The sequence below is a fragment of the Talpa europaea genome (genome assembly GCF_964194135.1).
Source record: "Talpa europaea genome assembly, chromosome: 4".
NCBI lineage: Eukaryota > Metazoa > Chordata > Mammalia > Eulipotyphla > Talpidae > Talpa > Talpa europaea.
The window spans coordinates 143,675,173-143,817,628 of record NC_140070.1 but is presented as its reverse complement, the minus strand read 5'-3'; the positions used below and the strand labels follow the sequence as shown (position 1 = coordinate 143,817,628).

At 51.4% G+C, this 142,456-nt stretch overlaps 1 protein-coding gene across 4 annotated transcripts; it reads left to right on the top strand.

Moving 5' to 3' along the window:
• Nucleotides 1–79,183: 79,183 nt before the first annotated feature.
• On the top strand, nt 79,184–129,855 carry ERG (ETS transcription factor ERG; the record flags this gene model as incomplete). 4 transcript variants are annotated; one of them, XM_084231510.1, is made up of 9 exons in its annotated part: nt 79,184–79,392; nt 94,225–94,376; nt 110,785–110,988; nt 111,716–111,796; nt 113,592–113,663; nt 120,893–120,961; nt 121,670–121,726; nt 122,331–122,378; nt 129,335–129,855. In XM_084231510.1, exons 1-9 carry the CDS (start codon nt 79,253–79,255, stop codon nt 129,853–129,855), a joined length of 1,344 nt encoding a protein of 447 aa, XP_084087636.1. In that variant the 5' UTR covers nt 79,184–79,252. The 4 variants fall into 4 exon arrangements, with proteins under 4 accessions (XP_084087636.1, XP_084087638.1, XP_084087637.1 ...); XM_084231512.1 differs by lacking the exon at nt 113,592–113,663; XM_084231511.1 differs by lacking the exon at nt 120,893–120,961.
• Nucleotides 129,856–142,456: the final 12,601 nt, after the last annotated feature.

Below are 142,456 nucleotides of genomic sequence, written 5' to 3'. Positions count from 1 at the left end.
CCTCATTTAATCCCTTTCCTCATGCTGCTTGGCGCATCCTTGGGTTTCTGTGTTTGTGAGAATAGGATACCCTGGGAAAGGAAATGTAAAATCCTGTCTCTCTTCTTCCACGGTAAGACCACTTTGGAGTGTTTAGTTTCAGATTTTCTTTTAACGATGTTTTCTCCACAAACGCTGTGGGCTGAGCCTTGGAAAGCCAGAACATGACCTCTTCTCTGCTGCTTTCTCTCTGGCCCAGGCCACCCTTAGCCTGCGGGTAGGTCATGACTCTGGAAGCCGACCAGTCTCCCTCCTCTCCACACGCAACTGAAGTGTCCTGTTAAAACACTGTCAGGCCCTGCCACGCCACCGCACACAACTTTCCCGTCCCTTCCACTTCACTAGAGTAAGACTCAAGTTTTCAGGGGCCCGTGAGCTCCTCTGGCATCTGAGCCTGCTCACCTCTTTGCCCTCATCTCCTCCTGCCTACCCCTTTGTTCTCACCGTTCCACCCACAGCATTCCAGGCCTGTTCCTGCCCCAGGGCCTTTGCACTTACTGTCCCTCAGTTTGCAATCCCCAGCCCAGTATCCATGCAGAGTCTTCCTTCCCCTGCCTTTAGGTCTTTGTCACCTTCTTAGAAAGGCCTTCCTGCCAGCCTGAGAAGCTGGCACCGCTAGTCCCCTTCCCAGTTATGACCACTTTCTAACATGCTGTTAATGTCACTCTTTATTAAACCGTGTGTCTCCTCCAGTGAGAAGGCGTGTTCACAGGGCGGGGTTTTCATTGCGCTTGCTTGCGGCCACATACTTGCTTCATACAACCCCGTGGGAGCTTGATAATGACCATGGAATGAATGCATGTTGAATTACCTGGCTATGAAGGCCCATATGTCTGTTGTAGAAAACTGAGAAAACTGAGAAAACTCAGAAAAGCATCAAGAATAAAATGAAACCTGCCCGTAATTCTATTTAGAAATCACCTCCACCAATGTCAGTGTGACCTCTTCTTTTTTGACCCTGACACACGCCTTGTTGATGCATCCGTAGGGGTCCTGGTCAGTAGAGCCTGGTCATGGTACAATGACTAGGGAGACTCAAACATGTCACTGGAGGCCAGTTTGAGGGGTGTTGGGTCTGGATCAGAAGCCTTGGGGGTGCATGATGAACACTGTAGGTGCTGGGGTGTCAAAGACAAATCAGACTGTTCTGCATAAATCTGGACTAGCAGAGCCATGCTCATGGGGAAAGCTGCAGGGGATGACTTCAGCTCCCTGGAGAGATCAGCCCCTCCAAATGGCCCCTTCCCCCTCCCCAAACTGGCCCCCCCAACCCACAATGGGACTAGATTTTCAACACTGAACTTTCTGCCATTGGAGTTCAAATCCAGGCCCTCTGGCCACCTGTTGGCCGTGTTCGGCTTGAGGATTTTCATCTGAAGAACCTCAGGTAGCAAAAACATTTAAAAACACGTTTAACAGTTTAAATCTGGGAACAGTAAATTTGCTAACAGTAATAGGAGATTTCTTATCCTCCTGTGGATATTTTTCCTTTTCTATAAAATACCCTTCTTACTTCTGATGTTGCCACGACCTGCCCGGATACCTGTGTGGCGCTGTGTTCGCTGTCCAGTCCCTTCCTCGGGCCCACAATCCAGGTGTCCTGTTCCCTTGGTGGAGTGTGAATTAGTCCTGCATGAGATGGATCAGACAAGTAGTTCATTTTCTCTTGACAAAACTTTCTCTATTTTTAGAATGTTACTGCAGACACATCAGGAACACATTAAGCTGCATAATAACTACGATTTTAAAGCCGTGTTTTGAAGACTCTAAACCTGATTGATGTAAACACTGTCCAGCCCATCCCAGGCTGATGCCATTTGTCCTGGGAGCGTCTTCGAGCCTTTGGAGACTCGTGGCAGACCCATCCGAAATCTATAAACAAGCCGTTAGCAGCTACATACCAAAAAAAAGATAGCAATATGAGTAATTTATGTTGAAAAATCGCAGGGCGCCTTGATGGATTTAGAAATGAAGTGATAGAACTAACAGTGTCTAGTATTTTACTTTGAAGCTGATGATATTTTCAGAATATCTATTTTTAAGGCCAGTGACGTGAATTCTGCTCAAATTGCTAAAGTTCTGTTAAGTACATGACAAATGACGTGTTTTGTTTGATCTGCACTTTTTATCAGTTCGAAGTGTAAACTTACTTGGGGCATGGCTTTCATGGTGTTTTCCTCTCAATTATTCACAAAATAAATTTTAAATTATTCAAGATTCACTCCAAGCCTGACATACTGCCCTAAAATTCATGTTGTGATGACTTTTCCAGATAATATCAGTGATATGTCGACCCCTCAGGGTTTATTTTCTGCTCCAGCAAGTGGTGATTTTTGCTATGAGCGAGGCCTCCCTCTTATGATAAATGAGGTACAATTAAGTGCATCCTAGTCCCTCCAGGGGAAGCGGGGAGCGTTTTCCAGGAGAGCGAGAGAGACACCCTTCATGCTCTGAGTTTATTTGGATTACCCACATGATGGAGGGGATTTTCTCAGGCCATTGTGGTTGGGTAATCTGGACTTTCTTTCAGATTCGATTTGAATGAAGCATCTTAAACAGAAACAGATGGGTGTGTAAAAGCACCAGAACTCTTACAAGGCAATAAAAAGAGTAGTAAGGGCCTATAATTGCAGGGCATCTTTCATCCAGATGGGCTCCGTGGCCTGTGGAAGCCGCGTAGAGACACAGATGGGCAGGGCACAAGCGGCACTTTCTCCCCGTGGCCCAGGTCAGCGATGTTGGAAGTGGACACAGTCTGTGCTTTTCCCACCCCCCAGCTCTTTCACAGCCCCAAGGGCTGCGGGGAGCTGGAGAAAGCAGCAGCCGGCAGCAGGCCTGGAGCTTTGCTGGGGATCCTGCTCGTCAGTGCCACCCCTGCCCCTTGCCTGCGGGAGCTGCGGGAAGGGGCAGGTGTCCGGCCCGCCGTGTGGACGTCCTCGGGGTGCAGCGTGTGGTCCGCGCCTCGGCCTGCAGTGTAGGGTGTGTTTTAAGTTGCCGGGGACTAGATCCTGAGAGCTGACATCATCTTCCTTTGTGTGCTACCTCTCTGCGGTGACGGGGCGGCGAACTTGTGGTCGTCACTTCACAGCATGTGCGAGTCACACCGAAGGGCTGTGCACCTTGGAGCTCCACGTGTGGATTACGTTCAGCAGAGCAGGGGCATTATATATATATATATATATATGTATCTTTATATAAAATATAAAGATATATAATATATATATAAATAAAATACATACATGTACATATATGTACTAATTTCACGTAAATGTTAACTTCCAGCTAAGGAAACACAAGTGCACCCAGAACATGGAGTTGGCGGGGGCTGGGGGGGTGACTGCCACATGGGTTGGGGGCTCCCTTGGGGGGCGAGGATGCTGTGAACCCCGTTGAGGTGCTGCTCAGCAGCCGGGCTGATGGGGTGAGTGTCTACACCCATGTGCTGAGGTTGCTGAGTGGTTCACTTTAAAGTGGTTTACTTTGCATTAGGTGAATTTCACCTCAAAAATGAAAAAGGCAGTCTCGAAAATAAGTATTTTAATTTTATTTATTTTTTGAAGATTTATTTTATTTATTTTATACAAGAATCAGGGGCACAGGCCAAAGGTGTGGGGGGTGAGAGGACCCACCAGAGACAGAGCGGGGAATAGAACAGGCAGATACACTGAGCTACACTGCTGAGGGGAGCAGCGGGGCGGCAGGAGAGGTCTGCTCGCCATGAGGGACCCTCGCTGGCCAGCCAGGATCGAACCGGTGCTGCAGAGGCTGCGGACAGCGGTGCTTAACCGCCTGCACCACCAGGGGAGGCCCAGATAAGTATTTTTAAATGATGTTAAGAAGTTGGGGCTTGGAGGTGCTGGTTTTCAGATCAGTCAGAAGGCGCTGCACCCAAGCGCCCCAGGTCCCTCCTGGAATGTGCTCCAGGGTCACTGGCACCCACTTTGCAAGGGCAGCCACAGCCGGGCCCAGGGTTGCCGGCCCTGGTGGGGGGGGAAGGGCGAGTCGCTGTGTGGGATGGACGCTGGGGAGAGGGCAGGCCAGGCCGCCCCCACGTCAGCACCAGGAAAGCGCTTTCTGAGGACCTTTTTAGAAAACGCGGTGCCGATTCCTGGGTGTCCCCCATTTTTAAGTTTTTGGCTTTGTTCCTTTGTCTCATTCTCTCTTTTTCTGTTACAAGCAGCTCAACTCAGATGTTTAATTCAGGGGTCTCGAGACCCCCAATGGAAGTAGAACGTGAGCCTCTCACATCGGCTTGCATTTCCTCGTAGTCCATTAAACAGAGCCAGTGTCAAGAGAGGGTGAAATCAACTTTAATCATGTATTCTCTTGAAACACTGTCTTTCAGTGCTGCCTCTGGGCCCTGAAGAGCCTGGGCAGAATCCTGTCCGCATGCAGTTTGTATAAAAAGCTGATAAAGTCCTAAGTGTGTCTTTTATGTCATTTATCTTCCCTCAAATTTGATTTTTAAATAATTTTCTTTTTTTAACAAGATTTATTTATTTATACATACAAGAGCTGGGGTGCACGCCAGAGGTGCAGGGGATGAGAGGATTCCCCAGAGACAGAGCAGGGAGCAGAACAGGCAGACTGACTGAAATACCCTGCTGAGGGGAGCAGCGGGGAGACAGGAGAGGTCTGCTGTGTCCAGTGGGTAGCTCCCTGCCCGGGGATCAAACTTGTGCTATAGAGGCTGTAGACAGCTTCACAGTGCTGTGTTTAACCCCTTGCGCCACCAGGGAGGCCCTGTTAATTATTTACTTAATGCTGTAATTTGGGGAGTTCAGCCTCATACATCAGCAACACATACGCTTCCCTCACCCACCACTCAACTCCGTGAGGGCACCCTCTGATGTCACCCTGTTCCCCTCACTCTCCTGCCCCCCTCTGGTGAACCCCTCTCTCTCTCTTTTTTTTTTTAAGATTTATTTATTTATACAAGCACTGGGTACAGGCCAGATGTGCAGGAGGGTGAGAGGATTCACCAGAGCCAGAGCGGGGAACAGAATAGGCAGACCGATGAAGTACACCTCAGGGGAGCAGCGGGCAGCAGGAGAGGACTGTGCGCCATGTGGGACCCTCGCCAGCGGCTGGGGATCGAACCAGCGCTGCAGAGGCTGTGGGCAGCTTCACAACCCAGCGCTCAACCACTGTGCCAAGGGGGAGGCCCTGGTGACCCCTCTCTTTTTCACAGCACCTAAGAATATGATTGATGAGATGTCTTGCTCCCCATCTTGGTCTCAAGTCTTCAACATCACACGCTGTATTTAAGTGCCTTCCCACCTGGGGCAGCTCCCCGCCTCATGGCCTTGTGGGGGACGAAGCATTGTCTTTTGCATGTCTAGGTGAGAGCCCTGAGGTTCTGCCAGCGAGATCTTCAGTCCTGCTGTTCCCACCTCCCAGTTGTGCGGGACCGGCAGGCTCTGCTCCCAGGGAGGGTCTCTGCTGCTCTGCCAGGAACTCGGTGTCATTTCGCAAAATCAAAATTGCATCTCAGAAGTGAAGGCACCGCCCTGGCGGTCACCCAGCACCTCCCGCCCCCGCTGTCCTAGCCAAAAGCGAGGGGCCGGGGCCTGCTGGGAAATGGCGCAGCTGCATGGGAACTGTGGGAGTGACTGGCCAGTGTCCTGGCCACGTAGACTGGGGACGGAGAACTTCAGCCAGACACCAATTCCAGAAATCCAGGACTGTCCTTCATGCAGCACAGCCATAGGGCAGTGAAGACTAGGAGCCCCTTCTCGCTCTCACGGCCGCCGGGGACACCTGCCTGTCTCCATGGTCTGAGGGCTGCAAAGGAGGACCCGCCAGGCCCAGGACACTCCAGAACACAGTTAATTTTTTTCTATCAGCTCCAATAAATAGTGCATCTGTTCAGTCTGTCCGTCTTTTCCCCATTTTAGTTCAGGAAAGACTTCACTTGCAAAAAGAAAACTTAGGGTTGAAATAATTTTAGTCAAGTCCGTTGGGTACTTTTAAGTGCAGATCGGTCACAGCTGATTGTATGATTTTCTTCTCGTGTTCTGAGACATGAGCAGACGAGATGCCTCCCACGGCGCGTGGGGTCTGCGCCTGTGAGCGCGAGGCCCGTTGCCCCCAGAAACGGTGGGGGACGCGCCACGCCAGCGGACATTGAGCTGGGGATGCCCAGGGTCCTGGGGACAGAGAGGAGGTGCTCGCCAGGGCGTCTTGTGGAGGTGAGGCTGGCTGGGGGGCGGGTGGAGAGGTGGCCTCAGGGTAGATGTAAAGACGGGGGAGTTTCAGGCCGGAGCAGAATGGCCGTTGGGTTCCCACCTGGGCTGCTTCCTCCGGCCCCCCTCAGTATTAGGGAGCTGGCTTTCCCGTGGGTCCTGGATGGAGACTGGCCCCGGTGGCTCCCAGGGCCCTGTCCGCGGGTTGGCCTGGGTTGGAGATGACCCCCGAGTCTGTCTGGAGGGTGCGCTTTCTGTCCCGCTTCCCAGCAAGATTTGATCCCGGTGTAAAGCTCGTCCTGGCGGGAGCCTGGTCCTGGGGATGCCCGGGGCGCTGGTGGCCCCCAGCCCTGGGTGCGTGTCCTCACGGACAGTAACCTCGCCCGGCCACAGGCTGCTTGGCGCGAGGGCAGAGGCGCGGAGAAGAGGAGGCAGAAGCACGCCAAGCTAGTGATGATCAAGGTGAAGAACTGTGTTTTCCTGCCTGTTGAAAATGTAGATTTTGCCAAAGTCCCTTCTGCCCCTGAAATCCGTAGCCTCTGTCTGTGCCCCTCTTACCAAAAAGGAGACGGTGCCGGCGCCAAGCGCGTGCGCGTGGAGGTGCAGGTGCATGCACGGGGCGGCGCAGCTGAGTAACGGGAATTGCAGGGAATTGAAAACTTGAAGACCACACAGCCGTTTGGGAAGTGGACAGTCTGCGTTGCGTTTCTGGCATTTATGGCCCTGCAAGGTCTTTAAATGTAGAGCCCAGCCCTGCGTTAACTTCGGGCCTCCCAAAGCTTCAGTCCGTAGGTTTAGACCTTGGGGATTACCTGTCAAGTGCCTGCTCTGGGAGGGGGCGAGAAGGGCACCTTGAAAGCCACGAGGAGTCACTATGGTGAGACATCATGTGACTTTTCAGCTGTCATGGGTGTTAAAAATACCTTTGTTTTGAATTTAATTTTTAACCCTTTATTTTATTATTGCTATTGAAAAATATGCTTACTAAATACTAATGTTTTCCTTTTTTCGTATTATTGCCCGAATACAATTTTTTAAGACAATGATTATCACATCGAATAGTAAGAACATCTTTAAGGAGCCTGACATGTATTGCCATGTTGCTCATTTATTTAAAATTATTTTTTATTGCGGTATAATCTACACCCAACTTTCCACAGCTGTTGGATCCTTTGTGAAGCGATGACGACAGTGGCTTGAATTAACATGGTCCCCATACCTACTTGCAATTTTTACCTAGTTGCAATTTTTACCTAGTTGCAATTTTTACCTAGTTGCAATTTTTTTCCTAGTCATGAGGATTTTTAACATCTGCTCTCTTATCAACTTTCAAATATAGCAAAATACACATAACATACAATTTACCATCTTCACCATTTCTAAGTGACTCGGTCAGTATATTCATGTTGCTGTGCAGGGCCTCTCGCCTACGTTTTCATCCTGCAGAGCTGAAACTCTGTACCCATCAAGGAACTGTGGCTCCTTCCTTCCCTTCTCGTGCCTATGGTAGTCACCTTTCTATTTTCTTTCTCTATGAATCTGACTATAGTCTGACCACCTCATGTGAATGGAATCATGCTGTAAGTTGTCCTTTTAGTGCCTGGCTTATTTCAGTTCACATGATGTTCTCAAGATGTAGTATGTGTCAGAATTTTCTTCCTTTTGAGGGCTGAGTAATACTCCGTTGTGCAGATATACCACCTTATGTTTATTCATTTGTTGATTGACAGTTGGGTTATTTCTACCTTTTGGCTGTTGTAATAATGCTGCTATGAACATGACTAAAGCTCTTTGAGACTCTGCTTCATACACCCAGAGTGGAAATGTTAGATCATGAGGTAATTCTGTTTTTGTTTTCTTGAGAAAATGCCATACCATTTTCCATAACAGGAGAACCATTTGACATTCCCACCCACAGTGCACAAGCCTTTTGATTTCTCCACAGCCTCCCTTGTTATTTTCTGTTTTTATTTTTGTTTTTATAATAGTTGTCCTTCTGGTGTGAGGTGCAAAAGTCATTTTTAAGATGAATGAATGACACTATTGTGTGCTACTTGCTTGTCTTCAGTCAGTCCGTGCCTATTAAAAAATCTTTCCTCAAAGCAGACTATATGTGGAAATCACAGCCTCCTTATGTGTGCCTCTCAAAAACTCTTTGAATCAAATCAAGTGTTGTTTGGCAATAGAGACTTTGATGAAACATCCCAAACAGCTTCCTTTCCCAAACCTAAAATCAGAAGTAGAAATTGTTTTAAAACATCACAGATTGATCTTCTGTCAGCAATAGCTTATGGGCCCACGCAGTGGTCAAGATTAATGAGCAAGTGGCCCCAGGACTGTGTGCAGGGAGTGATCAGAATGGATCCTTAAGAGAGCGTCTGATTTGGGGAATACGTGAATGGAGCTGTCCAGCAGGTGAGCGATGACTGACAAAGGCTTCATTTGCTCTTGATGGACTCTGCCTCTTTGTTGCAGTACAAGTAGAAGTGTGTGTGTGTGTGTGTGTGTGTGTGTGTGTGTGAGAGAGAGAGAGAGTGTGTATGTGTGTGTGTGTGTGTGTGTCTCCAAGGTGGGGATGTTTCTTATGTAGGAAAAAAAAAAATGGCTCTGTTGATGACTCTCCCCCTGCTTATTGCTTGGGAAAAATATATACTTGCCAAATGCAGGCGATTTTAAGAGGATGGGCACTGTGACATCACCCAGCAGAAGTAAATATCAGTTGAGCAGCTGATGGAAGAGTGGTTTGCAACGAGTTACGAGGCTGCGGAACTTTCTGAGTGAGCTTTCACCCTTTGCGGCGTGATGCGAAGACTTGGTTTGGCCAAGTTTGTTTTAATGAGGATCACCATGCAGTGCACTCCAACGAGAAACACATGATGTGCCCCGGGCAAGAAAGAAGCAATAACTCTACAGATTTTTGAAGAAGACTAGTCATTCCACAGACTGCCATTATAACAGAAAAAACAACAAGAATTTTAATACAGTTGTCTGGCCAAATATATTAATTTAAAATGAATGCCTTTAAAAAAAAAAACAATATAGCTCTGAGGCAGGACGTTCCATTGGCAACCTGCAGGTTGGAGGATTCTGGAAGAACACTGAAATGCAGCCGTCCTGCTGAATGGGCATTGGAAAGAGTTACTTGGAAAGTCTTTGATCATTTCTGTGAGGCTTCTTTGTATTGGCACAGAGTGTAGCTGAGAGCAGCCGTACTGCAGAACATTCTAGACTGAGAACACCAGGCCATGGGTTCTGCATCAACTGCTCCATTGCCTTGACTTGGTTCATTTTAGCATGTCCAGTTTCTGTTTATCTTGTTTGGAGATGCTTCAGACAAAGGTGCTCTGAGTGCCCACTTGGTATCATGCCTGGGTTCTAATCCCTTATCCAAAAGAATACCTTCTTGTGTGCCCTTGAATTTAGAAACCTGAAATCTTGGCATATTCTATTTAATTTTAGCTCAGCAAACATTTTGCTGACTTTCCTGTCCAGGGAACACAGGGAAGAAAAAAGAGAGAGTGCATCCCCATAGATGGAGGCATGAGGTTGTACCGTCCACATGACAGAGTTATGTAAATGCCATTTTTCATAAGGAAATACAATTTGAGAGGAAAAAAGAAGAGAGCCCTCAGGAAATTCTGTAGTTACCTACACAGTAACTTGTTACCCCAAGACTCAAGACTTGAGACTTGCTGTAGCATTGGGAAAATTATTGGGTCAATAGCTGTAATTTTATTATTGGATCTATTATTTGATCATATTTCTTTGGGGTTTGCCTTGCATGTAAGTCACTAGTGAGAGAACTGGAGTGTCAGGTGCCCCTGCTGTCCTTGGAGGTGGCTGAGCCCAGGCGTGTGGAGTTGGGGGCTGTGCCGAGGGCAGTATGCGTGAAGCTCCTCAAAATGTCTAGATGACTGGATTGAAACTAGCTCTTCCCACAAAGCTTCCTCTGGAATCCCCTGTGGAGAGTCGCCTCGTCCCAAGTTGGCATTGATTCAGGTAAAGAGATGGTGCCGGTGTCAGGGCTTCTTGTAGTCATGACGCGACCCTTAGCAGCCATGTCAGCAGTTCTGTCCATCAGTGGAATGGGAGCCCACCAAGACGCTTCTCCCGAAACACACCCCCCAGCTCTAGCTGTTGTGTCTTTGTTATATGAAAAGTCGGTGCGTTTCCCGTGCAGCTCGGGGAAAGCTAGAGAGGAAATGAGCCTTCCTTGGCTTCTGTGAACATGTGTCTTGTGGGGACGTCCTGTGTCCAGCCGTGGCTGTGGGTCTGTCTCCCGTGAGCGGGAACTGTGGCTCCCCTGTGGCATTTCAGACAGTCTGAACAAGAATTGAGCTCGCCCTTCATGACCTGCTATTGTTCTAAAAGTGACCGAAAGAACTGACAAATGACTGAGTCTTCCCCCCCTTAAAACTTGGCTTTGTGTTGAGAGGAGGAAGCGAGAAATCCTTTTTTACGTAAGCTTTCCTTGCGCGAAATGCCGTGAATTGTCTACACGGTGGTTTCAGTGCAAGAAAGACTTCGCGACGCTCTTCTGGCCCTGGCTGCTTCACACCCTGCACTCGGGCTGTGTGTGAACAGTGTCCCAGAGCTCACGGGGCCGGCGCGTAATTGAAAACAGGGCTGCTCGCTCTGAAGAAGCGGGTGGATGTCTTTCCCAGCTTTGTTCATTCTTATTCTGTCCCCGTGCCATGATTTTTTAAATTGAATTCAAATTTGCAGTTTTTAAAGGAAAACCACAAGAACATGATTTTTAATCTCTTGAGAGTTCTTTGCCCCTGTTCTACACATAAAACAGCAATGGCCTTAATATGTCCAAGCTAGATTTATGAAACAATTAAATGTTGCATCTCTTTACCCATTTAGGCCTACAAACAGCCTTTTGCCATTAAGGAGAGCTTGTTCTACCAAGACCAGGCAGCGGCTCCCCTCTGGCCAGTCCACGGCAGCTATTTCCACGGACCCTTCAAAGTGTCAAGCAAGGGTCACTCCTTGTCGTAAGTGGTGATTTTAGACTTCAGCCAGATTCCGGTCTTGAAAAAGAAAATAGTCCTGGGAAAGTCATGTGGCCACATGTGGCTCGAGGTCGCTAGCAGGGGAAGTTACCTGGAGAGGATGAGGAATGTCACAGCTCATTTGTGACCTGCTGCTAAGTATCCCAGTCCGGTCAGGGGAGGGCCACTGTGAATAACGGGGCCTTGACACCCTCCTGTGGGGATTCTGCCCTGCTGGGCCCTAGATATGCCAGGCTGGGGTGGGCACTTGGAGCTGCTGCCCCTCAGGCACTGTGAGCTGCGCCTGTTCAGAGCCTGCCCTTCCATGTTCATCCTCACTGAAGGAAAACCAGACCACAAGCCCCTCTCCCTGCCGGCTCCCCAGTGTCAGGAAGTTCTTGCTGGTGATGCGCCGCTAACATCCGTGCTCCAGCCAGACCCTTCCTTGCGCGTGCGTGTTCCGAGTTCAGCTGCTGCCTGAGGAGACCTCTGCTGCGCTGCTCCTTTTGAGCTAAGTGTTAGATGATGAGCATTTCCTGAGATGGGGATTTTCTTGTTTAGACATAATGTCAACCCATAGATTGTAGGCCCGGAAGGGACTTGAAGATCATTTGTACCTGCAGTGCTTTACATTTTCAACTTTTCTTCTAGAATCTTGAAAACTGGCACATGCATCCTATCGAAGGAAGTTCTCCTTTGAGGAAAAGCCTGCTCTCCAGCCTCTGCGCTGGCATCAGGCCTGTCACACGCTAGTTGGGTGTGTGACTGGGAGCTGTAGGGAAACAAAATGTCTTCTCCTCTCTAAGCAACCTGACAAAGCAGACCCAGGTGCCATAGCTGGAGAGGAATGTGGAGCCAGACCTGCACCCAGCGGAGGAAATGCTACTGCACCCGACAGATGGCCATGCTGGCCTTCCTCGCTTCTGTCTTCCCTGCTCGCTTCCTAAACCGAGCCAATCCCTGAGCAAAGACCCCGGCTCCAGCCACGGCACAGCATGAGGATACACAGGAGCCCCCTCCCCAGACTTTAGTCAGGCCTCTCTCTGCTTATGCGACATGATTAAGTGCAAGGCAGCCCCTGGCAAGGTTTTTTTCAATACAGAATTTTTTGACCGTGTTGGAATTGGTCAGCCCCACACCTTATAAAATGTGCCCCACCACTTGGCGATCCCCCCCACAGAGTGGGTGGGAGGCATACTCTTAAAAAACCTTGCTTTGAGGACGACATTCTGTCCATCCATCTGTTGGGTCAAAACTCAACATCAGATTCTCATGCGTGAGCTTCAGGTGAGGGCATCTCGATGGTGTCCCTAACTTTAGGAATGGAGAGGTTCAGGGTGAATTATTGCACCAGTAGCCACAGTCAGACTATGTCTTAATAATCCAGAGACGGCGCTGTGCCTCGCTCACTGGCGTACTATTAAAGACATTATTAAATATTAAAGACAATCGTGTGATATTGCACCTCATCATGGTCACATTTAGGCTTCCAGGGCAGTCCCCAGCGACCTCTGACAGCAGAGATGTTCCGGGCCAAGCCCTTCATATGAGAACGTTGTCCTTTGGTCTTTGGCAGCTCCTCCTCTCTGTGGAAAGTTCCAGCTCTTTCTTTGGCCTCCTTCCAAGGGGTGGGCGGGGGCTCCATTAATGAGGAGCAGAAGCAGACACACCGAGGGTCGCCATGCAGTCAGCGGCAGTCCGTGCGTCCTCTTACACCCCTCGCTGTGACCACTGTCCTCATCTGCGGCCAGCATCCTGGCTGGAAATTTATATTCTCAGGAACGACTGAGGCAGCTGCTCTTCAGCATTACCTGGTTCTATCCCTTTACTGAGCCAACAGAAAGTTGTTGGTTTCAAACTGGAGGGTATTTGAGAACATGATTTCCTGGTTCCACCACAGAAATCCGGGTGCAGGAGGTGTGGAGGGGCTCAAGCACCTCTTGTCCAATACGACCCCTGTGAGGCAGCTGTGGCTGGTCTGAGGGCTGTGCTCTGAGTAGCACGGACCTTCCAGGGGCCTTCTCAGGTCTTGTCCTCAGTCCAGGTGGGATTTCTTCTCATGACTGCAGGTCAATGTCATGACCTTGACTTTCGCCAGGGGCGTGGTCCAGTGTCAGTGACTTTCAAAGAAGCCCTTCTCAGACTTGGCTCTGTGTTTGCTCCGTGTCCCTTGTGGGGAATCGCACTCAGATCTAAGGGTGAGATAATTCCACTTCTTATAAGTTGGTGGATTCTTAGTAGAAGGTAACGTTTCTTCAGCTCATCCTGTTTCCCTCAGAACTTGGCCTCGTCAGATTCTCAGAACTAAGATTTTTCTCAATTGCTACAGTTTTGCTTAGATAGAATTTATTGTTACTGTTTTGTAAGTATAGGATTTCCCCTTCCAGGTGTAGTTCCTGTGGATCAAGGGGTGGTACACACGCGCACACACACACACACACACACACAGTGGAATATTACCCAGCAGTCAAAAAGATAACCTCATGCCATTTGCAGCAACGTGGTCAGAGCTGGAAGAGATGATGCTAAGTGGAAATAAGCCAAAAGGAGAAAAACAAATAATGGATGGTGTCACTTGTATGTGGAATGTAGAGAAATCAGACGGGATCCTTAACAGTTTTCCAATTCTTAATATATGTATTTTTGCTGCTTGAGTTTGTACTTTCCTATGTCCTAATAATATTTGTATTTATGTGCTCTTCATTCTTTTTTTAAAGATGTATTTATGTATACGAGAACTGGGGTGCAGGTCAGAGGTGCAGGGGGTGAGAAGACTCACCAGAGACAGAGTGGGGAGCAGAACAGGCAGAAGGACCGAAATACACTGCTGTGGGGAGCAGCAGGGAGATAGGAGAGGTCTACTGCACTATGTGGGTCAGCTTCCTGGCCGGGGATTGAACTCGGGCTGCAGTGGCTGGCCATAGCTTGATATTGCTGAGACTTTAACCCCTGCGCCACCAGGGAGACCCCTCTTCATTCTTTTTTGAAGAAAATAAATTATTCTCATTTCAAAGTTAATAATGTTATTAGACATTTTGGTAACCCTAATAAGTAAAAAGAAAAATAAAACCCTGCTTAGTTCTGTCACTTGGAAATAATATCTATTGATATTCTTAGGTATTAGTCTCCTAGTTCATATATAAACATTTAATTACATACCTTTATATGGAAATCATAACTTACATTTATATTAAAATCAAAATGATTTTTTAAAAAGATTTATTTATTTATTTATACAAGCACTGGGTACAGTCAGAAGCGCGGGAGGGCGAGAGAATCCACCAGAGCCAGAGCGGGGAGCAGAGCAGGCAGAAGGACCGAAGGACACTGCTGAGGGGAGCAGCGGGCGGCAGGAGAGGTCTGCGCGCCATGTGGGACCCTCGCTGGCGGCCGGGGATCGAACTGGCACTGCAGAGGCTGCGGGAAGCTTCGCGGCCCAGCGCTCAACTGCTGCACCAGTAGGGGAGGCCCTAAAATCAAAATGATTTAAATAACTAAAATGAAGAGTATTTCACTTAGAGTTTTATTAACTGCTCTGCTGAGTATCTTTCCTGTCCTGCGAGAGTGTGGGATCCCGTATGTCCTCACAGTCCTGCCTTCACTCTGTGAAGTGGTTTCCAGTTCTTCACTAGCACAGACTTGTGATGAAATTAGAGCAGTTACAGCTCATTTATCTGGTATAAAATTTTAGAGATGAACTTACTAGCTGAGAGGAGGAGGGAGGGAGGAAGGCGGTGTGGGTGCATAGAATGGAATGTTTTTCCCAACCACCCCGGCTCTGGACTCCTGCTTCCCAGGAAGTGGGTGGTCCCTGGATGGTTTCCCTCCAGACATTAGCCCCTGTCATCCGGCTACACCCCAGAGGAGAGATCAGCCCCATCTTGGGGTTTCTGCAGCGCTTCCCATGCACACAGCCCCTGCGCACGCAGCCCACTGCGACCTTGGCATCCTTAGTCTGCCCCTGCGAGCCCCCCTTGCACATCCACATGTTTCTGGGCTTGCAACGGCCACCCCGGAGCTCCTGTCCCAGAGAGCCAGGATGGGCGCTGCAGCGTGGCTCTGCGACGTACATGGCCGCATAAGGCAGAGTCACATCGATCAAGGAAGAAGCTCTGCATTCTAGAAAATGGCCCTTAATCTACCACTGTTAATGCAGTTATCTCAGAGAAGATGGGCTGCAGGTTTTGCTCAGCCCCTGCCTCCGCCGGCTCCTTGACTTCCAGCCGCACGCCCAGCCGCGGGCCTGCAGCTGCCCAAGCTTGCTAGCCAGGGCAGGCAGAGACTCCGGGCTCCTCGCCCTTCTTCCCCGCTGGATCCACGGAGTGGGGCGTGTGGAGGCGGCGCTCCCTCAGCACCGGCATCCTCCGCCCCAGCTAAACAGCCGCATGTGGGAGGCGAGGGCGGCAGGGCCTTGGCCGTGCATTGGGTGGGGGGCCGAGGCGGGGAGGGTGCACACCTGTCTTGGCTGGGGTCCCGGAGAGGGTGGGAGGCACACTGTGGGGCTTGGGGTTCTTCCCCCCACGTGGGCCATGGTGTCCTGGGATGGAGGCAGCAGCAAGTGTCCTGAGGCTGCGAGCTGGTCTGTGAGCGTGGAGGAAACTGCGGGTGACCATGGCCTGTCAAGAGAACGCGGACAGGGCCCCTAGAGGACGAGAGCCCCCGGTGGAGGCGGCAGAAGCGGGACCCGGGAAGTGCCGTCACCCACTGTCCACGCTGCCCCCACCCGTGGGCATTGAGACTGGGCCTGGCAGGTGGGGCGCAAGAACCCCAGGGGGGCTGTCGGCCGCTCCCCCAGCAGAGGCGTCTCCTTCAGCTGCTTTCCCCAAGAGGAAAGAAAAGAGCAGCCTGGCAACCCAGGCCATCCCCGTATTCCAAGGCCTGCTTCGGTTTTAGGGCTTCTGCGCCCAGTCGCAGTTTCTAAGAACCTCTCCGAGGTGTGAAATGAGGACTCGCTGCACTGGTCTTCTTGCAATGCCTGAAATCAGTTTCGCGTTTAGTCCTTAAAGTGGATTTTCTGCCCTCTCCCCCTGCAATGACAGGCGCCCCAATCAGCCGTCCCGCCCTCGCTAGGATAGTGATCAGGTCCCCAGGTGCTCACGGCCCTTTTCAGATGAGCCCCCCCCTGCACATATCGGCCTCCAGCTGGGAGTCGGCAGAAGCTCTGGGGTTTTGCACCAATTCTGTATTTTCTTTAAGAAGAATTTCAAAGCAGGAGGCTGGAGAGTTCTGTCGCGGAGCCCATCAGCAGCTGTTTTCACAAGTGCTGAGGCTGGGCCGGCCCTGGTCTCCCCGCAGACTGACATGTCTCCAAATAAAGGACACCTCTCCTGGTTCTGCAGGTCCCTGCTTTGGGGAACTTCGCAGCTCGTGCTTCTCACTAGAGGAAACCGGACTTCTGTGGCCTCTCCTGACTTGGACACATTTCTAACACAGAATTTTTTTTTGTCAAAGATCCTTTTGCTTGTGTCTTAAGCATACGATGTCTTAGAAACACTCTGAAACAGAGCGGGCCAAGTCAAAGGTGGCTTTGTCTGTGCTCTGCCAGTGCGGATGGTTGAGGCTGAGGAATTTCAGGGCAGGTGGCTGGTTCGCCCTGCGAGGGTTCTGTGGTTCGGTTGATAAACCCTTTGAAAGGCTCCAGGGAGAGCCCTGGGCAGACCTGGTCTTTCTCCTGGCCTCAGTGGTAGCCCAACCCCCCAGGGCACTGGTCAAGGAGTCACTGCCACCCTGTGACATATTTGAATTTATTCTTTGTTTATAGGAACCCAAGCCAGAAAGACTCATAGTTTGGCAGTGGATTAAAGCCATGCAAGTCAGATTTTTGACACTGTAATTCAATGTGAGCACAAGTCAAATAGTGCATTCCAGATCCCTCCAGGTGGGGAGGGCCGGGGGCTGGCACTGTTGCTGTCTAGCTGGGTCGGGTCTCAGGGATTCCAAAGAAAGCTTTGATTTGTAAATGGCTGGGTTGAACAGTGCCTTCCAAAACACATCCTTCAGAGGTATGAACTAACAAAATAAATGAAAGAAAATTGGATTAATTTTAATAATTTGCCAGCTTTGATTCGAAATCCTTGAGCACCTACATAAACAAGGGGCCTCTGAAAGTGCAGCCTGGCCCCTGGACGCCGAGCCCAGTGTCTGTTTATGACCGGGAGGAGCCAGGGGTTTATTTTTAGATGGATGGAGGCTGCCCCAAGAGAGGGAACAGACCCGAGAAGGCCTTCCAGGGTGCGGGTTGGAGATCCGTGGGCTTCTGGGAGCTTTCTGAGCGAATTCCTTTCAAATTATGTTTTTGAAACCAGATCCAGGTCCTTTCTGTTATTGATTGTTTTCATATGAAATAACATTGACATCTAGTAGCGAGATCGGGCTCGATGATGATGACTGTTCTGCATGGGCAGCTGGGACTTTATTGAGAATTGCAGTGATGAATAGGGTGAGAAGCAGACACAGAACATTAACCGGGACAGGCAGGCGGCAGCCCAGGACAAGCCTCTCGGGGTCAGAGAGGTCCTTGTGGCTGCACCGGCCCTGTCTCTGACCTTCGACCTTGGAGAGACAGAGGACTTGGCCTGTCAAAGCTCAGCTTCGTCCTCTGTGAACCTGGAAGCCCACACCTGCCCCCCAGGATGGGCGAGGGCTGCTGCGGGGATGGAGGCACACGAGGCCTTAGTTGTGCTCCCCGGCCAATCAGGCGAGTCGGGTGTCACCAATACCAGAGTCTCACGCAACAGAAGAGAGAAACATTTCTTAGAAATTACTTTCTGACAATTTTGGGGGGAGATGCTAGTGATGGGCAGTCAGCAGGATGCTTATGACAGACTTGGGGGTGTAGGGATGTCTGGGGACCAGACTGGCTCTCAGGGATGTCACAGTAAATTGTTTTTCTGCCGTAGGTGACCAGTGTATGAGAATTCACTTAAAAATACCTAATGCTCGGGCAGCAGTTACCTAGAAACATGGGCAGGATAGAAACATCAGCCCGTGTTATTTTTAGCATGCCCTCCCTGCCACCTATGCGTGTTTTAAGAATTATGGACCATATTTCAGGGAGGGAACCTGGAAGCCTGTGATCCAATGACATTTAATAAAATGATTCTGAGTGGAAAGCTGGTCTCTCCCGGACACAAAGCCTCCTTTGTAAACCGTCCTACAAGCCAAGGCTGCTCCCACGTAAGAAATAACTGCCCAGCTCATATGGAGCAACTCATTTCTTCCCCAAACATATTTTATGTCCAAGAGAAATAGTTCAATACAGTTTATACCTTCTTTTTTTTGTTGTTATTTTATTTCCATCATATCAAATCCAAAGAGATTGTCAGAGCAAGATTGTGCAGATTTCTATAGAAAATTCACAGAAGAATAACGGCTCTGTCTTTGGAGCTGGCTTGGAAAATCCTGAAATAAATAAGACCTTGGGCTTCCCTGGTGGCCTAGGGGTTGAGTCCCAGCGCTATTACCTCCGTGGCCTGAGTTCGATCCCCGGCCAGGGAGCTGACCCACATGGCACAGCAGACCCCTCCTGTCTCCCCTCTGCTCCCCTCAGCAGTGGATTTCAGTAGATCTGCCTGCTCTGCTCCCCACTCTGTCTCTGGTGACACCTTTCAACCCCTGTACCTCTGGCCTATATCCCAGTTCTTCTACACAAAAATAAATAAATAAAATCTAATAGGTAAATGAATAAATAAGAACTGTGGCTTATTCCTTTTGTCTAGCCTGCAGTTGATTTATGATTTAAGGACCTGAACTGAACTTTGATAAATCCCTTGGATATATTTGAATTGAACTTTCACATTCTAATATGAAGCTACATATAGATCATTGCTTGACTAAAATGAAATATTTTGATACGCTTGGTCTGCGTTATAAACTGAAAATTAAAAATAGAGGGAGTGCCAGTGGAGCAGCTATGCCAAGTCCGCTTTTTAACTTTCATATTACTTTTATTGATCGTAAGTTTGCACAATCATTTGTCAAATCGCAAAAAGAGACCTCAGCTCATGCATGAATTTGAAATTTATGAGCACCTCTCCTTGCCATACTAGGATCATCCATCTTTTCAAATGTTAATGAATCAAGACAAAAGCTTTTATTAGTAAATTTATAGATAAGAGGAGAAAAAGAAAACCAAAAAGTGCATATTTTGCAAAGTCCATTACTTCAAAAATAAATCCTTTCATTTGAGAAAAACCTGCAAATCCAAATCTTATATCTTTTAATTTAATTAACTCAATTTTACCAAAAGTTAAATATGAAATAGACCAAGCTTATATCACTTCTTAAAAGCAAACCTTTACCTCAGAGCTTATTTATTCATGGGGGGGGGGGATCACCTATTATGAAAAATGACTCCCGGGCTAGGTTCACCCTCAAGCAGTTCTTTCTGGGGTAGGAGACTCTGTTTTCCTGTGCTTCTTTCTAATCGTGGTTATCAGATAGAACATGAATTATCACCCTTCATGTTGAGAGCTTTATGTTTAGCCGATGAGAAAAATAGATAATTATGAGTAGATCCAGAATCTCTGAATTTCATTCACATTGTATCCTTAATACTGAAACCACCAATTGCCAGTATTTGATCAAGAGCAACACAAGAACGGCGTCTGGGTGAGCAAGTGTGCGGGGCATTTTGTGCTCAGCTTAGATTTGCCAACGGAGGCCCCTTGGGATTCCAAGGGAGGACTCGAGGGCCAGGGCCTTGCCAGCGTCTCATGTGAGCTGCAAATGCCTAAAATGCCGCAGAAATTGTGCACTATTTTATTTCACTTGGCAAGATTCAGGAACCTGAATCCTGATTCTTTGCAGACACGTTCGATGCTGTACATGGAATCGTTCGTTTTCTTCTCTCATTTTCTCCATCACACTATGAGAAGCCACATCTCACCTCTGTGGAGGATGCTTTTCCCAGTCACCTCGAATCTTATTCTTGTAAATTCTCCACTTGTCTCTCTTTGTAAGTCTCCTGCGGATGAGCCTCGTTTGCCCTGGAGAACGTTCTCTTTCCCTTGCGGCCGCACCCCGCAGTGTTACAGGGTAAGCTGTGGCGTTACAAAGGCTTCTCTTCAAGCTCGCTGATTCCTTCTACTTCCCTGCCTATAACTCTCCCCAAATCTTGCAGACCTATAACTCAACGCACTGTGACTCTGGGCAAGTCATTTGGCCTCTCGGCACCTGCAGGCCGCCCGCTGCGCCATAGTCTTGCTAGACATCCCCGTGTTGCTTTGTGGTGTTGCCCGCCTTGGTGTGAAGTAGCTGCACTTGAGTGTTGCTGAGAAAACGTCCAGAACTGGCCTGGCTGGTCACCTGCCTCGCTCCCTTGGGTGCTCTCTGCTGTGCGGACACCCCTGCCCTACCTTGGCTCCGAGAGACCGTGCTCCCTGCTCAGCCACTAAATGAACGGTGGTCTCGGGGGCAGCAAAATCATCTTTTCCTTGTTATCTGCATTCACCTCTCCCCTCGTTAATGTGGTCCAGTCACCCGGCCTACGAGCCCTCCCGGTATTCAGTGGTTCCCAGTCTTACCTCCTGGTCTAGAGCCAGCTCCTAATTGACATCTCACCTTGTGAACTTCGGCTTTAGGTACAATCCTGCTCTCTCCTCCCCAATCCTGTGTTTCTCAAATCTCCCCATCTCAGTACAGGAGAAGCACTCTTCCCAGCCACTGAGGCCAACAGAACAAAAAAAAGTCCAGAAACTGCAACTTGCCCGAGTCCCGTCCCTTCGCTCTCTGCCTGCTGAGGGCCCCTGGCCCTGTCCGCTCTCCCTCCGGGCTCCGGCTTCCTCACCCCTCGCTTGCATTGATGCCAGGGCATCTCCGTGGGTCCTCCCGGACCACTCATGTGTGCTGGCAACGTCTCCTCTACACAGCAGTTGGGGAACCGCCAGAGCATGTCCATCAGTTCGTGAATCGACTTACTCTCCGGCCCCTGTGGCTTCCCCCACGTCGGGGGGAAATAAGTCTGAGCTCTTGGGCGTGACCTGGCCCTTGTCCACCTGCAGACGCCGCGTGGAGCCACAGGCCCCGGCTCGGGGGTGCTGGCCTGGGACTGCTTCTCTGCAGCTGTGCCCGGCTTCTGCGTGCTGTGGAGCGTGACCGCGCGTCCCTGCGATGGGGTGGCCCTTACCAACGAGGTGGTCCTTGTGGAGGGGTGGCCACGAGAGTGATCGCGCCCCCTCCTCCCACCTCCTCACCTGGCTATGAGGCGGGGCTTCTCCTTCCCCACGGCCGTCCTGCTTTCCCCCGGCTGCCCGGGACAGTGTCCTCGCGGGAAAGGTTTTCACCTGCAGACCTGCTCTGAACTTCACTGGTTTGGAAGCTGGTAGGATGGCAAAGTGCTTCTCAAGCGCCCATTGCCCCCAGGTCAGGGTCCCCATCCTAATCTGCATCTTCCTCACCTGGCTGGAGGCTGCGCTGGGCGAGAACGCGGGGATGACTCCTGGCATCGCGTGCTCACGGCGGCGCACGCTCTCTCGTTATGGTCTTGATTTTCTGAACATCCCTCATGGCGACAGCAGCTGAGAAGTGAGCCGACGTGCATCTGCCCTGACTCTTGCTCCTGCCTCCCGCCCTCTAAGGTAAAGGTCATTTCCATCCTTGCTTCTTCGCTGTTCTCATAGTATCTGTCGCCAAACATGCACCCCCAGTCACCAGGGTGTAGCTTCGCCTCATTTTCAGTCTTTGTGTAAAGATGATCCTGCTTGTGCGGGGCTGTTTCGTGATATTCATCCGTGTGGTCGTGGGCAGCGGTGGTTTCTTCACGCTCATTCCTGTCGGGTCTAGTGTGTGGCTCAGCCCACCGTACTGATTCTTGGCGCTACCAAAGGGCACTTGGGGCGGTGTTCCTGGCATCGGCCTATGGCGGGCAGTGCGGCTGCAAACACTCCTGTGTCTCTGCACGCGTGCATGCATCTCCCGGCGCATTAGATCATGGGATCGCGGGGTCTCCCGTGCTGTGCTGACTTCTCTGTGACTGCTCCAGTCCACTCTCCATTGCTCCCTGCCCTGCTCCTTGCGGGGACATCGCCAGCTGGACTGCGCGGTCCTCTGTCTGGCAGAGGACTTGCTCTGCAAGTCACATTGTCACAAATCACATTGGGTTCAGCCAATGGAGAAGCAGCAGAAAGATATCTGAGACTAGGAGAGCATTGAGATACTGCCCCTGTTTTCTCCCTCTCGTCACGGTTGGTGATGACTTTTCCGTCTCGGGAAAGTCACAGTTCTTGTCTCCTGTCCTTTTCTACACTTAGAGCCACAGCCGCGTCGGTTCCTAGGTGCTAAAACCCACCGCCTCCCTTGTCTTTCTGAGCCTAAGGGTGGAAATGGTCCTGGGCTTGTGAGCTCTGAGACCTCATCACCCTTTGCTTTCTACTAAATTCCGCTCTTACCTTTCCATTCTTTCATAAAACCCTCTTCAGCCAGCTCTTTGAATATGCTCTCTGCTTCCCTCCAGAGCCGAGGCTGATAAATACTTATTTTCCAAACCCCATCTCCATAGTTTTACCAAAAAATATTGTTCATCTTCTTCATTTTGACATTCTGGTGTCAAAATTATCCATTATCTCATTTGGATTGAATTTTCACTTCTTGGATTTAATTTGAACTGCTTGGATTTACTTCTGGGGTTGATATGTTTAAAAGGTATTTGATGGCATCTTCTGTGACTGCCAATTTAGCTTTCTCCCCTGATTTTCCATTGGATTGTGTCTTCTGTATTTATTGGGATTCTTTTCATGCTCTGGATATGAGTGGTAGGCTAGATCTGTTAAGAATATTGTCTTCTATTCCATGGCTTACTTTTTTATTTTTGTAACAGTATCTTTTGATGAAATGTTCTAATTTTTCTTAGTTTTAATGTGGTTTGATGGATCAGTCTTTCCCTTTTTAGTGTTTTGTGTTTTGTTTATAAAATCTTGCCTGTGCTAAAGTCCTGAAGATAACTTTCTCTGTCTTGTTCCAGAAACTTTGCTTTACCTCTCACATTTCCTGGAATTCACCTGGAATTATTGTTTTTAAAGATGATTTTTTTTTAAGATTTATTTATATAAGAACCGGGGTGCAGGCCAGATGCACGGGAGGGTGAGAGGATTCACCAGAGACAGAGCGGGGAACAGAACAGGCAGACTGACGAAATACACTGCTGAGGGGAGCAGCGGTCGAGACAGGAGAGTTCTGCCGCACCATGTGGGTAGCTCCCAGGCAGGCTGAGATCGACCCCGCACTGCAGAGGTTGTGGACAGCTTCACAGCGCTACGCTCAACCGCCTGTGCCACCAGGGAGGGCCTCACCTGGAATTATTGTTGTGATGGTGTGAGTAAAATCTCAAGTTGTATATCCTGTTTCACTGGCACCATTTTCGAAGAATTCCTTTCTTTACTGCTCTGCAAGTCACATTGTCAAAAATCACTTTCTGAGCTCCCTTTTCCTTGTTTTGTTAGTTGATACCTGTGTGAGTTTCACTCTAGGCCTTGAGAATGACCACAGAGGACAAGTTGACTCTTGTTTAACAGGATGGCATATGTCCTTGACACATACGTTTTCTTACAAAGTTTACATTCAGTTTGTCAAGTTCTGTAAAAATCTTGTTGTGATTTTGATGACATCTACATGGAATCTGTGGATCTGTTAGAAGAGAGTTGGTGTCTTTACAGTATTAAGCCTTCCAGTCTATGACTATGGTTATAGCTGTTCTCTTACCGAGGTCTTTTTCAGTAGAATTTTGTAGTTTTCTGTGTAAAGGTCCTGCACACCTTATATTAGATTTATTCCCAGAGGGCAAACAAGATATTTGTGATGCTAATGAAAATAAGGTATCATTTTAAAATTTCATTTTCTGTTGGTGCTGATAGAGAGAAATAAAGTTGGTTTTCTATAGCTGGCAAACTCCCCACTCTTACTCGTTCTCATGATTTATTCTAAATTTACCAAGTTTCTGATTGATAGACGTCCAATTTGTTCTCATTTGTTGATATTAAGAGTGGCTTAGTGAACATTCTTGTCTATCTCTCTGTGGTGACTATTTCTAAAGGTTGGATTTATAGACTAGAAATTGCCGGATCAAGGGAGAAGTTACCGTCCAATGAGATATTACTCTGCCAATATCCATGAACAGGAGTGCCCTTTCTTCCACATTCTTGCACTGCTGCAAAAATTAATTTTTTTTTTCATTTTTCATCATATGGATATACCCAAAATACATTTTGGTTCCCTCATTTTTATTTTCTGAAGTTTCTTTTCATATTTATTGGATAATTTCCAAAGTGTGGAATTTTGTGGTAGGGATTTGCCTTTGTACTAGTTCTTTCGTTTTTATTGAGATTAAACGATGTATAACATTGTATTGATATGAAGTGTATGACACAGTGATTTGATTTGATTTGTGTATGTTATGAAGTGATTAACATCTCTCACCACAAATCTTTTTTCTTATGAAAATAACTTTCAACATCTACTCTTTGGGCCCTCCCTGGTGGTGCAAGGGTTAAAGTCTCAGCGCTATCAAGCTGTTGGCAGCCATTGCAACCTGAGTCCCATCCCCAGCCAGGGAGCTACCCACAGGGCGCAGCAGACCTCTCCTGTCTCCCTGCTGCTCCCCTCAGCAGTGTGTTTCAGTCAATCTGCCTGTTCTGCTCCCCACTCTGTCTCTGGTGAATCCTCTCACCTCCCCCCACCCCCAACCTCTGACTACACCCCAGCTCTTGTATGCATAAATAAATAAAATTTTTTTTAAAAAATCTAATTTTTAAATCAACTTTCAAATATATATAACAGAGCATTGCTAACTGCACTCTACTCTGTGCACTCCCAGGACTCCTTTATCTTGTAATCAGAAGTGTGGACCTTTTGCTAACCTGCTCCCATTGTGGCCATACCCCTTCCTCTCCCATCTGCCTCCAACCTCTGGCAAACACCAGTCTGTTCTCTGTACAGTTAAGTCCTCACTTACCATTGTCTGGAGGCTTCTAAGGCATATTTCTCGTCAGACAAACATCACCAACTTTCCTTGTAAAGACCCCAGATGCTTCTAATGCAAAACCATCTCTTGTTTTCATGCATTTCCAGTTCAGGTTCCTGGTGGCTTCAGTCTCTTTGAGCCGCTCCAGGCGCAAGATGGCTCCACCCTGAATAGGAAGCTCTTGACTGCAGGACGTGTCACACCCCTCACACCCACTCCCACTGGGACCCCTGAGACCCCACAGTGAGCCTCCCATGCACGCCTTTGGGAGGTAGGAGGAAGCCAGAGACCCACAGGAAACACTGGACACAGGGAGGCTGTGTCGAGGCCACACAGGCAGTGCCTCTGGCTGGGACAGGATTGTTCTCTCCCATCTGTATCCTAATGAAATGTCACTGAACAAAGTAACATTATTTGAGGGCTTGTTGAGTTATTTAAAAAAAATCCCCATAAACATAAGCTAATACAGTCTTTGTTTCTCTGGCTTATTTCTCTTACTTACATCCTCTGACTTATTTCACTTAGAGGGTGCCCCCCAGATCCATCCTTCTTGTTGCAAGTGGTAGGTTTTCCTTCTTTTTTATGACTGAATAATATTCCATTGTGTATATTATATGCATATGCTATATGTTTGCTACATATTCCATTGTATATTTTATATACATATATAAGACAACTTCTTTATCAGCGCATCCGTCCATGGATAATGCTGCAATTGAACAGGGTGCCAATATCTTTTTGAGATAATGATTTTGCTTCCTTTAGATAAATACTCAGGAGTTGAATTGTTGGATCATAGGGTAGTTCTATTTTTATTTTTTTTGAGGAGTCCATGTCCTGTTTTCCATGGTGCCTGCGCCAGTTTACGTCCTTGCCAGTGATACATGAGGTCCTGTTCCCACAGCCTCGCCAGCACGTGTCATTTTGATGATGGCCATGCTAATGGGTGCAAGATGTTTCACTGGGCTTAGATTTGCATTTCTGATGAAGACTGATGTCAAGCACTTCTCCAGTTCTGTTATGTCCTGCTAGGTGGAACAGCCAGCCCACTCTTGTACAAGTGCTGGATGTTTGTTTACACCTTGTCTTGCGGCCAGAAGTGTTGTTTGACCACGCTCTCCGTCATTGGCTGGCGGCCGCCGAAACAAGACTGAATTGCAAAGGTAATCAAATAGAATGGCCCCCGTTCCTGTGTTTCTCAGCTGGGATGTCTTAGCCTTCACCCTCAGGGACACTGGCAGATTCTAAAGACGGTTATGATGTCATAACTGCAGGGGGAGGTGCCGGGGAGGCAGCTGAGGAGGCAAACAAACATCACACAAGGCACAGGACAGCCCCACAGCAGTTACCCAAAATGGTGGGGCCACGGTTGAGAAACCAAGTCTATTCTAAATGACCTTCCTGTGCTGCTGTGATTTGTTCTTTCATAAGTAAATTGTAGACCATATGGTGTGTGTTTCAGAAATTGGGAAGTGTCTTAACAATCAATGATAAGAACGTATCGTGGCTGATTTTGTTTGACAGAATTACTGTTTTTCCTGGAGCGACATTAAATCACCTTGCGCTTTCCCCCTTCCCGGCTGCCGTATCGTCGATGAGCTAGGAGGTGCTTGCGTCTGAAGCTTTCCCTCATCTGCACGTGAACATGAATTTAATTTAATGCAGAAGTAGGACGTGCCATTTGCGGCAGGACAGTGCCATCCCCATTACCTGTCTGGTCTTGCACCTGTAACTGTCCCACCTTTGCTTGCTCTTGGGCAACAGTGTTCACTGTCGGGCAATTTTTACATTTGGTTTTATGTTCAAGTAAGTTTCTATCGGCTTTAGGAACCAGACATAACATTGACAGCATGTTCAAGCATCTTCCTTCGGGAGGCTGTGAATCATTCTTGTGTCTGTTGATTTAGGTCCATGACATGGAAAGTCAGGAGAAAGACTGAAGAAGAAAATGGTTTCCATGTTAAGGAAATATTTTGGGTTGTTCACTTTTTTTAAAGTCTAACCCTCTGTGTTTTCTTACACTTACAAGCAGTCTGATCACCCAAGGAATCCTGCATTAGCTGAATCTCGGGAAAAGGTGGCAATAAGAATCTCTAATTTTCAGTGAATCTCTCTCCTGGATCTTGATGTGCTTCCAGCAAGCATCTGAACTCAGACACAGTCAGATGGCAGCGCAGACTCAGCAGGCCGAGCTGGTATTCCTGGCTGTTCCAGAGAAAACCCGCATGTGTTCCAAGAGGAATGGGTTTTAACGTCTACTGTCAAGTCATTTCTGTGTTTCTAAGTGAGAAAAAAAAATTAGCCAGCCAAAAGGTGGCTGCATGGTCATCAGAGTGGTCATCCGAGTGGTCTGCATCACCCCTGCCTGCCTGGGTCACGAGGCGCCCGTCCTGCCCATCTGGATCTGGTTTGCCCCGGCCCGGGCGGCCGGCACGTGTAGCGCCGCTGCCCGCCACCCCCTGCTCTCTTCAAGACAAAGCGCTCCCACTCCAAAGGCACTGAAGTCCTTTTAACTCCAATTTACAGATTAGGCAAAACCTCTTAGGTGAAGGGTCACCTAAGGCAGTCAAAAAATTTCTTTGTGAACTTCCCAGTTTTCTGGCTGTTAAAGAAAACAATAAAATAAAAAGAGCTCCCCAGTGCAAGAATTCCATAAAACAGAGGCCGGCGTGTGAGACACATTGCTGGTTTCCATTCCTGATGAAAAGCTTGAAACAGCTTTAAGTAATGTGGAATCAAATGTCTTCCAGTCCTCGCTCGGGCTGGGAGGTGAGGTTCTGCTCAGGATCGGAGGCCACGGCAGCTCTCCCTCCAGGACGTTTGGTGTGTGAGCTTGAAAACAAGACATGACCTACCTGCTTCTTGGAAGGACACAGATGTTTGGGGAGAATTCCACTGAGAGTGGCTGTTTATTACAGGCTTTTTTTTGGGGGGGGGGGCAGGGACGCACACCCAGGACTGTGGTTCTCAGAAACCAAGACCCACAGTGACCTTTGACACAGCAGCTCCTTGCAGGGCTTGGCCTGACCCACCACTGGCACCTTCCAGATGGCTCTGATTACAGTCAGAATTGACTGATGAAACACCCTCCACTACCTTTTGGCCCCCACCCCTGGCACCCTGGAGGCCTCAGAGAGCACATGGGTGGGCGACAGAGCCTGATTTCTAGGAGGTGACGTTTCAGGGAAAATAATCACATTGCCCCTAAACACGAGCGCTTTTCTTCGAAGTAGCTGGCGGTCCTGAGTTACTGCTTCTTGCTGCTCGCCACCCCCATTTCTGTGGAAGTCACAGTGGGGGAGAGGAATGCTTCCCTGGGCCTCCCTTGGAAAGTCGTCTGGGGTGGATTGGCAGAGGTAGCTCCCGGCAGCGAGGACGGGGCACCAGCCGTCGGAAAGCAGCCATGGGCAGGCGGGACGTCAAGGACAGGGCAGCAGGACTGCGCCCCAGGGGGAGTCCAGAGGATGAGCTGGTGGGGGGCTGAGAGGACAGGCACAGGCTGTGTCCACGTCTCAGTCCTCCTGCTTGAGTCAAATGCTGTTGTGGTTTTGGCGCATTCTCTCTGCAGCGATCACATAGGTTTTTGTTTGTTTGGCCGAGGCTGCTCTCCGAGCCTGACGGAATGCTGCCTGCTTTGGTGCCGATGGAGATGTGATGAATGGGTGAATAATCACAGAGGACGAATACTTTCTGCTGTAACCATATTGCAAAAATCTCTCTTTGAATAAGGAAACATCTGCTGGAAGTTGTCTTTTAACATCTCCAAAACTTAGTGGCTTAAAAATCACAACCATCTTTTTAACAGTATTATTCCTGGTGGCTCCAGGGCTGGCTGGCCCGAGGCAGGACTTTTGCTCAGGGGTAGGTGGTTGTGGTCAAGTGGAGGTTGGGGTTGGAGTCACCTTGGATGTTACTTCCCCCGCCAACCCCCGCCGCCCCCTCACCCCCGGCTCTGGGGATTGGCACTGGCCTGGCTGTGCTGGTGACAGGCGTGGCTTCTTCATCCACTTGGGCAGCTCCTAGGGAGCGGGAGGGGTCAGACCACTTGTCTCAAAGAAAACCAGGTGGGAGACATGTCACCTGCACACGTAGCCTTGGGGGTCATGGAACTGAACTTACCCAGGTGCTGTGCTGGGTGACTGGCCCCCCAGCCCCCAGGAGTGGGAGCACAGCTCCCCCACCATTGGCGGGGCAGTGCCAGTGTCATCTTCTAGATGGGCACATGTAAGGGGAATGCTCATGGGGCCGTCTCGGGAAATACGGCCACCACGGGTGGTAAGGCAAGTGTCTAGAAATGGCAGCGATTTCTGATCAGTGCCTATGAAGCCAGCCCAGCTGCCCTAATAGTTGAGCTGGAAATAATTTTAGTCAGTGGCTTTGGAAAATGGCAAGGGCTACATATGCTTCGTTCTGGAATTCCGATATATCAGCTGTGAACCCATCATGACGCAGGCAAAGGAGGTCTGCACGGTTGTCCACCCACGCGTGCACGTGTGTATTTCTGTTGCGTAGCCACACACCACCAGGTGGCAGTTACAGAAGTGGATCCAGCCCCAGAGAGAGTGAGAAGGCCTCCCAGAGGCCGTTTGCCTCCCTTACTTCCCCGTGTCTTGTCCTTGGCAGTTGCTCTAGAAAGCCACCTGTGGAGTCGCCTGGATGGATGCTACGTGCCATGGATGCTACGTGACAGGCCCACCCGGTGTGCGGGATTGGACATTCGATGGAGGATTTGGAATTGTGTCTGTCAGGAAAAGAGTTATGGCGGCAGGACACATAGTTTGTCTATCCGTCCATCCATCCATCATTTACCATCAGTCTATCTATATGTATATATGTGTGCACCTGCCTGCCTGCCTGCCGTCTTCTCCATCATCATCCTCATCTGTGCCGTGTGTGTGAGTGAGTGTGATGGGGGAGGCAAGGGTGACTCACCATTTAGGTACCAACTCTCATCTTACTGCCGAGTGAAAATGTCAGGAATTGCTCAGCAAACAGTGGAAACCCGGGGGCGCCGGTCATGCTGAGCCTGGAGTTGCTTTGCTCTCCTGCCCGTGTCTCTCACGTCACGGTCTCCGTGGAGCTGGGCGAGGAGCCCGAGCTGATGCAGTTTTCAGCGCCTCGTCTCCTGTCCCACCTACCTTTGCCATTTAAGTGCAAACATCAACTTTGCTTTCCTCTAAAAATCACAGGCTACCAGACGAGACGCTGCCCTCCTTGTCCTTCTGGAGAGCACGCTGAGAACGACCCTTCGGTCTCCCGCTGGACCTGGAGGGCCGCGTGTTGTCCAGCACGGTTCTGCAGCCTCTTCAGCGGGCTGAGCGCCAACTGCGGCCACTCACTGCCCCCATCGTCCTTGGTACGGGGCCCAACATGGACGGGGAAGGGAAAAAGACAACAGATATTTTTAAGTACAAGTGAGGACGAAAAGGGAGCAATTGCAAAATCAGTTACATTTTTTTTTTTTTCAGCAAATATTTTCAAGATGCTGTATTTTGCTTTTGGTGTTCAGCGTTTCCATGGCCTAAAAGTCAGTGTAAGTTGTTAATAGAGTTATTTTCAAGAAAAACCCTTTTCTTTTCTTTTCTTTTTTAAAGATTTATTTATTTGTTTATACATGCACTGGGTACAGTCAGAAGCGCGGGAGGGTGAGAGAATTCACCAGAGCCAGGGCGGGGAGCAGAGCAGGCAGAAGGACCGAAGGACACTGCTGAGGGGAGCAGCGGGCGGCAGGAGAGGTCTGCGCGCCATGCGGGACCCTCCTCCGGTGGCCGGGGAGCAGCCGGGGATCGAACCGGCTCTGCAGAGGCCTCGGGCAGCTTCGCAACCCAGCACTCAACCACTGCGCCACCGGGGAGGCCCCCTTCTTTTATTTTAAAGCTTATTTTATTCCATGCATATATGTACACCATTTTTAAGTTGGCGTTTAGGTCGTGGGCCTCCCCCATCGCACACTCACACACAAAATAGATGATGACGGTGAAGATGATAGATCAATGGGTAAGCAGATAGACAGACAGACAGACACAGATAGCGATGGCGATGACTGATAGATCGTAGATAGGTTGATGTGTACCTTTTTATAAGTGATACAGTATAAGCCTACTCAAAAATACTCAACCATTTTCTATGTAAAGGAAAGCCTCCTTCACGTATTCCAGCATAATCCATGGCCCTCCCACCGTCCCTCTCCCTGGAGGGGATCTGCTCCCATCTGAGTTCAGACCAGGCGCTAGCACTGAAGCCAGCATTGTCTACACAAAAAGCAAACACACTCAACATTCACATGTTATTTTGATGGAATGCGCATTGAACCACCTGGAATCATTGTGGAATATTTTCGAGGGCTTGAAATTATTAATAGTGGTGTGGGACAATTAGATAATTTCCATGGTCAAATCTCTCCCAGAGAAATAAGGTCCTTAGGTGCCTGTACAGAGCTGTACGATTTATCTTTGCTTCATACACGTGTATGTTTCCTTCTGCTCTGGGATAATGAGCAATTGTATTTTTCAAAATAATTCTGAATTCTGAATATTGGACTTTAATTTCACTGGGCAAAAATGAGACTGCTTTGCAGCACAATAATATTAATTCGAGAAAGGTAGTCAAGAACTAGGCTTCCCCTGGGCCTCAGAGGCCATTTGCGGGACATTTAGCTCCCTCTAGTGACGACAGTCCAAGCAGCTGAGAGGGAAATTCCCTGCAGGGCCCTGTCTGGTGTCTCACTGGCAAGTAGACAAAACGCTGTGTTCTGAGCCAGGAGGTGGCTGCTTCCTGAATTTCTTCAGGCAGGATCATTTTTATAGTTGTGGTTAAAGGACACAATTTTATTTACCAGGAAGCTCCACAGCCAGGTAAACTGAGGCTTATCTTCATTGAGAAAACATTCAGAAGGAGGATTCCAGTCAGTTCCCCCCAAAACTGATAGACATTTCAGTTAATTCTTCACACTATATGAGCTGAGGTTTGTGTGGGGAATCGGCGAACATGATGACTCACTGTGTCATTCTTTCGATCCAGTTCAGAATAAACACACTTTCATGGATGTGAAGTGGAATCAGCCTGCCTTGCCTGAGCCTCTGCAAGGCGCGGGGAGGCCCTCTGCGTGCTTGGGGGGCATACAGCACGGAGAGGGAGTGTAGACAGAATAGTGTGCAGAGAGGGCTCAGACAGATACACTGTAGAGAGCAGTGCAGACGTGGTATAGAGATGCGGTATAGACATGGTATAGACACAGTGTAGACACAGTATAGAGATGCAGTGTAGACAATGTGTAGATACAGTGTAGAGATGCAGTGTAGACACTGTGTAGACACAGTGTAGAGATGCAGCATCAGGAGGAGACAGTGCAGAGACATCCAGCGGGGCGCTGACGCAGCCAGACAGCTCTGCCATGCAGCGGCCCCAGCACTTCGCGGGGCCCAGGCTCAGTTGAGTCAGCCGCTGCCCGACTTTGCTCGGGCACATGCAATTGCATTTATGCCCAATGTTTTGCTGTTGGCTTCATTTCTGATTCCACTTGGGGCATAAATTTTGCTTTGTGTTCACAAATCCACAAAGGAGGAGGTGTAGAAAGAAGGGCCGTCCCTGGACGCAGCCTTTGCAGGGGACAACTGTTAACGCAGCTCTCCAAGTCTTCATTAATCGGGGGGCCTGGTCCTGGTCGAGTGGTGAGTATCTTTCTTGAGGAGTAGCATATGTTTCCTTTTACAGCATTTATGAGAGATTTGAGGATCGAGACAAAAATGAATGCTGATATTCAGAATTTTGTAAATGGCACCAACACACTTTTTAAAGAAGCATTTGAAAGTGTGACTTATGATGCAAATCTTAGCTCATCTCAGCAGCCCGGGGCTCTCTCGGGGTTGGTCAGAGCTGGCAGCTGAGGGCTGTGACCGGACTCCACACTCCACTCAAGGGCACGCAGGGGTGGACCCGCTGCTGGCTGAGTGACTGAGGCTCAGTGTGGCCTCCAGCTGTGTGGCTGGGGCAGGGGTGCAAGCCTGTGACAGTGGAGCCTGTCAGCTCTGTGCTCAGTGTCTAGTGATGTGGAGAAAGATCTGAAATGTCCCGAGTGCTCCCTTGTCATCTGTAGGTGCTTGGTGCTTGAAATAGTGCCTTTAAATTGTGTCAAAGTAATTCCCCTGCTCTTAGGAGGCTTTGGCTTTCTTTTTTTTTTTTTTTCCAGCCGGGAGTTAGAAATGGGCACGTTTGGTTGCTGGCTTTGATGCGCCTTTCAGGGGACGGGCGTTGGGCAAGAGCGAGGGGCAGCATCTGAGCACAGACTGCTTGTGCAATGCTGTCCGTGGACATAGTTGCTCCACTCGGACCTCTGGAGCTGAACCTACTACTTCAAAACTGAGGAAATTGCAACTTGGTGTTGAGAAGTTGAGGATTGAGTGTGTGATAACAATTTCCTCGGGTTAGGTTAGTTCAGCTTAACCAAGACGCGGGAGAGCATCTTCACCGCTCGGAGAAAGTGTCGCAACGATAGTTCTTTAATTGGATTATTTCTTCATGGGCTGCTGGAGGGCGTCCTGCACACGCATTCACAGATTCACATGCACACACACCACACACATCCGTGCACACACACTCATTCACATGCACCACACATGTGCACACTCTCACAATGCACACTCACACATTCACACGCACCATGCATGTGCATACCCACACAGTGCACACTCATGCACACACACCACACACAACATGCATGTGCACACTCACGTGTACACACACCACATGCATACACATGTGTTCGCACACACACACACACACAACCCTGCTCTGCGGGTGACCTGGGATCGTGGAGTCTGCTTTGTGTAGAAGACTCCAGGCTGTGGAAGGGAGGGTGCCTGGCTCTGCCTCTGCTCTCAGACAAATCCCAGTGGACACCAGTGGAAAAGTCCCACTGAGGGATGGAGTTTTCCATTGTGGGGGCAGCTCCAGGCCTGATCCTTATCTGCCGCCGCAGGCCGTCCCAGCACGTCCTTCTCCCCGGGGCTCATGAATCATCCCACAGCAGGCGCTTCGGGTCTCGTGTCGTCGTAGGGACGCTGCACGGCACGGTCATCCTGTGGCTCTGCCCCTCACAAGTCTGCGTCTCACGGGTCAGCCCCAGGCCCTGCAGGTTTGTGTGTGTGGAGGTTGAGTCCACTCACCCCTACTTCCTGAGGCACCCCCTGACTGGACAGAGCCCGCCATCCTGGTTTCCTGGGTTACCGGACAGGCTAGGGCTGACGCTTGGCCACCCCAGCCCGGAGTGTCTCCTGCGTCTCCCACTCACGTTAGCCGCGAGGAAGACGTGCGGTGCCCCCGGGGACGCTTGTGAGAGAGTGTGCATTTGTGGGTGCCCCAGCTCTAGGTTTCGGGTCATAATTGCTATTGAGATGTTTAAAACCAGAACATCTCATGCTCCTTATAGAATGTTTACATTAAAATGGAATTTATGATGCTTGGGAATGCTTTGGAAATACAGTGGAACCAAGGAGAAGGGGGCAGAGGAATAGAAGATCAACCGTCGGTGTGTGTCGGCGACTGCTGCTGTTCCCCTTGTCACTTTTAAATGAAATGAATCTGGGATCTAAATCTCCTTTATAGCCTCATTTTTAACCTCCCAGGAGCATAGAACAGCTGTCTCTGAGGACGCATCTCTGGCCTAGCCTTCAGGAGGCTTTCGCCCACGGTCAGTGCCCAGTGCTCCTCTGACGTGTTGGCGCGTGTCAGCCACACTCAAGGCAGAGTCCACCTGTCAGCCACAGCCAGTCTTCTGTGTGGCTCCCACTGAGATGTTGTGCAGTTACCTCTTGCAGTGCTCACGTGTCACGACTTCATCGCCCTCACCAAAGTGCTCTCAACGCACGTGGCCCTTCCTCCACACCCACCTCACAGCAGGGCTAGTGATGGGACTTGTTGATAGAAAGTGGCAGGACCTGGCTTTAGGCCAAATAAATGGCAGTGCCCCCAGATTGTCACAGGGGATCGTCTACTTCCTTTGCTCACCTGTAGTCGGGCATGAATGGGCTCATGGCGGACTTAGGTGACTTCCCGGGTGCTGGGTCCATGGTGGGGGCGGATGGGGCGTGTGATTCATTCTGGCCTCTGCCGTCGTGGACTCTCCAAGCCCTGTCCCGGCCTGCCACGGGGTTTCTGTGTCCCAAGGAGGGTGGAACAGACCTTGTCCTGACAGATGCTCACGGCTGATGGTCTCCAGGCAGGTGCTCTGCCAGATTGTCCTGAAGACTGGTCTGCCCGGTCACCTGCAGGGCGGCTTCCCCCAGGGGGCTCGGGGCTGGAGGGGCAGCTGTAGCCCAGGCTGCTGGAGCAGTCTGGCCTGGCCTGCGCCTGGAAGGGGTGTGGGGTGGGGGTATTGTGGGGAGGGTGGCAGGACACCTGCATTTCAGGTGATTTCCCCTAGGATCACGTTTGGGAAATGGCTTCTGCACCCCTGTGCTCCAGCTGATAGATGTGCCATGGCTCTCAATGGCCAATCAGAGTTTTTTTTTTTTTTTAAAGATTTATTTATTTATTTATACAAGAACTGGGGTACAGGCCAGAGATGCAGGGGGTGAGAGGATTCACCAGAGACAGAGCAGGGAACAGAACAGGCAGACTGACGAAATACACTGCTGAGGGGAGCAGCGGGCGAGTCAGGAGAGGTCTGCTACACCATGTGGGTTGTTGCTTCCTGGCCGGGAATCGAACTCATGCTGCAGAGGCTGCGAATTGCTTCATAGATTGTAACTCCTTGCGCCATCAGGGAGGCCCAATCAGAGGTTTTCAAAAGAATATTTTTAAAAGAATAGTCTCTGAGTAGTTAATGCCTTCTTTTAAAAAACCATTAAAAAATGTTAAAGAAGGCCTTTGCATGAAATACTCGAGAACACCAGACTGGTCTGCGGAAGCCAGCGATCATTCTTTATGGAGATGACAGGACTCCATCGAACATTTATCACTAGAAATGAGGAAGGTTTGCCTTCTTGACATTTTGTAACAGGCTCTACAACCTGCCTCAAGATTGGTATTGTTAGACCTACATTTCTATGTGTTTTCAAAATTAGACACAGTGAAACTTATGGATATAATCTCCAGGAAACAGATCACATAATAGCGCTGGCTTTTGTGCTTGCAAGTATTTAAGCAAAGAAATTAGACTTTAATGAAACAGTATGTTTATTGCTTAAAGGAACCATATGGATCTGTGTGTACCTCTTCAAGGCACATAAATAAATACGAGAGGAAGAAAGAGAATGAGCGATAAAGCAAAGCTAGTGATGGGCAATCACCCCCAGTGGCAGTAACGGGGGACGGATTTTCGGGGTCCTTTGTAATATCTTGTCCCTTCTCTGTAAGTTTGATATTATTTGAAAAAAAGTTAAAAATGTCTTCACTATTTGATCTAAATTCATCAAGAGCCACGGCGTTAAGCCAGAGCTTCTAGAAGAACTAGCCCTGGCTGAGAACGCTGGTGCTTTCTGCCCAGGAGCACAGCAAGGGCGGGGGGAGGGATGGGTCTGGCGGAAGGTTCTTCCCAGGCTATTTGTTAGCACAAGGGCCTTGGTGCTTGGGGCTGCTTTTGGGGGACCCGTTGGGACTCTGTGGTTAACATTTCAACTGAAGATTCTTAGGGGCCACACGCCAGGAGTCTCGGGGCGCTGGGTGTTGCTGTGCTCTCCTGCATCCTTGTGGAAGCAGCCCAGATAAAACAACTCAGGACTTTGAAATTTTAGGGGAAACAAAGTTTTAATCAGCCTGCCATCTCAGTCATTGTTCCGAGATGAAAAGAGCGGAAATCAACATTCCCCTCAAAATGCAGATGCTGAGAACTTGTCAGGTCCTGAGTTTTTGCACAAAACAAGATTTTTTATATTTTCTTGCTTTCATTTCTCCTTCCCTGCCCCTCCCTGCCCCTTTTCTCTTTCTCTCCCTCTTTGTACTCCATCTCCTCTCCACCCCCCTCGTCTCCTTTCATCCTAATGAGAGTAAGTCGAGGGAAGAGAAAAGACAGGGCCACTGGGCCGCTCTCTGACCTCTGACCCAGGCGGGCCAGGGTCGGGTGAAGCCGGCCGGGCGAGCACCACCTCTGAGCCGAGGCCCAGGTGACTCAAGCACTGCCCCGCGGTGCTGCGCGGTGCCCTGCTGACACATCCCTGGACGGTCCCCGTTCGTGCTGCTGGATTCAAAGCAAAACGTTGTTTCTTCCAGAGAACAAGTAATTTCCTGAGAATGAGTAATTAAAGCCTGAAACCCTCTGAGGAATGTTGGGGCTTCCATTAGCAGGACTTCCTTCGAGTGGAAAACAGGCGTGTGGCCATGAACCTGCAGCTTGGACTCTGGGCTTCTGCGCGGCCCAGGCCGCTATTGTCTGCAGGGCCGACTTTCGTCAGAGGGGCCGCGGGCGTGGACACTGCAGCCCTGTGTAGTCATGTTAGTTATTTCGATTTTCAAGGATATTTCAACAGATTTATTTTTCTGCGTTGCTTAATTCTAGAGTCTTTGCATTTTCAACTTGTTCATTGTGGAGCCAGTGGAAATTCTGCATGTTTGGAGGAGAGGACAAAACTGTTCTGGAACATTCCCTTGAGATGTTGAATAAAGGAAGGTGTTATAAAAAGCCAGTGCCTATTCTTAAACGCCGTCATCTGTGAAGGTGAGGCAAGCTCCACCTGCAGAGTTTCCTTCTGGAAGAAAGGAGCGGGGGAGAGGCATGAGGCAGGTGCGGGGGGGGGGGTGGGCGCCGAGGGCCTGGCACCCGCCACCCGCCAGGCCCGGCCCCCAGGGAGGCGCAGCCACGCGGAGTCCACCCACATCTGCATCCTGGCCTGGCTCGGCGTGTCACACGCGCACACTGGCTCACACCTGCTGTGCAGGCCTATCCCAGGCACTAGATGCTTTTTTTTCAAAAATTAAAAAAAAAAAAACCCTCCTGGCTGCCTATCATTAAGAAAAACAACATTGTTTTCAGGGTCTCTTATCTCTCCACTTCCAAATATCCTGTTTCTTCGGGCTGGGCGGTCGGGACCAATAGGAACCTCTTCCTGCCATTGGCTGACTTCATTTCCCAGACTTAGCACAATCTCATCCGCTCTAAACAACCTCATCAAAACTCCTTTCTGGTCAGAGAGAAGCAATAATTATTATTAACATTTATTAACGATCAATAAACTTGATCGCGTTATGGCCAGCACTATTAAGGTAAGGAGGGGGCTCCTTTTCGTTTGACCAAATCTTGTGCCTGTTACTGTTTTCTTTGGTTTCCTTTATCAAGGCAGATAAGTCGGTGTTGGGTAACACCCCCACTGCCACAATAGAGGACAACAAGATTTCCTTTGCACTGCCTAGTAAATTTCCTTTTTCCTACTCCAACCATCCGCAAGGCTTAAAAACTTCAAACTCAGAAAAAAATTGGGGTTTCTAAATTCACAGTTGAGGGCTGTGGATGACTTTTGCAAAGGCTTTGCCGAGCGCTTCTGAATTTTGGTTTTCTTTGACTCTCCCGAACGGTGCCTGGATGCGTGTCTGCTGGGAGGCGACAGACGTGAGAGGCTGGAGGGTAGGGTCGCAGGCAGAGATGGGCGCGGAGGGGCTGCATTTGGGATGCTCTGGATTCACCCCCTAGCATCGGGGGCACCGGCTTGTCCCAGTGGGAACGTAGAGATGCCGCCAGTGGCCGTCGGGTATGGGACACGCGAGCTTGACTTGATTTTCGGGACCCTCGGGATGAGAGTGAGCGATCTCCTAACTCAAAGGGCGGTAACTCGCTGTTCGGTTATGTACTGACTTTCAATAAAACACCTACTTCTCTGGGCTGCGAGTAGATTTTCTTCCCCATGGTGCTTGCTTTGTGGGTCTGGGGGAGCCAGGGCTGGTGGTGTGTGGCCTGACGCGTTTTTATTTGCCAATGTTTCCAGAAGATAACAGGTAGGGAGGAACATGGGGGAGATCCTTCCAGGCGGAGCCCTAAATGTGGCCTTTCGTGGAAACGAAGCCGATTTGATGGTTAATGCAAGTCATCGGCTTAGAGACTGAAGGGGGTCGATGAGATGTTTTCAAGGCCTCCTGTCTGGGCGACATTTGTGAATGAGAGAAACAGCAGCAAAAACAGATCCTGAAAGGAAAAATCCTGCTCTGTGGGTTGCCTGTCTTTAGTTTTGGGTGTGTAGAGGGGAGAAGTCTTTGGTTGTGCTTTTAAGGGTCTTTAGTTCGTTTGAAAGCTCACGGATCTAGAAGTTTGCCTAGAACCAAGCCAAGGCAATTTCAAAAATCCTGCTTAATTGGGTATTTTTGTAATTTGAGATGTTTGTATGAGAGGATTCGATTCCCACCCCCGTATATACTGTTTCGGCAGTTCTGTTCAGTTTTGATTTCCCAAGGTATATTTTATTTCTCAAGGTATGCTCAGTCTGTATAAAAAGTTTATTTATCAAAGACTTTCACCTCATAGAGCTTTTTCTTTCTTTGTCTTCGGGGACTGGAATCTGATGAAATACAGCTATCATGGAAAAAGATTTTAGTACTGGGGCTTGAGGGGCTTCCATGTTAACTGTACAAACAGAAATTGCTTGATTTTATAATCCAAAAGGGTTACCCTTTTTTGTTCTTATTTTCCCCCTTAACCGGGTTCATATTTCATAGCAATTAAATCATATGCTCTTAGTAGATCTTGAGTAGCTTAAATGCAGTTGTGTGTGTGATGTGTGTGCGCGTTTAAAACATCATTGGCTTTCAGGACATTGAAATAACAGAACCTCCTTTTGAATATGGGGTATGGTTTGCAAAACATGCAAATTGTTACACTGTTTACTTTAAAATGTACAATTGAAGATATTTTTGAAGCTTGAACGTTTTGTGCTGCAGAGTAGATTTTGAGAAATAGTTTTCATACTCGTCTGCACCTTGCTTTACTTATACCACTTTATAGCCCTGCTTTAGATGTAGGCTGTGTATATCTCAAGTGAACTTTTAAAATGGCTTCAAGTGATTTTTTTTAACCCTCTGTTAAAATAAAATAGCCCCGCTTTATAGGTAACTTCCTTTAAGACTTGTTTCTGTTAGACTTCCTGCGTAATGAGATGAGTTTATGGACTTGTTTATAGAGTGGGGAAAGGGGACCTTGAGTCTGCTGAGTCGTTTTAATTATGTTAGCGCAAAGCTCAAATTAGCATAGGGAAAATTACGGCTGTCGGGTGGATTTAGGAAACAGTCTCTCATCCACACAATTTCCAGTCTCAAACACACTCTGCTTTTTGTTGTTTAAATAACGGAGTCAATTTGTCGATTAAGGATCAGATGCACTGGATCTGTGAAGTAGTGCTCTACATCTGAGTGAGCTTTTTTCATCAATATTTGTAAGCCCTGCCAGGCACTGGGAACAGCTAAATGTTCTTCTCCCGTCTTTGCGGATCTCACCGTTATTTTCCCTTGGTAATTTGGAACTGGGAACCAAATGCTTCAGTTGAAGAAGTAAGGGAATTTTAAGAGGTTATAGGAGAATGCCTGTGTATCTCTAAGTGTCTGTGGATTCTAAAATCAGATGAAGACCTCTGGCAGGTGTGTGTGATAAGGCGCTGAGGTTTCATGGTGATACCTCCTGTGGGATCCTCGGCCGGGCTGGGGCCTCCGCCTGCCTCTGTGCCGTCTGACCACACCGAGGGGTGCTCGACACCCCTCCCTCCTCCCTCCGGCACAGCCCTTGTTTGCTGGGGATTGAAAGAGGTCTGTCCTGAGCCATCGAACTTGAACTTGATCTTGCTGCAGGCAGTCAGGACTTTTAATCCAGCCCCTCAAAGACTTACCTGATCCTTCTGAGTGCCATGGGCCGCTGGGGAGGCCGAACGAAGCCTGCAATCCCAGAATAACACTTTCAGACGCTTGACATGCGGTGCATAGAATTACGGGGATGCCAATTCTATGGAAAGACCTTTCCATCTTTGGACTCCCTGGGTGGTCGTGAACCCAGTTACCACCCATTATCTCAGCGTTCACAGATCTTGAGTCTTTAAACTGGGAACGTGGGAATTTTCCTTTACACAGAGAGCTGACCTTGGAGGACCAGGAGCGAGCCCACCGCAAACAGCAGCCAAGTGGAGAGCCCCTCAGCAGGGCAGCTGCTCACGAGGCTTGATGAGGGCACACAGTTGTGATTTTCATTAGTTGCTTAAAGAAGTTGCTTTCTTGGATTTAACAGAAGTTGGAGGGTTTGATGATAATTGAGGCGTGAAGTGTTAATTTCCAAGCCGTGTCTGTCTCCTGCCTTGCCCAGAGCAGGCACACGCGTTCTCTGTTTGCCTGAGTGAAGGAGACATTAAAAAACTAAGGGTTCTATGAAGAAAGTGCATGTCCTTGTAGGATTCTGATGGGTGTGATGCCTGAGCTTAGGAGCTCTAGGGCTCCAGTAGTGGATGGGCCTTCAGTCCACAGGCTTGAGGGGAACATGACTTGTTTTGCTTTGTGACTCTGGGGCCTTGGGAACAGTGGCGAGGAGGTGAGATGAAGATGTCGATTGGGCTCTCCTGCCATATCACGGAGCGGCAGACCCCCAATATTCAGGGCCACCTACGCATGACACAACAGCCCATTATCTCAGCAAGACTGGCTGCTGGCATTGGTGGGTCACTGGGAGGCACAGCGCCTGGCCCCTGCTGTCTGTGTGTGTGTGTGTGCTCTTACACCCACAGCACCCTGACTCAGTGACCCTGGAAAGGAGAGTTGGGACTGATGGAATTTGCAGATATTTCTCCCATTAAGTACGCCCGTGTGGGGCTGCAGTGCTCTCAGAGAATGTTCTGGAACTCCGAACTGTTTCTTAATTACCTATTCTTTCTTTAAAACGATCATTTCATTTTTTTTTTTTAAAGATAACTTTCTTTACAAATACCCACAAAGGCACAATACATATGCTTGTTAACGGGGATTGTGCTAATGAGTGAACTAAGTCAGAGGCAGAAAGACAAATACCGGATGATTTCACTCATGTGTGCAATAGAGAAAAACAAAACAAAGGAACAGACAAAACTAAGCCAAAAAAAATCTTAGAAATCTGACTGCAGAAGTGAGGCTCTCAGAGGGAGGGCAGGGAGTGGGGAGCAGTGTGGGGAGGGGCGCAGTGGACTGTGGGGGATCATGGGTGCCGTGGTAGCGGGTGGGGTGCGATAACATACAACTGAGGGGTGTGAACTTGTACCCCTAAATCATGTAAACCACTGTTGCCTTGGTTTTTAAAAATGCAATAAGGATGTTTTTTTAATTAAAAAATAAATAACTAGAACAGCTATTGCCGATACAGCAGGAAACATTATTCTGCGCTGGGAAGGTCAGCGTGAGAGTCCCTCTGTGGCTGAGGAGCCCCAGGCAGCAGACTCCCCCTTGGCATCTGACAACTTGGCAGATGCATTGATTTAACAGCTGATGCCGAAGAAAATCACCACGCAAGAGGTCGTGGGAAAGCCGGCCCGGGGGTTTGCTCCGAGGTGCTGATCTTCTGTCGTGGCTGTCTGACACGCTCTCCAGACTTTCCCAGGGTCGGGCAGCTCCCGCCACCCCGGCCAGCCTTGCTCTGTGCCGACCGGACAGAGGATGGCCGTCCTCAGCTCTGGGCGCCATCCGCTCACCCGTGAGGCTGCTTTTCTTCTATTCCTTGGCTCTTGCATCCCTGCTGGTTCTACGGCGGTGGGCCTGGGACCTCCCCTGACTCGCCTCAGTCGGCTCACCTGTGAGATGGGGCTATACTGGCTGCTGTCTCGTGGGAAGCAGGTCTGCCCAGCCTCTAGTGGGCGCTAGTACATGCCAGATGCCCTTGGACCAGCTAGGTCATTTCGCCTTTTCTGGTCAATGGCATGGTCCCGGGGCCCTGCCGGGATACTCTCTAGGTTTCTGTTACCCTGGAGTTGCCAGCCTCTGTTCCAGTGTTTCCGGGGAGACAGGAATGACCAGGGTCACTTCTGTAGCCTCCCCCACAGCAACACACGCAGGGCAGGGGAGCAGGCAACCGGCAGGTCAGGGGTGCAGGCTGAGCGCCCGGGGCGCCCTCGAGGCCAGACTGGTCAGAGGCCAGGAGGGCGGCTGTTTGCTGGGGGCTGAAGGATGACGCCCCTTGGTCCTGGCGAGGGCAGGAGTGGACATCCTGGGAGATGCCCGCACGGGTCTGTTTCCTCCTCGATGTTGAAAAATGCATCTTGTTCTGCACAAATCATAGTGCTAGGCCCTGTCATTATAGAAAACATAATCCATAGATATCAGTGGCCCCTGATCTCAACGGGGGAAAATATCAGCATGTCGTGCACCCACCTGCTGAGTGTCCGTGGTCCTCTTTCTCCCCACCGGCCGCCTGCTTGGCCAGCTGACGTCACAGGTCAGCCTTTGCCCCGTGGTGCTAAGATATTTCCATAAGAGTATTTTTCTGCTTAATTCCGTTCCCTCTAAAATAAGTATAATTTACACCATCAGTGTCCCGTGTGGGAGATAATACCGTGCCCTGTTCTCCACATCACGCGGCAGTGAACCTTCTATATAATTTCCTTAAAAATTCACTTTATTAGTATTGATGCTTAGGAAAGGAATGGCGGGGCCATTCCATTTTTTTTTTTTTAGTTCTGCCAAATTTAAGCGTTTGCCAATTTCCAAAAACATGGCCAGCTGACTCTCCGGAGAGCTGGGTCGTGCCCGCGTCAGCCCGGAGAGGCTGCTCCCTGCGCTACAAAGGTCTGCGCGTTTTGCTCTTGAGTCCCGGCCGTCCCGACAGCCCCGTGGCGTCTCGGCTTTTACTACACGTCCTTCATCACGGTATTTCATTGCATGTTTGTCCTGTGAACCTAGTTCCGTGGGTGGCCACCGTGGCCTCAGGATCTGTTTATTCATGTTCTGTTCCCTGCTCACGAGACTTTCTCCCACGTCTTTTCTCCGTTGAGCTTGGCTCAGGGGAGTCCCGTCTGAGAAAGTGTGAGGGGGTTCCCCGTTCTGTCCACGTTCTTCTGTCGCCGGCTCCTTTCCCCGGGCTCTCCCGCCGTGTCCGTGAGCACGCTCGGGATGCTTTGCGCCCCCGTCGTGCCCCACAGCCCCGGTGCAGGGGCAGTCTTCATCCCCTCGGGTCCTCTGCAGCAACTGCCTGGGTATCGGGGTCCCATTCATGTTTATTGAAAAAAATTAATTAAAATTCTTTGAAGTCAGAAAGAAAGAGCAAAGGTATCACGATAATAGGATCATTATTATAGATTTCAAATGGAAGTCCCGGTTGCTGAGAAGTAGTTCTCTTGGACGCATAACAGCGAATCCAGCAGATTTAAATTGTTGTTTAAAAGCGCATAGGGAAATGATTTCTTCAAAGCAGCTGTTGTGTTTTGCATTCATCATCGAATTAACTTCTTCCTCATAACTGCTCGCTGCCTGCCAAGGAGGATAGGGACCACCGACATTTGTGGGTGTTTTCTCCATGAAATTCACATAGGTAGGACTGCAGTGCTCTCAGAGAATGTCCTGGAAGTCTGAATCATTTCTTAATTACGTACACTTTCTAGAAGAGGAGTATTTCATTAAATATTTTTTTGCGAAACGGACCTTTATTTACAAAACACCCCTGACTATTTGAGACGTGCACTGATGCTTTCTGTACAGATAAGGAGGGAGGATTCGAGAGGCTGAGAATTCCCTAGTCACCCAAGTCCGTTTGCTCCTCTTCAAAGCTTGTCTTCTTTCTTTGTTACTACTTCCCTAGCCCCAAGCGATACATTTCTGGGCAGAGAAAGTGATGCAGTAAGTGATATGGTGACAGATTGTATAACTGGGTAATAGAGGTGGTTGTAACTGGCTAATTTAGGGTACCCCCCGCATGTGGGAGAGCCCCAGACACACCAGTTACCGTGGCCAGGGGTGGCTACTCAGGATGGAGGGCTGCAGGCACCGGAGCTAAGACTCCAGCATCCAGTTCTGCTGTTTGCTCAGTGACACGGACTCCCCCATTTTGGGCCACTTCCAAGGGGCCATGATTCCAGATGCCGAGTCAGCCGCTGGTTTCAATGCCCTCACCCGGGACCAGCTTCCTTGCCCTCATCTTGGCGTCGGTGGAGAAGGTGGAGCTTTCTGAGAGCCCCGCCGGCTGCTGAGCTGCGTGCTCTGCAGAGCTGACGTGCTGCGGGGCACAGACCAGCGCTGTGACGCTGGAAAGGTCATGGCGGCCAAGCACAGTCGTTTATTTTTAAAGTATCACATCGTCATCCAGTCATAACACTACCATCGGGGTGGTTGCTTCAAGCGCCTGTGTTGGAATTCTGGAGGATGTGATAAAGGATGTTCGTGACTTGTCACGCGAACACCCCGCTCTCCCCGATCCCACACGGCTACCGTGAACCCTCCCGCCTCAGCGACCTAAATCTGTCCCTGTTAGGAAGTGACTGGCCCACACGATGATTTTTTTTTTTTTCAGGTGCTTATTGACAGGGTCAGTGCTGTAGAGGCCCCCCCGCCGCCCCAATCATCCTGGTCCCCTGGGACCATCCATTCACGTTGTCGGCCAGTCGTGAGCGCGGGCGAGGTGCTCACCTTTGGGGAAGGGGAAGCTGTTGAAACGATCCTTTGGAATTTGTCAACACCACTAGTTGGTGTCTCAACTTGAGGGAGATTTCCCAAGATGTTGCCCCAGGTTTTTTTTCCTTTAAGTGAGGCCTTCATGTTGCGAAGGCCTCCCTGGTCCAGGTGCAGTGAGCGTGGTCAGGCCGGCGAGGCCGGGGCTCACCTGGTGGCCGGAGGCCTGGGTACCCTCTTTCCCTGACAGCGTCCTTAAAATGGCTTCCCTGGGGAGAGGGTTAGTCTTGCCCACGAGGAAAGGGGTGCAAACTCAGAAGCTGGCAAGGGGCATGGGCGCCACGGGAGCCTGGCCGTGTGACTGGGGGCTTCCGAGCTGGTGTCACCTCTCCTGGCCCGAGTCCTCCTGGGGGCGTCCAGGCTGCCCCCGCCCAAGATCTGGGCTCTGCCTGTGCGGGAGGGAGGGCTCCCCACAGCCCCAGGCCCGCGGCACGATGAGGGCCCGGCACGGAGGCCTCTGTCCATGCAGCTCACTTGACTGTTCATGCACGTCCAACACCTTCTCCTCCTGGGGTGAAACTCAGGAAACCCATAAAAGCTTTGGTTCCCCTTTTTTCCATTTGTACAACAGTGAATTGAAATTCTTTTCTAGTAGTCAGTGTTCCTTTGTTGGCCCCCCTTGATTGTGAAGTGAAATGGCTGAGGATCGAGGGCCTCCCTGCTGGGAAGCCACGAGCGCGGCTGTGGGGTTGGCCCCAGGACAGGCCTCTGCTGCTCTCTTGTGCCCTGCCCTCCGCTTTCTCCCTCTTTGCAGTCACCAGCACCCCAGTGGGCGGCTTTGAAACCTCTATGACGGGGTAACTGCCGAAGAGGTAGGCCTCTCTGGGCGACTGGATGCTAAGGGGCTCTTGGGGGGCTTCATTCCCCCGATGCTGCTCACAGATACAGTCCCTTCTCTCGTCCCAAGAAATCTGGGCTTCAATCTGGAATAAAGGTCCCAGAAATAAAGATAAGATTGAGCAGTCCTGCGGGTGTGAGCTCCGCATGTCTGGTCTTGAGTTCCATATTTAACCTCAACTTGCCTGAGCACCTGGGACTAGAAGCAGGTTTATATTTACATACAAAAGATTACCACGCAAGGTCAAAGGCAGGTGGCTTTGGGGATAAGAAAGCCGATCCACCTGCCTGAGCTCACAGGGCTCTTGTTGGTGTGACCTGCTAAGCCGAAGGCTGTGACCCCTGCTAAGCCTGGGCTCATCTGAAAAAAAGTGAAATAGAATTGATGTTGCCAGAGTAGCAGCCCAGTGAAGAAAGCCGCCTCTCTGCTCCTCGGGTGTCCCTGAGAGAGGACACTTGCTCGTGGACCCAGAAGCTGCCCGTGGACCCCCTCCCTCTCTCTTCAGTGGTCTTGATAAGAGGGCTATGAAATGGACGCACGTGTATGTTTTTTAAGCCTTGTGCTTTGGAGATGGAAAACATCTTTTTTTAGATCACATGTTTACTGCTTTGGTAAACAGTGAAATGCTGCAGCAGCAGTTACCTTGAGGATAAAGGGCCTGTAGACAGATACTTCCTGCGCTCGCTTCCTGCTCAGAGAGCGGCCGGGCCAGCGCCCCGGCCAGGAAGGACTCCCGGCCCAGCTTCCCCTGGGAGAGCCACCACCTCCACCTTCCCCCCGCCCCCCCACTGACCCCCCACCTCTACCCCCATCTCTCCTCTCCTGGCCACAGGTTTCCTGGCAGGCTCCTCCATCTTCAGGTGGGAGCAGACAGAACGTTTCAGAAGTAGTGGCTTTCGTCCCTGGCTCTGGTTCCTGGTCTTGCAGTGATGGTTTTCGGGGAGCTGGGTCTAGACCTGTGAGCGGCCTGTGCCCATCTGGGCCACGGAGAACAACGCTGGAGCCTGCTTTTGTATTTAGTGGAAAATAAGCCCCATTGAGACCCAGCTGAAGGTGGCTCCGACCCCACCCCCGCATGGTTAATTAGAGGAAGGGTCATGGTAGATTTTTCTCCTCCAGCTGTGATCACGCTGTCCCAGCGATCTCAGCTCACAGCTTGTTCCCTGTGCGCATTTTGCACTGGCTATTAAATTCCAATGGATGCATTGTTTAGGCCCTTTGAATCAAAGCAAATAAAACCGCAGCACAGAAACATGGAACAATAGAGCTTCATCAATTACCCATCCACAGGATGTGTCCTCACGACTGGCCCCTTTGTAGGGGAAAAAATATATCAAGTCAACAAACAGTAACACTGAACAATAAACTAAACAAAATAAATAGCACCTAAAAGCCACTCAGCTCGAGCGCTGGCTCAACGCCAGAGTGACGTCTGCACACTCTCAGCGTGGAAACCTGCAGCCCCCCGCCCTTGCAGGCCCCTGGTGAGTGAAACCCTCCAAGCCGGGGGGCTGCGCTGTGTCCTGGAGAGGAGGACAGCCCCAGCAGAGCCCTTCTCCAGGTGTACCCAGAGGTGTTGAGGACGCCAGGTGGGGAGGCAGAAGCATAACTGGCCCCAAGAAGCCGCCAGATGTGGCGCGGGCAGCTGGGTCATGGGGTGTCAGCCCGTGAATACACAGGGGAGCTTCCACCCTCACGGTCACTCAGTTTACATGGTTGGGCTGAATTGACATGAAACTTCCCAAAGATGGGTTTTCCCTTCTCTCCTCCTCCCAGCTTTGTTGAGATGTGGTTGACACACGTCTCCGAGCGGGCGAGGCTCACAGCGGCGGCGTCGGACTGTTGTATGTTATGATGGTGGCGGTAAGTTGTATGTTATGATGGTGGTGGTAAGTTATGGTAATTTTGAGACTCCTTTTGCTCCTCTCAGGAGATGCTGTAAAATCACAGGATCCTCTTACTTGAATGCAGGCCGCCTTCTGCCCCCGCGTCTCTGCAGCTTCTTTGCTTTCCAGTGGGCGTCTGTGGCCCGCCGCGCCCCCAGCGGCCGTCCTGCCGACACTGTCTCAGGGGGTTTCTCTGGCCTTCTGCGTCTGTGTTGACTCCAGGGCTCCCCGGTCATGTTGTGGGGTGCTGGTGCAGGTCCGTACCCCCAGACTCATCGTTGATGCCTGGTCGATGGCACCCCTCTGGGCAGCCTTGCTAAAATTGCCCCACCTGCCTGAGGTGGCAGCTGGTTTTGTGTCACGAATGCAGGCCGGTGTCCTTGACCAGGGCTGCACGCCCCGCGTCACGGCAGCTTTGCTCTCGCCCCTGTTCCAGAAACAACTCTCCTCGGACTTCAGGCGTCCAAGCCAAGAAAGGAGATGAAGATTACTGAGCTTGCCCAGCAGGGTCTGTTAGGGGCTTAGGCGCTTCTAGATCTTTGGTCTTGTCCCACCACGCACAGGCATGCTCTTTTAGGCGTATGGTACGTTTTCATAAATTAAACTTGCTCCCAAAGTCTTTTCCTGCTCGCTTCCGTTCTTCCCAGGAGAGTAAGGAAGGGGAGTCAGGGCTGCTCTAACGCTGGGAGAGGAGCTGGGGGCCTCGGCTCCCTCCCAAGCACCCAGATCTGCAGCAGGGTCAGGCAGTAGGTCAGAGGGCGGCAGGGCACCCCCTTTTGCCCTTTTTTGAAAGTAGAGGTGATGCCAGTTTGCAGTACTATATGTGATTTCAGAGAATGGAGGAGACAGTCCTGATGCCCCCCGCCCTGGTGAGAGGACTCACTTCTCTGGGCCTCAGTTTCCTGGTCTTCGAGCAGGGGCTGGTGCGGGGACGGCTGCGCGCTCCCGGCAGTTGCTCTCCCCAGCACCGTGATTGGTTTACACGGATGTCTGCTGTGTGAGTGCGCTGGGGCTCCTTGTCCTCTCATTTAAAAAAAAAATTTACGCATAAAAGAACTGGGGTGTAGGCCAGAGGTGCGGGGGGTGAGAGGACTCACCAGAGACAGTGGGGAGCAGAACACGCGGACTGACTGAAATCCACTGCTGAGGGGAGCAGCGGGGAGACGGGAGAGGTCTGCTGCACCATGGGGGTCAGCTCCCTGGCCGGGGATGGGACCCAAGCCACAGTGGCTGGCGATAGCTCGACAGCGCTGAGACTTAACCCCTGCGCCACCAGGGAGGCCCCTTGTCTCATTCTTATTGTTTAACTTACTCCTGTAGCTCAGTTGCTTTCTCTAAAGTAATCCATCTTGGTTGGTTGGTTTTCAGTGTTTGTCTTTGAAAAGACCCCTCCCTCCAGTGCCCTCTGGGGATTTATAGCTTCCTCGAAAGAGATGAAAGTGTTCCCTGTAGCTTATCTGCTCCTTTCTCATGTTCTCGTGTGAGGATTGTGGAGAAAACATGATGGAGTCACCATTAGGGGTCCACTTGGTGGGTCAAGTGACATGTCACCAGTAGCTGAACTCAGCTGCATTTTCACGATCCCAGAAAACCATTGTTTTGAGGATTTGAAGAAGAACCAAGGCAGTGGACTGCGAGGTGTGGGCTGTTTCCTCCCTAGCCTAGCTGGTGAATGAATGAATGGACGCATGCATCCCTGCAGCGGGGAGTGACAGCCGGTGGCTGTGGTGCCCCCTGCAGGAGGAGATGCTCACACGGTCGGTCGGTGCCCAGTGGCCCCAGTTTCTAGCACCATGGATGATGCTCAGTGCCTGGTGCCCCAAGGTAGGCGGCAGCTCCTGTGTGATCATCCACCTGCACTGACTATTCAGGGAGCATTCGATGGATGAGCGATGCCAGCCTGATGGGAAGACACGAGTACCTTCCCTAGTGAGGTGGAACCTGGTCACGCCGTAGAGATTTAATTCACTTAATTCACTCTGGCCACACGCATCATGTCACCATCCTCGGAGGTGTGAGCAGCTGCGCCTCTTGATCAGAGCCTGAGTTAGGATGGCATCTGAGCCCCGTCTTGCTCCTGTATCGCTTCCGAATGACGCTGCTAGACCGCCCCCAACTCAGGTGTCCTGACAAGCCCACCTGTATTTGGGAAGGCGGGGGGATTGCGGGGTACCTAGACTATAACTATGTGTGAGCAGGTGCCCCATGAGTACAAGCTGTTTCTGCTGGGCCCCGGGCGGGGATGCTTTCTGCTTGAGGACTCAGAGCAGAAATGCAGTTTCCCGGCGACTCAGGGTCTGCACTTTGCTCTAGAACTTGGGTCTGCAAGAGACAAACCCCGTCTGCTTTGGCTTCCCCGGAGGCAGCAGTGACCGGCGTTCATATACCCAGTGTCTGTGCAGGGTCATCCCCGTGTTCCACTGTCACTGTCCACTGTGTGGCAAGTCTTTCTGGGCACAGAGTAGCAGAGTTGAACAGAGTGGGCTATGCTGAGCAGTGCTGGTTTCTTTTCTTCCCGCTTACACCTCTGAAATGTCAGTGAGGCTGAGATTTAATCTCTTGCAAACACACGTTGGTGTCTGATGTGCTGGCTCCACGGAGGCCTCCATCGTCATGGCAGGTCAGGCCAGCCCCTGGGACCTCATAGGGCATTTTCAATAGCTAAATTCTTTGTATTCAATGGCAAGATGATCCTGTTTAAAACGGTTGACTTTAATAGCAGTGACAGCCAGTGTGTCTAAACCAGGTAACGGAGCTGAGTTCCCTACCAGGATTTTAAGTCTAGCAAACATATTAGTGGACTTAGCAAGCCTCCCGGCCCAAAGCAGCACATGTAGGTCAAAGCAAATGCGATGTCATAAAACCTGAAGTATTCTGTTTCCTTGGTAGTTTTTTTTTTTTTTTAAATACATAAACTGCTTTTTCAACCTGAAAATTTAAGACATTGACGCACTCTTGCTTCCTGGGGCGTAGCCCAGCTCCCAGCGCGGGTAATGCTGCCCCAGGAATGCCTGCCCGGAAACTTAGGGGTAGAGGTGTGTGCGGGCCCTTTGCCCGCTGAAGCGCGTCCTTGGCTGTTGCGTGATGGGAAGCCGGGCTGTGCCCTCTCTGAGCAGGAACTATGATCTAGTTTTGAAGGAGCAGAAGAAAAGGAGTCAAAAGTTGGGAGAAACTCGAGTGGTCACCTTGGAGCCCAGCTCGCTCCGTTTATGGAGTCTTTGGATCAGCCTGGCTTCACTGTTTCTTGTATGACGCCAAGGTCCTCCTAGGGAAGCTAGGATTTTACTGAGGACCAAGTATAAGGAAGCAATCAGAATTAGCCTCATTTGCCCACAGATGTTGGTTGGAAGACATAGACAGAAATTAGATTTTGATTTCCATTGGTTATTTTTTTTTTAGCTTCTAACATTATTTTTAAACAAATCAGTCTTTGAGACATGAAAGGTGTCTGTCTAGACCCTCCCCCACCACACACACACAACTTTCATTCAAATGTCAGCTAGACTTTTCCCCCCAGTGACACAAGAGCCACATTTTCCTTCACAGGAAAATCAGGGAATGGTCAGATAAAGGAGCTGACATGAAAGGTTTTGCAAAATTACTATTAATCTGAAAAATTCAGGCAATCTGATCTCTGTAACCAGGAAGTTACCTAATTCTTGGCAGGCTCCGGGGCATTTTTGGAAGCTGTACTAACTCTATAAGCAAATAGTGGACCCTCCAATGCCCTAACTTGGCAATTTCTTGCTTAGAAACAGCATCCACAGGTGTGGGTCAGTTTCCTAGGGCTTTGTAGCCAATGACTGCAGCTGGGTGGTCTGAGAGCACAGACGTGTGTTCTCCCCTAGGTTAGGAGCCTGGGAGCCCAGTTTAGGGTGGGGCTGGCTCGCCCCTCCGGGGGCTCGCAGGGAGTGCCCGCTCCTGCCTCTCTCCCGGCTTCCGTGGCTGGCAAGTGTGAGCCCCCCAGCTGGTAGGAAAGTCACTCCAGGCTCTGCCTCTGCCTTCATGAAGTCGCCTTCTCTGGTTGTCATTTTGGCCTCTCAAAAGGATGCTTTAGCTGGATGAAGGGTCTACTTTGATCTAGTGTGATCTTATCTCAATTTCTTAATTACGGCTGCAAGGCCCCTCATCTAGATAAGGTCACATTTTAAGGTCCAGGTGGGTGTGGGAGGGGCACTCGTCAGCTTGTGGCAGGTAGGAGGGTGACATGGCCAGTCTCTTCTGTGGGTTGCTCGCCCATCAGAAGAGCGGTGATGCCGGCCGCTGAGGTGCCGAGCTGGGGTTCCTGGGCCCGTGCTTGTGCGCCCGTCACGTGTGGGCAGGTGGCATTTGGAGCGTGTACACACAGGCTCACTGAGAAAAGAGAACTCGCTGCCTTGCAGGAGTCTGCACCATGAGATCGTTCAATCCCGACAGTGATCAAAATAAAAATCACTGTGAGGTTTACTCGGCAGTGTTTCAGTTTCACAAGATACTGAGTTTGATGTTGCGGTTTCCCTTATCTCATAGTTCTTGGTGAGTGTTGAGAAGTGCAGCCAGGCGAGGCAGCGAGGGCGGCACAATAAGGACGTGCTGCTCAGGCGGCCGGTCCCCACTGCTGTCTGCCCCCGCCTCGTGGGTGGACATGCTGCCCACATGGTGGTAAAAACAAGAGGACTTTCTGCACTCGAGCCTTGAGCCTGCACTGAGCTCATCAGTGTGTGATTGTGGGGTGACCAGGCACTGTGGCTTCGGTTTGCTCTTGTGTCTCTGATGCCCCCGGGGGTGCACGCAGGAAGGGTTGGGATCGAGAAACATGCGTTTCCCCTCAGCATCTTGTGTTTTGTGAGATGGACGAACCCCAGGGCACAGATGAACCTCATTTTAGCACTGACAGTGACGGTTCGCTAAGATTTTCTTTGGAAAGACGTGCAAACTTAGTGAAGCATCATGGTCTCCCCTAGTAGTCTGGGTGCTCTTGTCCACGTCAGGCGCCCACGATGGTCACTCTGGGATGAAAAGCTGGCCAGCTCAAGTGCCTGGAGGCCATCACTACCTCGCCACAGACAGGCGCAGACCCCAGCGGCCCCCAGCGTGACCCTGGCCTTCCCCACTTGCCTCTAACGTGACTGTCAAGGCCCCCGTGCCCGAGTGGCAGGTGGAGTGGTCAGTCCCTGCTTCCTCTCGTGCCTGCTCTAGAGGGCACGGACCTGCTTGCCTGCCGACGGTGGGAACAGCGCTGTGAAGCACATTGATGGAAACTCTGAAAGCACGAGCGCCCGGCCAGGGCTCTCTGAGGCCGGGCGATGCCTCCCTACATGGCATCATCCTTGGTCCTGTTCGTGGGGTCAGTCCCGAGCCCCGGTGACGAGAGACTCAGTGATGACGTGCACCCCTGAGGGCCGGCACGTCGGGGCTTACATGCCGAAGGGGGAGAGCTTGGGCTCAAAGCAGAGATGAGGTCAAACGCCAGGGAGGACTGCGGGTGAGCTGTGGGCGCATGCAGATGGGCCCCAAACCGCAGGGAGATGTGTTTACTTAGGACGTGCAAGCGAGGGTTGCCTGTTCGTTTCTCAAACCTGAGCGACAGCCACACGACAGGCCTGTCCTGTGGACAAGCAGCCCTGTGCGGGCTTCTCACGGGCCAGCTGGGCTGAACGCCTTTCCTGGGAGAGGGGCCGCGTCCTCGGTCGCTCATGACTCTCGGGGACAAAAACAGACCCATGATGCTGTGTAAACAAATGCTCAGGAAAGCTGTTGCTCATGCAAGCCCGATGCCCTCCGAGATTTCTCCTCCATGTTGGAGGTTATTTTTACTGTGGGATTCCCGGTGGATCCCCTAACCACCCGCGGTCCACACGGGCTGACTGGGCTAGCTCTGTGCGTGGGTGACAGCGTGTGCTGATACAGGCAAGTCACAGGTTTGCTCACCGTGAAAGTGGGTAACTCCTCAGAGATAAAAACAAAATCTCCCTGTTGTGACCACAAATTGCATCACGCATGCAAATGCCTGCAGTGGCGGAGGTGGGGGGGTGAGTGTGAGCAAGGAGCTCGCTCGCTGCAGGTGTCTTACTGTTAGAGAAAAGTAAAGGGAAAGATAGAGTCCAGCTCGGGTTTATTTATTTTAAAGATTTATTTATTTTAAATATTTATTTATGCATGCAAGAACTGGGGTAGAGGCCAGAGGTGTGGGGGCATGAGAGGATTCACCAGAGCCAGAGCGGGGAGCAGAACAGGTGGATTGTCTGAAATCCACTGCTGAGGGGAGCAGCGGGGAGTCAGGAGAGGTCTGCTGCGCCATGTGGGTAGCTCCCTGGCCGGGGATCGAACTTGTGCTGCAGGGGCTGCATATAGCTTCACAAGTTGCATCTTAACCCATTGTGCCACCAGGGAGGCCCCCAGCTCAGGTTCAGATCCTGGTAGCAGACTGTCTCCCTGCAAGGAAGCATCTCTGTTCTACACCCCTCAAGGCAGTGGCTGCATTTAAAAACGCCCCAGGGAGTTTTCATGTTAATAACCAAGACTCTCTGTCACCGAGGCCAAGGCACTGAGCTCTCCACAGGGCCAGCACCCACCTTCTTCCCCAGGACTTCATCATCCGTGCACATCTGCAGAAAGAAGCCGTTTACGTGGAGTGCAAATCTGGTTGTTTAGTCTACAAGGAGGGGGGAAGGATTCTGTCTCTTTAATGTTTATAACGGTTGGACAGAGCTTGTCGGGTGAAGGTTAATTGCTCTCCAGTTTAAGCAGTTGTGTGCCCAGATGGGTTATCAGGCCTGAACACTCGTTACAAGATTAATCTCATTTCCGACAAGACTTCCCTTTCCTTCAACTGATTTTTGCCCGGCCATTGGGGCTGTCATCAGCCGTTAAGAGAAGGGTGGATTGCCTGGGATTCGAGCCTGGTATGCGGGAAACAGTGCCAGGGGCTCCTATCTCCGGGAACATCTTTAGGAGAACACATTTCAGGGGCGTTAAGGAGGCTTAGAAACGGGGGACCACTAGATCCCTAACCCACGCTCCCACAAAGAGCCTCCAGGGCAGGGCAGCCCCCGCTTCTCCCCCCCCCCCACCCCCGGGCAGGCCTGTTGTCCTGGTGCTGGCCGCATGGAGAACTTGGTTCGCTTCTAAAGATTGAAAAATTGCTCTGTGGTCAGCTCTTGGTTCTGAGCCCCCACCCGAGGGTGCGGGGCTGTCCGCCGCGTGCGTGCCGGCTTTCACGGCAGCGGCACCTGTCGTTTGCTTCCTGAGAATGTCTCGGGCTTCTGTGTGATTTCAGGGATTTCGCGTTGGCCTGAAAAGAGCAGCAGATTTTCCTTGTTTGATAACAAGTAGCTTCATGTCTTTGGTGCATCTCAAGCAACTCTTCCATGAGCGGGGCGGGTGGCGGCGCCCCTGGGTGCGGCTGTGGAGTCACAGTCTGCTCGCTGCACATCTGCCGGTGCCCTCTTGGCTGGGGGGCGCTGTTGGGCCCGGGGGAGCGGGGGTGGGGTGGGGGGAGGGGGACAGGTTCTCCCCAGTGGGGATGGGGACAGCCTGGCTGACAGAGCACAGTGAAATGGTGACGAAGGGCCTGGTCCGGAGTGAGCAGCAACAGGACAAGCGAGAGCATGTGTTGGCGCGTGGACAGGCCCCAGGTCAGCTGAGGCTGTCGGGCGGCCTGGCTCCCCCGCGGCCTATCACACTGCGGCCCTAGTTGAGGGGGGCTGTTCCCCCAGACCACACCCACCCAAGATGGGGAGCTGTCGTCGCTGTCCCTCCCTGGCCCCTCTCCAGTCCCTTTACGGTCAGACCGCACATCTTGTCCGGGGCTCCCTCTCATCCTCGCACCTTCTGGTTCTTTACCCAACGCCTGGTCCAGTCTCCACCTCTGCGTCCTGAGCTGGCCCTGAGTGTTTTTAATAGCCCGGGGGACAGGCCCTCAGGCCCTTTGACCCCCCCAGTCTTCAATCGCCTTCAGCTCATCAGAAAATACACACGCTGATGGGGGAAGGCGCCAGACAGGCTTGAAGGGAGTGTGAGGACGGAGCCAGGGCAAAGGCCCCAAGGCAGGGAAAGGTCTGGGGGTGGGAGGACGGTGGCAGTCTTGGGAGCTGGAGGTGCCCTACACAGGTGATGGACACCCCAGCCTCTTGGAGTGAAGTTCACAGAGTGAGTGGTAAGAACAGCATCTCGTCCTCAGGAGGGACCCGCCTGCCTCAGGTGAGCCGGGGCACCATGCTCCAGGTCTCTCTCTCCTCCTGTGGAAAGGCTGGCGATGCCTTGGCCGTGAGCGCCAGAGCGGGAGGCGCCCTTTTCAGGAGGCCAGAGAGAAAGGCAGAGCAAGCCCTACTTAGCTCCCTCCCCTTCTTCCTCGTGGTCATGGACTTGACTGGTTCCCAGTAGTCTCGAGTGCCCCGCGGCCATTTCGGCCTCTGGCCTTTGGCGCCGGTGCTTTGGGTTACACCTGTGGGGAGCTGGGGCTTTGGTCTTGCGGCTACGAGCTCCAAGCGCACTTTAAAGGGCACGGCCGTAGCTCTGCTTTCAAAGGTCGGTGGGAGGCTGGAGCTTCTCCTGGAAGCCGGCACGTGTGGCCTTGCCGTCCGCGCTGGCTGTCGCCGTGAGGAGGGTCACGCTCCCGGACGACGCCCTCCTGTGGGGATGGACGTCTCAGTGCCCCTCGATCACCCAGCCCCTGAGGAGAGAAAGAGCCGCTGCTGCAGGCCTGGAGGCGTGTCTGTGGTTAGAGACTCTCATCAGGGTGTTTTCTTCAAAAAAGAAAGTGGAGCAAGCCAAGACTTGTCCTTCATTTTACCCTCTTTCTTCACTTGGAAAACGAGGGATGAATCATCACCCCGTCCACACAGGCAGGAGCCTGACTATTTTCTGTGACCTTGGCGGATCGAATGTCTTATCCCGCAAACCATCATGTGGCGTCATGAAATTAGAGGGGTTTTTTTTGGTTGTATTTTCTATTGACGTAACAGTGGTTTCCACACTGTATGTGATTTGGGGATCACACCTCTGCAGGAACCTGTCACCACACCAGCCTTCAAAGCCCCAGTCACTCCCTCCCTGCTTCACTCCAACCCCCCACCCACCCCTCTGGCAGCTTCCATTCTGCAATCAGATAGCAAGGGTTGGTTTTGGTTTAGTTTTGTCTGTGCCTTTGCTGTGGTGTTCCATGTTCTGCATAGGAGTGAAATCTGGTGTTTGTCTTATATTCTGAGTGACTTCCCTTCTTGCCCTCCCCTCCAGTTTGAGCCATGTTGTTGCAAATGGCAAGCTGTCGTCTTTTTTGTAGCCAAGTAGTATTCCATTGTGTATATGTAGCACATCTTCTGTATCTGCTCATCTGTCATTGGGCACTTGGCTTTCCCAGTGTATGGAGATGTTCAAATCCACCAGCAGCCCTTGGGGGGAAAGCTGAGTTAGAGACGAGAGACCTGAGGGAAGTGTGTGTGCTTGGTGCAGTGTCTCTTCTGGATCTCTGGGCACCCCCAGGGTTCCGTCCGGGCTCTGCCACCTTCCACATCGCCTGAGATGAAAAGAAGCCAATGAGGCCAAAGAGAGTGGGTGGACTCTGTGTCGCCACCTGCAAAGGTGAGACTGCATGGGGGGCCCCCTCTACAGGCGCTGCTGGCTAATCACCCTCTGCTTGCCGAGCGACTGGGAGTGTCCTTCTAAGGAGCTCGGAGCAGGGCCTCCCTGGGGAGGGGTGTGGGGAGAGCAGGAAGCTCCCCTCTCCAGCTGGACCATGTCCTCCTTGGATTCCAGGACCAACAAAGGTCTGGCCTTCTACGTTCCCCCATTGATGACTCACCCTCCCCCACCGAGTGGCCCCTCCCCATCTCACGGCTGCTTCTGGGAAGGAAATACTCCTTAAAGACAGATTTCCTCCTGAGTAAACTTGTAGCCATTCTTTAGCTCACACTCAGGCATCTATGAAAAAAAAGCCATTTGGCTCATTTTTCCGGCTTACTACCTTTTATATATGACATGCACATTTATTCCATGCGCGTGTGTACACGTGTGTTACCATATATGCACCTATGTATTAAAATCTAAAATATGTTAGTCTGTGTTATGTACTTGAAAGTGTATTTAATATACCTGCTTCCATAGGTAGTATTTAAGTGGAGGTTGAAATGATATTTATACATTTAAATACAAATGCATTTCACGAAATAACAGTAACCCTAACTTTGTCCCCCACCCACCCCCCGCCACTGCCCATCTCGGCTGTTTTCTCACGGCCACAAGGTGAGGGCTGTTTCTTCCTAGACATTTGTAAATGCTTCTTCGTTTTCGACATGCCCAAATTTGAGCCAAGTTCCCATCAGTCAAGACAGGATTAAGTTTGGATCATTGCTACTTCCCCCACTCTCCGCCAGCTAAAATAATGTTTTCCTATTGAAAGTCTTCTTTCAAAGGGGGAGCAGGTTGATACGGAGAATGAAGTGGACGATGTTGCTAATATTATATAACGGGCTGCATGTCCCAGAGAATGGGGAGCAGCTGAGCAAGAGCGATGAAGCATTTACCAGAGACGCGATTTCCTTGGCCTGCGCCTATGAGAACAGGGGTGACATCAGCACGGAGCAAGCGAGTGGGTGGTGGGGATGGAGCTGAGGGAATTGCTGGGGGGCTGCCTCAGTGCAGGCTGTGCTCAGTGGCTCTTGTGAGAGTGAGTCATGAACTTACCTTCGGAGGTGATTCTAGTTCTTTCCTCCACCACAGCAGCCCACGGGGCACAGGGGAGAAAGTACAGCTTCTGGAGGTGTCGGACCTCAGGGTTCAGAGCCAGCCCCCTGAAGTGGCTGCAGTTAGGGTCAGAGATCAGGACCTCAGCCTTCTCCCTAAGAAGCTCCAAGACTCCCCAACCCCCGCAGGTGGTGGTGCCACACGGCACCCACTGCCAGGCACCCATAGTCCTCCACCACCCACACAGGTGGGGGGGCAGATCCTGCACTTCTCACACTTCTCCCGAGCAGCGTGTCAGCCAGTGTCCCTGCACCCCTGCGCCCCGTGTCCCAGGACGTGGCTGCCACCGGCCTGTCCAGTGGAAGGGCTGCTGGACACCTGGGCCCAGGAGAGCTGGCGGCTCTTCCTCTGGGTCAGCCTCCCTCCACTGGCTCCGCCGCCACTTGGGGGCACACACATGGCCATGCTGCGCCTGCAGAAAGACCTCCAGCTTTCCCTCCGTGCAACAGACGCCAAGCTGCCCAGCATGGCGGCGGGGCCATGGCGACTCAGACCAGGGCCCTCTGCGCCCTTCCCCTGCCCCCAGGGGCCTCTGTCTGTGGGGACTTCCAGGCTCTGCTTGTATGCTGCCGACCCCTCCTCCTCCTCCAAAGCCGGGTCGGCTCCTGTGAGGCTGCAGCCCACACGTGGTGTCTGCCTGGATGCGCCTGGGAAAGGGCCTCGACTGGAGGCAGAGTGAACGCCACGTCCCAGACAGGACGCTGGCCCCGGCTCTGCTCTCAGCTTATTCGGAGGGGCTGGGTGGGGGCACCACGAATTTGGTTTTGCTATTCTGGGTTCTCGTAAGAGGCGCCCAGACCTGGGATTCCATGGGGTCTGCCCCGCCACCAGGATGGGCAGAGCACGGTGGGGCTGCCTCTGTCAGAGTTCACCCCTTCAGCCCCTTTTGGGGACCCCTGCGGAGCCTGAGACCTTGTCAGGAAGTGTGTCCTGCCGTCCCTCCCAGCGGGGTGGACATGCCCGCTGTCTCGCACCCGTGCAGAGCAGGTGCAGAAAACCCCTCGTGGAACTGGCCGTGTCTGGGATGCGGCCCGTCCGTCATAAAGACATGCTTCTCGAATCAGCGATGTCACCAGCGGGCAAAGTGACGGAGTAGGTCTTTGATGACAAAGCACATGACCCAAATCACTTCCACTTCATTTAAAACACATAATTCTGAAACAGCGAATTGTACAGAAGAGCTGCAAAGGCAGCACAGTGTTCCCGCACCGCCTTCACCAGCTTCTCTGCTGCTGGCGGCTCACGCGACCGGGGCGGGGGGCCAACCTAAGACGTCGCGTTGGGCCACCCTCACTGTCCAGGTCAGGAAGCTCGGCTCACAGGTCACCCGCAGCCACCTCCTAGTCTTGTTGCAAGGTTTTGGTGGGGTCCAGTCATGCCCCGCGACTGGCCTGCTGCCTCGGTCTCCGTGTCCAGGGGAACGACAGGGTTAAGTAGTCTCGGGTAAGCAAGGGCCCACAGAGCCAAAAACATGGACTCTCCGGCTCCCCACAGGGGAAAAAGCCACGTCTTCCTTTTAAACAAGCTACTCACTTTATCCAAATTCCCCCAATTTTCCACGGACGTCCTTTGTCTGAAGCAGGATGCGGTTTGCGTTGTGTCCAGGCCCTGGCCGTTTCCTTATCTTCCCTCGCCTTTCTCCACCAGGACGCGCGTGAGGGCACTGTGTGCGCTGGTTCTCTTTAGACAGAAGCTGGCGCTCCTTCGGCAGGTGCCACCTGCGACGGCTCGTCTCCCGGCCTGGGGTCGCTGGGGTCCCCTGTGCCTGCAGTTTTCTCCACCACAAAGCTCCTGCTCTGCCCCCCCGCACGGGTTTCCTCAGGACCCACTTACTAAGTGCAGCCCTAACTCTCTCTCGGGGAGCTGAATGGCGCCCTGGCTTCTGGAGGGGGGATGGATGATCTGAGGACGTGGGTTACGCAGCAGCAGTCAGTGGTCAGCGCTTTCAAGGAGACACCCGGAGGGTGTTCAGCTGCTCCCACTGATTTGCACAGCCGTCCATGGGCCTTGCCGTCAGCCCGCCAGGACTGTGGGTTCTGCTGGCTTTCCTTTTTTTTTTTTTTTTTAAGATTTACTTATTTATGCATACAAGAACTGGGGTACAGGCCAGAGGTGTGGGGGTTGAGAGGATTCACCAGAGACAGAGTGGGGAGCAGAACAGGCGGATCCACTGAAATCCACTGCTGAGGGGAGCAGCGGGGAGACAGGAGAGGTCTGCGGCGCCATGTGGGTAGCTCACTGGCCGGCTGGGGAGCAGGCTGGCAACAGCTTGATAATGCTGCCTTTAACCCCTGCGCCACCAGGGAGGCCCTGATGGTTTTCTAGTCCCTTTATCCCTCTTTATTTATTGTTTGGGAGTCTTCTTTAAAGTAGCACTGTCTCTTCCCCCTCATTTACTTATATAATTCTACTTGTTTATATCAGTATAGGTATTTGGATATTTATCTTATTCTTTGGGGTATAATTCAGCTTTCCAGCCTTTATTTTGTTGCTCTACTTGTCCAGCTTTGACCATTGCGGAGGGAATATCTCTCTCATATTCCTGGGTCCTTTTTGACAAATGTCTCCTTATCCTCCCCCACCCCATTTTCCTTTCTCCATTTTATTTTGGGGCTCTGTGTACTGCCCCACCCCTCAAACTCCCAGCTCTGAAGGGCGGGGACAGGTCTGCATGAGGTGGCTGGGGTCTGCCTAAGGAGCCAAGTTCAAGTGTGGAGGTGGGGCTACAAGACTCATTTCCTTTGGGTCCTACCGGGGTCCCTCAAAATAGAAAATCAGGAGCAGCAAACATGGTCAACACAACCCCAAGACAATGGCAGAGAAGCTGGGTTCCTGGCATCAGTGCTTCTTCGCAGGTCAGGGAAAAGAGAAACGAACCTAGTGGCTGCCCTTCTTCCTCCCCCGCCGCTGCCATCCAGGAATGCCTTTTTCAAAATGTTCCTTTTCTTTCCTTTCCCTCCCTGCTCCGAGAGATTTATTTATCTATGCAGAAGATTTCACATCCTGGCACCTGGGTGCTCCCAGAAGCACCCTCTGCTCAGCTCAGATATCCGCACCTTCCTGGGTGTCCCCATCGGCATCTAATATAGTGCATCCTGCGGGGGAGTCAAGGCGTTAGACCCTCCAGGAGACGTTTGGAGCCCAACGTGGCCGTGTAAACTGGATCCTCCCTGGGTCTGTGAGACCTGCCCTAGGTTTCCGTGGTGTGGGTAGCAGGATCACTTGTGATAATGATGAAAAGGTGTTTATTAAGCCGTAGAGTGCTCCACATGTCACCCTAACCTGCTTGGTGGCTGAGCTAACACCCCTTTCCTGGAGTGTGAGTACTTCCCGCGCCACGGGAGCGCTGAAGGTAGCGCGTGTGTGTCTCATCTCCCTCGTTCATTCATTCACTCCACGTGCACCCAGTGCCTGGTCGTGCCACTCGGTCAGCTTCTGGGAAAATAGTCTGTGTCCTCGTGAACTTTGCCTTCTGGTGCCCCTGGCATTCAGGTAATGGACAAAGGTCCACTCATCCCTCAGGACTGGGAGCTGGGAGGTCACTCGGGGCCGCTGGCAAACCTGTGGAAACTGCTGCTGGGTGTCTCGGTCCCCTGGGTGGTGTAGGCTGCAGTCGCTCTGCTTTATGTGGTCACAGTAGCCTGCTTCTCCGTAGTGGATGCCAATGCAGGGTGCAGAAATATTAGAGATTTAAACAGTCTGTTAATTTGTACGCAGACTGAAACTAGAGTATGCAATTCAGCGATGAAAGCAAGTAAGAGTTCCGTCACTTGATTTAAATATTAAGTGAAGGAAAGACTAGGGAAATCTTAAGGAAAGACTCTCTTGGTTCTCAACCACAGGCAAATGCCAGTCACCTCCCATGAGGGAGGGTCTTGGGGAATTTGTGGGGTATTTTGGGTTGTCACAATTGTGGGGGTGTGCTTTGGCGGTTTGTGGGCAGAGCCAGAAACCCTGCAAAATACAGTCTCGTGCCTCATAATCAGGGCACAGGCTGTGCTGAGAAGGGCGGTGCCTGTACCCCAGGAGGACGAGTTGCGAGAACAGTAGCTGCTTCAGTTGCCTCCATCCTGGGCATAGCCCTTCACATGACGCGTATCTGTCTTATTCCGTCTGTACTGAGCCACGTCAGTCTGCTGCCCATCCATGGTCTCAAATCTGATCAAAGATCCTAAGCTGGTAAGAGAATTACTCAAGGAACAAACTCTAATTAGCTTTATAAATAAGAAAAGATGATAATTTCATTTGCCTTTTCTGAACTTGAACACTAAGATCGAAAGTCTGAGAATTTGTTGACTACAAAGAGTGAACGCAATTCAAAATCCTATCCATTTATTAACAACGAAAAGCAATTCTTTTACTAATGCACGTGGAGATATTAGAATTCAACAAGCCTATTGTGGAAAAGAGGGTCGGGCAAGGAAGACAGCGGCTCTCAGGTTTTTTAATGTCTAAAAGCACCTCCGTCCTGAAATCCTACGACAGGTGACTTGCTCTTCCTCCAGATGGACGCTCCTGTGCTGTCTTCCAAGTTGGCCTCTTGGTGGTGGTTGGTGTTGACCCGACAGGCACATTGCTCTCCTGACCGCCCCTCGTGGCTGGTGTCCATAGACTCGGGAAAGAAACAAGTAGAATGGCCACAAGTCGATGGGGCTTCTAGTGTCCTTCTTTTCTATTCTGAAAGCTGGGTCAGTTCATTCAGTTTCTGGGACTGAGTCTTGCTGATGAAGCACTTTGACAGGTGCTTACGATTGTAACCATGGAAGGGAAGAGGCACGGCCACAGAGAGGCCCTTCTCGGCCCTGCAGTGGTCCAGGGTGCAGACTGAACACCTATTTGGTAAGGTCGATGGGGCTGGCACCTGGAAAGACACACACATGAGCCTAACAAGTAAATGATTTTTTGCTGTATCAACAGTGGTTACTTTGGGGGAGGGGGGGAAACAGTTAAATGAAGCTATGATCAGGATATATAACCCCTAATGTTGCTCTCTTCCACCCACCACATTCACACGTGTCAGCTAGCTCCCCTGCTGGAGCTCGAACTTGAACTCAGCCAAGCCTAGATAACAGCAGCAGCAACCACAGTAACAATGATGGAGAACACTGAGGGCCACTTACTGTATGTCTGACTTGGTATTCAGTGTTTGAGGGCTCGGAACCGATTAAGACAGGTGGTCGTATCATTGCCCCATTTCACAGGTAAGGGCTCCCTTGCAGAGAGGTTGAGTGACCCAAGTCTGACCCTGGAGATGCAGAAATGAATCAGATACCTCCATGCCTGCAGGAGCTTGCACTTGGCCTAAGACATCGGTGCCTAAGTCATCAACAAATACACCTGGGATGCAACCAGGTTGTACACGAGTCATAAACACCTGTGTGGAATACACGTGATGAGAGTAAAAAGACAAATGATTGGGGAATTATTGTAATATGATAAGGGTTAATGCTATAATGTACCCAGATTTGATTAGCTCCAAATGAGATTGTACATATACATGCTCTCTGAGCTGTGCCGTAGGAGAGCATGTGAGTAGTAGTTCCTACTGCAATACCACCTCACGCATGCAGGTCATAAGCCCGTATGTTTAATTCCTTTCTCAGGGAATAGCAGGACTTATTTACCTACTGCCTGTACATTTCTGTTTTTCATTCCAGCTTATTTGAAATTAAATATGCAAGATAATTTATGTCACAGAATATGTTTCTTACAAATTAATATTACCTAAAAGTAATAGTAAATTAATATTAGTGATATTAATACTATTTTCTAAAAGGCGAGAAGGAGACTAGCCCGAAGCAATAAATAGAAGGATTCTGGGGAAGAGCCAAGGGCAGTTAACGCCAGCCATCCGGCCTCACTCTCTCTTCTGGGAAAGCTGGCTCTTCTGAAGCATTAGGGCCTGTCCACGTTGATGATGTTTATGAGCATCTGCGGCTGGATTTTTGCGAAATTCCCATCCAGAGAGATAGGAATTCCTCCTTAGATAATCACATACAAATGGTAGATGAGGCTTCTTGTAAGAAGTATTAGGATTGTGTCACAATGCAGAGCTCAGAGTAATGAGTCAATAAATATTTGATCGGTGCATTCACGAGTGATGGAATATTAAAAACAAGCATTTCTAGATGCTGAATATGAAGTTGGACTTGAGCATGAATTTCTTGGATTCTCCAACTGAAACCATACAGCCTAGAAAGGTTTCTACGCTGGAGCTGGACCCAAGGCCCCAGTGGCAGCTTCATGACCAGCCGGGGGGCTTGGGGGCTATGATCTGGATGGACCGAGTCTGCAGTCTGTCTCCTCGCAACCACACTGGCATTGTGGAGACGCGGGGTTCACTGAGGGAGTCTGGCATAGGGTGGGCGGTGAACTGAAGCCCCTCCCAGGCTGCTCATGGTTGTACTTCCCAGAGGGGGATTTAGAACGTCCGGTTCTTGCCTTTGCTGTCACATTTGTTTTAGCTTCATCAACTCTGCTGTCTGGGCCCACCAACACTGTTGAGGGAAAAATCTGTATGTCTGAGGCTCTCATGGTGGGGATTTTTAAAATCTTTACTTGTCTCAAGTTTCATTTCTATTGATAGGAGGCCCTGAAGTGCCGGTATCCATTCCATGCTAACCCCAACATCCCATTCCAGAGCCCCAGCATGCACGTTTTCCCCACTGCCCAGAGCGTCAGAGAAACCTAAAGGAGCTCCAACATCCCAAGAAGCCAGCAGGCCGGGCCAGGGAGGGAGTAGGCCCCATTGATGAGCTGATCTGCAGGGTCATGGGCAGGTGCAGATCTGTAGAAACCTCGAATCTCATCCCTTGATGGCCTTCCCCTGACTCTCAGCCCAGACTTTCCGCGGAAGCTCCTCCAGTTGCCATGTGTCATTTCCCCTTTCTGCACCCAGCCTCAGGCATGGGCCGCTGGCAGTGAAAACCTTCAGGAAGCTGGGAAGCTAGAGGGAGAAAGACAAAGGCTCGAGTGACTGTCAGGGGGAACAGGGCCCTGGATGCCCCCAAGTTGGGTGTGCATGGGTCACCTGTGGAATGATGGACTCACACGCACACTGCGAGCGTAGGTGTGAATTTTGTGTATCAGGCCAATAGCTACATCCTGTGCCAGAAAAGTATACGTTGTTTTGACACTCAGATTTCACTTGGGACCTGCCAGGTTGAATAAGTGCTGCTTTGCGACTGCTTGGGTCCTGAGATAAAAATTCTGATTCTTAGAAACCGCTAAGTCAAGATGCAAATTGAGCGGGTTTCTGTCTGGCCGCAGCTCCAAGCCCTTTGAAACTGGTAACGTGACAAAAGCAGGTGACAGTTACAGAGCCCTCCTCTGCGTGTCCGCCTCCTGCTTATTGCCATCTTGGGTCCTGACACACTTCCTACTGATTTCCTCCCTCCCCAGACACACCTGTCCCCACCCCACCTGACCTGTGAGTATATGGCGCTGGGTCCCTGAGACCTGCATCGAAATGTGTAAAAATGCCATTGTGCTCTTTTAAATATCTAAGTTCCGAATTTAACATGTTGCTAAATCCTTGACAGGGCAAGATTGACTTTTTTTTTTTTTAAACAAGAACGCTCTCTTTCAGCCTAAGGGGAAGGCCAAAAGCTTCCTTTTTTGTGCCATTCAGCTACTAAAAATATGTTCTTCGTGCAGTGTCTTCTGCATCGCAGCCAGCTTAAACCTGCAGCACTGGCCTACAGACTGGGGCCTCAGGGCCCTTTGGAGGCTTAAAAATGATTGAGGGAGCAACAGAGCAGGTGCTGACATGGTGCTCACTGTGGGTAGTTACTGAATTAGAAATAAAAAGATGAGCACTATGGACTGGGGTGTTTATGAGTTCAGGAAAAAAGAAAACGATAATCAACCCGTTAGCTGGTCATGCAAATAATTTATGAGAACTAACTTGGAAATACGGTTTGCAAGATACTTAGTGAGAAGAGGCCCATTGTCTTCACGTTTTTGGAAACCTCGTCACTGTCTGGGCTAATAGACGGCGGCAGCTGGTGCTCTTGTCTGCGGCTTGGTTCAGGCTGAGGATGCCACTGGGGTGACTGGGACCTCACGCGGGGAACTCTGTCACTTGTCACTTCATGACGAGGGTTTCTGAGAAGTGCGTGGCTAGTTGAGTTTGCCATCGTGCAGATGGCCCATGCTGTGACTGCCCACGGCGCAGCCTGCCCACTGCTGGCCATGTAGGGACCACCGTGGATTCGGTTCCGCTTGACCAGCGAGTCCCGCACATGTGTGCCTGGTGCTTCTGTCCCCGTGGCCGCTTTCCCCGAGAGCTGCCCATTTTGGCGGGCGGGGTAGAGGGAAGCCTCAATGAGGTATGTCCTGTCTTCACAGGGCCCCTTCCACACGGTCCCTTCTACGTATGCGCTCTTGGGATGGAAAGCAGTCTGAGACCCCAAGGTCTCTGGGTATGGGGGGACTGGGCTGTGCGCTGCAGGGGACTTGGGGCAGCCATGTGCACTGGGTGTGCTGGGTTTGCACGTGGCCGCACAATATATCCTGATCCCATTGAGCTTGGAAAATAAGAAAACTCAGAATACAGACTTTTCTTTGCAGGGCCTTTATGAGCTGGAAAATATTAGTATTTCCTGGGCTTGCCTACGCATCTAGAGGGTTTCTTTCGCCCCCAGTGAAACCCAGTCCTGCCCACACCTGCACGGCTCTCCCTGTCTCCAGCTGCCCTCCTTGTCCACTACTTGAACTTTCTCTCCCTTCTCTCCAGTGATGACATTTTCTCCCTGGCTGTTCCTGCTTCCAGTGTCCCACCTTGAAGCCTCATTCTGGCAGTCACCAAGCCATTCCTCACTCCCTCACCTCCTCCATGAAGACCTCCCTGACCAGTCTACATTTAGAACAGTAGTCTGCTTCTCTCTGCCCAGTGTCCCTCGCTCAGCTCTGCCTTTTCTTTCTTTTCAGAGCACCTACTGCCTTCTAACCCAGTGTGTGCAGCTCCCCTCATCAGTTTTGTTAAATCCAGATTCTGATCCAGCATCCTGGGGTGGGCCTGGGATTCTGCATGTCTGAACAGGTCCCAGGAGACACTGCCACTGCTGGCCCGAGGATCAGACTTCGGAACACACAGCTCCAGCTCACCCTCTCAATGGCTTCCTTTCTTACTTTTACTAAAAGCCGTGGATGGCCTGCCTTTGCGTGGGCGGGGGAGGGTGCTGCCGGGAGTGTGGATGAGGCGGGTAGAAGATCTCTCTGCTGACCCTGGTGCTCCATGTCTGGCTGGAAGCAAGACTGAGGCGCAGCCGGGAGATGGTCATACAAACACCATGCCAGGTCAGAGGCACTGAGAGAAGTCCAGCCGCCGATGTCGGGCTGAGGGAAGCAAGGGAGCCCTGGGGCCCCAGGCCCGAGTGCAGACTCCACGCATGTGCTTCTCTGCCACACGAGAGCCCCAGGGCCCGCGAGACTTTCCTTGAGCAGAATCGTATTTTGTCCTTCGTGGCGGGTTGAATGACAGAACGGAGATCGCAGGCAGGGAGCAGGTGCTGGGCTCCCCTGAAGATGCGAGATGGGCTGTTGGAGCCCGTGATTATTCTGTGAAATGAAAACCCGGCAGCATGGGGAAAGCCAGCTTTAACTTCCAACCTGAGCCCACGGGGAGTTGCTGGCCCTCGGCGGGTGGTCAATTTCCGGCTCATTCACATCTGTTCAAAAACAAAGACAGTGCAGTCCGGCCAGGCAGGGAGAGATGTTAGTGTCCGGTCCGGGAGAACACCAGTAGACCAGAGCGCCTTTGGTGGGTGAAGAGGTCAGGCCAAGGGCGTGAGCCACGCTGAGTGGCAGATCTGAGTGGGCAGCTGGTTCTCAAACGTGGTCCTCCTGCCCCCCCTGAAGCCCCCACGTGCCCACCCTAACATTTGCCTATTGAATCTGGTATCACATGCTCGTCTGGGGGAACTGCATCCATTTTTTAATAATAACTATGGCTATTAAAATACTCCCCTCTAATGGGGAGCTTGGGGATGAGAGCTTGAAGGCCTGAGATGGATGGTTGATGACCATGAGTGGAGCCGGCGACAGCTCGGTGGGTGGAGGCCAGGACATCTGCGGAGTCCGTCTTCTGCTTGCCAAGACTTCCTGTTGTGCCAGAATTTTCTCATGAATAAAATTCTTGGAATTTTATCGGGAACAGCGAATCCATGTGTCAGAGATTCACGGATGAGACACGTTCCAGATGTTGCGCACTGTTCTTTTGTGTGCGGCGGTGCATCTGAACAGAGCGTGGGGCTGCTTCTTGCGTGGGGCCCTCGTAAGAGGAGAGGATGACACGCCACCCCGCCTGAGTGTCCCGAGACGGGCTCTTCAGCGTCGGGACCACAAATGACTTTCTCACCCCGTGGGGCTGGGGGTGCATTCTGAGGAGCCTTCGTGCCTCTCCAAGTCTGAATCACTGCAACCCGGTGAATAGACTTCAAAAGACAGAGGGAGGAAGGGTTCTGCGAGCTTCTAGCAAGGCTGACATAGAAACCCTCCCCTGTATAAGTTTATTAAAATGGGATCTTAGAGAAGAGTTAAATAGAAAGAATCATGGATCCCACATCCCAGAAGAAAAGACTTTTTTAGGGGAATTTGAGCTTAAGCAACATCAACTGTGTACCATGTACATTTCTAAGCGAAGAAATGGGGTTTATAGACTAGGTGCATCTGAAAAGAGCGTGGGGTGGGGCTGCCTCTTGGGTGGGGCCCTCGTAAGAGAAGAGGATCACACGCCACCCCGCCTGATAGGGCATGGCGTATCCATTCATCTCTCCACCCACCCACCACTTACCCATCCACCCACTCCCCATCCACCCACCCACCCATCTACCCATCCACCCATGCACCCATCCACTCTCTCAGCTTCTTTCCCAGAGCATGACAGGAGCATTCCAGGGAATGTACCACCAGTTAAAGCAACACATTTGAGCAGAGGAGCCAGATCCCTTCCTGCACAAAGCTTACATTTGACTGAGATCAAACAAGTTAGTGTAGAATTACAACCAAAAACCCACTAAAGAAGCAGAGCAGGCGCCAAAAGCTTTAAATCATGTAGGACCTCAGTGACTGTTGTGTTCTTCACAATAAAGGACACAATTCAGCTCATCCTTCTTCTATTTTCACCCTCATGTTGGAGGAAGAGAGATGATTTTACACTTAGCGCTAACAAGGAGTAAGTGGCTGACCACATGCAACAAACTCTGTGCTTTTCCTGGTCTCTGGCTGTTGGAATACAACAGACACGGACAGTCCAACTCTCCACCTTGAGCCCCGAGAGGATTCGGGTTAGTCACACGAGAGTTCTCTGATGTGATCCTAATTGTATAAATATAGTGTTAAAGTTTGGTGAGACTTTCAATACACTAATGCACTCACCAGCCCAGGCTGCGAGCCGGCAGCTGTTACACCACCTTTACTACTGACAAAATGAAATTGAAACTGGATGAGGGCGGGGCAGCAGCGCACACACTTGAGTATGTGCCCGTATGGCGTCTGGTTCCTCGGGCGGTGGTGTTACTGAGTGGATCCTGATCCCACAGAACTCAGGCCCAGAATCTGCCTGTCCCATGGGCCCTGAGCAAGCTCACTGTGGGTCAAAACTTGAAACAGAAAGGGGTGGTGGGTGCTTCAGAGCTGATACAGATGGGCCAGAGTCCGGTTTCAAACTCAGATCTTCTGTACCCAGATCCAGAAATGCTGTCTCGAGGCTGCCTCAGACCTTGTAACGCATCTCTATGAGGATCCCGAATCCAGGACTAGAAAGGGAAAAGAATCTCTCACCCCAAATGAAGTATTTAAACTAGACAAACTAGGATGAAGGCTTTGGATGGCTATTTTCAGACGGTTATATGACAACGATTAGAAAAAACAAAAAAAGGATTGAGTGTGGGGAGGCGAATCAGCACCAGAGAAGCCAAGGGGGTACAGAAGGCACTGACGGAGCAACCTTTGCCTTCTTTGACTTGAAACATGCAAACAGGATGTTTCCACATATGTTTTTACACTTTTTGTTCATCTCTAAAGAAGGAAAGAAGCCTATGGGGAAAAAACATGTTGCTCTGCAGGAGAACAAAGAAGCTATTAACCTCACTTACACATTGTTGCTTTTGTTTTTCTTTTTAAAACTACTTTATTGAGGCTGATTGACGCACAGAAAGCTGTGTGTGTTGAATGTGTGCCTGACTTTGCAGAGAACAACCACCTGGGAACCACCACCACGTGGGTGCCAGGAGCAGGGACACCCTTCCAAGGTGCCCTCCCTGCTGTTGATTTATTTTATTTTGTGATAAGGACACTTGACATGAGCTCCACCCCCTTGACAAGTGTTTAAACACAGAGTGCAGTGTTGCTAGGTGTAGACACTGTGGCAGTCCGCGTTCTGGGACTGGCGGTCTCTGTAACTGAAGCTTGCCTGGCCATGGCCACCAGGAACCCCCTCCCAGGCGCCTCCCTAAGGTCTCAGAGCCAGCTGAGCAGCACCTGGAAAGGGAACAGAGACTTGCTTTAAAAGTATGTTTGTGGGGCTCCCGTCTCCCGAAGGTCCAAGTCTCATTTTCATCATGGGGAACATAATTGTTGTTTCTTGGAGTTTTTTCGACACACCCGCAGTCTCGCATAGCGCTGCAGGATTTCTGCTTCCCAGTGGAAAGCTGCTCTTCCCACCCTGCAAGCTCCTCTTCCAGTTAAGCCTCGCTGGTCTGCATGTCCCTGTCTCATGAGTCCCACTGCATGTCCCTGAGCTCACACCTGCGGTGCGTGGTGAGGGCCTGGCTGCTGGGGTGTTGCCTGTGGGGTGAGCTTACGAATCCTAGTCAGGGCTGCATGCCCCACGCGTCCACACGTACCCCTTGTTTTAATGTCTAGAAGCTTTTGGCTCCCACGTATATATTAGGCGAGGGCGTTCGTATTACATGGTGACTTAGTTCTACAGTTAACAGGAATATCAGTGACAAATTGGTGACATTAAGAAGCTATTTTTATCCCGGGAACACATGCACGAAGGACCCTTCCCTGCAAATGCTGATTTTTTTAGTGTCTTTATTTTTATTGTATTCTTTTTTTATTGAGGTGACATTGGTTTACGACACTGTGTGATGTAGGGGTACCGGTTCACACCTCAGACGGCACCACCCCACCAGCAGAGCCCATCACCACCACGGTCCGTGTGCCCCTCCCCCCACTTTTCTCCCTCTCCCCTCCCCCTGGGGTGGCCTCATTCTAGAGCCAGAGTCCAAGGCTGCGTTTGGTTCAGTCTTGTCTGTTCCTTTGTTCTGCTTCTTTATGTCCCACGCAGGAGCGAAACCATCGGTATTTGTCTTTCTCCTTCTGACCTCGTTCCCTTAAAAATGCTTGTATTTTGAACAAAGGCAGGAGCAAGGAAGACGCATGTGCGCAGAGAGGATGTGGGGACCTGCTGGGTCTGCTCAGGGCTGACGAGAACTTGGGGAGGCCAGAGCGGGCCGGCGTGGCGGAGGGTCATGAGGGTCACAAGGGCCCCGGTCTGCAGCTCAGTCTTTCCTGCAGGGATTTCTATCCAGAAAGTGGGGGACAGGCAGAGGAGAAAAGGCTCTCTGTGGGGAAGGCGACGTCTGCCCAAGTGGGGGCGACTGAAGACAAGGCACGTGCAAGGGCCTTTAAAGTGCTTCTGACACAGATCCTCAGCTTATAGATGCGTGTGATGGGTGTCGTGTGTGTGTGTGTGTGTGTCCGTGTGTCTCTCCCTGCCAGCCCTGGCTCTTGCCCCCTTAGCTCTGTGCTGGCGTAACCCGTTGTGAACGCGTCTGGTACCACACCGCATAAATACTCTCTTTCGATGGACCTCATTCACCCACATCCGATTCCTTTGAGGCTAATCCAAGATTCTTTATATTTCTGAAGGACTAAAATAGCAACGTGTTAAATCAGAAAAACGTGAACACAAAGCTTGCCACTGGATTTAATAGATGGTTTTAGAGTTTCCTCTACTGAAGAGTTAAGAGGAGAAAATAATATCGAGAAGGGCAAGAGGGGCTCGCGCCCACTTGAGGCAGCTTAGCGCCAGCATCTGGCGACGTGCTGACAGGCCGAGTGTCTGCTCCCCGGGATGGTGACTGTCTCGGTGCACATGTTGCACCCTCAGAATGAGGGCCCCGAGCGCTGGGGCATGGCGTGGGGCCTCCCCTGGGCCTGTGTGGTTTGTGTTGCTTTTCTTCTCTGTGAATGTGCCCATGGACAGGCTTTCCAGGAGCACCTGCCGTGTGCACGAGCCTCGAAGAGAAGCCAGAACCACCTGGGCTCGAGGACCGTTCCAGTGTCACTAGGTTACAGGCACCGAGAGGCCCATCAGAGGGCCGCTGCCTGTCCTGCCTCTTCTGTGCTGTCTGCCAGGAGAAGCTCGCCCCCCCACACCACCGAGAGACCCTCTCTTTGAGTCCGAATAATCTCATTAACCAAAGAAAAGGGCGCGTTTGCTGATTTAAACCGTGAAGTAAGATACACAGGAGAATCGGTGGTGGGTGGAAATTGGCCTTTTGGTGGGGGTCACCAGCAGGATGGGTGGGGTGGAGGGGGTCAGTTGCAGGGTGGTGGATGGAAACTAGACTTGGGGGGGATCATCGTGTAGCAGACACAGATGTTGAGCTATAATGCTGTGCCCCTGAAATCTGGATAGAGTTGGGATTGAATGTTACTTTAATCAAAAAGTAATAAGCCCTTAGGTAAGAAGTCAAGCGTCTGGGACCGACTGCTGCACAGCTTTGAGGCCCTTGAAAAGCTGTGATTAGAACCCTGAGTGCTGGTTTCTGACAGACTCCCCAAGTCTCCTACATCCTGAATGCTGGGGTGCTGGGTATTTCTCCCCTCGGCCTTCGCTCTTGTCCCCCGTCCAGCAGCTTCTGTCTCTCTAGCGATACACCTGCTCTCCCACGGCCGTGGCGCATGGCAAGAGGGTCTCACTCGCCTGTGACCTCATTAGTCTGGCCCCCTTGGGTCTCCTGAGTCCCAGATGCTGGAGTCCTTGGGGTGACCCCACTGAGAGACAACACGGGCCTGCTTCTCCTTCGTCCTCACTCTTACGTGACTTTCTTCTCCACCCGTGTTCTCACCTGTGGGCAGAGTGACGGCTGCTCTTGTACAACAAGTGGCTAAAATGCCTCTTACCTGTGTCCGCAGCAGGAGCGACCGGACACGCCACATTCTGCTCTGTTCTGTGGCGGGAGTGGATGGTCGAGATCCGTGTAGACATGCAGAGGGTGAGAACTCTGACAGAAAAGACCGGCCGCTCATTTGAGACGACAGTGGTTTCCTGACCTCAACACGTGCCCGGGAAGGGGAGGGCCCTGGGAATTTATTTCTAGAGCATGAGCATCACCTCAAACACGTGTTCCCTGCGGTGCCCCACTTGTCTGTCCTGGCTGTCTGGGGGCGGCGAGCACAAAGTCTGATCCTGGGGTCCAGTCCCCTGGCTGCCGTGGGGTGTTCGGAAAGCACTGGAGCCCCCTGAGAGAGCGAGCTGATCATCCCCCGGGCCCAGATTCAGACTGCTGCCTTCTCTTCGTCGACACAGGAGGATTTTCCTGAACCGTGGGGACCACAAATGAAAAGTAAATTTGTGCCCAGACTCTTACTGCCTCGTTCTTTTGATGTTAGGGAAAAGAACTGCTAGGGAAAGGATTCATCAGTTTCAGGAGCCCTGACAGCTTTTGCTGGACACGTCGGCATGTGTAGAAAGGGTCTTTCGGTGTTGGAGCGGCTCTTTCTGTTCTGGTTTTTCATCTCAGCATTTTTTCCTTCTTGTACTCAAAACCAGTTACTTGGAAACAGAAGCCAGGTTGGGTCTTCAGTGCCAGGCCGCGTGTCCCCACTTTCTGGGCCTCTCGGCCAGTTGTCACCCAGGCCCAGACCACAGGCGGGTGCTGGATGCTGCTGGCGTGTCAGTATTTGACATGAAAGCGCCTCCGTCACTAACACAGCGGCACCTTTTGTGTGGGGCAATTTGCGTAGAATTTATGTATTTCTCATCGTTTCGTAAAAAGTGGCTTTGGTCGTTTGCAATTTGACACACTGGAATACCCCAGCTTTCCTGGAGCTGCAGACAAAAATGCTGTCCCCCCGACCCCTGAAACTAGCACTCAACAATCCAAAGATCAGGTCTTTTTATAGTGACCCAGGAGCAAGCATATGAAATCATGACGCCACATTGCCGTCTGTTTTGACTTTCTGGAATTCCCTGTTCCAAAGTCACCCGAGCATTTCCAGAGCCTGGCAGCTTGCTGAGGACTGGAGGGGGAGACCAGGCGGCAGGGAAGGGGGGCAGCCTCCCCGGAGGGCAGAATAAGCCCCTTGAGAGCCGGAGTGCAGGTCCCCTGCGGCCCTGGGACCAGCGGTGTTCAGAGCCCATTCTGGTCTTAATCCTGTGGGGCTGGATGGGCTTGTCCCTTTGAAGTCCGGGTCTGCAGGCGGGAGAACCTGAGGCTTCAGCTTTGTCATTCTTACTCTCACCCGGGGTGACACGACCCTGCACGGGAGGTAGCGCTTCAGCCGGAGGGGCAGAGAGGCTCTGTTTCCTGAAGAACAGCAAGGCTTGAGTATCGCGCTTGCTGACGGAGGTTTCTGATAACACCCCTGAGCTACTGTTCACACCCCAGCGTTAAAAGGTGCTCCTGGGCGCCTGGTGCCTGCGATCGCCTGTGTGTTTCCTTGGCCAGCTCCTACTAAGCTCTCGTGTCTGGTGGTCTTGGTCTAGCAGGAGTGTCCTGGGGGAAAGGCTTTTGACTGCTCTATCTTTCCAGAATGTGGACTGTGTTTCACCCCTTTTGAAATGTTTATCCTCCAACTTCCTTATTTTAGACTGTTTCTCCTCTCGTGAACAAAAGCTCCGTTTGATGTTCTGAGTCCTGCCACCCCTGTCATTTCATGCAATATTAACTCGGAGGAGGATTTTCAGATAGGAAGAGAACACGTGTGCCTCCCTTATCTCCTGGCTTTTGTGGGCCTTTTCTTTTTCTAAATTGATCTCAATTAACTTTGATTTCTGTCTTTAGCAAGCCATGTGCTGAAAGAATGCTTTGCCAGATGTGCAAACAGCCTCCTACCCCACACCCCCAACGGGGAAGCCTGTTTCAGTTCGAACATTTTAAAAATCTTAGACTACATGTATCTGCTCGTTGCATGTGTTTGCAAGAAAAGCTGGTTTATCCGGGAGCTACACTAATATTTTCACACTCTTGCTCCTTCTGTTGTGAAAACCATTTTCTTTTTTGCTTGTAATTTAAACCATTGCCTGTCCTTTCTGTGTAACCTGTTTCTGCCCATTTCTGATATAAATCACCCGTTTGCTCATGATTCTCTTCATTGGGGGCCAAAGTGGGCATCAGACAGTGGTCGTTCTGTTATAGAGCAACCCCGATATTAAACGGGTTCCTGGCTGTGGGTCCTCACCCGCGCGCTTTAAAGGGACTTATGAATACTCCACTACAGACACGCAAAAGGGTTAATAAAAGGTTTATTTACAAGAGAAAAAGAAATAAGGAAAATGGACAACTCAGGGAGAAAATAGGGAAATAAAGTCTTTCATGCGTCCTACCCGATCCGACGACCTGGAAACCCAAAGTCACTCTCCGAGCTGGCCGGACGCTGTGAGCTGGTGGAGAGCCCAAAATGGAGAGACCCCCCCCAAAGCCCACGTGTCTGCCTTTTGTATCCACCTGGCTGCTTCACCCCACCCTCAGGTCCCAGCCACCTTCCCTTGGGTGGGGATGGGATGTGGAGTTCCCGGTGTCTTTGGCTTTGGCCTGGGGTGGGGGTGGAGTCCACAAAGCCTATATGGAATTTGCTTTGGGACAGCCTTTTCCCCCTAACAGTTCCCCACCTAGAGGGGTCGCGTCTGCAGGACCTGGCGCGAGGAGGGGGAGGCAGCTTTGCTTTGTGTTCTGAGTGTGCAAAGCCCCGAGCTCCATGCAACTTGGGGAGGGAGGCCCCGCTTTGCAACGGTTATTTAAGACACCGTCAGTTTTGTCTTTATTTGTCATTCTGCTGCGTCTGTGGTGCTGGCTTTCCTTTACACCCATGCTTTTGAGTTTGGATTCTGAAGGTGCTTACTTACCTTCAGAGAGAAGCGTTACAACCTGAGCCCCTCCTCCCCCACATTCAGTCATCCCCATTGCTGCCGCCTCACGTGGCTTCTGTCCGTCGCTATGTGGGTTTCGTGGGGTCTTCAAGATGCCCTTGAGCCTTTTCTCCTTTACCCGACACAGCCCATCCTTCTGTCTGTTCTGTGCTATTGTTTGAACTCCAGGCTTCCTTTTCCCCCCAAGGGCCAGGGCTGCGCTCTGAGGGATTTTACAGGCTCCAGCACTGCAGGGCGCCCATACGCAATAATATCGTGCTGCATCTTTGAAAGTTGTCAAGAGAGTAAATCTTGAGTGTCCTCATTACACACACACAGAGGAGGGAAACAGAGAGGTGTGGCCTCCTGTGGAGACCAGCAGAGCTACGGTACCGGGATGACCGTGGTGACCACCGGTGCCCACAAACGCACACCATGATGCTGTAAACTGGGCACGAGCAGGATGTTAAATGCCCGTTTCACACCAACATTCTTTTAATGAAGTGGGGCGAGGGCTGGTACGTGTGCACTGATACCGCACGCGCTCCACGCTGAGGCAGAGCTTAGTTCCCTGTGATTTTCCTGACTGGCTGACGCACAGCTCAGCGCACCAGGCAGAGAGGCTTACTTGCTTGGGAAGTGATGAGGAAACTTGCGGGGGCTGTGGTTAGAGTGGGGGAGTACACGTTGAGTGGGGTGGGGTGCTTGGTGAAATTGCTGGTGCTCCCCGAGGATGCTGATGGGTGGGGAGGGACTCTCTAGCGTGGAAAACTTGCTCTGGGCGACTCTGCTATGAATGGGAAGACGCGTCCTTATTTACCGAGAGATCGACTCCACGAGTGGAGGGGCAGCTGATCTGCACATCCCAACCAAATAACCTCAGCTTTACTCACTGGAGGCGAGAAGTTTGGGCTCCGGGTTTACAGGGGACCCTCCTGGCTCCAAGTTTCCATTCTTACAACTTTCATGGTTCACCCAGCATTTGCATCTCACCTGTTGCCTGCGGCGCCGGGGACACGCGAGGCCTGACAGAGACAGCAGCCATCCTCACATGGATGCTTTCTTCTGAACTAGAGCCCAAACCGGATGGTCTGCAGTGGCTCTGTCTTGGCTGCTGTCATTCAAATCCTGGGTTTCCAAGTCCCAGGTGCCTTTGCGGACTTTAAGCCAAAGAGGGCACGAAGGGCACATCTCCTTGTCTGCTCACCAGGCCACGCAGAAGAGCAGAGATACTCGTAGACTGTCAGGAGAAAAGGGAGGTAGTCTGTGATCTGGGCAGTCACCCTCCTGGTACTGGGCGGCATCTGGAGTGTGCTCAGTTTTCTTTCTTCTTTTTTGGTATCAGCCAGATGTTCGCTCATGTGGAGACGCCCCTGGGAACTCTGTTTCGCTGATAACTTAGAAGCGGGGGCCTCACCGCTCCGCCTCTTTGGGTGCTGCGCTTACCCTCCTCTTACTCCAAGCCCCAGGACGTGCCGCGCTCCAGATCCCGAGGTGTCAGCCTGACGTGCCTTTGTTTAATCTTTATGGCCGCTCTGTCCCCTGCCTGCCTGAGTTATAGATTGCGTTTGTCCAATCATGACACGTGCAGTTGGGTGTCTTCTAAGACCTTTGAAATTCAACTTCCTTGAGTTGAGATGAAAGTGGGGTTTAGCGGCGCGGCTGCCGTCAGCCTGCGATGATCTGAGGCCCGCAGGCTCACCCCTCAAGGCTGCCCGGTCCAACTTTTGTGGTCTGGAGGGAAGACCTCAGTTCTGTTTTCCTCCTGAAAGGTGGAGATTGGGGCTGGAGGGTGGCCTGACATGCGGGTCCCACCCCGCAGGCCTCGGTGCCGGCGCTGTCTGAACACATGAGTCTAGAGCAGGCCCTGACTCTGTCTCTTTGGTGCCAGGAGGCGCTGTCGGTGGTGAGCGAGGACCAGTCGCTGTTCGAGTGTGCCTACGGCGCGCCGCACCTGCCCAAGGACATGACCGCGTCCTCCTCCGGCGACTATGGGCAGCCCTCCAAGATGAGCCCCCGCGTCCCGCAGCAGGACTGGCTGTCTCCACCCCCTGCCAGGGTCACCATCAAGATGGAGTGTACCCCCAGCCAGGTGAACGGCTCGAGGTAAGGAGACCTGCCTCTTGTTCCCTGCACCCGCTTTCCTGTCCCTTGACGAGGGCACGTGCACATCAGTCCTGCTTCCCCAAAGACTGTCTCAGAAAGCACGGCCGCGGGTCAGACCCCCGGGCCACGCTGAGAAAATGTGCACCCCAGGAGGGTGCGCTGGGGCTCAGGGCTGTAAAACGGGTTGTCTGTCGACCAAGAATTCTCTTTGAAGAGGCGGTGCTGCTGGGTTCCAGGCACGAGGTGTGGGGGAGGGCCTCGTCCTCATGGCAGGACTCGTCTGGAGGGTTTATGGTCTGGAGAACAGCGCCGTCTTCCTCCTGACGGTGGGACGGCATCAGCTCGCGGCCGGGGAGCGTTTGACTTTGCCAACCTGGACGCATCCCAGACCCCCCTCCGCCCCGCTGTCTGCCTGTCCCAGGGCACAGGTTGTTTCTCTTTTTATTTTTATTTTTTAAAGATTTATTTATTTATTTATACAAGCACTGGGTACAGCCAGCAGCGCGGGAGGGTGAGAGAATTCACCAGAGCCAGAGCGGCGAGCAGAGCAGGCAGAAGGACCGAAGGACACTGCTGAGGGGAGCAGCGGGTGGCAGGAGAGGTCTGCGCGCCATGTGGGACCCTTCTCTGGTGGCCGGGGAGCAGCCGGGGATCGAACCGGCGCTGCAGAGGCTGCGGGCAGCTTTGCAACCCAGCGCTCAACCTCTGCGCCACCGGGGAGGCCCCTGTTTCTTTTTTTAAAGCCCAGAATTGTGACCCTCCCTGCGTTGTCCTGTCTCGCTGCTGTCACCCAGAACATGTCTCAAACGTGGAGGGAGTGCTGGTGCTCCAAGGCATTCCACAGGAAGCCGTTTGGAAAAGTAGTTGATTTCAGCCATGCTCTCATACCCCCGGTATATTCCAGGAAAGGAATATAAAATCTCAGGGCAAAGAAAGGAGCATTGCTTTTAAATGGAGCGAACTCTGACGCGGTGGCAGAACCGCTCGTGTTTTCTGGCCTGTGCTGTGTACAGAGCCCTCTGGCGTGCGGCCATTCACGGACCCTCTGGGCAGCTCCGTGATGGACGAGGGCCCGTTGCCCGGGCATCTCTGCCAACCCAGGACCCCCACGCGAGGGAGGCAGCGTCTGGAGCCAGCCCAGGGTGTTCGCCCCACACCCCCTGCATTTTCCACCGGCTGCAGCTATAATGGGCCCTTTTTGCTACATATATATTTTAATGCTAATTACGGTTTTCATAAGTGTCATGTTTTATAAGCACTGGAAACCATTGCGTCAACTTCCAGCGTGGCGTTGACAGAGGCACAAGTCACAGAGCCTTCGAGGGGATGTTAGCAGGAGCCGGGCCTGCCAGATGGGGAGAGGGAGAGGCCAGAGCGTCCCTTGACTCTGAGAGCTCGGGTCACATCTGTGCATCTAGTTTCTTCCTATAAAATGGGGATGAGGATGCTGATGTTCAATATTGCTGCAGCCTGGTCCTTGATGTGCAGCCCGGGCCGAGCCGGGGCCACCTTCCCGTTCCTGGACTGTGGCAGAGCTTGGGGCCAGGGGCCTGAGTCCCGTCGGCCAAATCCCGACAGCACATGTTTTGCGGGTCCCTGTAAAACCCACCACCTTACAGCGTGTCCACCGGGGATCTAGCTGAGACTTAGGAGTCCATGCAAGCACGTTCCGAAGGATGCAGCCTGCTTGCATACAAGAATGGTGGGCAGAGCCAACCTGGGAACCTGGAGTGGACCCTACTTTTGCTGGAGCCCTGTGGGTGGGGGCAGCCCGGGAGAGGCTCGGTGTGGACATGAGGAGCAGGAGGCTTTTCCGACTCTTCTCTGAAGGCTGGTTTCTACCTGCAGGGGAGGCATCAGCAGGAGTGTGGGGAGAGCGAGAGAGAAATTGCATGAGAGAGATGGTGTGCGTAGGAGAGAGTGTGAGGTTTCTGAGACTCACATTTACAGCCAGCCAGATGGCCGGAAAGGAGCATGCACATAAGCACACATGAACACACATGAATACATGGACACAGCACACACATGCACAAACACTCGCACACGTGCACACTCGCACACATACACACACACACACACACACTCGAGTGAACACTGGCACACACGCACGCACACACTCCCCATCGGCAGGCAGGCAGCCGCTTTGCTCTCTCTGCGCATCCTTGTCTCTGAGATTCAGCCAACGCCCCGGGGGTTGCAGGGACGTCACCCCGTCCTTCCAAGGGGATGGAAAGTCTTCCTAGCCCACCTGCAGGCAGGCACTTCCCCCTCACCTCTCCCCGCCCATAGCTGGGACTTCATGGATGCCTGTGTCAGGCCCAGAGTCTCCCCGGGGCCTCCCCCACCCCCGAGTCCTTTACGGCAGTTGGACGCTATGACTGTGGCTCCCGGGGGTGGCTGTTCCCAGAGGGCCCCAGGATCCGCCATGTCAGCTCCACTGGGGAGCTTGTTAGAGATGAGATCCCCAGGGTGACTTGGGTGTAGGCAGGACACGGTGTCAGCCCGCCCTTGGGGACCCCAGTGGAACTGGGAACCCCCTCTCTGAGGCAGACATGGGGAGAGGGTGGTAAGAATCCCGGGTAGCTGGGGAAGGTGGGCTGTGAGGTACAGTCTGAGAAGAGGTGAGGAGGAGGCTCAGCTCCTGGGGGGTCAGTCTATCTGAGCAGAGGGTACCCACCTCACACCACTCGGTGTCTGTCTGCCTGTCTGTTATCTGGGCCCCGCCTCTCTGCTTCATCTGGGAAGCAGATCGCTCAGGTGGCGTGAATATTTCCAGCCTGGAGTCAAGTGGCAGAATGCTTTTGACATATTTATCTTTATTTGCTCATGCATGTGTACTGTACGTCGGGCAGGTTTTGCTGCTTTACTGTTTGTTTCCCAGGCTGCATGCTTTCAGGACGATGGGGCCACCCCACATGCTTCCCTGGCCCCCCAGGCCCCCACCTGTCACACCGACCCCTTCGCCTGCCCCCCTCTCCTCCTTCCCTTCCCCTCTGGAAACCACCGTATTTTCACAGCCTACAGTTATTTCTGTTGTGTTTTCTTAGTTATCTGCTTTGTTTATTTATACTCCACAAATGAGTGAAACCATCTGGTATTTGTCTTCGCCTTCTGACTTATTTCACTGAGCATCTTCCCCTCAAGGTCTGCCCACGTTGTTGCAAAGCAAGATTCGTCTTTTACATAGCTGAGTAGTACTCCACGGAGTAGAGTTTCGCGATTTCTTTATCCAGACGTCTGTCCGTGGGCGCTCAGGCTGGTTCCGTTGGCTGCAGCAGACAATGCGGCAGTGAACACAGGCGGGCGTACCTCTCTTTGTATCGGTGTTGCATAGCCTTGCTCTCTGCGCTTAGGAGGGGTGTTGCTGGAACATACGGCATTTCGAAGTTTTGTTTCTTGTAGACTCTCTAGCCACTTTCCTAGAGGCTGGATTTATATCCCCACTCACAGAGCACGAGCACCCCTTTTTTTCCACGCTCTCGCCAGCACCTGCTGTTTTCCAGTCTTTGTGATGTGGGCCCATCTCCCGCCTCCCGGCTGTGAGGTGCTAACTCATTGTGGGTTTGATGTGCATTTTCCTAATATTTATAAACATGCCACCCAGAGGGTGATGAAGGTGCCAGAAAGTGGGGTTGGCGGGTCCATTTGGTGTCAGACATGCTGGTTATTTGCGCATTCATCCAGCCAACAAGTATTTATTGAACAACTACTACATGCCATCGCTGTTCTAAATACTTGATGTGCAGTCATTAAACATAACAAAAAACCTGCTTGCAGTGTTTGCTCCTGGTGGGGGAGATGGTCATTCAACTAGGTAACCAGTTAACATAGGAGATCATGGTAAATGCGAAGGGGAAATAAAGCAGGCAGGAAAGGAAGTGGCACTTCTCCATGGGGGGTGGGCTGAGAACATCACTGATGAAATACCATTTGAGTGAAGACCCAAAGGCCTGAGGGAGAAGGCCCCACGGTTGAGCAGCAGAAGGGGATGGCAAGTGCAGAGGTCCTGAGTCAGCCTGAAGTCTTGGAAGACAACTTTTTGTGGCTGACTTTCAGGGGAAAAAGAAATGAGATCGTGAGCGATTGTGGAGCCATTGAAGGAACTTGACATCCACTCATCAGGACGGGGAAACCTCTGGGCACGTACCAGCCAAGGAGGACCTTGAAGGTACTCAGATTTAGCAGGACCTGCCTGGCTCCTGCATTGACGCTGAGACCCATGCAGCAACCCCTGAAGGGTTGGGGTCTGGGATGGCGGGACCTCCGTGAGGTTGGTAGTGTCGGGGGTGGGCGGGTGATGCCATTCTGGGCTGATGCGCTCTGCTGCTGGCCTGGACTCCTGCCATCAGAGCTCAGTCTCCTCTATGCCCTGGTCCTAGTATGTGCCAGATGCCATGCACGACACTCTTGCCTCCTTGCTGGAGTTCAGTGGGTCTTAATCCATGAGACCAGCAGTTCTCTACTACAGTGGTTTGTCCCCAGGGGACGTGGCAGTGTTCACGGACATTTTAATTGTCACATTGTCGGGGAGGGTCCTGGCATCTTGTGGGTGAATGTCAGGGGTTCTGCTCAACAGAACATAGTACCCCTCCCCACCGCCACTCCCCCCACCCCAAGACTGTCAATCATGTGCAAGTTGAGAAGCTGAGAAATCCTGTGCTAAGCACACAGGATGTCTGACTTGCATCCGGCAGAGTTAGCTGCTGTGAAGATGGATTAAGAGAAGCTCATGGTCCAGCAAAGGTGAGAAAGGATCTGTGAGGCGGCATGACAAGTGAAGAGCAGAGGGATGTCAGGACCCAGCGGGTGAGGGTTCGACTCTCCACCTGCAGGAGAGACGGGTTCTGAGCGAGGTGCTGTTCACCCATGTAGCTCAGGGTGATCTGCTGATAGATTTTAAGATCGAACCTAGGTTCCAGCCCCTCACGACATCTGTGGTTATTATGCAGTCTTAGGGTCCTGCCCATTTTACCGATGGAGAGACCATTGGGTCTCCTAACGCTTAGGTAACTTACTCGACTTCACCTCTGTGGGCCATCTGACACCTGTGCTCTTCCTCATCCCCTCGGGACTTCTTCCTGAAGCCGGACACCTTCCTGTGTTGGCAGGGACAACAGGGCTTCCTCCAGGTGACAGACAAGCAAAATTTTTCTTGCATTTACTAAGCCTCTACTGCATTTTGATTTCGTGCATGTTTTACATATATAAGAAACATCTACTTTTAAGATGTGGTATCTCTGCATGATGGAAACCTGCTAAGCCTCAAACAAGGTGAAATCTTGCCATTTGCAATAACGTGTATGGTACTGGAGGGGGTGACGCCAAGCAAAAATTAGTCAGAAGGAGAAAGATAAATACCCTGCTTTGTGGAATATAAAGAAAAAAGCAAGCACACAAACCAACAACAACAAACCCTCAGACTCTGACAACAGAATGGTGGTCGGCAGAGGGGAAAGAGTGGGAGGAACAAGCTCAAGGGGCTGCGTGGTGACTGGACATTCCGTGCTTGGCCTGGAGAGAGACATGCAGTTGTTGAGCGGAGACCCTGTACTCCTGGAAACTGCAGTGTTATACGTTAATGTTACCTCAATAAAAAGAAAAACAATCTTTCAGCTCATTTTATTTTATTACAGCAGACAATTTACCTGCACTTGCCTTTACGTCACCTCCATGAAGTGTCTCCAAATGAAACCACATTTTAAAAATACTAGGTGTGATGGAGACCCCATTCTCGGTTTTAGGATGTGACTGTTCTCGTACCCTCCACGTCACTGTGCTGGGAAGACGTTTTCCCAGTTCCTGCCAACACAAGGGAATGTCGGTGGTTTGATGTCAAGGTCCCTCCTTGTACGTGCGATACTCACTATTGGCTACGTGGTACCTGGGGATCAGTCTCTCTCCAGACCTTTCTGCTTTGACTCATTAAGATCTGACTTCATGTCTGTTTTCTTATATTTTCTGTAAGACTATGAATTGCTCTAGGACAATCGACTTCACAGCTGCCCCCACGTTTGCTTCTTTCTGCTGCAGGGTTCTGAATCAGGGGGCATAAAAGAGCCTCCTAATTAAGCTCAGCCCCAGGGGCCGGTGGCCGGAGTAGTGGTGGTGAGGTCAGGCGGTCCCAACCAGGCCTGCTTGGCAAGGGTCTGAGGTCAGGCCTGGGCTGCCCAGTAGTGGCCTGGATGTGAGCAAATCACTCAGGACGTTTTGGAGGGACAGTGTCCTGCCTCTGCTCTGGCTGGGGCTTTCTTCCCTGCCTTCGTGGTCATGCAGCCCCATCTCCTGGGAGCTCAGGCAGATGCCGCTTGGGGAAGGGCCCGAGACATGTGCCCCTCACAGTGCGGCCTGTCCCCCCAGCCGCGTGGGCAGCACAGCTGCGTGGGGGCTGCTTTGGCCTTTTCTGTTTAAGAGTGAAATGCCGCTGGTGAGCTAGAATCCACAGGGCCTGCGATGGAAGTAAAGCCTAAAGCCCATCGTGGCCATCGGTGTCCTTCCTGCTGAGAAATGAGTGTTTTGTTTTTTAATTATTTTATTTATTTATGTATACAAGAGCTGGGGTGTAGGCCAGAGGTGGGGGGGTGGTGAGAGGAGTCACCAGGCAGAGTGGGGAGCAGAGGAGGCGGATCCACTGAAATCCACGGCTGAGGGGAGCAGCGGGGAGTCAGGAGAGGTCTGCTGCGCCATGTGGGTCAGCTCCCTGGCCGGGGATTGAACTCGTGCTGCAGGGGCTGCAGACAGCTTCATAGCGCTGAGACTTAACCCCTTGTGCTACCAGGGAGGCCCTGAAAAATGAGTGTTCCCACCAAAAAGGTAAAATCTTCAAGGAAGAGAAGACGTCACATCTGCCCTTTATCATCTGTTTGTAGAGTTCTCAATCTATAGACGAGCGGATTGCCACCCCCAGACGATGCCTTCCCCCCAGTTTTCAGGATCTAAATGTGATGTGGTGTTGCCGAGACACGTTTTCAGCTGCAAGGAGAAATGCAGACATAAACAACGAAACTTTCCCCGGGAAACTTCAAACCCTTCTCGCGGACAAAGACCTGCCTGTTGGGCATCGGCCGTGAGCTTGTACATTAATTTAGTCCTCAACTGCTTTGGAGAAGGGGGAGTCGAGCGGCTGGTGGGAAGAGACTCCCAGGTGTAGGAGAGAACATTTAGCAAGGGTAAAAATAACACGCAGCTGTGAAGACAAACATCTACAGTTTCAGTTTGAACCTGGAGCCGACGTGAGTCGCTGCCCAGCCCGCTCCCTGCTTGGGTCTGAAGTAGCTTTTCCACGGCCTGATTCAGAAACAAAACAGACCCACAAATTACCCCCGGGCGCCGCACACAATCCCCTCCTTGTCTGGGGTCCTAAAAATACTTTTTGTGGTGCCTCACCTCGATTCATGCCCCAGACCCGAGAGCTTGTCGGGTCGATGAGGACACGTACGTGCTTTCAGGGTTCTTTGGAAGGAAGCCCCCTGAGGGGCGGTTTATCCCCGCCGGGCTTGGAGGGCCCGGCGCCCGCACCCTGGCCGGCGTCCTCGGGGCCAGCTGCCCCCCCGCCCCCCGGCCTCCCAGGGTCCCGCTGCCACCGGGGACTTGGCACTGAGGTGCTGTTAGCATGAAATCCCCTCAAACTGAAAAGAACATGTAGGAAGATGCTGGTGCACTAGCAAGACGGGCGTGAGCTGGCGACCGTGGGTAGTGAACGCACCCCACCTGCCCACCCACCTCAGAGCGGTCTTGGAGGGTAAGTGTGTGCCGGCGGGGAGGGGCCGCGGCCTTCAGAGGCAGGCGCGGGAGACGAGACACCAGTGCTCCCGTGCCTGGCACTCGGAGGGGCGCCCAGGTGCTGGGGAAATGGGTGAATGCGTGGAGGGCCCTGGGAAAGCCGGGCAGCTTCAGTCTGTCCGGGGGCCACGCGGGGCCTTCAGTTGGAGTTGTGTTTGGGCAAGACTGCTTCGGAGGCAGGAGGGGCCCTCCGGAGGGCAAGGCGGGCCCACAGCTGACGGGAGCCAGGCTGTGCCACGGCATCTCCAAGAGCACGAGGCATTCAGGACAAAAATGGGCCTCGAAGAAACCAAGGACTTGGTCTGAGGCCCTCAGCCCTCTGCTGGCAGCTCTCGAGGGTGAGTCACGCTTGGATGTGGCTCACGAGCTCAGGCCTGTCCCCGGGGGCTGCTCTTGCCCACCTGCTGGGTAAGCTCGCTTCCCTCGGTGCAGAGACAGCGCAGCCTCTGTCCCTGCGGAGGTGAGGCAGCCTCTGACCCCTCACTCAGGCCCTTTCCCCGAGGGCACTGCCCTCCTCGAGTAGATGCTGGGCTGAGCAAACCAGCGTCAGTCACCAACTTTATTTTGGTTTTCAGAAACCAAAGGCCTCCTTCAATTTCTAGGTGCATTTGTACAGGCGCGTTACCTGTGGAAACAAGTAAGTGAGGCTGTTGTCTTAGCCCTCGAGTTAGCGCCACCAGCCTCCCGGGTCCAGCTCCTGTTCTGGTTCTCAGGCTGCTCGTCCTGCCACAAAGCCCCCATATATGCCCCCACTTGCCCTCTAAGCTTGGAAACTTCAGGCCTGGCTCCCTCATGCTCATGAAGGTTCAGCTGTTGTCTCTGCCGAGCGCGCCAGGCCAAGCAGTCTGTGTGTGTGGGGGGTGCATGTGATACTCAGCTGTGCACTGAAGGGACTGGCCTTTTTTTTTTTTAAAGATTTATTTATGCATACAAGAGATGGGGTGCAGGCCAGAGGTGGGGGTGGTGGTGAGAGGATTCACCAGAGACAGAGTGGGGAGCAGAACAGGCAGATCTACTGAAATACACTGCTGAGGGGAGCAGGGGAGTCAGGAGAGGTCTGCTGTGCCATGTGCGTCACCTCCCTGGCCAAGGATCGAGCTCAGGACGCAGTGGCTGCGGATAGCATCATAGTGCTGAGATTTAACCCCTGCGTCACTAGGGAGGCCCGAGACTGGCTTGTTTTTAAGCAGATGTATCAAACCGCATGTGTCTCAGGTACACACCGCCATCCGAGGGGGTGCAGGAGTGGTGGCATCGAGGCTCCCCACTCAGCCCTCAGCTGCAGCCCTCACGCCATCTCCAGGCCTCTCATGATACGCCCCTGAATGTGCCCAGTAGTGATGAGATGCGTCTCTGAGGGGCCATTCAGCTATGCCTGGTGTCTGGGAAAGAGGCTGTGCAGGTGGATGTGCCAGGTGAGACTGGATAAGGCAGGGGGCAGGTGCTTGGATCTGGTACTCTAGCCATCCGGGTTCATATCCCAGCTCCTCCACTGCTGGCTGTGTAGATAACTCACCTGTGGCTTCGTAGTGTTGACCTTATGGGCCGTGCAGCCGACATGTAGATTTGTCAGGCACTCGCAGCCTTGGAAGTGCTTTCCCGTCTGTTCACCATGACTGCAGGCGAAAGTGCACGCGCTTGGTGCCATCCTGAGCACGAGTAAACCATCAAAGATGGGGTAGATGAACCCAGAGGGTCTGGAAGTAGCTGTCTGCCCACATGCACGAGATGTTCTCAGGGGCGTTAACTATCACCCCATCCGCTGCTGAGACTCTAGAACTTGAATGTAAGCTTGAGCTTAAAATATAGAAATTAAAGACTTGTGGAAACTGGAGGAATATCTAACAATGCATCTTTAAGATCTTTCCACTTTAGATTTTTTGTTGATTTTTTTTATGCCCCTGCACTGCTCTTTGGCTGACCTGCTCTCTCCAAACGCAGCGCAGCAGAGGACGGGCTGAGACACACCGGCGCGTCCGTAGCAGTCGCGGCCGTGGACCGGAGCGCCCTGCCCTCTCCCCAGCCCCCCTGCGCTGCGTGGAAGCCCCAGGCCCACCGCTCACCCCCTTCTCTTCAGAAGGAGCCACAGGAGAAACTCCTCTCAAGTCTCAGCCCAGGGAAAGTTTTGCTTCTTCTGAATCACTTGTTCATCCTTCTCTTGCTGACACCTGACTGTGGCGGGATGCATTTCCCTCTTTGCTTTGGCCAGTAGGAAGCTCAGGGACAAATCGATGTCCTACTGGTAGCAACTATAGATAAAAGCTTATCAAGGTGCTGATTTTTATCTCTTGATTTATTAATTTCCTGATACTGTTTTCCATTCATTTATACCCTTTGATTATTTTTGTTGCCACCTCATCTTGTATAGCTTTTATAGTTCACCTCGCCCTGACCTACTCTGAGGAAGGGCAGGGTATGATGTATACCCCAAACCACCGCTCATACATAAATGCAACTCTTGAGAGCAGCAGAAAACAAGGGTGTCTCTGCCCTAGAAAATGTAACATAAACTAAACACCTGTTCATACAGGCAGACTTCACACCTCCAGAGTCTTGCCTGGGGGCATGGGAGTGGAATTTCTTCCAATCCTCTGGTTCTATAGCCCAGAAGAACCCAGTCAGATTGGAAACACGTCTGCTGTCGCACCTTCCAATTTCCAACTTGGCATTCCTGGCCATGCCCTTTGGTAGTTAGTCTAAAACACTAGCACGTTTTGAGAAGACAGTGCCCATGGTCTCAGCTCACCTGACTTAGTACTCCGAGTGCTGGTTCACGGGGTGAGTAGGTCATTGAGGTATGACACGCCAACTCGATGGGCTCGAGTCTCCAGAGAGCAGAGGGCCCTGACACCCCATCTTGTCCATCATGAAAGTTGAGGGGTCTCCCGGCAGCATTTCTGTGTTTCCTGGAGTGACCTCAGTTAGGTCCCAAGTGCCATGGACCTTGGAGAGGTTGTGAGGAGGCTAAACCGCTGGACTTGTGTGGTGCGAGCCGTGGGCTGGGGCCGGGGCTGGCACCTCTGCTGGTATCTCAGCCCATCTCGAAGTTCCTTCTCCTGCACAGCCTCCCCAAGGGCGCCCAGCCCAGAGCGGGGCTTCTCCTGCTGCCTTCTCCCGTGCAGTGCGGAGGCTGCAGTGCAGTCAGCAAGAGCAGATTCCCGCAGTGTGACTTGCCACAGCGGAGCAGGGATCCGAGAATGCATTTATAGTGAGACTTTAAAATAAGCCTTTTCATTCCTCTGCGTCAGGATAAGGTTTCCCAACCAAACAAAAGAAACCTGTAGTGTCTCAATGGATGCGCCAGAAAACGTGATGGCTTAGCTCTCTTTCTTTTTTTCTTTATTTATGCACACAAGAGCTGGGGTGTACGCCAGAGGTGCAGGGGGTGAGAGGATCCACCAGAGACAGAGTGGGGAGCAGGACAGGCAGATCTCCTGAAATACACTGCTGAGGGGAGCAGCGGGGAGATAGGAGACGTCTGCTGCGCCGTGTGGGTCATCCCAGGCCGGGGATCGAACTCATGTTGCAGTGGCTGCTGATAGCTTCATAGTGCTGAGACTTAACCCCTGCACCAGCAGGGAGGCTTCACCCCCTTTCTTGCTGAGGTCTCGCCCTTCAGGTCCCTCCTGCTGTCTGTCTTTCACGCCCCTCACGCCCCTCTCCCCTCTCGCAGTTTCCATGGCAACTGGTCACCTTGCATCCCCGACAGCCTCCAGCCTTCTTGTTTCTCCGCATCCTAGCAGACACCTGCTGTCTTTTGTTAGTCTGCAGTAGCCATCCTGACAGTTGTGAGGATGTGAGGTGTAAGCGAGCCCTGGGGTGGGGGCAGCACCCCAACTGAACCGCATGTGTCCCACGCTTACCCCAGAGTGGCGTGTGGCTCAGAGAACTCTTGGCTCCCTCTCGAAATTAAGAACCATTTTACTGTTTTGAGGACAGGCCCTGCCTTTGCTGTGGGGCTGGAGTGGGTACGGGGCGCTCAGGTGCCAGTGCTGCCTCCTCCTGGCTCTGAGATGAGAACAAGTCCCCATTCATTTGTGTCCTGGGTTTTACCTCTGAGCGAGACGGGAGTCCGGCACCATGGCAGGGCTGTCGCAAGGACCACATCCACTGAGCTCTTGGGACAGCAGCCCACAGACGATGCTCTTCGCTCTTGGCATTTCTAGAACAATTAACAAGGGGAAAGCACTGGACTGTGAGGACCCCTGGGGCCCTCGAGCGCATATTTGTTAACTACCTGCTTGAGCCCAGCAGGTCGATGGACCTAGGGGGTGACCTCACCCTCTTTGGGGCCAGACTCCCTTGGACTTATTACAAAAGCTGTGGGAGTGATAGAAACTGCGTCTCCATTCTGTCTCCCTTTGGCGCTAAAACAAAATAAATAGCAAAAAAAATAGACTTTTTTCCATTGTTCTGAAGGGACAAGTTTTGTCAAGTGTCTGTCTGAGGATCTCAGGGGTCTTGTTTTTTCCAGAGTGAAAATAGGGAGGGAAGGCTTCAAGGGGCGAATTACATCTTATAATAAGATGAAAACAGTCACCGTACCAGAAACTGTCCCTGTTTTAAATCCTTACACCTACCTTTTGGAAAGCCCCGGTGAGGTGCGACTTAAGAAGTCGCCCTCTCTCTGGATTTGATGAGGGGTGTATTTAATCATTAAATACAGGAAAGCTGCTGTGCCCTAGGCCTATAGCTTTTGGCTTCAGATGAGGAAATTAAATCATGAAGAATTGGAAGAGAAATTGTTGGTTGGAAGGGTTTACAGTCTTCAATATCCCCCTTTTCTGCACTGTAAATCTCTTGCACCTTTAAGATGTTTCATAATTAATTGCCTTGCTGGAGAAGAATTTATGGTACCTGGTGTGTAGCAGACACTCAGTGAAAATGGTCTAGAACACGAGCGAGTGAATGAGTCAGAACATTACGCAGCCGAGGCTTTATAGTTGTCACTTGAGTTCATTACCTGAGCAGCATTTAAAACTTTTCCCCTAAGAACCAAATCCCTTTAAATCCCTTCCCTTGTAACGCCTCCTTGAGACGAATGGACCAAAACATGCACACTGCACTCCACTGCTGGAATTTTCCAAAGGGATAGGAAGCGAAGTCTCAAGACATCAGTGTTTTGATGGCAGGTCTTTGAGAGATAAGGGCCCAAAGCCAGGAAAAGCAGCCCGGGAGGAGATACCGCAGCGTGGGTGGCATTGGAATACAGAGGGCCTGCCCCCCAGCCCACGCTCCTGGTGGTTCTCAGTCTCCTTCGTGTTAGTACAGGTGTGAGGGTGCCACCGGCCAGGGCTGTGGGTTCCCAGGGTAATCCCGAGCCCCGGGCGACCCCCACTCTCACCTTATCCACAGATAAGCCCCCTCCTTCCTCATGTCAGCCCTCAGCTCCCACCGCCATGTCAGCCCGGTGCGAGTGACACTGAGAACAAGCCTGGGTCGGGCACCAGCCCTCAGGGCCCAGGCCCCCAGTTTTCCCAGCCATGCACTTGCTGTGGCCTTTGGGTCCAGAATGACCTTTTGCGTTCTACCTGCCCTCTCTCACCCAGAGAGTGCCCTACGAGGCATCGGGTGGTTATTTTTTTTTAAAAGATTTATTTTATTTGCTTATGCATCCAAGAGCTGGGATGCTGGCTAGAGGTGCGGGGGGAGGGGTGAGAGAATTCACCAGAGACAGAGTGGGGAGCAGAACAGGTGGATCCACTGAAATTCACTGTTGAGGGGAACAGTGGGGAGACAGGAGAGGTCTGCTGCGCCATGTGGGTAGCTCCCTGGCCGGGGATTGAACTCCTGCTACAGTGGCTGCAGATAGCTTCACAGTGCTGAGAATAACCCCTGCACCACCAGGGAGGCCGATCGGGTGGTTTTGTTCTTCCAGATGTGAAGGTGGAGCCCATGCCGAGCCTGGGGAGTCTGGCTCCAGGAATCTAACTAGCCAGGCACGGGGGAGAAAAAGGGGACTCACTGGTAGAACCCATGCCCCAGGGCTGCAGCAATCGCTGGCATTCAGAACCCTTGCAGAGCCCCAAGAATATGAAAACCCGCGTGCTGGGTAGAGTTTGAGGCCATTTCTGGGAATCCTCTCAGAAGACACATCTGGGCGAGGACCTTGATCCTGGTGGACAGGCGGGCCGGGGAGCTCGCCACGCTCGCTTCTGGTCAGGCTGCATTTTCTATTTGGAATGTCCCCATTAGAGTCACACGTCCTGGGACTCTTGAAGCCGCCTCCCTGGCACGTGCCCTGGTGCCTTCTCTGCCCCTCGTGTCCACCCCGCTGGTCCTCAAAGCTCGGCTGCCCAGGCTGGCTGCGGGGATTGGAAATTCAGCTCGAGGATGTCGTTGTGAGGCCTTGCCGAGGCTGTCACGCTCGACCAGCCTCTCGGGTGTCCCTGGGGCCGCCTCCCGGCGTGTGTGCGTGTGGCCTGTGACTGTCACGGGGAGTTCCCTGCGCCGCGTCCACTCGGGTGTCCCAGGTGGGGTTGCTGGCCGAGCACGAGAAGCCCATGGCGGCTCCGCCCCTGTGCCCGCCGGGCTTGGCTGCGTGGGCACTGGCGTGGTCCGCTCAGGCCGCCAGAGCAAAGTACCATAGATGTGGGGTGTCAAGTGCAGGCATTTATTTCTCACAGCCCGGACACAAGAAGCCCAAGGTCACGGCGCCGCGGTGTAGGTGTCTGGTGCCGGCTCCTCTCGGCCGGTGGCCACCTCCTCGCTGGTCTTGGGGGTGGGGCAGAGAGAACTCTCTGGTCATGCCTCTTCTTAGAGGGACACTAAGCACTTCCTGGAGGCCTCATATTTATGGCTTCATCTAAACCTAATTATCTCCCAAAGGTTGCGCCCCCAAACAGCACTGTGGCGGGGGAGGGCTGCCACGTATGCATTTGGGATGCCACAGACACGCGCTCTCGAACACACTCTGTGTTTGCTATTTCCCGCTCCCCGCTCCTCCTTTCTTCCTGGCCCCCCACCTTGTCCCTCCTGGGCTTTCTCCGAGTGTGACAAGACCAGAGAGGTGTGCCCTGGGGACTCACTAATGGAAACATCTGTCTCCTCCAGGAACTCCCCCGATGAATGCAGTGTGGCGAAAGGCGGGAAGATGGTGGGCAGCCCGGACACCGTGGGCATGAGCTACGGCAGCTACCTGGAGGACAAGCACGTGCCCCCTCCCAACATGACCACCAGCGAGCGCAGAGTGATCGTCCCGGCAGGTCAGGTGCCCGCAGCGCCCGGCCCTGTGGGCTCGCCTTCCGCAGCGCGGCCAGCTTCCTCTTTTTATTTCATTGTAGCGCTCTTTATGGCGTAATGTTGGCTTACAGCACTGTGCATGGAGGGGTACCGGTCACCCCGTCAGATGCATGTGACCACCCCACACCCACCACCAAAGCCCCCTCGTCCTCTCCCGCAGCACATTGGACCCTGCTCCTTTGTTCCCCGCACCACCCCGCCTCTGGGAGCCTCGGTCTGCAGTTGGATTTTGAGGATTTGTTTTGCCTGTCCTTGGCTTTTTTATTTTGAAAGATTTATTTATTTATGCATACAAGAACTGGGGTACAGGCCGGAGGTGGGGGGTGTAAAAGGACTCACCAGAGACAGAGTGGGGAGAACAGGCGGATCTACTGAAATCCACTGCTGAGGGGAGCAGCGGGGAGACAGGAGAGGTCTGCTGCGCCATGTGGGTAGCTCCCTGGTTGGGGATCAAAATTGTGCCTCAGTGGCTGCGGAGTGCTTGACAGTGCTGCATCTTATCCCCTCGCGCCACCAGGGAGGCCCCTGTCCTGTTGTTTTTTTATATTCTGCAAAGCATGATGTCACCTGGTGTTGGTCACCTGCTTCTGACGCCCTTCACTTGGTGGTCTAGAGTGGTGATTGTCAGTGGGAGCTGGCAGAAGTTTCTCCACCTGTGGAGACAGGACAGTTCAGAGTGCAGAGTACTCGGTAAAACACTGGACTTGGGTCCACGGATTGTGCTTCTCGCCAGGTTTGTCCCTGTGTGGCTTTGCGCAAACAGCCCGAAGCTGATCAGGGACAGTTAGGTATGAGAAGGATTGTCATTCCTGGGGACTCTCCCTGACCTTGAAGCACTTTGTCAGACCTTCACAGGTGACAGCAGAGGTAGTCTTGTGTGCCGGATGAGAGGGACAAAATGTCCCCTGATGGTCACAAAGGGTCACATGTGTGGATTGTTCGTGGCAACTGGGCCACGTGCCCAAGGCCCCTAGCTTAGCGCCGTGCCTCGGAGCAGAGGGAAGTCCTGCTGAGCGGGGAGCGACTGGAAGTGCAGGTGCTCGAGGGGCTGTCCCAGGCACCTGGGGAAAGGAGGGGTGGGGAGTGCAGGCCTGCAGGTGCCCAGCCTCTGCCGTGTGTGGGCACGACGGGGCAGGAATACAGAGGACACCTGCCCAGACCATCTGACCCTTTGCTAAAGGTCTCCCATTCAGGCAAATCAAGGTTTAGTTCTCAAAAGTGAAAGGATCAGTCTAGCGAAGGCCCAGGCGGAGGACTCCCGTCTTGGTTCCTGTGGAATCGCAGACTTGGGAGGGGAGGGCTGGGGCTGCTCAACGAACGGCCTTTAACCAACGAGCTCTGATTTTGGGGTGCTGTCCGTATGGTCTCATGCCATCATATCCTTGTCAGAAGGGTCAGACTTGAAGCTTTGTACATGAAGTGAAATGTTTGGACACCGGTAGCGAGATATATGTGGCAAAGAAGCAAAAAGCCAATTTAGTCACGTCGCTACAGCCACCATCTCTGTACGTAGTAGGTGCTCACTAAATGCTGGTTGGATGGATGGAAGGATGGTCATGCACAGTGGCTCATGGTCAGTTTTTGTGTGAAGACTGGTTTCGTCTCCTGAAGAAAGTCCTCTTTTGGCTCTTCCCTCCTTTGGTTGCTTCATGCCAGTGCAGGCAGTTATTCAGTTACGGTGTTTGTAAGACAGCTAGTTGTGGCTGATTTTGCAAGTTGTGAGTCTTTCAGTTATTGGTCAAGCTTCATGTAGGTGTGCTCATCCACAGACACACAGATGAACACACACCCACACACCCATGCATGCAAACACAATTTCATTGCACCATCTGGATAATTCCCCAATGTGGTCCTGAGGTTGCAGAACCTGGGGCTGGGGCAGGTCTATCAGCAGCTGCATCTGTGCCTCCAGCTGCAGCACCAGGTGCCTCGCTCAGCACATTCGGGGCAGAGAGTGCTCTGCGTATTCGGCAAGATTCTCCAAACTTGGTTCTGATTGGCCCATACTGGTCCTACTAGTTAAACATATTGATTAGCACTCGTAAATGCAAACCATAAAGACAGGTGTGTGAGAAAACATTACTTTTTGGCATTTGTACCCTCAGTCCAATACATCACTTCATGCTCTAGACCTAAAAATGGTCCTGATGCAACTCACCAAAAAGCGGGTCTGCAGAGAGGGAGGTGAAACACAGGACGGGGGGCGGGGGGCTATGTGTGTTCAGATCTGGAGCTCAGGTGTGAGGCATGATTTCTCACATCTCAAAGTCCTTGGTTTAAAGACTCACTGTATTTAATTAACTCTTAAGCTATAAAGACATTCATAAGATAGCCCTAATCAATAAATACATACCTTCCTTTATATTTATACTGCCTCCCTATTTTCCTTATTTCAGAATGGACTCGCGAGAGCTTACAGATACGTACCAGGGAGCAAGGTAGAGTCAGTTTAAATTCATTGACAAAGAGCAGAGACCATGAAAACAAGGGTGAGGTGTATGTATACATATGTGTGTATATATACACACGTCTTAAAAATGCACTTACAAATCCTGCACAGTTAACAAAAGTTGGGTATTGTTTGGCTTCACGATATCAGCAGGCAGTGGGAGATGGGCACCCCAATCAAATAGGTAATTCTGTGTCCTTAGGATTAAAAACTAATGTGGAGATGATGGCCTGGCTGCCATTCTAAACCTAGAGAACAGTGTATTTCTCAGTTTGCAGGGAAGGTTGAGAGGAAGGCACTCAACCAAGAGGGCCTCTGGGCATTCTGGGTAGCTCTGACTTCTACCTGTTTTCTTGGCAAGGTGGTTGATTGTGTCTCCCCCCCCCCCCCGCCCAAAGTGTGCTACATACACAGTAAGTCACATTTCTATCTGTCTGTCTGTCTGTCTGCCCATTTATCATCTATACATTCATGCATCCATCTTTCCTTTCTTCCTGCTTCCATCCATAACGCTCCCTCCCCTCTATCTATCTGATGTACCTATTGTAGACCTAGATCTCTGTCTTATAGGGTTGTGTTGTCTTACATTGGTGTAGATCAGAGTGTCAATAAATAATAAGAGGGGCCCAAGTAGTGTGACCTGGATAATTCCCCAATGTGGTCCTGGGGTTGCAGAACCTGGGGCTGGGGCAGGTCTATCAGCAGCTGCATCTGTGCCTCCAGCTGCAGCACCAGGTGCCTCACTCAGCACATTCGGGGCAGAGAGTGCTCTGGGACAGTTTAATATCTCTTTGTTGGCCTAGCTAAATGTGGACACCAACTGGAAAATGTTTCTCAAGTATGGTCAGAACCATACGTGTCAGAATTACCTAGGAACCTTATGATTTAAAAATGCACATTTCCAAATTTTCTGAATATAGCCATGGTACTGAGGTTTCTAAACAGGTTGTTAACAGGTTCCCCAGTGATTTTCATGCACAAAAAGCTTTGAGAAACTAACCTAGCTAACAGGTGCCACGTAAATTTTGTTTTAATGCACTTTATTTTTAATAAAGACATGAAATGTCACTTTTAGAACAGGAGAGTGGGCATAAAGGGAGGATAGAAAATAACTAATGATATCATATTGACATTCCAAAAAATGAAAAGTAAATGAAAAAAAATCACGCTTTTGGTAGGAAGGGAATTTTGTCTTTCTAAAGTTTCTCCAATAAGATGTATTACGGGAATGTGTTGATTTGACACAATCAGTTATATAGTCTGTGGTTCAAGGCATTCATAGGAAAACTGAGGCCCACTAGAGGCACGCAATACTGTGTGAGTGTCTGATTCCAGTTGCTTCCACTTCTGCCTCACCTAGACTGTGAACATACATCAATACTTAGAAACAGTGGATCCCCACTCAACAACTGAACTTATTTGCTCTAAAGAACTTAAACTTCATGAGTCTCATGAAACATCTTCCAACAGCTGCCCCTCCGTGTGCAGGGTGAGTCTCTGGTAATCACTCTTACTTTTTAGGTATTGAGGGAGTAGTGTGCTAACCTAGAGGTCTGACAAAGAGGAAGGCACAGTCTTGGTTTACTTTCTTAAAAGTTGCAAAATGCTGACCGAAATGCAACAGCACCTCTGGTTTTTGGCAGCATCTAGTATTTTGAAAGTTTGTTCTTTTTCTCTTCTTATTACCTACATTGATCCTGCAGTGCTGAGCATCTCAAACATTTGTACTTCAATTTTTAAAATATCCGTAGTGAGCAAAAACAATCATGGTAGTCAGAAGTCGCAGAGAGAGTTGCCACAGTCACCTCTGCACTGGTTTGCGCTCTCCATTCACTCACCGAGTGGTTACTGTTTTCCAGTCCCTACAAATAAATCTCATGACTTAAAACCCCTTCTTTTTGGTCCCCAGAACACTTATGGCTGAAACTACTTGTATTGAGTCTTGCTCAAACCCTCCACGCTGGGCACTTTCTCCTCAATCCATGACATATTCACTGAGTATTCATTGGCCATTGCTCTGCTGCTGCTCACAGAGATCACCACAGCCTGGCAGGAGTAGATCAGACCCATGGACAGGGAGGAGAGAGTGTAATTTAGAGCTCAAATGAGTAATTCAGACACACAGCATCTAAGGAATGAGCTTAGATGAACATGGCTGGTCAAGAACAGCTTCATCTGTGCACTTCATGTTACAATTCCTAACTCCCTTGCATCCCCTGCCATCTTCCTAGGCCCTGTCCTGTACTCTGGTCACATGACTCTGCTCTCTGGGGCTGCCTTTCCACTGCCCAGCATCTTTCTCCAGGGTGTTCCCTCTGCTGTAGTATCCTTCCTTCTTTCTCCACCAACAAATCCTTCTCATTCTTCAGGGAAACTTGGAAATCCACCCTGGGTAGGAAGCCATCTTTAATCTTCTGGCCACTGAATTGCTTCTCTTATGACATTTTACCAATTCTGTTATTATCATGGTTTATTTTTCTTCATATTATTTTCTCTAATGCTGCTATATAGTTACTTAGATATAGATGTACCATTTCATTCCATGAAGGAATTGATATGCTTTATGAGCCAAACTGCTGATAAACATGTGAACCAAACTGCTGATCAAATAGAAAACAGGGATCAGTACCAAGATAATTAGAAATTCTAATGGAAAACTCAGATCGCATGAAAGAATGCAGTCATTTTGACCACAAACTTGGCTGAGATGCTGGCATTAAGATTCCAGTATAGCTTTGAGCTTCCTGGCAGCCAAAATAAAAAGAGTGGTTTGGGGAACTAATCCCTGTTTTCAGAAATAATTTTCATGGGGAAGGCGCTGTTTTTCTCTGTGCGGGATCCTAAAAGCAGGATCCCTGGACTTAGTTCAGGGTCTGCTGGGGCTGTCAGCATGGCCACCTTCCTGCCTCAGTGTGTCGCCCCATTTCTCCTGTGTCTTGTGACGTCCCCTGGACAGAGTGAACCATGTTAGCGAACAGCTCAGCGCAGAGAACACATGCCTATTGTGAGTCTTTGCTTCTCAGATTTATTGGAAAATCATAACTCGGAGTTCCCAAGGTGGTAGAGAGCTCACCAGACTTTCACATGATCCTTCTCAAACACGACAACTCCAAACTGGGCTTCAAAAGAACATGAATAACAAGAAATGCGAGAATATACTCTCGGACTGGGCCAGATGGCCGTTATGTTTAATCTTATTAGAGCTAGTTATTTATAAGCCTGTCTCTTCTGTTGGATAGTGAGCTTTGTGAGTTGGTAATTTAGTGTTTTGCAATAAGGCAGCAAACTTGTGACCTGTGTGCCGAGGTCATAAAAGTGCTTTTATTGAATGAATGGTGGTCTCTGTCGAGTTAGTGGGAAGCACAGATTCATAGGAGTCGGAGCTGCAAGATTCTTGAAGATCTTACTTAGTTCATCTTTGTGGTAGTCAGCGTTGTTCAGAACTAACCAATTGGGTTGTAGCAGAACCAATTTCTCTTTCTCTCTGTGTATGTATATACATGTATATATGTATGCATGTATAATATTTAAATAACTTATGTAATTATATAAACATCTATATGATCTTTATATATAGAGAGAGACAGAGACAGGAGAGAGCAAGAGCGAGAGCGAGAGAGAGAGAGAGAGAGAGAGAGAGCGCATTAATTAATAGTGTTTTTAAGAGAGCTAGTTTTGGCTGATGTTGCACTTTGTGAGGTTTTCAGTTATCAGCCCAGCTTCATGTGTGCTGGTCATGTACAGACACACAGAGGAACAATACACACACACACCCTCCTAGAATGTGACCTTATTTGGAAACAGTGTGTTCAGATTTAATCACGACAAGATGAGGTCATAAGGGTGGGTCTAATGAAATGACTGATGTTCTATAAAAGGAGGCCTTTGCACACTGACACTCAGAAGGAGGGTGGTGTGGGAAGACTTCAGAGGCCCATGGAGAGGTAGAGGCAGAGCTTGGGCTGATCAGCTGCAAGTCTGGGGGCACCGAGGTTGCTGACCTCACCAGGAGCAGGAAGAGGGAAGGAGGGTTCTCCCCAGAGGCTCAGAGGGACGGAGTAGGGCTCATACCTTGATTTCAGATTTCTGGTCCCCAAAACAGTGAGCTAGTCCACATCTGAGGTTTTAGTTGGTGGCCCTCACAACCCTAGGAAAGCTATTCAGCGTGCGCTTCGTTGTTAGAAATGGATAGAATGGACAGAAATGGATAGAGCGGATAGAAGAGCCAGGGCTATCACTAGAATGAAGGGAGTGGAGGGCCTGGGATGCCGCCATTTAAAGAGGGACAAGGAAGAAAACGTGAACAGGGAGACAGTTTTTAGTGGGATGAGTTGCTCCAATTCTAAGTCGCAATGAGCCGAAGCAGTGTTGTCATGGGGGTCCCTGAGGGGAGGCAATATAGGGTCATGGAGACAACAAAAATCTAATGATTAATTAGATATCCCACTCAAGAAGCAAATGGTCCCTGGGGGGAGGCAATATAGGGTCATGAAGACAACAAAAATCTAATAATTAATTAGATACTCCACTCAAGAAGCAAATGGCTTCATCTGTTGTGAAATAGTGAAATAGTTTGGGATGTCAATATGTCAAAGATACAGTTAGAGCCCACAAAAATATTTCAGTCATGTGTCTTCTTGAACAAAATGCATAATTCAGTTGTGGTTCTCAAGCAAGTTGTGGGACTGGGCAGGTTCCCTTACAGTTGTTGGCTCTGTCCTAGGGCATCGCACAATTTACAAGCACAGTTAGTTTTTGAGTGTTCATGAATGAGTGAAGTAGAGCATGGCATGAACTAGGTTGATGGCTGAAAATAGGTAAGTTTTAGAGTCAATAGCAGACAGCATGCACAAAAGACTCTTGGTTCTGGTAAAATATTGACTGCAAAAGGACTTAGATTCATCCCTCTGGCAGCGCTCCTGGCATCTTGCATGGTGTCTGACATCCTCTCACGTGAACTGTTGGACTGGGAAGAAAGTAATTGAGCTTCTTAGAGAGTGAAAGCAATCAAGAAACTGAGAACAGAACAACCCATTCTCCTGGTGGCACCTGGTCCTCTTAGGTGGGATGATTGGGGGGAGGAGTATTAGTAGCAGGGAGATTTGGGTTTTCAAGGTCAACTAAGGGCAAGAGATGAGGTGTTGGCCTTGCACCAAGAAGGGGGGGTTGGCTCTGGGTCCCTGACTGCCCCTGTATGTGCACAGGCACACAACTGCATCTTCCAGCAACCCCTGTGCCCAGGCTAGCATTGAAGGTGGCCATGGCCTCGTGATGACCTTGGAGACCTGTAAGAAGTAAATATAAAATCTTCCTGGGGAGACATGCCCTTAAGCTAAGCTTTACAGTTTTCTTGCAGATAAAGACCGACTGTACATGACTCTGCAACCCTAAATTACAAAAAACAGGAAGGAACCATCTACCTAGAGCAAGACAGTGTGATTAAACACTGAAGGATGTGAGATAATTGAAGTTCGAGCTATGGAAAACAAGGATTAATTTTGAAGAAGAATCAGTAAGAACTCCTAAAAACACAGTAAAAGATGCAAACTCAGGACCAAAAAGTACTAAAAATTCAGAGGCAGGGCTAAACATTTAAAAATGCTGAAGAGCGGGCTAATGAAGATAAATGTGTTTGTCTCTTAGCAGGCAGCAAGGGACCAAGTATTGAAAGTATAAGAAAAAGCTGAGTAGGGAAGGACGTGTGATAATGTCCTGTGTCGCTCTAGTAGAAGTTTTAGAAAGGAGGAAGTAAAGAGTGTGGAAGAGATGAAATATTTGAAGAGATGAAAAGACTTCCCCAAATAAGATCGTTCTCCACATCCATGAAGCGGCAGAGAAGGATAATGAGGAGTAAGTCCACACTCACCCCGTTTGGTGAGACTGTAAGACGTTGAAGACACGGTACTTTAAATCCAAAGGAAAAAAGGGAGACTGTCGGAAAATAATGACAGTTACAAGTTTAGTAAACATTTCAGCAACAAAACAGACATAGAAGGCAGTAGAGGAAAATCGTTTGTGAAACCAGCAGAACCTGTTTTCCTTTCCGCTGCCACAGACCTGTTTGGTAGTTTGGTGAAGCCAATGGATCCTTTAGAATAAAACCTTTATTTTTATTTTTTTTTAACTTTTTTTTTTTATAGAGGCATGTTTTATTTATTTATTTGTTTGTTTGTTTGTTTTGTTTATACATGCACTGGGTACAGTCAGAAGCGCGGGAGGGTGAGAGAATTCACCAGAGCCAGAGCGGGGAGCAGAGCAGGCAGAAGGACCGAAGGACACTGCTGAGGGGAGCAGTGGGCGGCAGGAGAGGTCTGCGCGCCATGCGGGACCCTCCTCCGGTGGCCAGGGAGCAGCCGGGGATCAAACCGGCGCCGCAGAGGCCGCGGGCAGCTTCTCAACCCAGCACTCAACCGCTGCGCCGCCGGGGAGGCCCTAGAATAAAACCTTTAAATGAGTAAAAGAAATTTCAGGAGAACACAAATGAAACTAACATTATTAAAATATTGGGCCTCCCCGGTGGTGCAGCGGTTGAACGCTGGGTTGCGAAGCTGCCCGCGGCCTCTGCTGCACCGGTTCGATCCCCGGCTGCTCCCCGGCCACCGGAGGAGGGTCCCGCATGGCGCGCAGACCTCTCCTGCTGCCCGCTCCTCCCCTCAGCAGTGTCCTTCGGTCCTTCTGTCTGCTCTGCTCCCCGCTCTGGCTCTGGTGAATTCTCTCACCCTCCCGCGCTTCTGACTGTACCCAGTGCTTGTATAAATACATAAACAAATAAATCTTTTAAAAAAAATTTAAAAAAAAATCATGCAACATTATCATGTAAGATCAGATAAGGGGGCCAGGGCTAAAATTTTCTATTTCTTTTGTTCTTTGGGAAAAGAAGATGTTTGATGGTTATATTTAGTTTAAAAAATAACAAGCATATTCAGTTTAAAGATTAAATAGAAGTAGAATGTTAACGAATCAAATCAGTGGAGAAAGGAATGAACAAAAGTAGACCGGTAAAACACTTGGAAAGGAGAAATGAAGAGAGGTAAATAGAAGCACAAAATGTTGGTAGAAATTAGATTAGATCAGGAACAACAAATAGTAGAGCGAACTTTCCATGAAAGATGGGGAGGGATAAATTAGATTAAAAACTCCAAAGTCATGTGTTGTTTATAGAAACATCTAACTCAAAAAAGGAATGACAGCAAGCACATGGAGTAAGGTAAGCTAGATTCTGATCAAAATAAAACTGACACAAATGGAAATTGAAAGCAAAAAGCATTACTAGAGATAACTGAGGGTTATTACATAATGAAAAGAGTTGACATTCTTGAAACATAGATAACAGTGACTAACTGGTATATAATTAATAATACAGACTTGAGATGTAGAAGGAACTATAAGGAGCAGTAGACACATTCACTTTGGTGATAGGTCAGTGATACGTAAATATAACTGGTTACGCATATATATGTGCACACACCATTTTGATCCAGTTATTATTTATAGAAACCTGCACCCAACAGTTAGAGAATATGCGTTCTTTCAAAACATGTACATTTGCAGAATTGACCATGAAATAGGCCACCAAGAAAATAAATAGCAACCAATGTAAAAAAAAAAAAATAGGGTAATATAACTCTCATTCACCTGTCAAAATGCAAAAAATTAGAGGTCAGTTATTCTCAAAATGGTAGACAAACCCCATTCATAGGTTTAGAAATGAAAATATTTAGAAACAGCCTTGCGTATAAGGCCCTTTACTTGATTTTTAAAAATTATTTATTTTATACACGAACCGGAGTACAGGCCAGATGTGTGGGAGGGTGAGAGGATTCACCAGTGACAGAGCGGGCAACAGAACAGGCAGACTGACAAGATACACTGCTGAGGGGAGCCGCGGGCGTGACAGGAGAGGTCTGTCATGCCATGTGGGATCCTCGCCGGCTGGCCGGGATGGAACCAGCGCTGCAGAGGCTGTGGACAGCTTCACAGCGCGGCGCTCAACCACCTGCGCCACCAGGGGAGACCCGGCCCTTTACTTGAGATTATATTTCAATTTATGGAGTGAAGCTCAAATTCCAGCCAGTTCTCTCTGCTGGGAAGAGAATGTCGAGTCAGGAGGGGAAGAAACGTGAAATCTTACTTTTGCAGACTGCTGGTGTCTTGGACAAGTAGATTGGCACACTTGCCCAGGACCTGGATTTATAAACACATCTCAGGGATTGAGATGTGACTTAGAAATACATTTTGTTTTATTAGGTATTTTTCCTAACTCTGGGGGATTTTTCTATCTGGAAGCCAATATTGTATGTTGATATTGTTCAAGGGAAAAAAAAAAAACCACTCAGGGCTGTATTTCACTAGCTCGACCCTCGTTTCATCTTCTATTGTGCCCTTAGCGGGGCCTCTGAAACAGGATGAGGCATTTGTTTCACAGAGGTTCAGTGCGTCTTCAGCAACGTAATGTTCTCTGCTTGAGTCACACAGCTACTTTATATTTCCTGGCGGCAATGAAACTCTAGTAGGTCAGAACCCAGTTTCAGGGAGATGTACAAAAATAGGAATCTTCCTCCTTCCTCCAGCCTCCTCGCATCCCTCTCCCCCCAATACATTAAAAAGTGCACCTCCAGACTCTGCTTCGCTTTTACCTGTTTCCTAAATTCCACTTTACCAAGCGAGCCTTCATCGAACTTTCGGACATTCCCGGTGCAGTCTGAGCTACAGACCCGAGGCTGCAGAGGCACATGTCTCCTTGCCTTTCACCCTCGTCCACTGTGATGCCGCTTTGATGTCTGTGAAATGTGGATGATGACAAAGATGTTTTCAAAACAATTGGCCTGGGGGCTGAAAGCAAATAGCTTATCTTCACTGGCTCATGATTCATCTGGCAGAAGCACCTCCAAAGGCTTCTTAAAATAAAGCGATAAATCAGACTTCTGTGTTGGAAGGAAGAGGCTGTCCCGGCGATAATAGATTGTTTATTTCGTTTTCGCAGCGTTTGCAGAGCACAAGTCCAGCGTGCAGGTGCCTTGCTTCTCTGCGCCATGTTATTGTTGGCAGCGCGCTTTCACATCTATTCTCTCCTGTGCTTCTTGATTCTCCTAACGTTTCCCTTAATTATCCACAGAAAATGAAAAGACATTCCAGAGCGGCTAGCGGTCACATCCAGTAAGTGGTTGAATCCCAACCCAAATATGAACACTCTGGCTGGCCGGAGAGCCTTTCACTTGATCACCTGGTTTGCTGAGCTTGATTTCAGATATTTTCCTGATTCCTCAGATGTTTTCAAGGTGGGCAAGTCCAGTCTTCTCAGCCAGACCTTCCAGGCTGTCTTTGGCTGGACCGACTGTGATCTCCATCACCGCTGTGGCTGTGCTCCCTCCACTCCCAACATGGGAACCCCTCCTCCCTCCACATGGCCCTTCAGGCCTCTGTGGGTAGGAAGCTGAGCCCAAGCTGCTCCCCTAAACTATCGGGCTTCTCGATCACGATCACCCTAGTTCTATCAGAATCCTGTTGTTAATTCAGGCTCAGACCAAAGCTCTCTGGTCAAGCCTCGTCCTGTCTTCCGGGCTGTGGTCAGCTGCTACCTCCCTGTTCTTGCATGTTCTGCATGGACGACACACTCTGCTCCTGAGCTGGCTTGTGGCGGCTGCCCTGTGACACTCATAGCTGTGTCTGGTGCACCCCTGGACCCAGAGGTGCTCGTGTGTGCAGCAGGAGTCATGACTCCTGCCTGACCTTCAGCAGTCTGAGTCCTGGGCCTGTCGGAGGCATGCCTCAAGTTCTGGAACTGCATGTGTTGTTTAGAGATGAGAAGACCAGGCCCAGTCCCCTCTGGGTCAGGAGGCAGGTGCTGAACCAGCACCCTAGGGAGAAGGTGACGTCCGGCAGGGGCTGTTGTGTCCCCTGCCGCTCCCCTTCGAGTGCACAGCTAGGGAATAGGAAGGGGCTGTAAGACCTGTTGAATCTCCTGGGGTGCTGTGGGCCGTTCTGAGGTGGGGTGGTGGGACAGGGACAGGAAATTGTTGCTGTCGTGACACCAAGTGTAGGGGAGATCCCGAGAGGCTGCTGGGGCTCTCTGCAGAGCTGAGGGGTAATGATAGTGGGGAGCAGCACACTGATGTGAACCCTAGTAAATGCTGACCGCAGTTTCCGCCCCTAACCCTGGCTGGGGCAGGCTCAGTGTGGGCTCTGGCCTGGGGCCACAGGGACCTCCAGTCTCCACAGTCCAAGGCTCATTACCAGTGCCGACTCCTCCAGCCCTGCGAGACAGATGCTGCAGGTAGGGGGACGGGCTTATCCCCACGGGATGGGCGCAGGGGTGGCGCCATGGAGACCTGGTTGTGTGAGGCTATAGGACGAGGGTGAAGGGCCCAGGGAGTGGTTGGGCTGACAGCCATGAAGACGGGGCCTGAGAGTTGAGGCCTGTGTACTTCATGCTGAGGGTTGGGATGGTGCCTTATTATAGATCTGGATAGTGGGGTCCCCTGGACAGCCGGGAAGGAATGTTCAGTGGCCATATTTGGTTGCTGACAATCTTTGCTTATCAACTTGGAGGGCAGGTGTGGAGCTCAAACCCCAAAAGGATACAGGAGCAACCTGACTCGGTGTCATTTTATTTTATTTTTTTTCAGATGAAGCAACTTCCATAAACAAACTAAGAAAGTGAGATTTAAATTCTATACCTTCAAAAGACATTTTATAATAATACCTTAAAAATACATATAATCCTTAGATATATAAATCCTAAATATATATTTAAATATATATAATTAAGAACACATATAATTTAATATATACATCTAATACATATATCTTCAGAATCTTTTATAAGGACTTGTTATGATTTTGAAGCATGGGGGAGAATATGTTTTTTATAAACTAGTTTTTAATCCACGTATTATTATATGTTGTAGAAAATGAGAAAACACAGTTTAATGAAAAAGAAAATAAATCTAAAATTCTCCATTGCTTTTCCCCAGAGACAACAGCTGGCATTTGCCTGGCGGTCTTATGCTTCTTCCATGTCTTTATATTTCCTTGCAAAACAGAATTATGCTGCTGAATTTTCAGACCTTCAAATTTCATTTATTTTAACATTTTTTCATAAAATAATATGCCCAGCAGTATAATTTTAAGTTGCTAAATGTCAGGAACATTCCCGGCCCCACGACAGACATAACAGGCTCTCTTTCTGCTGGGGATTTAGGGTGTTTCCCGTATTTGGCTATTATACACAACGCTGCAAAGAACATCCTTGAAAATAAATCATTGCACACATCCGCTACTATTTCCTTAGGATAAATTTCTAGAAGTGGAATTTTTAGTTCAGACACTGTGCCCTTTAAAAAGACATTTGAAATGTATTGTTGGGCGGTTCGTGGGGAAGGTGGTAACGACTGACCTGCCAGCCGGTCCAGAGGTGGTGGTTTCGCCACCGGAGGTAGAACATCAGGCAGGAGCAAAGAGCCCACGTCCCGGAGGGATACGGGAGTAGCTGACTTTGCGCCATTCGGTTGTTTTCAACTGAAGCGATTTCCATGAAGGAACTGTTTTAAGAAAGCGAGATTAACATTTTACACCCTTGGGAGAAGTTTTATAAAAACACTTAAAAAAGGGACCCCCAGGAATGACAGAGAGATCAGACTCCCCTAATTAACTGGCCTCCGAAGGTGTCAGTTCACGAACGAACATGAACCCAGTGATTTTGAGGCAGTTGCTTCTGTATAATTTGAGATTATCTGGTTCCACCAATGAAAGAAGAAAATTCCTTTCCAGAATGAGCTGATTTCTAGAAGCAGCTACAACAGCAAATCGTCCTCCTGTGGTACTAGAGGCAACACAAAGCAAACCAGACGGTCTGGCTGGTCCCGAGCAGTGGGGTTCCTGGGAAGTGACCCAAGGGGCCAGTGGACAGCACCCCTCACGCCACTGCCCTCTGCCTGGAACTGAGGGCAAAGGGCTGAACTAGGGGCGTCCTGAGAGCAGGCCACTGGGAACACAGTCTGGGGTTTAGTATGTGGTACCCTTGGAGACAGAACCCTGACGGGGGCCGGCGCTGTCTGCACGCAGTGAGCTGGGTGAAGCTGGGCCCCCGCGGACTCGTCCCAGGTTCACAAACAGCGTCTCCACGTACGTGGGTAACAAGGACAGCGCCCCTCTTTGTCAGTGCAGCTGTCGAGTTTTTGTGGACCCTTTGCAGCAAGAACTGAGACCTTTCCAGATTCCAGGAAAGGGGGTATAGCTCAGTGGTAGAGCATTTGACTGCAGATTCCAGGAAAGATGGGCATGTGGGCATGGGTGGAGACGGGCAGGGAGAAGGCGGTGCCGCCCAAGGGCCTCCCCACAAGCCCCCCAACCCCCTGGGCCGCACGGACAGGTGATGCTGGAGATGTGGGGGAGACACAGGTCTGGGGCGTGGACACCCTGCCTTGCCCTGGCGCCCAGGTGATGCTGAGGCCGGTGCTGCCGCAGGTCCTGGGGGCACGGCCTGACCTTGTCTGCGCTCATCACCCGGGAGCCTTCACAGCTCGGGTGCTCAGGCCCAGGCTGCCCTTCGGCCAAATAATATCGGAGTCTTCCTGGGGGAGACCCAGCATCCGAGTTTTCCATCTCCCGGGTGATTCCACGTGGAGCCAGGTGCCGGGCCAGTGCCGACTCCTCACGTGCACAGGGAGTTTTGTGGGAGAGCAAATTGGGTGTTTGTGGGGTGCCCAAGGGCTGCTGGGGTGATTGGATATTCCTCCATGTGTTCTATTGGATACGTCTGGAAAATACAGCGCTGAGTGCTAGAGCAAGCCGGGTAGCATGTGTGCTGATTTTAAAAACACAAAGTGTGTGCATTTGATACACATGTAAAGTGGGGGTGATGGGTGTGGCCACTTCTGGAGTGTCCGGGGTGAGGGGGCGGGATGGGCCGGATGCATTGGGCCTGAATTCACACACCGGATTTCAGAACAGTGGGCATACTTGACCTCGAGGGCCTGTCCAGGGGACTTAGGTCAAGGTTTGTATTTGACACGTGACAGACGCAGAACGGAGAAGCAGCCTCCTGCGGCAGGTAGAGAGATGCCGGGGCTAGAACTCCGGGTGCCAGCCCCCGCCCGGGTGTCTCTCAAAGCTCAGCACCTGGGAAGATGCCTTCTCCCAGTGAACACCCCGGGCCCGGGCTGTTTTCCGTTGGGGTCACCTGCTTCTCCTCCCCCGGGCCCTGGCCTCCTGGTCCTCCTCGGGGTGCCATCCGTCTGTGGCAGCAGAGCGTGATGGCGCCTCCAGTATCCTGTGGGAGCGGGTCTCCAGCTGTGCCGTGTGACTGGCGCCAGCGCCCCCGGCTGCAGGTGCACGTTAGCTGGGACACGAGGTCTCTGCAGGAAGAGGGAGTAACTGACAACCCTCCCAGGGAAGTGGCTGCTCCTGGAGGCACTGGTGTGGTTTGCCTTCCCTTCGGTGTTTCCAGTTCTGTGGCCAGTGTTTTTCAGTGTTTCATACAGACCCAGCTCTGAGTGTCTGTGCGATCTCTCATCTGCATAAACCTGCCATGTATCGCCAGCTCTTTCTTCATATAAACGTACCAGCATTTTCTAAGGAAAGAAAGTGTCCATCTTCATGGGGTTGTGAATAAATAAATAAGAAAATAAATGGGGGAACTGCAGGGCCTTCCCCCATGCCCACCGACACGCCTGGCTCAGCAGCAGGTGCGGGCGGTGTGGATGATTCAGAATCATGAATTCAATGTGAAGACCGGAGGGCTGCAGGTGTCAGTCTGTTGGTGGTTTTTGACCTTCCCTTGAGCCCCCGAGCCTGGCTTGAGGCAGGTGCTTCTGGACCGTGGAGGGGCTGTTCTGGGAGCCGCGGCTGGCTGGGCCCCTGGAACGAGCCTTGGCCTGGACACAGGTCCCTGGGGGTGACGCGCGTGTCTCTCTGTCTTGCAGACCCTACGCTGTGGAGCACAGACCACGTCCGGCAGTGGCTGGAGTGGGCAGTGAAGGAGTATGGCCTCCCCGACGTGGACATCCTGTCCTTCCAGAACATCGACGGGAAGGAACTGTGCAAAATGACCAAAGACGACTTTCAGAGGCTCACCCCGAGCTACAATGCTGACATCCTTCTCTCGCATCTCCACTACCTCAGAGAGAGTAAGATGGCCGCCCCGCGGGCTCCTCCTGTAGCCAACATGCTCAGCCCCCCCTCCCCCAGGTCTCCTCCTCACCCTCACTCCCACTTAGGAGCCGAGCGCTCGCCACCCGCAAGGTGGTGCCTCGGTAAAGGTGCGTGGACAGTAGCCGCCCCTTCGACCAGGAGCCAGAGCGGCCCTTAGCATTCAGCAGCCTCCTGCAGGGTCCCTTCAGCCAAGAAGATACGTCAGAGGCACATGGAGCCGAGTCTGCTCACCCGTCACTCAGTCTCCGTGGGGTTCCACGTGGACGAGCGTCCTGCAAGGCCTCTCCCTCATGGGCACCAGGGGTCACCTCTCCCAGCACTAACCGGGGCCGCTTGAGATGGTCCTGGGCGTAAAGCAGGGGTGTTCCTTGGCATCACGAGATGGCGGAGCCCGACAGGCAGGCGTGGCACGTGGTTGGGGCCTGAGCACGCCTGCTGCGCGGTGGAAGGAGAGGGTAGCAGTAGGGCGACTGTGCGGGGTCACTGCCTTGCCTGGCACCCACCCACTTGCCCCTGCGGGGGCTGCCACCTGGGTCCCAGCCTGCTGCCCGGCAGCTGGCCATGGACACGTTTCCCAGAGCCACCCCCTTAGGGTGCGGGTGGGAGATGTTTCTCACTCTTGCTATTTTTCTGTTCGAAGAAAGGTAATTCCCTCCTTTTTTTTTTTTCCATTTTGATGTTGCTTTGTGTTTTGTTTTGTAGCTCCTCTTCCACATTTGACTTCAGATGATGTTGATAAAGCCTTACAAAACTCTCCGCGGTTAATGCATGCTAGAAACACAGGTAATGCTGGCCCTGGCCCTGCCCCACAGGACGAGCATAGCACCAGGTCTGGTCTGCAGGTGGCTTGCTGGAAAGGTGGGCCTGGGCGGTGGTGCCCCAGGGTGGCAGGAAGCCCATAGGGGACTGGGCGCTGCAGTGACCACCCCTGGAGGCAGGGGGTGCTCTGGTGCCCACACGCTCCCCTGCCCTGACCTCGGAAGGATTCCCTTCCACCAAGAGGTCATCGTGCAGAACGTCCCTTTCGCCAGGCCCGTGGCTCACCTTTGCTGCATTAAACCCGCTGCTCCTGCTCCCTAAAAATGCGCTGTACTGTCTGTAGAAAATGGGGCGGGGAGCAGCCTTCACCTTCTCCCTTTTGTGTTCTTCCTTCATTTTTATTCTGAACGGAATTTTTACTAGACAAGCAGGAGTTTTCTTTTTTCCCCTTCCTGGTTAAAGTTATAGGCCACCTGGCTTGTCTCTGACCTTGCAAGGACGCTTTGCAGGAGGCAGGAGGAGGCCATGCCAGGCTGTGTGTTCTGCAAGCTTTCGCTTAAGGGGGAAGGACACGCTGTTACAGTTTTGGAGATAAAATTAGTGACTAACCCAGACCCTTGCTCTTCTCTCTCTAACCATTGATTCTGCATTTCATTTGTTTATTTATGTTCTTGTGAGTCTGGCGGAGTTTAACAGACTGCTTCATCCCACTAACCTCCCTCCTGGGCTCAGAGTAGAGGGGGTGTGTCAGGGATGGGTGTGTCAGGGATGGGTGTGCTCTTGGTTGGGGCTCATTTCCTCCGCCCAGATGGAAGCAATGACAGAAGCTTGGCCTCAGGGATCCCCTCCCCTCCCCCCACTGCAGGGACCCTCTGACCCCACCCAGGCCGGGGCCAGAACAGCAAGGGTTTTGGGGTCCCCTGCAGCCCTCATGTAGACATGCTGCTGGTTTCCAAATATTTTCCCTTTCATTTTAAAATGGATAATGTGGGTCCAGGTTTTAGAATTAGCAATGACATCGCTATTTTATTTTGCTCTCAGTGTCAAGACATTTGCTTTTTAGTGTATACACATCAGCTGGTGGTGGCCTCAGCATCAGAAATGGCAAATCCCTCACACCACGTCATTCCCCTTCCTAGGAACTCCTTTGAGCTACACATATTTTCTGTAAATTCACAGAATTCTTTTAATAATGTAAACTTACAAAGAATTTTAACAGAGTGAACATTTCAAGAAATCTCTGATGTCGTTATTTTTGTTATTGTGACGCATAGAAGTGATTGGAGAACAGGACAGCAGATTCCAAATGGGCTGGACTGTGAAAAGGGAGGTTTTTTTGCTGATAATATCAGCATTGACTGAGAGAGAGAGAGAGAAAACAGGCATTGAATAAAGATTTGGGTTAATTAATAATAAGCTCCATATAGTCTTTGGTTAAATAGTCATCATTCTTTGGTCCTCCTTCCCAAAGGTTCTGTACTATGCTTCGCAGGGTTTTATGAATTTAGGAATTAAAACATGCTCCATATGCAGGTGATTTTTTGTTAATGAAATGGAATCGCTGGCTGGGGTGGAGGGGCTTTAGCAAGAAGTGTAAAATCGAAACCCAAGACTCTAGCACGTGGCCATGGAGCGCTTCCTCTTGCTTTCTTCTTGGCAGCCTGTGTCCAGCCCCTGGGCCTGCCCGCCCGCCCTGCATCTGCCGCGGCAGGTGGGGTCCTTGCTCTGGCTGTCACGGGGCCACGCCGGCGGAGCCCCGCTGTGGGATGGAGCACCACGCAAAGACCTTCACACGTTTTGTCTTTCCTTTTGTCTGCAGGGGGTGCAGCTTTTATTTTCCCAAATACTTCAGTATATCCTGAAGCTACGCAAAGAATTACAACTAGGCCAGGTACGAAAACACCCTTGTGTGATCTGTTCACTGAGGGACCCCCCGGTGGTCCTGCTGAGCTCCGGACTCCGGTTGCCTGCTGCAGTGAGGGCCTGTGGGGAGTCTGAAGTGGGTCCCACATAGTCAGACTCTGCCTTTCTGGATTTGGAACCTTAATCCCCCTGACTGTGCCCTTCACAGAGCACTAAAAGTGGGGGCTCAACGCAGACCAGCCCTTGACTCGCTGAATTAGCTGGAGGATAAGTGTATCCTCAGATCAGAAGTCCTGCCTCTGAGTGATCGGCCCCTCCTCCAGGGAAGGTCACGCACAGGAGGGAGCCCATCACCCTTGGGACACTCCAAGCTTGTCCTGGCACCAGTGCCTCAGCGCAGACACGTGTCCTGGATATTTGCATCCAGACCTTACTGCATGTTCTTCCGGATGACTTAAGTGGGTGATTTATTTTCATGTCGTGTGCACACGCGTACACACACGCACGCACACACACACACACACACACACACACCTACCATGGCCTGTGAGTGCCGCACACGGTGTTAGATTCTGGGGATACAAAGACGAGCAGACTCCAGAAAGCTGAGTCTGTTCCCAGCACAGATGGACACCGGGGTGCAGGCCATGGAGGACAGGACAGGGAACAAGCTGACAGGACAGGGAACAAGCTTGTCCAGAAGTTCTGGCTGGTTCAGCAGAGCCGCCCAGCACCATACACTGACTCACGCGTGAGTATCTGTCTGTCGAGGGCTGGCAATGGGGGCCAGTGAGTGGGACACGCGCGCATGGACATTGCCAGCCGTACTGATGTGCCAGCCGAGGTGCCCCACATCAGTGACACTTTGGAGCACCAGGGGGAGGTGTCACCTCCGCAGGGGAGCTTTCCAGGGGAGGTCAGATGCCAAAGGAGGGTAGGGGTTGACCAGTGCAGAAGGAGAGGCCTGGGACAGGACCGAGGGCTGCTCTGCCAGCCTCAGAAATACGAGTCAGAACAGCAAGATGCTTTTTCCATTTTCACAGACGATCTGGAACTCATGTCTTTTAAAATCAGTTGCTCTTTACCGCTAGCCCACGCCCTAGCCATCCAATCTCAGCATGGACTGGCCTGGGGCATCAGCCTCATGCCTGGAGAGCAAGGCCGAGGGCCAGTGTTGCCCTTCCCCAGGTCGCCCGTCCCTGCTGTGTGACTCAGAGCTGGTGAGCTCCTCTCTGTGGTCAGAGGAAGCTGCGTGGTGGCTGCTGAAATGGCGCGGGGCTTTCACAGGCCATCAAGCTGGGCAAGACCAGGGTCTAAAGAAAGTCTCCAAGAGAATCAAAATTGGAAAATACAAGTGCACACATTCTCTAGAGATGTGCAGGCTTACCACTGGTAAAGGCATCCTTGGGAAGCCAAACATTTCCATCCATACTTAAAAAAAAACAGTGAATGTGCTCTCCAGCATTTGGCCTGCAGGGCCTGCTGTCTTAGCGCTCCCGCCAAGCCCCTCGATGGGGGGGTGGGGAGCTGCTGTGGAAGGGCCCGGCGTGGGCCGATGTGCTAGTTCAGCCCAGTGGGCACCTTGCTCAGCCGCTGCTGTGGCCACAGAGACAGAACAGTGGGTCCTGAAAAGAGCCTTTCTGGTTTTGGAGGCAGAGGGCTTATAAGGCCCGGGCCGTCCAGAGTGTGGAATGGAGTGGCCGGGGGTGGTGGCTGAGATGTGCGGCAGGTCTGGCCAGCGAACGTCAGTCTCGCCTCACGTGGTCCTGAGGCGACGCTTCCTCGGGCCAGGCACTTCAGTGTGACCCGGGAGTGGCCACACGTCCCTCGCACCGTGAGCAGTCGGGTGTCCCCAAGACCCTGTTTGTATTGGAAATACCTGTTCAGGTCCCGGGGACTGCACTCTTGAAGGGAGACACCAAGATGGGCCCCGGGGCTGGGAAGACTGTAAGGCAGACGGCACGTGCCCGAACTGTTTGCTCTAAGCCAGATTCAGGGACTTGACCTTGAGGATGGTCACCGGGGTGGGCCGGTGACCAGCCTTGAAGGTTGTGACTGTGAACCCCGAGAGCGTGCAAATGGAGGACTTGGTGATGGCTCCGAGGATGGGCCTTGCAAGGCTGACTCGCAGAAGTGCTTGTCTCTGGGGCACAGGGGCCAGCCCGAACCTGACTGTGTCCCGGTGGTCCGTGAGGTCTGGTCACTGAGGACACTGTTGACTCTCCTTGGGAGAGGCCCTCGGGTCCTTGGGGGTAGAGACCAGAGTTCTGTCCCCCCGTGGGCCTGTGTCTCGATCCTCATGTCCACCCATGTCTCTGACCCCACACCCGTGGAAGCAGAAGAACAGAAGACCCCTCTGTCCTACTCTGTCCTTTTCTTTCTGCCTTGAGTAGCCGTCCCTGGCCTGCGTCCCCAGATGCCCTCTCCTCTCTCATGGCCAAGCTTCCCACGTGGATCATGTATTCCTGAGTCCCATCAAGTCAGCCTTCCTGCTGCTGTCTTGTACAGATTTACCCACAATTGCTCATGACTATCTCGTAACTTAACAGGTAACTGCATAATGGACCCGTGGGTCACCCCACCCCTGACTGCTCCACGTGTGTTCCTCTTTACTTTCTCCAAATGTTCTTGACACCAAATGCCCTGTCTTTCGCCATCCCTCTGTTGAGTTTTTACATCCATCTCTCCTCTGCTCTTACAGTGTTACTATATAGACATGGCATTTTCAATTCTATTTATAAAATAATTATCTTAGGGTGTTTTCTGTGTTTCTCAGGTAGTTTCTGTTACTGCTACCAAAATCTCTTTCCCCACTTCTCTAAATACCCTCTTTCTCCGCCAAACACACTTCCTAGGAGCTGTGGCCTCTTGAAATCGCAGGTGGCATAAATCGAAACAGGTTCTTCATACACACTTTCAGGTCAGCTTTGGACCCTCTGGTGTGCCTCCTGCCTGGCATCTGAGGAGCAGGTTAGGATAGTGAACTGCTCTGTGCCATGAAGGCCTTCCTTGACCCACCCTCCTTCTCCACCATCACTATGGCAGCCCATGTAGCACGATGTACATCAAGGGCATTTGCTATCAAGAGACTGGAGAGTAGACCCTACCACTGCAGTCCTGACTTCTGCTTCTCGGCTGGTGCTCTTCAACTCAGCCCCTCAGAATCTCAAATTCCTCCTCCACTGGAGTTTGTAGCTGAGAGCCACACACATGCAGTCCTTGGGGTGCACTGCAGCACTTTCTCCTCTGTTAGATGCACGGTGAAGCCTGTATGGACCAAACGGCTAGGAATGCATTCTTTGCTTCCCCCAGCTATAATGTAACCGCAGAGATCTGTAAACTTAGATGAAAGGGAATGAAAAATGCCTCCCAGAGCTCAATGTTTTGATACAGGATTTTAGAAGAACATAGGGAGATGGGAGGAAAACAAGAAAGTGACATAATTATGTTAGGGTTGACTCTAAAACGTCCTTCCATTAAACAAGGGTTCGTAGTTTGGCTCTGGGCAATGGCTTTTGGCCTTCCTGTCTTTGCCATTAGCATCTAATTTCATTGAGAACAGGCGAGGCTCATCCTTCCCCATCCAGCCCGCCAGGGACCTCCAGAGTCGCTTTGTACCATGCAGCATCGATCCTGCAAAGAGGACGACTCTCCCATGGCCCGAGCTCTAGCTCTTTAAAAACACGCTGGGCTTTTTTGAATGCTGAGTAATCAACAAAAAACTATGAACCAGAGACACTTTTTGGGGGGTGGGGGGCGGGAGGGGAGGGATTGGGGTCAGAATGGGGGGGTTGCAATCGTATGGGGAATATAAAAATAAAATTTATTATTTTAAAAAAAATACAAAAAAACAAACAAACAAAAAAAAAACACGCTGGGCTGGCAGAGGACAAGGACGTTAGAGGGCTGTTCTTCAGCAGCCTCGATGAAAGGAGAACAGAAAGCCTGGTGAACTTAGCCCTGTGAGAGGCAGCTGGGCTGCTGACGCAATTCCCTGTTGTCTAGGGAAGGGCGTGGGTGGAGGAGGAGTCACCTTTGGAGTCAGAAACTGTCTCCCAGCAACTATACGAAAATGCAGGCACAGAAGGACCAACGCCAGTCAAACTCCCTAGATGTACTCTAATGGTTTGGGGTCTGAAAACCATGGCGTACAACAGATTTCCATGGTAAGCCCAAGCCACCTGTGAAGTGGTCTTTATAAAGTTCCCTTTTTAAACACACTGTTACAGAAAAGACAGCCAAAGCCAAAAACAGCCTCCCAACATTGGCTCTTGTGCCAAAGCTAGGAGTTAATTACCTTGAAGAACAAATTTGAAGGGACATGAAGAGTGCATTGAAATGATGCCAAAAATTAAACGTAAAATATGTTCGAATTAGGAGTCATAAGATCTACTATCAATACGGAGTGTACATGGAGTAATAATTTTTTCAAGCCATCAAAGTATGTGTAACTCCTCAAGACTGCCCCGCTTTGAGGTGATGTAGCTGCTGAAGAGGCCATGGCTGGACATCTCCTGTCTCAGAAACATTTTCTAGGGTCACACCCTAAGGGAGTGGGCATGAAGCCCACGCCATGGGATCAGTATCTGATAAGGAAGCTTTGAACAAGAATTTTATGACAGAAAACAGAAGCCTGCTTATCTTCCATGCAGTATGTCTATGACCATGTTAATCTATTCATGAAACATCTGCAGTTCTTGGCTACCAGTTGGACTTGGTGGTGTTTATGTCATAAATTATTTTCAAGAGCGGATGGGACATTGTTATAATCCCTAAGAAGAGTTTTATGAAAAGAGTAACAAAATATTTTTCTTTTAGTAGTTTGATGTTTAATATTTTCCAGTCACCCTTCATGAGTAATACTCATGAAGTGGTTGGGAGCTAGCCTACCAGTACTTGTTATGAATTCCATTGGAGTTTTTATACCTCAGGTAAAGCATTCCGTCTAGAGCTCTTGCCACGCATTTTGTTTGTATTGGTGTAGTCCAGCAACACTGCTACTAAAACCTGTAGGAACACAGAAGTCTAGAAAAGAACAATGGAAATTGACTAGAACAGGCTTTCTCTAGCTTCAAGGTACACCCAAGTCACCTGGGAGCTTCTTAAAAAGCAGATTCTGTTGAGTATCTCTACAGTGAGATTCTGCATTTCTTTCTTTCTCTTTTCTTTTTTTTTTTTTTAATATAATGGTTTTTCTAATATTATTATTTTTTAGATTTATTTACTTATACAAGAACTGGGGTACAGGCCAGAGGCGCGGGAGGGTGAGAGGATTCACCAGAGACAGTAGGAGGAGAACAGGCAGATGGATGAAGACACTGCTGAGGGGAGCAGCGGCCAGGGCAGGAGAGGTCTGCTGTGCCATGTGGGTATCTCCCTGGCCGGCTGGGAATCAAATCCACACTGCAGAGGCTGTGGACAGCTTCACAGCGCTGTGCTCAACCCACGGCGCTACCGGGAGGCCCGAGATACTGCATTTCTAACAAGCTCCCTACTCTTGCCAATATTGCTGGTCTGAAGACCACATTTTGAGAAATAAGAGTCTGGGGTGTGTTTCTGTATCATCTTGTGTTTTCATTTGGTAAACAGAAGCCCCTTGCTCATGTGCCTGTCTGCTCCTAAACTAGGCTAGAGCCTGTTATGATTGCCTTGTGAGTAAATTTTCCTTTTGAGATGATTCTCTGATTGAAATTCTGGCTGACCATTTTTTTTTTTTTTGTGACAAAATGCAACTGGATGAGAATCCCTGTGTGAAGTACTCCCAAACATAAGCTGAAGCTTAGTTGTAAATTGATAGCACTTGCAGATTTAATTCCCCTGTGTAACCACAACACCAGAAAAGTGAGACTCTGAGGAGCTGGGTAGGAAGGGCATACGGTTCCAAAATGCAGAGATGCCAGCTGAGAGGGAGTGGTGGGCAATAGCAGTTGAAAGAGAAACATCATCTAACTCAACCAAAGCTCTGGAGGATAGAATTTCACAGACCACACTAGTTGCAATGCTTGTAGCCAAACAGACCAAATAAATTAGGGCAATTCTGTATTGAATTTCACATTGCATTTCATTGCTATTCTCTTTGGGATATGAAAATAGGAAGAGGCACATTTTTTGCAATAGAGTCAAGCTCTTTGACGAGTGACCCACCAAATTGCCAATTTTAAACAAAGTTAAATGATCTGTTTAAAGAAAAGTTTTAAACAAATTGCATTGCCCTGCCCTCCAAGTGAGATTTTATAACCATTCCAGGTGCCTGGCAGCAGTTACCTGATGAGGTGTCTGTAGCTGGCCTAGAATGACACCTGGCATTGAGCTGAGACCTATCCATCCAAGAAGACATAGTTGTGAAGTGATCCTGTAATAGGATTGAATATAGAAATAATGTTTCCGAAACAAACTTGAAATGACTTAGTCTTCATGCTTATTAATAGCACTCACATTAGAAAGTGGAAGTATAGTGATTGAATCTGCATCTGATTAGTATAATGAAGGTTTGTGGGACAAATGATAATAAACTAAATGCATTGACATATTCTTAAGCTCTCAATGTCATTGTTGTGAGGACAGCAACATGTTGTGAGGAAAGTGCTGTTCAGTCTTGCAGTTGATTTCATAGAATTGTAGAGAAAGTACAAATTCATTTAGAGATAGAAAGAGTGGACATTTGTGTAGGAAAATATATAGTTAAGATTGACTTAGTGTAAGTGGATGAGATTACCAAAGGAAAATAGGGCTGACTGAGAGAGGCAGCTGGCAAATAAGAGGCCAAATGGTAGTGCTGGCTTCCCAGGAAGGAGAAGGAGGAACATGAATGTCGTTTGACGGTTTTAGAGACTGATTTCAAGCAAGAATTGGTTGAATCATCAGAGTTGTAGGCTCTGTTTTGGATGGATCACGAAGATAATAAAGGGGTGGGTTTAGATAGGCCTCGTTGGAAGCAGGACAGACTCAATGGCGAGAAACTTTTAAAATGGTCTTGACAGATGATTGTAGAAAATTAGTTCAGAAGATCCAGCCAACTCTGTAAGAATCTGTCAGTGAGTTTTCTAATGAACATGTGAAAATTTTAGATCAAAAATACATACAAAGTTATAATTTGTAAATAATACCCAAATGCAGTAGAATCCAAGTCATACATTTCTTTGTAATACTGGATTATTTTGCACACCATTTAGTCTAATAAACAAAACCCCCAAAACACAAAATATCTATTAGAAAATACCATGCATGATGTTTTAGTTATTTTCTTTGTCTTTGTAGATCTACCTTATGAACCACCTCGGAGATCAGCCTGGACAGGGCATGGCCACCCGACCCCCCCATCGAAAGGTAGAGTGTTGGCTCCAACTCCCTGACATCTGCATACCGCAAGACAGCGGATAAGTATTGATGTGATAATAATTGCTGTAATTAATCTATGCTGCTTTAACATGGAAAGTGTTTGCCCCATTGGGGACGAAGCCCAACTGGTCTTTTTTTTTTTTTTTTTTTTTGCTGTGATTCTTTCTGTGGAGTTTATTTATTATTATTCTTGCTGTGGAGTTTATTCCTACTTCTACAATAGAAGGAAAGGGTGATGCCACGTATTTCAACATGGACACATGCGTGTCTCCTGGGATGTTTGAGTGTGGATTGAATATTGGGCGATTACCCAATCTTGGACATGTTAAGGAGCATCCCCTGCTTTCTTTTATTTTCCTGCAGGTTTCCCTTTATCTACTTATGGGAGACTGATTCATTTACAATTGTTTTGTGAGGTCTCTCCAGTTCGTTTTTCCCCCCATTTTTGAAAAAAGCAGAATACAAATAAATGTTTAAAATAATACAGAGGGCCCGTTCTTTCTTTTTTAATACAGTGTTTGTATTTGGTCTCCTGGCAAGAAAATTTTTTTCTTATCATCCAGTATTTCTTACTCGAAGAGCGAGACTACCATGTTAATAACTAAAGTAGATGATGAAACGATTATGCAACAGCATCAAAGACTAAGGCCAAATCAAAATCACAGCTGATTTTCTCTTTCACTTATGTATTTTCAGCTGCTCAACCATCTCCTTCCACAGTGCCCAAAACTGAAGACCAGCGTCCTCAGTTAGGTATGTTTCAGGGACTGTTGAACGTCCGTACGAGGCAGGTGCTACAGGGTATTTCTGAAACACATCACTTTCTCAATGAAATTAACTCCACTTTATCTTTTTTATGACTGCTTTATATAGAGAGCGGAGACCAGATGATCTGTCTGCTCCTGATGACTGGAGACTTTGCTAAAACATTTCCAAAATCTATGCCATAAATATGAGAACACCACCAGTTGCCTCACATTCTGTCTGCTGCTTTGTGCCTTATGAGCTCTTCTAATTTCACTTCTCAGACTGTGCAGCCGTATCAGCTCCTGGGCAGAGTCCAGTGTGGGAAGGCGGTGGGGTTGATACTGCCCATGCTCTGGGCTACGCGGCCCACGTGGCCATGGGGACTTAACATACTTTGCCCTGTTTGTGTCCGGACCCCTGGCCAGCCCTGAGCTTGGCCACCACGAGGATGCCTTGAGCAAGCCGGGTCTCTTTTGGAAGAGACCCTCTCATTTGGGAGCTGGGGCAGGCTCTGGAGTTCAGAAGCCCAGTGGGTCAGCGCCAGCATGGTCATCACACCAGGCTGCACGGCTCCATCTTTGAGAATTGACTTCTGTTCTTTTTGCTGTAGATCCTTATCAGATTCTTGGACCAACCAGTAGCCGCCTTGCAAATCCAGGTGAGATATTGGTGCTGTTGATGATTTTGCCCTTAAAAAGTTAATTTTGGGTCGGCAACTAATTTTTTCTCACTCTGCCAGCTTTGTGATGGATTCTTCTCCAGCCAGGGCTAACGGAGAACAGCGTCGACCTTTTTTATCTCACCATCCCTTGTGTCTCCTTTGACCCTCCCTCTCCCTCCTCCTTAGCCTGAGAAACTTCAGTTATTGGTGTCAGCTGGTTTTCGTAAGCATCCTGCTTTGCCACGTCATCCGCTGCGTGAAATGTCCAGTATTTGTCTTTGTCCTTCTGACTTGCTTGACTGTGTAATTCCCTCCGACTCCTTCCATCTTGCTATAAATAGGACATTTTGCTTTTCCTGGTGGTTGAATAGAACCCAAGCGTGGACGGTCCCTGCCTTCTCCATCCTGCCGTCTGTAAAACCCTGAGCAAAAGTTCTCCCTGAATTATTTGCCCAAGTGGAAAAAAAAATGGGTGGATTTAAATGAAGATTTTAGTTTCAGCAAAGAGCATTAGCACCTAATCCAAGCTGTGCCAGTTTCCCCCAGATGCTAAAACCCAAGTGAGTGGGGACTTTTCTTGTCTCAGGGTTCTGGAGAAATCCCGAATCAAGGTGTCAGGTGCCAGCAGGGTGGGTCCTTCTGAGGCTCGTGAGGGCCGCTCTGTCCCAGGCCTCTCTCCTTGGAGTCGGTGGCCGTCTTCTGCCCATGTCTCTTCACCTCGTCTTCCTCCTGTTTGTGTTTCTGTGTCCAGGATTTTCTTTTTATCGGGACAGCATCCTGTTGGACCACCCTGACAGCCTCCGTTTAACTTAATGGCCTCTGTGGAGGTTCTGTTTCCAAATAAGATCGCTGTTGGAGGTGTTGGGGTTGGGCCTCCAATATGTAAATCTGGCAGGGGAGGGGTGATACCCTTCACCACGTCCCACAGGCAGATAAGGAAGTGCAGCGAGGAGAGCCGCAGTGACAGGCTAGGCTCCTCTTGCACGGGTGCTCAGCCTCTGGGCGCAGATGCTGGAGGAACGTGCAGATTCTTCCTGACCCGCTGGGAGCCAGTACCTTGTCAGGGGTCGTGGCCTGTCATCGCATTTCAGCGCCAACCAAATTGTGTTCTCTGTTTGCATTCAGAGCAGAACCAGCTGTGCTGGCACAGGCTGCAGAAGCCCACAGCACACGCTGCACATTCTCAGCAGCAAACTCAGTGCCAAGATGTCACAGGCACAGAGCAAGTCCAAGTGGGAATGTATACGCTTCAGCATCGAGGCCAAACGGGACTGCAAATGGAAAAGTTTAGATCCAACCAGAGTGTAGCCACAAAGGGAAGGTATACCGTGAGGTGTAAAGTGTCATCATTATTGAGCCTCGGCATCTTTGACGTTCATTTGTGATGTTTTTCAAATTTTATTATTTATTCTTTAAAGAGGTGACATCGGTTTGCAGCCTGGTAGGTGATTTGGAGTTGTAGGATCGCCCCTTCAGGCGCTGTTACCACACCACAGCCACCACCAAAAACCCATAGTCCTTTAGTATCATAGACAGAAACTGCCAGAGCGGGAGGGGGCCGGAAGAGAACAAATCTTCAGCAAAGGCTTTTGAGGCACTTGAGCAGCGACAAGGTGCTCTCTCCATTCAGTGCGCAGTAGTTATTTGCTGATTGGAGCAAAGCAAGGAACAGGGAGATGCCAGCCTCGACCCCGAGGAGCTTGTGTCCTGGTGGAGAAAGGGGCACAGGTGGTTGCAGCATTGCCCAAACCATGAAGCCACAGGCTCTGGTCTCCCCGCCTGCAGCTGGTGTCCAGGCTCCTGGGGGTGTCCGTCTGTCCTCAGACCTGTGATGGCTTTCCCTCTGCAGCTGCTTCCATGACTGTTCAGATAACAAGGATATCTCTGGGTTTTTTATAAAGATTTATTTATTTATGCATACAAGAACTGGGGTGTAGGCCAGGGGTGCGGGGGTAAGAGGATTCACCAGAGACAGAGTGGGGGACGGAGATACACTGCTGTGGGGAGCAGCGGGGAGATAGGAGAGGTCTGATGCGCCGCGTGGGTCAGTTCCCTGGCCCAGGATCGAAATCAGGCTGCAGGGGCTGCGGATAGTTTCATAGTGCTGAGACTTGACCCCTTGCGCCGCCAGGGAGGCCTGATACCTCTTTGAGATGATTATTACCAGGCACGCTTCAGGAAGACTGGCCCGGCAGCAGTGGTCAGCATTAGAGAGAAGGAAGGGACAGAAGCTGAAACAGCCCGGGAACCTCAGTAAAATACTGTGAAGTTACCATCACGTGGCGTCCACCCCCTGGGAGGCCCGGGCAAGCGCTCATGGCCCAGGTCCCGCCTCCCCGCAGCCGGGGATTAGCCTGTTCGTCCTGCAGAAGAGGACTGAGAGGACCAGGGACACGAGGTGGCCGTCCCTGGGTCCCACAGCCAGTAAGATGGGAGGACTCCACACTGTCCTGTTTCTCAGCTCTGGGGTTTTCTTGCCCCGTGCTGCCGCTGGTCATGCAGGGACGGGAGAGGGAGGCCTTGGAAAATGGGGACTGAAGAGACCCGGAAGGAAGGTCTCCACTGGGCCATTTTGGTTCATCCCCAGCGCCAGAAAAGTGAAACTCTGAGCTCCATGGACCGGAGGTGGGGGGTGAAGCAGAGGAGAGTGCTGGTCCGCGCCAAACAGGACCAAACCGCCTTTTCCCTCAGCTGGTGGTGGGCTTGCCTCCGGGGGCCAGATGGCGCTCGCTGACACGCGTCCCCACGCTGTCGCAGCTGAGGAGCACGGGGTGGGGGGGGCACTGCAGCTGTGTGTCCAGAAGCCAGACGCTGTGGCTGGCGCAGTGACCGGGCATCCTGAGCTGGCCCCAGCCCTCACGGCCCGAGGAGGAAGAGGTTGCTCTACTTCTCTGAGATCTCAGTTTCTACCAGCACCTTTAGAATGATTCTTTTTTTTTTTTTCCTTTCAAGATTTACTTATTTTTTCATTTATTTATACAAGCACTGGGTACAGTCAGAAGCGCGGGAGGGTGAGAGAATTCACCAGAGCCAGAGCAGGGAGCAGAGCAGGCAGAAGGACCGAAGTACACTGCTGAGGCGGCAGGAGAGGTCTGCGCGCCATGTGGGACCCTCCTCCGGTGGCCGGGGAGCAGCCGGGGATCGAACCGGCGCTGCAGAGGCTGCGGGCAGCTTCGCAACCCAGCGCTCAACCGCTGCGCCACCGGGGAGGCCCTAGAATGATTCTTGGGGTGGCAGGGGGTGTGAGTGAAGGGGGTTAAATAAACACATGTTAATCTTCCAGAATAGTGTCAGGCACATAGTAGCTTTCAAGGGGTGCCGGCCGCCATCCCCCCAGGCTCTGCACCACTGGCATGTGTTCTGCGGAGGTGACTGCCTTGGGCATCCCCAGTCATGGGTGAGGCAGACCATTCCCCCAGTTGGCTTCCAGCCTAAACACGTCACGATGAGTGCAGTCACATACCTAGTTCATCTTTGTAGTAACCCTGTAAGAGTGATGGTACCATCAAGCCCATTTTACAGCTGAAGACACTGAGGCACAGAGGGCTGGGGTAAGGCGCGCTGCCCCAGGGCCCAGAAGTAGCAGAGCAGGCTTCAGCCAAGAGAGTGCTAATTCCAACATGGTGCTCCTGGCCACCATGCTCCCCTTCCCTCCAGCACGTCATGTCTGAGCCGGGAGAGCCTGGGCAAAGCCTTCTATCTGGACGGGCCTGCTGCCTTGACCCTAGTGTGGTGGCGGGTCCAGGCTGTGCATGTGGGGTTTTCTGCAGCACCCCACCCAATGCAGAAAATGGCTCCAAAGGCACTGCCACATGGCTTTGCAGGGCCCCTGTCGCTCCGTCCTCACCTGGGCCACAGACCCTGCCCTGCCCACTTGCCACAGTGGCTGAGTCACACCAAGCTCTGCTTTTTTCTGTGCTTTGTCAACTGTTGCGTGGTTGTGGCCTTTTTCTTTCTCACTTGGCACCTCTCTACTACCATGTCTCTCTTCTTTGATTACATCCTGAGATCACATTTCTCCCAAAAATGAAAGAATTGCCTTTTGTCCTCATCTACACCCCACCCAGCTCCCCCCCACCCCACTGGGCTCTCCTCTGTGTGGGCGGGGTCACCACCTTGGCTTCCTCGCCCCATCCTGGCTGTTTAGTTAATCACCTTGGGACAAAGCTGGGGCAGAAGTAGCTATTCCTTAGCAGTGTTACAAGGATGTCATCCAGGTAGAGTGAGAAAGTAGGCTGAGGTCTCACCAAGGAGAGGAGGTTCACGCCGCCGAGCTGGGGTGCTGTGGGATGGGAAATCCTTCCCGAGTGAACTTTTTTCACTTGCTGGTGTGGCCACTGAGCAGGCCAACCTACTCTTAGGTTTGGCCAAACGCCAGGCATCCTTGCTGGAGAACCCCAAGTCTCTATTCTAAAAGGCACCATATCTCATGGCAGTCATTTGTTTAGGCCACTAAAGAATGGCATTGGCTAGTCTGTAGCCACAGTAGTGCTGGGGGTGTCCACTGCTCAGCCACCATATTGGTCCTCGGGGACTCATCCGTACCCGGTGAACACGAGGGGTTCGGTCACAGACGCTAAGTGAGCAACGCTTGGGCTCAACGTGATGTCACACTTCATGCCGTTGACTTAGACGTTGACTTCTATCTTGCCTGTTTCGTTCTCCGGTTGGAAGCTGATGAATTTTGTCTCCAGGCTCTTATTCCCCTAGACCCTTGACCTGTACGAGACCCGAGCTCTGTGGCTGAAAGCGCAGGGTGAAATTGTCTCGTGAGAATGTGCTCATCCATCCTTTGAGCTTTGAGTGTTCAGCCATGAATTTAGATCCCCAGCGTTCTGGTTCTTCAGGAGCAGGGGAGAGCAGAGTCTCCGTCTGAGGCTTTTATGTAATGCGCGTTTATAAAGGAAGCGCATCGGGGGCAAATTCCTAAGAGGCAAAGTAGATTCGGAGAGATATTGTAGCTGTTTCTGAAGGTCTGTGTATTTATAGAAAATCCGCAGAATTGCTTTCTCCCCGGGAAGAAGCTGACACTGAGCACTTATTTTCCAACAACTCTGTGTTTATGTTGAAGCATATGTTCGATGGTTAAATCAAAAATCTATGTTTTTCCCTATTCCCAGGTCCTGTGTGGACTTTTCTCAAGTTGCAATCCTTTAGTTACGATACACATACTCAAACCATATGGTTTTCTCATACTATTCTTAGTATTTTTTCAATGCATATTAATGACATGTTGGGGGCAACAAAAATTGATTGGGAACAGTTTGAGTATGTGGTCGCGAAAAAGCAAAGGCCTCCATTGCCATCAACTACAAGCTGTTAATACATTTCAAATGTGTTGCTAGACTGAAAATGATAATTTTCCAGAACATGTTCAGCAAACGCTGACCTTTCTCACGGTGCTGTGTGTGGATAAATTCACAAACGTATCCATTTCCATGTAGCTGGTGTGGAAACCACAATTTACGAGTTGGACGATTTATACAGAGTCCTACTTGTATAGTGGAAAGAATGCAGAGAAAAACAAATTTATAATTGATTTTTACATGACATCAATTCCCTGAACAGCTGCCAGTTAAGGTCCCTTTAATCCTGTTATCACATCTATTGATATTTATAGTGAAAGGCAATCTTTTTGGCGCTATGCCCAAGGCAGCTCTGGAGCTGAGCCTTGGGAGGAGCGACCTGCCTCTTCCCCATTTTTAAAGCTTCTAACGTCTGTGCAGCACGTGGAACTGCTGCTCCTTAACCTGACGTTGATACTCACAGGCTCCGCATCCCCAGGGAGCCATATGTCATCTTAACGCAGCGTCGCTCCGCAGCTAGAATGATGAGCCCGATTGTGCTTTGAATTTAATAAATCATGAAGCCGAGTCTGTGCCTCCGAAGGTGCTGGCTCTGCACACCCAAGGGGTGAGGCCTCATTGACTAAGTCAGAGTCTCACTTGGAGCCTAAGAGGTGAAATCACGTACCATAGCAGTTTGTCTTTTGGAAACTGCCGGACGGTTGGCATCCGGTCCAGGGCCTCACATGCGTGGATTTCCGTTACGATGCATTTGCCCAAAATACTGGAAATGGGTGATCTGGTTTGAAAAAGAGCCAACTTTTTTTTTCTAAACTTCCTCATTTTGAGCGGGTTAATTCTGTTCTAGGAAAGGTTTTGACAGAATCGCGTTAGGAGTGCCAGCAAAATGTTATGTTAGAAATAACAGTGTTTACTTCCATTCTCTATTTTTTTTTCCATAAACTTTTTAGGAGTTCATTTCCTCCATCTGACTTTTATTATTTTACTTGACCTCGCCAATATAAATGGCATTAAGTCATTACTGCCACCGCATAGTGGCACTTTCTGCCTCCCCAGATAGGAAACATCAGACCTTCCACCCCCCAAACACAAGGCTGACCTGGCTGTTCTTCTAAGGAAGTCAGAAACGGACAGAGCCACCGGAACCCTGCCCCGTAGGCATTCTCTGCATTCCAGAAAAGCCTTGGCTGAGTGGGCCGGCCCCAGGGTCCCCACGATCCTCTGAGGTCAGGCTCTCCAGGCGCAGAGCGGGATAAAGATCCTTGTGCAGCGATTAACCGGGGCATGTCCCCGGAGAGAAGGCCTTGGAGGCAGGACCGGGCCGGGCCAAGCCTGGAAGGCTGTGGCTGGAGCTGGAACTGGGCCCCACTCTGCTCCAGCGGGGCCAGGGCCTGAGCAGCGTCACAGGCCTGGCGTCTCCTTGAGCAGGGGCAGCCTTCGAGGCTCGGTGTCCGTCCCTCCGGTGGCGCGTCGCGGGGGGTGCACGAGGCAGGTCCTGATCAGTCCATGGCCTTCTCTGGAGAAGAGGGGCCTGTGGAACAGAGCCTACAGGGAGGGATGGGCGCCCAGACGCCGGGGAGGGGATCCGGGAGCATCCCCACCCTAGAACTGTCCTCACTGCTGTCACCTTTGCCTCCCCCTCGCTAGGGAGCGGGCAGATCCAGCTCTGGCAGTTCCTCCTGGAGCTCCTGTCGGACAGCTCCAACTCCAGCTGCATCACCTGGGAGGGCACCAACGGGGAGTTCAAGATGACGGACCCGGACGAGGTGGCCCGGCGCTGGGGCGAACGCAAGAGCAAGCCCAACATGAACTACGATAAGCTCAGCCGCGCGCTGCGCTACTACTACGACAAGAACATCATGACCAAGGTGCACGGCAAGCGCTACGCCTACAAGTTCGACTTCCACGGCATCGCCCAGGCCCTGCAGCCCCACCCGCCGGAGTCGTCCCTGTACAAGTACCCCTCGGACCTCCCCTACATGGGCTCCTACCACGCGCACCCGCAGAAGATGAACTTTGTGGCGCCCCACCCACCCGCCCTGCCCGTGACGTCCTCCAGTTTCTTCGCCGCCCCAAACCCGTACTGGAACTCCCCGACCGGAGGCATCTACCCCAACACCAGGCTGCCCGCCGGCCACATGCCTTCCCACCTCGGCTCCTACTACTAAGGGCCCAGAGAGACCTTTCCCGACAAGCCGCCCTCACCCACAACTTGCCACAAACTCTATCGGAGACCACGAATCTAAAGTGCCTCAGGAGGGACGACCAGGCTTGACTGGGGGCTGGGGGAGGAAGCCAGGGACGCAGCCAAGGGTTCTGGCGGGAGGGAATTACCAAAGCATCACTATAGCCATTGCGAGGACGCTGCAGACGTCCGGGCCGTGGACGTGCAGTCGGTGGCCCGGCTGGGGAAGGACACTGTCAAGTAGAAGCGCGGGGTCGGGCGACGCCGTGCCAAAGGGACTGGGCTTCGGGAGCGTGTCCACAGGGAGTCTGGGTCCGCTGGCGTAAACCGGGACGAATCTAAAGCAATAGAGATAGAGCATAGTCTGGACCTAACACACCGTTCATGACGCCATTGCAAGGAAAACTACCTGTATTTAAAAAACAGACACATATCAAGACGAAAGGGCCGAGCGCCAGGCGGCCCCTCAGCGGACGCTGGTTGGGAACTCGCCGGCACGTGCGGGTTGGGGTGACATCCGACCCGACCCGCTGGCTGGAGAGCCGGCAGCTCTAACTGTGAAGACCACCCGAAGTGTCCAATCCCTTTGCAGGATTACGGGAGCTCGGAGCTGACGGGACCGAGGAGGGGACCTGGGACGTGACAGAGAGACAGCGGTTGTGGGCCGAGGGCTGGGGGAGGTGCGAGAGGGGCAGGCGGGCGAGGAGGGACGAGCTGGGGAAGCACTTCGCAAGCGGGCAAGACTGGACTTGGGACGGTGTCGGGACGGTGGGGAGCGGGTCACGGTCACGAGGCTGGGTGCGGCCGGTGTTGGGCCAAAGCCGGTGTTCTGAGGAAGGACGCGGCCTGAGTGGGGCAGGGAAGCCGTCGGAGGCGGAAACCAAAACAGGCATCTCTAGTGTGTGTGTGTGTGTCAAAAGAAATTTTTAACTGGAATTGTCTGAGCTAAAGGACACATTCAGGACCTCATCAACGCGCGGGGGCTGTGTTCTCCACAGCGGCAGGTAAGAGAGAGCCTTCTGGGCCCCCCGCCCGGAATCACCTTGGCTTTGGGGTCAGGCGGGCTACAGTTTTCCTTTTGAGTCGCGAACGCTGTGCGTTTGTCAGAATGAAGTATACAAGTCAGTGTTTTTTTCCTTTTTATATAATAATTATATAACTTATGCATTTATACACTACGAGTTGATCTCGGCCAGCCAAAGATACACAACAGAAGAGACAATCAATGATACAATGTGGCCTTGAATTTTAACTCTGTATGCTTAATGTTTACAATATGAAGTTATTAGTTCTTAGAATGCAGAATGTATGTAATAAAATAAGCTTGGCCTAGCATGGCAAATCAGATGGACACAGGCGTCTGCCTTGGACTCACTGAGCGGCCGGGGACACTTGCGCTGAGCGCCGTGGGGTTTGCGAGGTCGCTGCACTTCCTCTGGAGAGGCGCACAAACCAGAGCCAGGCGCGCGAGGGGCCGGCGCCTGTGGGCCTCTCCGGGCCTGTCTTGCCCGCGGTCGGTCCCGGCCCGCGGTCTCTCCTCCCAGCCTTCGGGAGCCAAAGGACCACAGGCTCCTCTGTGCTCATCCCCAGACTAGGAAGACGCCCCTAGAACTGCAGCTGTTGTGTAGACAGTTCAGATCAGCGCCCCAGCCACTCACCCTCGGTTCCTGCTACGACACTAAAATGTGTTGAATGGTGAACAGGCTCTGGCTCTTCATGCCAACTTTATGGCCAGGTGGCTGCTTTTTATCACTTGCAGGAAGCCATGGCCCGCTTCTCTACTGCCTGTTTCTCCTGCGCTGGCCCCACCAGGACCGTGTGGGCACTGGGATTCGCCGGCCCTGAGCCTGACACATCGGCCCTTGCTGTGTCTATGTCTAAAGTCAACCCCCCTTGGCGTCTTCTCCCTGGGCCCTCCATGTTGCCAAGCTGGGCCCAGGGGAGGAAGCTGAGAGGCGGGACCCAGGGCCATGTGGGAGGGAGCAGACCCGAGGCTCTTAGGCTCAGTTCTGAACCCACCCGTGGCAGAGCCGCTTGGGGCTGGCTTTGCACTTTGTAATCCTTTTGCTACGATTAAGAGGAGTTGCCAGACCTCTGGGCTAGGGACATGCTGGCAGTGGTCTTTAAAGTCGGGGAGATCCGGTTACTAAAGCTTCAGACACTCTTCATTATTTGGATTAAAAGAAGTCCAACCATCCATCATTCTGCAGCAGCCGGGGGAAGGCCTGAGTGTGCCCGCTTCTCCTTGGGGAAAATAATACATTAAAAAAAACATAAAAGCTGGCAGCGGACGCAGCCCAAACTGTTCTAATGGAAAAAGCCGTCCTTTTTGTCTTGGCACGTGAAGTCCAGGCACACCTACATTCTGCTTAAAAATACACATTTACTCGAATAATCACTCAATGCCACTCTTTCAAGATTGTATCCTGAGCAAAATAACAAAAACAAGACGTGATTAGCCTGTTCAATTTTAGCAGATGTTTTCAATTAGTGAGGCCCCCTCCCCGTCCTGATTATCAGCAGGCTTTATGACGGGCACGAGCAACGAGAGTCGTTTTGGATAACGTGCTAATGCTGAGTTCTCCCGAATAAATAATTCTTAAGTTATGTCTTAAAATCATGGGAACTCTCTGTTCCTGTTAAAATCGGCTTGCAGCGCACTCTCTCATAGTCACATGAGGAACCTTTTCTCTGCTTCTCCTGCCGATTGGTGCACCCAATGTGTGCACACACACGCTCACACACACGCCCCACATCCTCTCTCACCTGCAGGCAAGAGATTTATCCTCTTCTTGTATAAAGAGCCTTTGGTTCTGTACTTGGTGGGTGTCCTCAAATCTCAGCAATGATGTCCTTTTGTGCTCCCAGTCTGCTGTTCTGCTACATCTCAGAGGGGACAGCGATGAAGGGACCTGGCAGGACCCAGGCAGCTGGAGGGCTTTCTGCTCTTCCAGGCCCGTCCAGGGCCGCTGTCGCACCTGCCAGCTGGAAACAGACTGGAGGCTTATCCCTGGATGGCAGGTGCAGCTGAGGTGGTTAATGCTGGGGAGCTGGGCAGATGAGGAGAAAGGGAAAAGCCTTTTTCCTGCAGTCATCACCCCTCCTCAAGACCTTGCCACCTGCAGTGAGGGAACAACATAATTCAAAGACAAAAACAAAAGGCTTGGCCGAGTCCCTAATCACTCTACCCAAATAGAACATCTCAGATGATAGAGATTAGAAGTCACCTCAGCCTATTCAAGCTGTGAAAACTTCTGTACCTTCTCTTTATAAAAATGTCTCGTTAAAAATGTTTTCATGTCAAACGGGGTCTAGAAATCAAAACTTTCTTGAAATTTAGAACATCTATTCATCCTTGGCAGTGGTTCTCAAAGCGAGGAGCCAGGGCTGGCAGCAGTTGGCTCCCCCAGGAGCCTGCTAGACACGACAATTCACAGACCCTGCCCCACAGCCCCGACTGAGGAACCCACGGGTGGGATCAAGCCATCTGTGTGCAGAACTGCTAATGTGAGATGTCAATCCCATAAGTTTTTCTTACGATCACATGAAAACCCAGCCATCAGGGACTCCAAGCCTGGAGGCATCATCTGAACATCTCTCCTTCCTGCTGTGACCTGCCCTTCCTGAGCATGGGCTACCTGTTGCTGGGTGACTAACTAATGGTCACCAACTCAGCAGGCTGCTGAGCTCACAGGCTCCGTGGCCCAGGAGTCTAGGCACACTGTAGCTGCGGGCCTTTGCTCAGGGTCCCCGAGGTTGAAATCAAGGAGGCAGCCAGGGCTGCAACCTCTCTGAGGCCAGGATCATTTTCCAACTCACTAGTTGTTGGCAGAATTCATTTCCTTCCTGGCTGTTATCCAGGGACCACTCTCAACAATTCAAGGCCACTTAAGGTCCTTGCCATGTGGCCTCTCTCCAAGGCAGCTGCTCCTCCAAGGCCAGTAGGAGAGTCTCCCTCTGAATTGCTCGGACTTCCTTTAAGAACTCACCTGATTAGGCCAGGCCCACCCAGGGCAATCTGCCACAACTGATGAGAGACCTTGATTGCATCTGGAACATTCCTCTCCTTAATGTAACCTAAGCATGGATGCTACCCATGTCATCATTGGTCCTGCTCACACTTATGGAAAGGATTATGGAGGCATGTGCTCCAGAGGATGGGAATTTTGGAGGTCACCTTAGAATTCTTCCTACGCACTGACTATATACTGCTTCTCTCCTAGTATTTTCTAAGATTCTCTGGCTGATCAAAATGCACATTGCCCAAAAGTCCAGCCGGGACTCAGCACCATGTGTGTCTGAAGCCTTCTGCTCTCTTTTCCACTGACATGTGAATGTCTCTATAAGTCTGATGGTCTCAATTTGACCAAACTGAAAACATTTATGTTGAAAATGTAATGTTTAATGCTGACTTTCCAATAGGATTTACATAATCTTTCTGGTTCTATTTAAAAAGCAGGCCAGTGTAATTCTATCTAGGAATAGCTAGGCAGACATGTATCTGCACATGTCTCTTCTAATTTATAATTCTATTTTAAATTAATTTTATAAAGTAAAATAGTTTCATTCAATTTCTCATAACATTTTTGACAAACTATCAGTCAAAACAACCCATCCTCTCTTGGATTGCGATCTGTGCCAGAACATGTTGATTTACAGATGTGTGCAGGAAGCATGTTAAATGTAAGGCCTTGATGGAAAAAAGAGAAATAGGAGGTTTTCGTGTTCCATAGACATATGCGTGTTCCTAAAGAAAAGCATATGCTTGGTGGGCAACATTTTATCCTGAAGGAGCTTTTTTGAGATATTGCAAGGCCATGGCTGGTGGAATGAGCACCGCCATTAACAGGTCGGTGCCCGTGGGGAGCAGGGGTTCAGGGGACAGATTCTGAGCCCCTGCCCTTGACCTTATTTGTGTCTTACTAGAATGAGGACATGGGAGTACAAAGACAGCCTCAGCTGCCATGCCTGCCAGGACAGTCACCTAGATGACCAATTCAGGACCCCACAGAGCAGGCTGAAGGGATGGGGTGCTTCGTAGAGATCGGAACCCGGCCTCCGCGGAGGGGTTCTTGTGTGGTGTGCTCAGGCGTGGGCCCCGGGACAACTCACCAGATGTTCATCAAGATAATTAGACGTCATATATATGCACATAAAACAGGTCCGGAAAGGGGTCGGAAATGCAGGAGGCCTTGGAGCCCTCACTCTCGGTCAGTACCATTCAGCTCTAAGAACATGAGCCAATCTGGAGTGAGCCACGATATACTAAAACAGACACGGAGACCTCCCCTCCCCAGTTATTTGTGCTTTGTGTCTCCAGAGTGACCTGCGCCCAGTCTGCTAGGAGGTTAAAATGCATCCTGCTTGGCATCACTGGGCCCTCACGAACAGGAGCAGCAGCGGGCTGGTGGGCGGCTGCCCTCGCCCCCCGCATCTCGGGGGGAAGCTGCCTCCTGCAGCAAGCTCCCCTGAAGGCACCGGCTTCGTGCAGGCACAGCCTGCTGGGCATTAGATAACGCTTAGCCGCCAGACTAACTACCTTTGCACAGGCTTCTGGTGTGGCAGCCAAGCCAGCTCCACCCGAGGCTAAGGAAGGAGTGGGGGCGCCGGGGACATGGGTAAGTAAGAACATGGGTAGAAGTGATGAAGCCGTGTGGTAAAGTCTTTTGACTAGAAGGGCAGGAAATTCCAAGAAGCTGGTGGGACGGATACAGGTCAGGAAGGGACACACCTTCTTAGGGCAGGGTGGCCCCTTAGAGAGTCAGGGAGCCCAACCATGCAGTCCCAGTAGGCCCCGCCTCTCCTGTCCAGAGAGCAGAAGGGGCGGGATAGAGAGAGTAACTGGAGGAAAGTCCTCGCGGGAAACCTGTACGGGGAGGGGGGCATAGTCCCCTCACAATAGGCTTGATCTCAGTCCACTGGACAGTTCTTCTCGGAAGAAATCCTGGCTCTCCCCGTATTTCTAACCCGAGAGACGGCCCATTTGTGTTCTATGGCACAGAGCATTTCACAGTGGGATAATGCAGTGACCACTGGGTTGTAAACCCACTCTGGCTTATGCTCAAGAACAGAGCATGAGGGCCTCCCCAGTGGCGCAGTGGTTGAGCGCTGGGTTGCAAAGCTGCCTGCAGCCTCTGCGGCACCGGTTCGATCCCTGGCTGCTCCCCGGCCACCGGAGGAGGGTCCCGCATGGCGCGCAGACCTCTCCTGCCGCCCGCTGCTCCCCTCAGCAGTGTCCTTCAGTCCTTCTGCCTGCTCTGCTCCCCGCTCTGGCTCTGGTGAATTCTCTCACCCTCCCGCGCTTCTGACTGTACCCACTGCTTGTATAAATAAATAAATAAATCTTAAAAAAAAAAAGCAATTGTTCTAAAAAAAAAAAAATAGAGCATGAACTGTCCTTTCTTCACCTGTGCTGTGGCTCATCTGATCCTCCGTATGAATTTTAGAATCCCTTGTAGAATTTAAACTACTGAAAGTTTTTCCAGTTTTTGATAGGAATGGCAGTGAATTTCTAGATTATTTTGCAAAAGCAGGTCAGCACAAACAATACATTGTTTAGAGATTCTACCTTGGAATTTTAAAAAATTACGAAGAAAAGCAAGGACCTGACCCTGTGACAGGATCCTGTCTTAGCAGAAGATAGATGGCGCCAGGAGGGCAGCTCGGGGCTTTCAAGGGCCTGCTGCCACACTTCCCGGCGTGGTGGTTTCTTTATTTGCTGGTCTATTTGCTGTAAGCAGTCTTCTGTGCATGGGCTGCGGCTTCTCCTGCAAGCCTCGTGAGTTGCTGTGACAAGAGAGGATACGCACACGAAGCTGGTTTCCTCCGATCTGGACTGTGCTCCCGGTGCAGAGTGCTTGGCAGCTTTGGGGACATCCTGGCTCTGGTTGCTCTTTGTGGGGGATGCTCCATTTCCTCTTGTGGGGTGGCTGAGAGTTCAGGCTCAGTACAGTGGGTTTTGGTATCCCCAGAAGGCGTGGTTGCTCTGCTGCATGTCCTCTGCTTGTTAGTTATTCATGAGTGTCTGGGGAGCATTTTGTCTCTCCCTAATATGAGTCCCTATGATGCTTCTCCCTTCAAGGGCTAGAGTTCAATGGCCCCCTCTTTGAGTGGAGGCTGGACTCAATGAACAGAATGTAGTCAGTGTGACAGTGTGTGATTTCTTAGATTAGGTCATAAAAGGCATCATGACCTTCTTTGGCCTCTCTCTTGGTTAGCTCATTGGGGGTAAATCCAGCAGCCATCCATCAGGACACTCACGTAGCCCTGTGGCGACATCACAAGGTGAAGAACAGAGACATCTTGCCAATAGCCAGTCCTCCAGCCCCAATCCAGTTTTCAGATGCCCTCATTCTTGGTCAACATTTTAACTAAAATCTCATGAGGGACCTGATCCAGCATCACCCAGCTAAATTGCTTCTGAGTTCCTGAGCCACAGATACTGTGGGAGAATAGATAAAGTGTAAAGCCCCGAAGTTTTGGGCAAATTTGTTACACAGCAATCGGTGACTAATACACCATGCTTTCTCTGGAAAGTTGCCAGCGAGTTCTGCCCACCTAGCATGCAATGCTTCTGGCTGCGAGAATGGCGAAGCTGGCAGAGTCTGGGTCGAGCTCATTCTGCAAGGTGCTTCCTGAGCTTCTGAAATACCTTTGACTGTTTCTTCTCTGAATCCACTGACAGCGTGTTGACTGTCAGGTTTTCCAAGGCAGAGAACTTTGTTTAAGGAAATGATGACAAAGGGGCTTAGCAGGGGCCCAGGACCCTGGAATTTTGGGCTTTGCAGACTGTAGTTTGTAACCCCCTCAACGGGTGTTGAGTTCAACCACTGCCTTGTTGTTTGACCTTGGCTAAAACATTTAGTTCTTTTATCTGTCAGTCAGGCAAGTAATTATCACCCAATAAATATGTTTGGGTTACGTTTGGCTGTAAGAGAAGAAAAGTGATGGTCTAATTAAAGTAGAAGTTTGTGTCTCTTCCATGTAAAATCCAGAGGTAGACGCTGCAGGGCTGGTAAGTCATCCAACATATCAGGAAACCCACAAGCGTGTGTCTTCTTGCTCTACTGTGTGTGGTTATTCTGGTCACAGATCGATGCTCTCACTCCAAAATATCCACCGAAAAGCAAGAGTTGGATGCAGCGCTAGCACCTAAGCATTACTTAGGGCTCTACAAGAAAAGCAGAAGCAGTATTGTACATGCGTGTAGGCATGTTTACAAGTATGTGTGTACGCGTGTTTGTATATATGTATCTCTTTTGAAGAATTGGCTGCTGCAACTTTGGGGTCTAGCTGGGCAAATCTGAAGCTGGTGGGCGGTCGAAGGGCAGAAGTCCTTCCTCAGTTTTCTTCTTAAGGTCTTTCAGCTGATCGGATGAGCCTCACCCCGATTGTTAAAACTCCCCTCCTTTACTTGAAGCGAACTGGCTGTGGATGTTAACCACAAGACACCTCCAGATCAGACCCAGGCTTGTGGTGGAGCAGCTGCAAAGAGGACGTAAAACTGATGGTCCCAGGTTCCCAGTCTGCTCACACTGAAGCTCTCACGTGTGTCTCTCGCAGTCCCAGGAATAGCAATGACAGCCCAGCGCTCCTGGCCTCCGGTCCCTCGGGGAGGCCGTGGCTAGGGTGAAGGGCCACTCACCGCCCTCCGATTTCCTTTCCCCTCCTGGGAAAGAGGCAGAGAGCCCCACGGCGCCTTATCAGCCCTGCACCCTCTTCTCTCCTCCCAGCACCGGGCTGGTCTTACAACCTGGTGGGCAGCGCCCTCGGGAGCACAGGCATAGAGGGGTGTGCCCTGACCACAGGAGACGTCAGTCTCCCGATAAGGGCTGGCAGGAAGAAGCTGCGATTGTCATCCTGACCCAAGGTTGGCAGAAAAGGAGACTCTTTAAAACCAGGGGCTGGACCTGAACAGGCAGCTCTGGTGACAGGACATCATGCCCCTCCCCAGTGTGCATGGGGGGCAGGCTCTCCCCACGAGCCTGGGACCAAAGCCGGGGGCTTGCCTTTTTGAACATCATCCCCTGTGTGTGTGTGTGTGTGTGTGTGCACGCGTGCGTGCGTGTCTTGAGGCCTGCAATCTCCCACTGCACAGCCCTTTAAAGCCTTTTCTGGAGAAGACCCCATGTGAGAAGGTTCCCACAGCCAAAGAAAGGCCAGCAGGCCTGCAGGTGGGGCTGAGAGGCAGGAGAGGCTGAGAGGCAGGTGGGGCTGAGAGGCAGGTGGGGCTGAGAGGCAGGAGAGGCTGAGAGGCTGGAGAGGGAGGCTGAGGCAGGAGAGGCTGAGAGGCTGGAGAGCCTGAGGCAGGAGAGGCTGAGAGGCTGGCCAGGCTGAGGTGGGCGGGCACAGGAGTCGCCTGGGGTCTCGGGTGGGCAGCCTCGGGGCGCTGCATGGACCCCTCCTTCCACGAGGTGGCGCCAGAGCCGCGCGCCCGCGCTCCCGCCGGGCCAGGACCAGCTGCCGCGTCTTTGCCGCCCTGATGGGCCTCAGGTATTTCGCAGGCGTCGCTCATCTCTCCAGAAGTCAGAGGCCGGTTGTCAGGTGACCTCATGGGTGGGGTTCCCTCAGGACCCGGCTCTGCTTTCTGGGCCTTTGGGCCGGGGCAGGGGGAGCTGCCCCGGGTGCCAGGGCACGGTTCGGGTTCCGGAGCTCTGGTGACCTTGGTGGACGCACCTTCCTGGGGGGTGACCGCTGCTTTGAGAGGCCCGGTCGGAGGTGAGGGGCCTGTCATCGGCAGGGGAGGGAGCAGACGGGTCTCCGAGGGGCCGGGCGAGGGGCTCATGGGGCTGGGAAGGGGCTTGGCTTCCTGCGGCTGCCCGCCCGGCCCCCCAGCCCCGGGCCGCAGGCTGAGGCCCGCTCTCTGCCCGTGGGACCCCGGGGCCTCCTCGCAGACCTGGCCTCGGTCTCGCAGGGACTCCCTGGCCCCCAGGTCTGTCCCCCCCGCCGAGGCCTCACTCCTGCTCCTGCAGCCCAGGAAGGCGCGCGCCGGCAGCCCGGCAGCCTCCCCGCAAGGGGCCCCGAAGGCCCGCGGACACCCTTCTGTCCCCCAGGGCCCAGGACGCGCCCAGCCTCCATCTGAGCAGAATCCCTGTTCTCAAAGGGCTTCCAGTCCCGGCTCGCGCTCCCTTGGAGGTCCGGCCTCTCCCCTGGCCCCGCTCTCTTCCTCCGTGGGACCCAGCGCCGCGGGACAGACGGACCTTCTCGGCTGCTCAGAGCTTGCCGAGGCGGCGACAGCCCGCGGGGCTCACGGCTCCCCACCTCGCAGGCTCCGGATGTGCGAGGCTGGGGAGCCAGGGTGCGCGGCGGCCCGGGACGGAAGCCGGGCCCAGCTTCTCTTGTGTCCCCCCGTGTGTGGCTGTGTGTGTGTCTGGGTGTGGCCGCTGCATGGATGTGCACGTGTGTGAGCATGCCTGTGTGCCTGCGTGTGCACCCATGTGTGTCTGTGTCCGTGTGTCAGTCCCTGTGTGTCCAAGGCTGTGTGTGTCCACGTGGGGGTTCCTGTCTGGTGTGGTCACGCGCGTGTGCGTGCGCTGGGTTTTGAAGGCCGTGGTCTCAGAGTCAACACCCTCAAAACTTTCTGTTCAGACCGAGGGGCATTTGGCAGCAGGCCCCCGGAGGAGACCCGCCTGGAAGATTCCAGCAGCAGGTCTGCCACGGGCCTGACTTCTGGGCCCTGGATCGGAGCCTCCGCAGTCGGGCCTGGCCGAGGCCTCCAGAAGCCAGATCCCGGCCCTGCGGGCGGGTGGGCCCTTCAGCCTGGGGCGGTGGGCCCTCTGGCGCGGGGGTCTTAGGTGTGGAAGCCCCACAGGATTCTGGCCCAGAGGGGCCTGGGTGGTCGCCCGGGCCTGCCCCAGCACCAAACACGAGCAGGTGCTTTGCTGTGGGTCCGGGAAGGAGCGCCGGGCTGCGGCGCCCCGGGGTCATCTCGGCGCCCTTGTGCGCAGTGGGGTGGGGGGGGCGTTTGCATCAGTCTCCAGCTCGGTGTGACCTCTCCCCGGCGAAGCACCTCGCACTGCGGTTGGAGCCGCCCCAGTCCCTGCAGCTCTCACCAACACCCCGTTTCTGTGCATGTGTCCTCGGGGTGCAAGGCCGGGAGCTCCTGGGGAGGAGAATGCTGGTTCTCGGGGGGAGACAGACGAGGAAGGAGAGTCGGATGTGGCTGGCCCTGGAGGTTCCTTTATAAACTGCCTATGAGAGGGGGTGGGAAGAAGACCAGCAGGGCGGGCTACCCAGGGCCCAGGGCTCACTCCACCTGGATGTGGGGGTGTCACTGGCCCGGGGTTCATAGCCAGAAGCCCAGAAGCCAGATGGGGGCTTCCTGACCCAAATCCCCGAGACTGCGTGTTGCCACCTCCAATCCCAAGTATGGCCCAGACCAGCCTGCTTCTCCGGCCCACACGACGGCGGAGCTGCCGCCGGAGCAGCGGCGGTGATGGCCAGGGGCTCCCTGGCTGCGATGCCCACACAGAACCTTTGTGTGTCGGGGATACAGGGGATCCTCTTAGAGCATTAGCTCCCAGGAGACTGGACTGTGCCGCAAGTGTAGACACCAGGACTGAGCTTGGGGATGCTAGTCAGAGACCCTGGACTCTAGGGAGAGAGAATGGCTTGGATGGAAGACAGGAGGAAAGTCGGCACGTCCTTGTGCAGAAACAAGGAGACGGTTTTCAGGGAAGAACTTGGGTTCCTCTGAGCAAAATCCTTGGGGAGCGCGTGTCGGTGCCGCCACCTTCCAGGAGATGGCGCTGGCCGCCTCCAGGAGCTGTGGCGAGGCCTCCAGGAGGTGGCTTGGGCTCTTCTCCTGGCCTGACCCCTGCGCACCCGGGGCCCCAAGGCTTAGGCCCTCCCCTGCATGGCTGCTTCCAATCACGGAAGACCCCCCGGAGGTGGTGTCCGCAAGACTGGTGGGTGCCTGAGTCAGGGCCCCTCTAGCCCACTGGAGGCACCCAGGGCCCCCTCTGCTGCTCCCAGGACAGCTCTGATAGAGGAAACCAAGAAAGGGCCTGGGTCCCAGGAGCACCCCCAGACTCCAGATCGCCCCACAGTGACCTCCGTGAGTAGTGATTATTCATTTTCGCCGCAGGCTCAAGTGGGGTCACCACCTCCTCCCCACGTTACCCTGCCTCCAAGTCATCTGTGCCTCCTCCCGGCACCCCAAGTGGCACAGCCAGAGGGAGGGTGAATCCCAGGTGCTAATTTGTTGTCTTAGTGTCTGCTCCTCTCTCAGGGGCGGAAGCCAATCCGATTAACTGAGGGTTTCTCTTGGCCGCCTGCAGGCCGGCCCTGGGCCGTGTCCTTCCCGCTGCACATGGCCGGGTGAGGAATCGCCCCTGATCCACCGGCTTAGTGTCTCTCGCAGGAGCGGCGCAGGGGCTGCCTCTGCGGAGGCAACAGCAGGGCTGTGCGGCGGGGCCCGGGCATCCCCCCTCCTCCTGCCGCCGCCTCAGAGCTTGCGGGAAAGCAGAGAAGGTGACCTGGGGGGGCCTGCGGGCAGGTCCTGAGCCGGGGGGCTGGAGCACCCTCCTGACCCTCCCAGCCTTCACTCTTCCTTGGCTCCCTCCTCCCCTACTCCTCTCCCTCCA